This window comes from Engraulis encrasicolus, chromosome 16, assembly GCF_034702125.1.
Source record: "Engraulis encrasicolus isolate BLACKSEA-1 chromosome 16, IST_EnEncr_1.0, whole genome shotgun sequence".
Taxonomy (NCBI): Eukaryota; Metazoa; Chordata; class Actinopteri; order Clupeiformes; family Engraulidae; genus Engraulis; species Engraulis encrasicolus.
In genome coordinates, this window is record NC_085872.1 from 655,268 (window position 1) to 762,115 (window position 106,848).

A 106,848-nucleotide genomic window follows, 5' to 3' on the forward strand; every position below is an offset into this window, starting at 1 on the left:
GGAGGTTGTGTGTCAGTAGTGCGGAAACAGGAGGTGATTTGGGGCTTATCGACCATTAAGCCGCATGCAACATGCCTTCTTTGTTTCATGGGAGTTTACTTGGTGAACCTGGAGTAGCACAGGAAGTATCTAGTTATTATGTCTTTTTTGCATTTTTGGGGGTTTGAAGTGATCACCTGTGAATATTGTTCCACGCCTGTTTGATACCTTTTTTATTGGAGTTGTTATGTAAGATTCCATTTCATGGAAGTTTTTTGAAAAAAACTTTTTCATTTGTTTGTTAGTTTAACAGTTTGGTCAGTCATAGAATGTCATAGAACATCAGAATGTCACAGATTAAGTGTACTGTGGAACAAACAGGCAGTCCAAAAAGGCTGAAGTATGATCAGTCAGACTGACCATGCGTTATGCAGTGAATTTACAGTAATGCCCTCAAGGTGGCACTCTTATACAATGAAAACAAAACTGAGGTAGTCTCACTCATTTACCCCTGTTGCAACCATCATGTTATTAAAATGGTAAAAGTAAAGAGTGGGCCTATACTACATTTTATCACTAACAGGTCAGGATGTGTTGTAGTTGTTTATTGTGTGTGTTTTGGATGGGCGCTGACAAGCCGCTGTTTTCCTACGACTTCATTTTTTTCTTTCATGCTTTTCATTGTTTGTCTTGTCTACCTTTTTATCTGTCGTATTTACTGCTTCTGTGTTAGACCTACTTATGGAGACGAGGACTGTAAACCGATTTGCCCATTGCTGGAACAAATAAAAGTTTAAAACCCATGTGTTGACAAAATCAAACACATGCACGTGAGGCTCAATGTTTAGTCACAGAACAAACCAACACGACCAAGAATAACCTTTCATGCCTGTGACACCCCTCTTGTCTATTCACGGGCCTAAACATGCAGTCCATTCCTTCCAAAACCTTCAGAGTTCAATTAATTTCAGTGAATGTTAGCTGTGCTGTCAATAATATTTCAAGTAGCAAATATCATAATTTTAATTGCAGTAACCTCCTACCCCTGAACACATTAGTTATTGTACTTCAGCGTGCATGGCTGAACCAAAGTTACCCTACCCTTTATCTCAGGTACAGGCAATTACAAACAGTTCCATCATTACCTCATTGCAGAAACTGTCAGTAAGTTCAAAGTGAGATTTGGCAGCAAACAAGAAGACCATAAAAAAATCATACTGTCTTTATAAACTACTGTCTAGTGCTATGGATGAACAGAACACTGACAAACTACTACTTTTCCATCATATTTTAATAACTTTTTGAAATGTATATATACTATAGCCTGTGTTATTTTTTGTGTTGATTTGTTGAATGTAGAATTCAGAAATGTATTATTACAAACACATAATTGCCTTGCTGGTCTCTTGTATGATGTGGTGTAGTTATGCAATGACAACAGAACTTCTTACTGAGAATCCATGCATCATCTTATTATTGAACATGTCATATACATCTGTGATCTCATTAACAAAACAATTGGAATGCACAGTGCTTGGTACAGGCAGAATTTACAAACATATCCGCAGTAAATATTACTGATAAAACAAAAGTTAATCAAAACCATATCTGCTGTCACAAACAGCACTCTTTACAAAGATTACATACAATTGTATAGTTTTGGTCCAAATCCATGTCTATGTACATACCCAGTCAGCGGTAAAAAAACAAAAAAAAACATTCATAATATACAATTTAGTATGTTGTCAAAACTGGGATTTGAGTCGATACTTGAAGTCTACATCATATGTTGGCTGAAGGATTCCCAGACCAGCTCGCGTCTGATCAAGGAGGGGTACCTTAACATTTGAGTCCAACAACTCCATATCAAAATATGCAAGTAAAAGTGCAAGGAACTGCTTGATCTCGTGCACTGCAAAGAAACGTCCTGGGCATTTAGTTACTCCAGAACCAAAAGGCATGTAATAGTAACGGAGCTTGCGTCCATCTCTGTAAAAAGCTGTTTTTTCCATTCCGTTTTCATCCAGGAATCTGTCATATTTGTAGGTCTACATCAGGAAAACAAGTTCAGAAAATGATGTTAGTTTAATGGCAACAGTTGTCATATTCAATTGAAACAACAATAAAAAGGCAAAACAATTCACCTACCAATGGATCATCATAGATCTCTGGATCAAAATGAAGCATCTGTGGATATAGTGCCAATACGTCATCTTTCCGTATATGGTAGGACTCTTTGTTGTCTAGGTGAAGCAGAAAGTCCTCTTTGGCCACCCTGACATTGAGAGAAGCACTTGACAGGCGCATAGCTTCCTTGATGATACTGTCTGTTAAGTAGAATAAAATAAAACATTACATTTGAAATTACATTGAATGTTTGTTATGTTGTTAATATTTTGATATATTTTATTATTGCAACACTGATGTGATATCTTACCTAAGACTGGCATGTTGTCCAGTTGCTCTCTAGTCATCATCAGTTGAGGGTTCGTTGGATCTGCTTTCTGATTGGAACTTTCCAGAATCCTTTTCACTTCCTCAGAAGCTGCTCTCATGGCCTCGGGGCTCCTGTGGATATTGGCAGAAGTGAGATTGTAATTAGTATCAAAATCAACTCCATACCCAACAATGCAACCACAAGTCCAGTCACATGTCCATATGTTACGTCACATATGTCCATTTGATGAGTACAAAATGGATCCTGAAACTAATCATACATTACAGTACTGTACTTTCCCCTAAATGTTTTAAATCACTGGCTTAAAGTAGTTCATTGTGAATGGTACTTTACTTTTTTTGACATTTATCATCAGCCTACTTGTACAATCTTCCTGTACCTGATCATGTAGAGGAGGGTCCAGAAGGTAGCAGGCAACGTATTGGCCTGAGATGCCCAAAGCAAGGCTACATGTGTGCGGGCCTTGCTGATGTCATTGAAAGTAGACAGGGTGTCATTTAGGAGCATGCGAAGAGAAATCAAATCAGACAAGTTCTCTCTCTTGCTTAGGTTCTCGGCAAGCATAGTCTTTGCTAGATTCTCACGTGCACTGTATGCACTCTTAAACACGTGGATGGGTAGACCAGCCACCAGAGCAGGAAAAATCTTGTCAAACTCTTTGAAGTTTTCCAAGGCATTAAGCACAAGAGCTTTTTGGGCTTCCCGGTGAGCTTGAATCTTGTCTCCATTTTCCAATTCCTTTCCAAACAATGTGAGGTACCCTGACTCGAACATGACCTTGTAGCAGAAGGCAAAGATGCCATCTACTTCCCAGCTGGAGCTTGTGACGCTGAGCGTGTCAGACTGTAGCATGACAGTTTGCAGATTCTCCATCATTGTCTCAATGAGTGAAGGTAGAGCATCCCCTTGAAGAGTTTTTAAGAACGTCTGGTGCAGGTTTTCTGTTGTGTAGCCATGACTTGGATCCATGCTGTCGTGACCAAAAGCCTAAAATAAATAAAAGATGAAATGAATCAGAATCAACCCAAGTATCATGAGTGTCTTCATTATACTGTTTAACTTTTGATTTCATTTATTTAAGATTAAAAGTATATATTTATTTAGCTACCTTTGATTTGATATATATGAAAAACAATGAATATGAATGAAAGTTATATCTGCTATGATGTGTTCTTTTTCCACATGTATTACCTTGACAGAGGTAGAAAAGTGAAATTTCTTCCAATCCAGGTGTCTGCCCTGTCGGATGACTGCGTGGTAGGAGAAAGGATCACACAGAAAGTGGACATAATCACCAGCGATCTTGCAGGTGAATATATGGCCATACTTCTTTTGCCGGCTGCGAAGGAATTCTAGAGGGTTGGCACCAAACTGTAGGGCACAACCAAGGTAAGGGATCCACCCATTTTCCACCGGTGGCTCTCCAGGTTGTCTGAAAGCATCATTACATAATAACATTACTCAAATAAAGAAAAAAGTTTACCATAAATACTGACAGATTATCATAGCTTTTACATCATGTCAAAATGCATGGTAGCCTATGTTTATTACAATTTATTACATTTTAAACAGATCGATATTCAAAGAAACAACATATTCATGAGCTAAAATAGGTATCCTAAGTGTTCAAAAAAAGTTGTCCAATGAAGCAAACTGGGGGTTTAATTACACATGCACAAGTAGGCCTAAGTCTGTAAATGCATATTAATATCATATTTCATTGAGCAAATATCTTGCACATTTTTTTCAAGCTGCAATGTTCAATCCAAAGCAATGTTTACCTCCTACGGATCCCTAGAACCAGCCATAAGCAACAGCAGAGTCCCACCACGACAGCCCATATGAACGCAATGCTGATCATCCTTGCGATGTCAAAAGTACCTGTACACCAGTGTTCACCGTGAACAACACAGTTTCTCTGTCTTGGTTATATACTGTGCTAATCCCTCAGGTTATGACGTACTCGTGTCATGTTGTCAGTGCCTCTAGGAAATCAAAGTGTGTGTGTGTGTGTGTGTGTGTGTGTGTGTGTGTGTGTGTGTGTGTGTGTGTGTGTGTGTGTGTGTGTGTGTGTGTGTGTGTGTGTGTGTGTGTGTGTGTGTGTGTGTGTGTGTCTACATGGCCTTGACCGGAGTCCATGGACACCACTTACTGTGGGCTTGCAGACTGTACTTTGATTGTGCGGCTGGTTGGGAAACCACTTCAAGGTCTGATATATGTGATTGCTGCAACGTAAGGATTATTGAGACAAGCACAATAACATTTCCCCTCCCTGGCATGCTTCAGTGTTACAATAAACACATATCACATAAAGGATATGAAATAGAATCGCTTCATCATTTTGTTTATGCTGGATTTTTCTCCTCTGTGAATATGAATTGCAATATCAAAACACATACTTCTGAAGAATAGGCTACCAGAGGGCTTCAGATCAGATTATGTAGGCCATGTAGTTGTATGGCTTGTATGAATTATGATAAATCAGACCAGCCAATTGAATTAATCAAATATCCTGGTATCCTGATACAAATTTAAATGTTAAAAAACTAATTTAGCAGAAAATGGACTAAGCCATTCAGGTCCTTCCCCTTAATTTTTACCGGCACGCACAGACACAGACACAGACACAGACACAGACACACACACACACACACACACACACACACACACACACACACACACACACACACACACACACACACACACACACACACACACACACACACAACAACATATTTCCACAAAAAAGACACAGACACACACACACAGCAACATATTTCCACAAAAAATACAGTGTTGCATTATTATATCTGAAGTCTTCATTTCAACATGAACCATCAGAGCAGGGTTGACGCTTTTCAATTTATACTCTAGTAACCTAGATTTGTTGCCTGTAATAAGGGTCACTTCTGGTTAAGAAGGTTACTGGTGGTTATGACTGGCTGTTTGTTACCACTCATTATTTCAGTACCCGCCCAGTGTTTTGAGTTCAGCCAAAAGCCTTGATAGTTCATGGAACTATCAGATCACTTTTACTACAGGTGTCAGTTAAAACAATGTATTTCAATGTTGGGTTTGACATTCACAGTTATATGCTGTTACACGGAAAGACAAAGTGTTCAGCCACAGTGTCGAGGACTGCCAACACCATTGAGCACTTCAATGATAAGGGAAGACCTTGAAGGTCAACTGTGGTAGTTTTAATTATTAACACTTGTTGAACCAGTGGGGCGTCCACCTGGCCTTGAAAACACAGATAAACTATATCGGATGCCATGATTCTTCAATCTGTTCAGGCAGCCTTTAAAAAGCTTTGGTTTGTTACATACTTTTTATTCAACATATAATCATCACATTACTGCAAAAGATTGTGAAATTTGAAGTTGCAAAGAACACATTATTTTAGTGTGTGTGTGTGCGTGTGTGTGTCACCTACATCCAAATAAAGGAATGAACCATGTTGTTTTTTTTGTAATGGTAGGCTAAATGATGTCAGTTTAAGGAAAGTTAAGGTTTATAACATAGGCCATCATTATTATTATCATTCTTGCAAAGGCTTTTTATAGCACAGCTGTTATAACCTTGACCTACTGAAATCAGATGGGTTTTTATCATGTTACTGACTGCTGTCTGGTGACAACCGTTTCCACCACAATGTTTTGATGCACCTAAATTATGAATTTGAACACAAACAAATGAATAATTTATCTCATTGAAATAAGAATTGTAATTGTCAGATAGAAAAGATTTTATATCAGTATTTTCAATTGGCAAACCAAGTTGTCAAGTAGGCCTACTAATAGGTGAACACATGTGCCCACTTCTTACCTCTGGGATTTACATATGACCGTTCATCCACTTTTATTACTTTGTCACAAGGACGTGGCCAAATTTCTTTTATGACAATGACGTGGTCAATAACTGTAGATATTTTGGCAAAATGAAATATGTTGCATAACACATAAAATACATACAATGACACTTTTCCAATTTTTCACATTCTACAATGCTTACATGTTGCAGTGTTGTTTCTGGGTCACTGGGTGTTGAATGTGGTGTTACTTTAATACTTAAAATGCTTAATGGCTTTGGTTGGTGGCGATTTTGAAAATAGGCCTATGCCTTTTTAATCACAATCCCGCTATTTCTAATATTAATCAATATCAAGAAGTAACTGTGTACCAATTTTCCTGCTTTTACTACAAAGTGCAGATATGTATCCCATCCGTTGTTATATATGCAATACACCGTACAGTAGTAACTGTGTACCAATTTTCCTGCTTTTACTACAAAGTGCAGATATGTATCCTATCCGTTGTAATATATGCAATACACCGTACAATAGGTCTAGAGAAAAACCTTTAAAAGAGCAAAATGTTAAGTTGTCTTTTTACAGGGGACATGAGTGATTTGTTTATTGTTTTTCTCAAATTTAGAACTAGAAATGAGACTATTTACATTTGTTTTCGAACATTTGTCCATGGGGCAAGATATTTTTACTTGATTAGATTATTTTACTTGTTTCAAGCTAATATTGCTTACAACAAGTAAAAAAATATCACCAAGTAAAAATATCTTGCCCCATAGACAAATGTTCGAAAACAAGTATAAATAGTCTCATTTCTAGTTCCAAATTCGAGTTAAAAAGACTAGTTATTGGGTGATTTTTACTTAAAATAAGATTGACTAGATGTTTTTACTTGAAACTAGAAAAATAAGCTTGCTAAGATTTCATTTTTTGCAGTGAATGTTTTTTCTTGTTTTCTTTCTTTTTACTTTTATTTTTTGTGAAGCACATTGAATTGCACCTGTGTATAAAATGCGCAATACAAATAACCTCTCCTTGCCTTGCCTTGCCTTACAGCTCCAGGTCACTTTATTAGAATATCATCAAAAAGTTGATTTATTTCCATAATTCCATCAATAATGTTAAACTTTCATGGATTATAGATTCATTGCCCACATTTTTAACTATTCCAATCATTCATTTGTTTATTTCTACATATTTTGGCCTTCCAGCTAAAAAAAGAAACATAATTAGAATATTATAATCACAATTTTCCTCCGAAAAAAGAAAGAAATTCGGGTCACATCAAATCAGTTGAACTGTGGTACTTTCTACATTTCAATGTTCAATACTTGGTTAGGAATCTCTTTGCCTTAATCACTGCCATGATGCGTTTAACATTGAAGTCAGTGGCAGAGGCATTGCATGGGAGTTATGGAAGCCCTTGATGCTTGATGCTTTGCTGTCAGCTGTTTGTTTGATCTGGTGACCCACACGTCACTCTTCAATATACCCTGTAGATTTCCATGCCACATTTTGGTGCATTGGTGGTATGGACATTCTAACTCACCAAAAATAAAACCCCATTCATTTTGCATTTGCCCATAAATTGGCAGGCAAAATGTGTTTGTACGCTTTGAAATTCCTTGGGTTGTGACAATGATCAATAAATACAATACAATACAATACAGCATGTATTTATAGAGCAGTACCACAACTATTAAATTGACACAAAGCACTTTCAAAATACACACACATTCCCACATTCACACACCAGCTCTGGAGGCTGCCGTATGGTGCCAGTTGTCTGGAGTTCACGTGAGAAAGTGCACACACATGCACACACACGCACACACAAAGACAGTAATAATAGTCCTAAAAAAAGATTACGCTGGAAGCGATTACAACATAGCCTAATTTCACAACATCAAGACCTAGCCTACTAACGCAAATGAAAATTAAATTAAAATGAGGAGCCTATTCCAGAAGCAGTTATGCATGCCCAGGCCATCACAGTCATTACCTCTACCATTCTTCACAGATGAGCTTATCTGCTTCATTCCACATGCAGTTCCATTCTTTTCCCATACGTTGGCCTTCCCTGGACTTAGAGATTCATTAAAGGACCACTTCAGCCAATTTCAATATGCTGTTGTATTGCTCACGTTACCTTTGACTTGTCAGTACTCGGTGATGCCGCATTTTTCGGCTCAGCCCTTTCCAAGATCTGAGCTATTCTAATGGGGGCAGGTGTTTGTTTACATTTTTTAAAATCTTGACATAGGCCTACTCCAAAAGTTTTCTCAAAAGGTATCGCTGTTTGCTGGTTGTCTGCTGATGTTGCATAACCTTTTGGATGTTTTTGGGAATAAATCAAGGTGTTTTTTTAAAATGGAAACAAACACCTGCCCCCATTATAATGACTAGGATCTCGGAAAAGGCTGAGGAGAGAGAAAAAAATATCAAGTAGGCCTACTGACAAGTCCAGGGTAGTGTGAGCATTACTGCATGTTGAAATAGGCTGAAGTTAGCCTTTAAGGTCTCATCAGTCCATTTTGTGGATCATCTCTTCTCTGCACATTCAATCTGGCCCTCAGATTCTTACTGCTGATGAATGTTTTGCATGTGTGTATCTCTGCTCGCTGAGTCTTCTTTTAGCAGTAGGCCTATATTGTAATGCTTTTGGGGATTTTCTTTGCAGCTGTCAATATTTCTATCATTAACTACAGTTTCTCCTTGACCAACCTCTTCAACATCTACTCTGTACAGTTTCTTTCTTTTTCCGGACATTCCAAATTGTTGTTGGCTACTTGGCAGAGACTTACTTTTAGACATTATTTCGGTAGCACACATATTCGGAATGAGCCATTTTAATCTAGATCAATCCAATTTCTTGATTACAGCTAGATTTAAACAAAAAATACCCACTTCTATTTGTAAAACAGATGGATCATGGTGTGATAGAATATTGGTATAATTACAGAATTATAATTTTTTGAAGGTGTTTGATAAGATGGTGAAGTTGTTCATGTAAATAATTAAGAGTAAAAGTGTGTGTACGCGAACTATGCTACCAGTAACTGAGGTTGCTGAAGAAGTTTTGCCATTCGCTTTATTCGCCCTGCTTTTGAGTTTTCTGGAAAGTTTTTTTCTGGAAAGTATATATGTCAGTATTGCACTGCTCTGCTTAGGGATGTTCACAAGAAGTAAAATAGGGAATATTCACGCTCAGAAACAAAGAGTAGCAAAACGGCCCTGACATTTTTGGCTTAGACCTCCCCCTCAGACAACCAACTACTAGAACTAGAACTACAATACGTGGCTATTTATTTATAGTTTAATTAATGGCAGTATTATATAGGCTATATTATATTTAGAACTAGGGCCTACCTACAAGAACTGACACTGTATTCGTCTTTGTTTTCTGCACCTTTTAACCAGAAGATGGCAGTATTGTAAAGTAAACTGTAGTCTGTAAGAACAAGTCCGGCAGGCGGACAACAGATGCGTCCGTCTATGCCCGTTCTGAACCTTTTTTGCCCAAACGCCCCCTTGGCCTCCTCATAACCTGTCAAGGCAATTTATCAATAAGCCTACCATGTACTGTATAAGCCTGGATTTGAAAAAGTACCATAGGATTTCAACAGTGTTGGGCAATTTACTGAAAAACTGTAATGCATTGCTGATTACATGTTACTGTCTTTTCAAAATAATCCCTTACACTACATTTAGCAATGTGGGGACCTAAGGCGAATTTAGCTTAGGGGGTCATCGGTCCATCCCATATCACATTTTTTTTAACATAAAATCTCTATTTTTGTTAGGCTATTTTTTTTTTTTAAATCACTTTTTTTTTTTTTTTTTTTAAATTACAAACATAAAAAACAGGCAAACATTACAACCCTTTCTGGACAGATTTCAATGAATAGGCTATTTGCAATTTTGCATAGGCCTACATTAAATAAACTAAAATGTGAAATTCTCTTTTCACTTTAATATGAGAGCAGTGATGTCCCCCCCTCACTGAAGTGTTATTTCATGTGTGAGCATGATGCTGTCACCTATTTGAAGTGACGTTGATGTTGGATTTCATGGAATACTTTTAAATGCCGCTTTGGGAAGAAAACAGAGTAGGCGACAGGTGAACTGTATTTCTGTCAAAACAGTGGTTTGCAGGCGTTTGCGTTTTCACGTGGATATTGTCTTCGTGGACCGTAACAGACAAACCGTAAGTTCCATAAAGTAATCAATGAGACATTGGCTACGTGTACATGATGTTTTTAAGTCCGATTTAATAAATGCGATTTAAATAGATCGGATTAAGAGTTATTTTGCGATGTGTATACATGGCACTTTCACTTAAAGGTGGGATAGGAGATGTTTTTCTGGCACATATTTTACCATATCATCTGAAAAACTCCTCATGACGCCATAGCACCCATTGAAATAGAGTGTTTGGGAAAAAAACGAAATCTTTTGGTCCAGTGTAGAGGGCGTAGTCAGAAGAAAACGGCAACCAATAGAAGTAATACTCATCATCACTTCTATTGGTTTCTGACACGTCCATCAACCGCCAGCACTCACCCCTCCTCCCTGCGCGTTCACCGACTCGTGAACTTGACCGACCCCGCCCCCATCATTCATGCACACGCGACAAGGCTCACCATCACTCGGCTAGTAGCAAGGTAACGAGAGTTAGCAGCAGGCTGAGCTACTTGGAAACTTTGGTGGCTTTTGCAGAGCTACAGGAAGAACTTTGGCTTTTGGAACACTAGAACCATGTCAGGATAACATACTCCCTTGGATTATCATCGGACTCGCAAAACCAGACTCCAACACGGGCTGAAAATTTGAAATGGGACCTGACACTCTTGGACACAGATGTCGGCTACGGCAGCGGCTTCAAATACGCTTTGGTGACCATATTTCTAATCGAGAGGTGAGATAATATATTTGTCTGTATAATATTTTGTGAATTGGTTTAGGACACAGTGGTGTCTTTTTTTTAAGGAAGTATCTATTGAGAGGGGTCAGAGGATTAGCTCAAGCTCCAACATATCTAGCTGCTACCTTGCTTAACATAGCTGCTACCTCAATCGCTTTATTTTTTTGTGTTTTCCCCCCTGTGGCATTTATTCTGTGCACATGAACACGTTTTCAGAATTGCTATGTGTAACTCAGACGGTTACTCTTGTGTGTTTTGCTGCTAGTTGTGCGAACGAGCCAGACAAACCAGCTGGGAGGAGGACGGAAGCACCCCTTCTCCATCCGCGTTCAGTTGCTAAATACGGATCCACCCCGTAGTAAGTAACCTACCATGTTTACGCACACATTACTTTGACCAGCAAAGCCCATGTCTTTCTAGTGGTTTACAAAAATATATCGTTTGCATGTTTTGCTTTGGTACGTCTCTGTTGTATGACTCTGGTAATAGTAGCAAGCACAAGCACAACCTGTTCGCCGCTCCAGCATTGCAAAATAGATTGCCTTGGGTTTTCAAATGTTTACATGATTGTGGGTGTAATGTTGTTAACTCGCTGATGTCGTTTTTGAGAAGACGGTAGTTTTGCATTTGATAAATACCACCTAATGACCATGACGGCTACACGGCAGATCTTTATTGTGATGGCTACACTGAATGATCACATGGAGATGCCGGTACATTATTTGTTTTACCCTGGTTATATTGAAATGTTCTGCTTTGTCCATTCCAATGTGTGGTGTTTTCCATAGCTGTTCCTTGCTCCCGTTTCACAACATATCAAGGCTGCCAAGTAAATGAAGAATGAATCACCGCACACTGGTAGTTTATTTTATTCATGTTTGTGGGTGTAATTTCGTCCAGTTGCAGATACTACTATCCTTTTTGGAATGATCTGCCTTTGAAAAACAATGGTTCTATCTGACAAAAGCGAACAGATCCTGTAGTTGTAATTGATACACTAAATCAGTGTTTCTCAACCTTTTTTTTAGGCGAGGCACCCTTTCAATTCATGGAAAATTTCAAGGCACCCCAAACCAAGTAGCCATATAGCATCACATCCGATACCACACAAGCTTAGAATGTAACACATTTGGAGACACACAACCTAGTAGCACGACCTACGTTCAAAGTTGCAGCTGGGATGACCAATATTTACTTTATTGTGTGTAAATGGCAGATCAAAGATTCCACTGACTAACATTAACTTATCAATTTTGACAAATATGTTTTATGTTATATCATTTATCAGCCACGTTTCCGCGGCACCCCTGAGGGGGCCCTACGGCACCCCAGGGTGCCCCGGCACCCCTGTTGAGAAACACTGCACTAAATTATGATATTCCTATGTGTGCGCGCGCACGCGCCAAGTTTTCAATTCAACACACTGGGACACTTTTCAGTCTTTGAGGTTGCTGGAATCAACACAGACTACCTCCATGCACCTTATCAGAACACTTTGCATGTTTTTGTATACTTGTCCCCTTTGTGTATTGCTGCTAATCTTTCTCTTTCTAGGTTCTGTTGGTTGCATGCAGATTGTGCCAGATGATTTATCTGTCTATGGTCTAAGCATGGGCTCTGTGCTAATATGCAATTTGTGCTCTTTTTTCCCTCAGGTCAACAGCCGACAGAGTCCTTCCACAACCACATACTTATGCCAGTAAAAGCCACAGCTTTTCTCCTCCAATCCAAGAAGCCTGGACTGCAGTCACCATCTCAACACACCAACCAAGAGAAAGGCGGATGGCTCAATTCAGTATGTAGTTCTGCAAATATTCTCAAAGGTCTTCACAGCCCCCCATGGTGCAGAATGCATTTACATTTATTTGTGTAAGGTCAAAACAATGCTGATTACAGAACATAACTAGGGCCATGAATGAAATTTGAGGTAGCAGCCAGCCATCACCTGATGGTGAGAGGTGGTCCTAAGATCATAGAGAAGCAGGTTGAAATCCCATCCTTACCTCTCCCTACCTACACCTCCATCCACAGCTGAAGTGCACTTGAGCAAGGCACACAAGTCCACTTAGGTCCTGGGACTGTAGCCAACACCCTGTAAAACCCTGCTNTGTAATTTGATGTAATGAAGCCCTAATATAGTCTAACACATTGCTTGTTACAGATATGGAAAATTGCACAATAAAAGTTCCAGGACAAGAAGGCTGCATACTGTGAACGTCAACCTTCAGGGCACCGTCCTGCGCAGAAGACTTTCTACCCTAAGAGGGATGGCTGACCGCAGACACTCACAACCAGGTGAGCCCAGATAAAGGAGTTATTTTTGGTGTCCCTGCCCCAACAACCCAGGTTACTTACATTTAAAATGTCACTGGAGCTACTGTCAGATATGTGATTTCTAATTCTGTTTATCTTTTTACAGCACAGACGCCTCCAACCTCAAACTAGGCCCTTCACAGTTGCTGCACTTACCCACCTTCCCAGAGTTTTTGTGTGGTAATGACAACTGTAAATATAGTATAAAGTAATGTATCTAGTGTCATGTGTAATACATTGTTTAAATTGTCCATTGTCCATTGCTTCCATTTCAATGACAGTAAATATTGGTGGACACAATTTGACTGTGTGGCTTTTTTAATTCATTCTCTGACTGAAAATGCATGGTTACATAATTTATATATTCCACAAGACCACAATCAGAAGAACATTTGACAGGTTGCATTTATTTTCTATGTATGAAAAAAACAATGGTAACAAGACAAACGTGGTTCCAAACCAAAAAGGTGAGATGTACAGATGAATGCTCCTACAGATAATGAAAAATAATAAAAGTCTGCACACTGCCGGTTTGTGTGTTTTATACCGTACTCTGTATAAAACTTTTATATTGCTCTAGTGGAGCAGGGTAACCCTGGCTTATCCTGGGTATTGTACTGTGTATTACAACGTCAGCCCTGTTCAAGTGCCCCATACTGTCTGTAGGCTGCATGCCTGAAGAGACCGTTTCTCTCACCTGGTCCTACATCAGCCCAAAGTCTTATCAAAACTGAGAACACCACAGCATTTCCTTTCAATGTTCATGGGCATCTCCTTACAGATTGCGCAGAGGCGCCAGGTTGGTTGTGCTACTGGGCTGTGACTGAGGACCAGATGTCATGTGCCAGGTCGAACATCAAACTGGGGTCACGGGTCAGGGCACGCTGCAGTAACCGATGGGATTGCTTCAAATTCAATGATTGAATCAAGGCCTGCAAAGCAATAAATACATTTTATGTAGTGCATTTTCTATTTGATGATGGGGACTAAATAACTCTATTGACAATAAGACCAATATGGACATAAGCAATCATTATTGTGTATATAAAGATGTGCCAATTGTATGCATACAACGTTTTCAGTCAATTTCTTATAAACTGGTGTTGTGCCAGGGGTTACACAGATGTATGAAGTAGATGGGCTTTTATGGATGTACTTCAACTACCACTGGTGTTGTGTACCAACAAACAAGCAATATCACACTACTACTCATAGGAGTAGAACTATTGTAATGGTTATCACAACAGGTGTACTCGTGTAGCCTACTCGTGTTGCGATATAGAGTACATCCGTTGTGATAACATCCATTACAATACTTACACATCTGGAGGAATACAGCAGGACAATGTTATTGAGGGATGAATGTACATCCTTACAGTTAGCAGGGCGTCAATTCTGTTGGAGTCTCCCTAATACCCCCGACCTCTGATGTGTCTATCTTCCTCCTCCTCCATCTCTGGCCATCGGTCCTACTGGGCTGTTAGGTCGTTATGATTGTGATGGGCCAGGAAAGTCAGAGCTGGAGCTCTCGTGGTCGTGGAAGGTCTAAAGCATATGAAAATATCGTCAGCCAAAACAATTTCATTAGCGTTGATCAGTTCGGTTGTTTTTCTTTACTCCCTCTGTCCCTGTGTCTGCGCGTGCGACAACCCAAGTGAAATCTGAAGTCATAGCCTAAAACACTACGGATTGTGGTGTCGGGTATATATAAATACAATAGTAAAATGTATACTGCGGTACACATCTGTCAAAATAAATCCATGTGTCAGTACTGTAGCTACTGGCTAGAACTACTCTCTAGGGATGACAGTATAGCATCTGTCATCAGTGTTAGGAAGTTAGAATGAGATATCTAAGTAACACGTATCAAGTCAAGTTCAATAACTAATCTAGTTTACATCTACTGTCATCAATATTTCTTGAAATGGCAACCATGACGGCCTGTGCGTTTATTGTGATGTTGAACATTCTTACCGTAGCCGGAGACAGTGCCATGGCTGGAAGTTAGCTTGGCTAGTTGCTTTGTCGTGGTTTCTAGCCCGCCCCCCCGCCTCGTGAGCTCTCGTGGGTTCCCGGGATAATCCGAACACTTGACACACTGCATGCGCGTTCATGTGTTTTGAAGGCGTGGCTTTGAGGGGAGGGCTGAAGGGAGAGGCGGGCTGTGTATTTTCAAAAATATAGCTCACAGGAACCGTTTTTCAAAGATCTCCAACCCTGGGGATCTCCAACGTCTGGGGAAAATAAAGCATTGCGATTGGACTGAGGACGCACGTGCTGAGCGAGCCAAATAAGGCACGGGGGCGTGGTTCAATGCCACCGAGATGCAGGTCATCTTCCCCACGAAAATCGTTGCCTCAGGCGGACTGAAATCACAACATTTCCCCCTTTCTCCCTGGATCATTTACAATGCTACATTAGCTACCCTGTTAGCATAGAAAAACGAGTGGTCAAATGGTAATGTGGAGTAACTTTGTTGTGCTTCATTACTTCGTGGGGCACTTTTACATCAATATATGGAAGCCACAACATTTATAGTCGCTTAGGGACTTTAAATTAAGCAAAACTTTCATGTGAAAATCAACAGGAAGTGCCGCCATGTTTTTCTCACTGGCAAAGAGCACGGTTGGTTTGCACGCATGAGCTCCAGGCCAAAACTGAGCGACTGCCACCTTGTGGACACAAGAGGGAATCACAGGAGGGAATCACAATTCAGAAACGCATCACGGGAGGGAAACACATCACGGGAGGGCGGACGGACGGGCGGACGGGCGGACGGACGGACGGAGGGACGGACGGACGGACGGACACCAAAGCCTCTTATAGAGATGCGTGGGACGCATCTAAAAACGGAAGTACCAGCTCACAGAACAGAGAAATATAACCTATGGAGCTGTAGTTTGTTACTGAAGCTGTAATGTGCTCGGGAAACAAAAGTAACCCTGTCTATTCGTGATAGCATAACCTTTGTCTTTCAGATTGGAACGATTGTGTTGTAGAACTAAAGGCAGTATGGGAGTTCCCAGGCTATATCATTTTGAAGCCATCAGTTAGTTCTAAAAAGATTGATCTTGGGATCATGACTTTAGAGTATAGAGTCCCATTAGTCTTTTTTGTCAGAATTGGCCTGGCAAACTGTTGCCATGTTTTTTTGTGACTGTGATGCACAATGCCTATAAAAAGTCTACACACCCCTGTTCAAATGTCAGGTTTTTGTGATGTAAAAATGACAGAAAGACAAATAATTTCACAATTGTTCGATGTAATCTTAACTACTAACTTTTACAGTGCAACTGAGAAACATGCAATGCAACTAAGTGGCACAAAACCTGAAAGGTGAAGATGCGGAGGAACTTAATCTTTCAGAACGACAATTAGGCCTGCCCTTAGCACACGACTAAATAATACTTAAAAAAATGGCTTCACCAGAACAAAATTGAGGTTTTGAAATGGCCCAGACAGAGTCCAGAACTGTATCCCATTGTACATCTGTTGGGTGATCTGAGGAGGACTGTGCACAGGAGATGCACTCGCAATCTGTCAGATTTTGAGTGCTTTTCCATAGAGTGGACACATATTGACACATCAACATGTGCCACGCTGATAGACTTACCTAAAGACTGAGTGCTGTAACAGCTGTAAAAGCCAAAGGTGCTGCACCAAAATTTTAATTTTAGCATACACTCCTTGCCAGAAGTTTTGTCACCTAGCTACAACCCTCCCAAGTAAGGTTTTATGTAGAAAATAAATGTGTTACACTGAAGAAAGATTTATCATTTAATGAACATGGAAAGGGCAAATTTTGGCAACACAAAAGTGTTGTCGCCTACAAAAAAATAATGTGATAAATCACTTCAAAACACACAAATGTGTTACATAACATCAGAATATTGAAGCCCTGGTGCTGTAAGATCCAAATTAATACATTGTATGACTTCCTTTAGCTTGAAGGACTGTGTATCCAATGATTTTCAGCAAAGACTATAATTTGTTGATGAAGTAATTTGAGATTGCAAAGAAAGCAGTCTTGCATGCCTCCCAGAGTTTAGATTAGATTAGATTCTTTCTTGTCCCATAGGGATATTTGGTTTCACATCAGACTGTTCAGTTCCATCAGGTTAGATCTTGTAGTACACATCTCATTTGCTAAACATATAGACACCATTTTCACACAGACACATAAACATCCTCAGACATTCACATACAACACATACCGGTATACTCACATCTATTAATATACAATCCAATATACACTCCTCTACATATACATTACATTCCTCTCCTCCACACAACCCATCCGTTTTATTTAATTTTATTCTATTTTATTCTACCCTCCCCCTAATTTACCCAGCTATGCCACCAGCTATGCAGCTCCTCTCATTCCCAGCTATGTCACCACACATTAGTCCATACATACCACATATTGTTTCATCCCTGCATTGCCAAGTGTCACCATATAACCGCCATGTGGCATCCTGTGGGCCTTTCCCTTTCCCAACCTCTTAAACATGAGGGTTTGTGTGTGTGAGTGTGAGTGTGAGTGGTGTGTGAGTGTGTGTGTGTCACAAAAGTTTGTTCAGTGCAGTTATAGCTGAGGGAACAAAACTCTTCTTGAAATGTGCTTTTTGCCAGTCCAGAGTCCTGTACCTGCGACCAGATGGAAGAAAGGTGAAGAACCGGTTCAGGGGGTGGTCTGGGCTGCTTGCTATGGGCTAGGCGTGTGAGGGCTTTGTCATTTGCGTCAGTGAGGCTGGAGGTGGGGAGGTGTATTATCTTGGATGCCAAATTGGAGATTTTGATCAGTTTGTTCTTGCTAGTGACAGTTAGCATGTTGAAGAAACAGGGGGAGCAGAGTAGAAGAGGCTTGACTAAATGCATGTCTGCCATCACAGATTGGATGAACAGTAACTTCCTAAAATTATATGAGGATAAAACTGAAGTGTTGCTCATTGGGCCTAAGAAGAAACGTGCAAAACTCCACTCAAGCCTAGGTGACCTAAGCATGCACATTAAAGATAAGGTTACTAGCCTAGGTCATAGACTCGGATTTGAGCTTTGAGCCTCACATCAACAAGATAACAAAATCTGCTTTTTTCCATCTTAGAAATGTCAACAAAGTGTGCGGCTTGGCCCCCCGATAAGACGCTGAAAAACGTATTTATGCCTTTGTCACCAGTAGGCTAGACTAATGCTCTCTTCTCTGGTCTGCCAAAAAAATAATTGACAAATTGTAACTCATTCAAAATTCTGCGGCAAGAATCCTAACAAGAACCAGAATGAGAGAGCACATCACTCCTGTCTTGGCAGACCTGCACTGGTTACCTGTCTCATACAGAATTGACTTTAAGATTCTGCTGACAGGGGGGGCGCTGTGGCACAGCGCGCTAAGCCCCCACACTTGGGCTTGCATGCCCATGGGGACCCTGGTTCGAGTCCGGATGGGGTCATTTCCCAACCCTACCCAGGGGCTGTTCACTCACGGAACAAGCTACTAGCCACAACTGGCTAACCCTAACCACGGGCCAGTGCAAAATGAATGGGTGTCAATGGAGTTTTCTACCATTATAATTTTTGTGATTTTTTATAATTTTTTGTCCTGAAATATTAATATTAAGTTCTAAGCTAGAAATAATAAGACCCCATTTGAGTAGCGTTTCGATTATTTTGCGCCACTAGATTATTATATACTGGGTCACAAAGCTCAATTTTTATGGGGCCAAACCCATAAACATTAGCGTGATTCTAGCGAGTACAGGTTGAAATCTTCTAACCTGCTGTAAAACTACACACCTGTGCGATTTGTCAATACAGCCTATTGTTAAACAACAGTCATAGTGCTTACCAGGAATGTTTTGTTGATGATATTTGTGACTGGAAATCGCAGTAGCAATGTATTTAGCATGGGTTCCCCTTTCCATTCCATACATTTTCCCACATGAAGGACTGGCCCACGCTCGTTACTGCAGTATGCATGCAAAGCTAACTGGCTGCAATGGGAACCAATGAGACTGAGCCTTCTCCCTGTTAGAGGTTCTCTGCCCTACCCCATCTCTCTCCACATTCACTTCCTGTTGCACCTTCACTGTCCTATCGAAATAAAAGCCCATAAAAATATATTAAAAAAAAAAAAAAAAGATTCTGCTGACAGTATTTAAAGCATTAAATGGACTTGTCCCTAGTTATATCTCTGACATGCTCTCTTTTTATGCCCCTGCTCGAGCTCTCAGGTCCACTGATGCCAAGCTGCTAAGGACCTAAAAATCTCACACAGTGTCCCTTTAAAAAAAGAAAAAAGCGGGAGGGTGGGGACGGGGTGCAAAGAAAGTTGCCAATGCCTTGTTGTTTTCAGTATGAATTCAGTAATCTAACTGCTTGGTGGGAGAAACTACTTTGGAGTGTGAGATTTCAGTCTTCCATACCGTTTCCCAGATGGTAATATAGAAAACACTTCATAGTTGGGATGGCTAGGATCAGCCAAGATTTTGTTTGCCTTCCTGATGCTCCTTCCCTAGAATAGCTCCAGTATGGAGGGTAAGTCACAGCCACATATTTTCTGAGCTGTACGCACAACCCTCTGAAGAGCTCTCCTGTTGGATTGAGAGTAGTTCCCATACCATGCAATAATGGTCCCCGTCAGAATGCTCTCAATGGTGTCTCTGTAAAAAGACCTAAGGATCTTGGGTCTCATACCAAACTTTCTCAATCGTCTGAGGTGGTACAGACGTTGCTGGCTTTTTTTTTACGATGCGCTGTGTGTGACTGTCCCAGGTGAGGTCTTCTGAGATGGATGATGAGTTCCCGGCCCCAAGGTCACCTCGGTCACACTGATGCCGTTGACCCAGGATGGGAATGAGGTTTAGGCCGGCTCCACACTAGAGCGTGGCGGAACGGCAGTGAGAAGATTAAGGTCTTTCTGCTTAGTTTCGTCCGGTGTGTTCTACTTGGCCTTTCACACCAACAGCGGCCAGTCCAGTTCAAAATCCCCCCCACAGCCAAAGCTAGCGTGCTACTTTGCCATTCATTTGAATGGGACAAATTTGAATGCATTTTCAAAATGCTGTGCGGAGCGGTGGCGGCTCCCGCACACACACAGCTTTGCGTGCACACTATGTTAATTTCCTCAGTGTGTTGTATTTTTATGAAAATGTCCTTCAATGCAATGTGCTTACAGCAGGCCTGCCTCCATCATGAGTGTTATAATACAAGTCCCAAAATTTTTTGTGCGTAAAAGTAAGAAACAACTAGGCAAAATAAAATGGGAAAAATCTGTACACTTGAGGTCAAATAATGGCCGATTTTACTGCAAGATTTCGGTATTTGGACCTCCATCAGGCTGGGAGCACATTACAAACAGTGCCTGGAGTAGGTTAATAGGGCCTACCTACAGCCTGATGACACCTGATCTGTGTAGGCCTATTTGAATTGACTTATCCTGCTCATTTTCACATTATTTTCTATAGGCGACAATATTTTTGTCTTACCAAAATCTCCCCTTTCTGTGTTCATTTATTTCTTCGGTGCAACACATTTATTTTTGTAAATAAAACTTAATTTGGGAGGGTTGTAGTTTTCATGAGTGACTTCTGAAGCCAAGCCTCCCTTCACTGGCTGCCTGTTCAAGCTAGAGCTGACTTTAAAATCACGTTGCTACAGTAGCACCCGATACCGCTCTGAGTTTATTACACCTTTAGCGTACATAGCAGCTGGGACTCTGCGGTCCATGCATGCTGGTCTCCTGCCCATCCCAGAGGTGCGGAACAAGTCAGCTGGCCGGCAGGACAGGCAGGCTCTGTTGAGAACATTTTTTGTTTTCAATTTATTACGGCAGGGCTTAGTATGCTTTGTGGTCTAATCAAGTCAAGTCTAATGTACTTTATTGTCAAAAATGTAGTGTATGTAACAGGGTTAGCGCAGAAATTTGAAATTGCATTTGATCAGTCTCCAATGCTCTCTCTCTCTCTCTCTCTCTCTCTCTCTCTCTCTCTCTCTCTCTCTCTCTCTCTCTCTCTCTCTCTCTCTCTCTCTCTCTCTCTCTCTCTCTCTCTCTCTCTCTCTCTCTCTCTCTCTCCTCAACACACACTCATACGTGCAGTATTCAAAACACTAACATTGATTGTTAATAATTTCTTAGGTTCCCAAATCTTTGTTGTTGCTGTTATGTTCTATTTTAATAGCCTACTATTTTGTTTATAAGTTCACCTTTAAGGTCACATTTAGCCTGACTTGAAAACTAATTTCCCCATTAGTTTTATTTTCCTCATTATTTTATTTTATTTTAATTTCTTCAAGTTTTATTGTGGTACTGCACTATTCATTAATAATAATAATAATTGTTGTTATTTATTTATTATATTATTATTATTATTATTATTATCTTATGGTAAATCAAGTCAAGTCAAGTAGGTTTATTGTCAATGGAAATCTGACACATTAATTGTTTGGCTGGTAGTCAGATATAGTTTATTCCTACCGTATTTCAGTGAACATCTGACCATATTTTATAGGCCTAACTAATTCAGGCAAAAATGTAAGAAATTTCAAAGTGTGTTCAAACTTTTCCCTCCAGCTTTATATTCCAATCTGACGTATACATGCTAATTTTTCTTCGTAATGCATTTCTTGCTGGTGTGAATTATAGTAGGCCTACTATAATATAGTATATAATTATTAGTATGGTGGTCAGCACTGTCAATGCTATTCTGGTGATCCATGGCTGGCGCTTCCACCACAGTTCTTGTGCAATAGGATCACTGCAGTGTTTGATGCTTGCAACTTTGTATCTACTGCTTACTTTTTAGAATGTTCCTTGGCGCATTGATACTCCAGCTTTATACAGTCAGACAACAGGACTACTTCGGTGTGCATTTATCAGACTACTTAGTAGGGCTGTAATAATAGGCTACACTCAACTCACGATTATATTCAACTCACTCAATATTATTTGTATCCCGATTTTTGACCATTTTTGATTTTGGTTCAACACCACCCCATGATTTTTTAAATGCATGTTTTTGATGATCGTTTATAGGTAGAATAGGATACAAGAGGCTACTAATCATTTTTTAAAGTTTTAAAATAATAACAACATTGATTTGGAGCTTGGAAGCGCGTCATATTGTGTTGTTCTTTGGACTGAAGGGTAACAGGAGTTTGAAAGGGCATATCACATTACTGCATTCTTCCATCACGATACAGCATTGTGACTCTGTGTATCACGATTTCTTGGGTAAATGCAAAATCGTTACAGCCCTACTACTTTAATATTCCGTAGAACACATTGCAATGAGGAATTCAGCCAAACTGTGGTATGACAAATGTAAACTCAACATAGGCCCATTGTTGTTTTAATGCTTGAAAATGTTTTCTATATTTGACGAATAAAAGAGTTTCACAAATGAAATATTTGAACCAACTGCCCCAGGTGACAAACGGAAATTAGTGGGAGAGAGTGATTGATCTGACAGGGGTGGGGATTGGTTCGATTGGCAACTCTCGATCTATCTCTCTCTCTTCCTACAGTGCTCCAGACCCCTCCCATACACCCCCTCCGACTGTGCGGTCGGCATTACAAGGTGGGGGCTGATGAATGACAAATATCATTGAGAAACCTGAATCCTGACTTGCCATGTTTGACGGTGTACAGTGTGCTCCTCAGGGGAATTGGCAGGTAAGTGAGCCAGTCAATGCGTGCCCCACCTGTGACAAAAGGTCAACAAAAGACATATTGCATGTAATGATAATACTTTTCATTAATTCAAGGGGTACCGAAATTTTGTATAGCGCAGCGATCATGTTTACAATATGTTGAATGTACATTGTGGGCCTGGACAGCACAGCAATTTAAAATTCTGAATATTAAATGCAGTAGGCATATATGTGAACCCCCCCTTTTTCTCTCAAACAGTCTGACATACATGCACTCACAGCAGAATCCTTAGTCTTCATAGCAGAAATACTCACTAATGGTAAAAACGGGCAAAATTGGCCATTTATTAGAACATATCATTAACATTTCCTGATAATCTGTTTTAAGCCACGACTCCAGTTTGAATTTACATAACATGTCATTTTAACAGCATTACACAGATTTGATTGTAGTCATTTTCTAACACAATATAATGACAAGTAGACAGCTCGGGATCATATGCTGGAGTATGGCATGATTTTTAGACAGTCTAGCCCTCAGAGGGGGTTCACGTGCACCCTCCCTTATCGGGGCCGATACCGATACCTGTATTGGTGGATCCTTAAATTTTAACATGTCTTATGGTATTGTTAACTAGAGGTATGAAGGAACTGTGTATGTGAACCCCCTTTGGTGACTAGACTACACCTTTCCCTCCAAAAATGCAAAACATATATAGTACACACAGCATTAATCACATTCAAGAAAGTACCACAAAAAGTCAGTAAGAAAAAGGTATGGAAAAGTAAAACAGATACTGTATTATGATGGTCAAGCTTAAATGTAGATGCTGGAGTGACAGCAGAGGGCTAGAATATGGACTAAACACAGCAAAGAGCATATTATGATAGGACATGAAGTTGAAACATGCTTTTTGTAGCCAATTGGGGTCAGTGTTGTTCTCAACCTGTATTGTTCTGGAGTGTTAGTTTCCCCTTCTACTGAAAAAGGCCGAAATGATCGGACAACCAACATGGCATCATGACAGTGCGTTCAAATCGGCATTGTATTTATACACACTGTCATGATGCCATGTAGGTTGTCCGATCATTTCGGCCTTTTTCACTTTTTCCTCATGCTCCACAATGCCCTGTGACAGGTTGGGGTGGTTTTTGGTCTGGGTCCAATTTATCTGATATCCTTGCTTGTTTCTCGGTTGTTGGCAAAAGTCAAGCAGCAGAAACGTTGATTGACTGACAGATTAGGGTTAGGGATGGTGTTGGTCACGGCACATCTCAGCATTTTCATGTTTAGCAACTGAAATTCGCTGTGACCTGGTCACGTGACAAAACTGCTTTTCTGCAGCACTGCCATCCACAACTTGACAAGAAAAAAAATGCATCGCACCAACACACGGAATGCACACTAGCGTGAAAATAAGTCTTTTCATGATGCCAGAACACACACACACACACACAGACACACACACACACAGCTTTGCGTGCACACTATGTTAATTTCCTCAGTGTGCTGTATTTTTATGAAAATGTCCTTCAATGCAATGTACTTACAGCAGGCCTGCCTCCACCATGAGTGTTATTCATACAAATCCCAAATTTTATTTTTTTTGTAAAATGGGAAAAATCTGTACACTTGAGGTCAAATAATGGCTACACTGATTTTACGGCAAGATTTCGGTCTTTGGAACTCTATCAGGCTGGGAGCACATTACAAACAGTGCCTGGAGTAATACCTACAACCTACAAATGCCTACAAAAAAACAGCAGGAACCGCTCCAGCTTAGTATATCTGCAGAACATCCTAAGGCCTTATATTCCTGATAGAGAACTATGCTCCTCTAACACAAACTGTCTGCCCCTGCTGCCAGCTCGCTCTTTAATCCCAGTCAAGACTGTTCCCTGTCACTGTTCCTCAGTGGTGGAACAATCTCCCAGAGGCAGCAAGACTAAGCATATCTCTTTCAACTTTCAAGAGGCAAGTAAAGACTCTCCTCTTTCATGACTATCTATCTACTACACCAAGATGCCCCAGTCCGGAGCCAGAGTCTATGGCATGATTGTTTGTGTGTGCACTCTACTTAACCGTGTGCTAATGTTAATAATAATAATTATAATAATAATAACTCTACTTAGCATCTACACTTTTTGTTCTGTATATTTCATGTGCACTCTGTATCTGCTAGGGATGTTGACTATAATTATGTCCTCGATTGTAAGCTGCTTTGGTTAAAAAGCGTCAGCCAAATGTAATGTAATACAGATTAGTTCTACCAGTAGTCACTAGGCTCATTCGGGACCAATTTTTGCTGATCGACGATTGAACACTTCATCAGCGAGAACTCACCATCACAGCAAGGGTGGTGCTAACATTAGGGTGACCTTATCCATTTTTACGACCTGTTTTACGACATCTGTGTGTCCCAATTTTTGTGTTTCCTCTCGTCCTCGGCTTATGCTTCTGGCCTCGAGATGTGAAGCAACGTCAGTGACACAAACTAGACTGAAAGTCGGTCGTGTTTCCGATATCTGCGGCCGCCATGTTACTCCAGATTTTACTCCAGACATCGCACAGCAAATTAACTGTATTGCTGTAGCCTAATGCCGGCGAAATTTGCGTGCAATTCGTGTTAACTGCGGTTTATATCCCAGTCTACGTGAGGCACATTAACTGACTGTATGAAAGTTATAGTTAAGTCGCCTAATTCCGTCTATCCCCCAATTCCGCCCGCCTATTTATCAGTGATGGACCGTGATGGACAGTGATAGAAGTCAGGAACGGATATCGACATGATACAGAGTTAGTATGCTTACAATTTGAAACGGTGATGACATTTAAAACCGAGTCAAACGGCCATAAACAGCATTGTAATGAAGGGTGTCGTAACGGCAGCATGAAAGAGATGGAACTTTAATTTCACGACTACATTCTGGCTTCAAACTCGCCCTGGCCGCTTCCCCTTTTCACTTTAGGACCAAAATTATTCAACCGTTTCCACAGTAATGACCAAACTAATCACAGTTCCTGCATCGGTAAAGCCAGGACTACAAGTGTGAACGTAATCAGCACAACAGCATGAAGGAATAATAAACAGTAACGGAAATACCGTCTCTGATAGTCTACAACATGAAGTTATGATGATGACTCATTTATTGGAGCGAGGAGGTAGGTATATGAAATGCGAACATCCTTGCCAAAACATAAAACTGTTGTTAGCAGCTGAGTTAGTCTGAGGTAAGATGGCAGCTCTGCAACTGCCTTCAGCCTGCTATAGAATGCCGACTTGATTGTTTTCTCCACGGAGGCGGGGAGTCAGCGAGTTAAAGCAATGGGTGCTGCGCGAGGATGGTAGGTTGGATAGTTGAGGGGCGGGGCTGTCCCGGAAAATACGGACAATTTGGTCACCCTAGCTAACATAGCATATTGAGAGTCAACCACACATTTGCACGAGACAATGAGCTTGCACCAGTTTGATCTACGTAGCACATCACGTGTGAGGGACTTTTTAGGGGATTGGGACAACGCGTCTACACAGACGTCAGTGAACTTTTGGCCAACCAGTTCAAGGCTGTGTCACCGAGGAGGCAGTATGCCAACCCTTGTAATGAGCAGCAATGGAGATAAGCAACTGCAGGAGTTGCAAGGTTCGTCTACAATCGCTTTGATCCCAAACGTCGCATTCGACTGAATTTGGTTAAGTTGAACACGATTTCTACCCATAATGCAACATTTCCAGCCCATAGTGCATTGCTATCAATGTATGTAGTCCTTGCGCAATGTCGAATGAGCCTAGTGATGAAGCACTCCGAGTCAGTAGAGCATCAAGGGAAATGTAGTGAAGACGGTCATGAAACATATATAGTATAAGCAGGAAAGGAAAACTATCCATCTTTGGCCATTTTACGTACATCATTTCATGATCTGCCATTCGCATAGAATTAAAGGATAGTTCCGGCGTAAAATGAAAGTTTCACCATCGCTGTCCCATGCCACATAATGTATCTAATGATGAGCCATTCCGGGCAATGCCGCGCCGTTATGGAGTTAGCTAATTTTAAGCTTTTTGGTGAAAAACGCAGCCAATGCATCACGGCGGGGCCAATTATAGTTATTTTCTGATGTTTCCCCGCTATAAACAACTTCAAAAACGCTACACACTTCATCACAAAGGTCTCGTCAATCAAACCGAGGCACAGAGAAGATCATCGGACCACACAGTCTTCACTGGCCAGTGTTTTCAGAGGTGTCTCACTGTTGCAACTCTCTGACCCGGATGCAGGCTACTCAATCAGGTGGCTAGTTCTAGGTAGGCTAAACATGGTCCGCGGTTCTTACACCGGCTGCGGCCGTAAAATGAAAAGCTGGAAACCCGACCCTTTTCACCGACTGCCACTGTCTAAACCAGCCATATTACGGGAATGGCAAATAGCATTAGAAGTGGACGAAACTGACATTAAAAACCCTGAAGGATCGCTACTACCGTGTGTGGAGGGAGCATTTCGAGGATGGCTACAAGAAGGGAGATGGAACACCTAAACGAAACCGTCTAAAGAGGAATGCTGTGCCAAAAAGGCGCATGGCTATGGAGGTATGTTTGGAGAGAGAGAAACATGTGTAAATGTGTCTGGCTCATGAATCTTGACTGTCTGTGAATCTGTGAAACTGGTTGCAACACCGCGCGTCTTTGCCAGCAAGCACTCTGTTTTGGGAAGGCATAGCCTACAGGTGCAGTAAATGTAGCCCACTACAGATTACTAGGAGATAAATACACTGTCAAAACAAACTAGCGCGGGATGGCAAGTGAAATTGTGAAATTGTGCGACCTGAGGCATTCGATGTGGTTGATGTCAAGCATGCTAGAGTAGTTTCAGTGAAGTAGACTCTAATTGACGAGGGCGCGCGAGGTCAGATGGACCATTAGCCTACGCAACGGAGGAGGGCTGGAGGAATTTTATAAAGTCGTACTAGAAGTGCTCTTACAGATGTAAGTACACCACCAGTGGTGTGTTATTACAAAGTTGAATCCATGTTATATTATACCGTGTTGCAATTACTTTGTAAGAGTAGTCTGCCTGTACTCTCCATGCAACTCTTCAAATCTGCTGCCTGCACACACGGTAGTAGCGATCCCTCCGGGTTTTTACGTCAGTTTCGTCCACTTCTAATGCCATTAGCCATTCCCGTAATATGGCTGGTTTAGACAGTGGCAGTCGGTGAAAACGGTCGGGGTTCCAGCTTTTCATTTTACGGTCGCAGCCGGTGTAAGAACCGCGGACCATGTTTAGCCTACCTAGCCACCTGATTGAGTAGCCTGCATCTGGGTCAGAGAGTTGCAACAGTGAGACACCTCTGAAAACACTGGCCAGTGAAAGACTGTGTGGTCCGATGACCTTCTCTGTGCCTCGGTTTGATTGACGAGACCTTTGTGATGAAGTGTGTAGCGTTTTTGAAGTTGTTTATAGCGGGAAAACATCAGAAAATAATAGGCTTATAATTGGCCCCGCCGTGATGCATTGGCTGCGTTTTTCACCAAAAAGCTTAAAATTAGCTAACTCCATAACGGCGCGGCATTGCCCAGAATGGCTCATCATTAGATACATTATGTGGCATGGGAAAACGATGGTGAAACTTTCATTTTACGCCGGAACTATCCTTTAAGGTGGGCTTGTTCTCCAGTGATTTACCTTGACTGAAAAGTGTAGGTCTGTCTTCGCCCCACTTCTGTGGAGAAAACAATTAAGTTTCCCCGCTGTCATCTTAGCCACAACAACTTTTGGGGGACTTTTACCCATTCAACATCCCGATTGCAAATGAGAAATTTGACCTTGGAATTGTGCTTTTGTCCTATGTTCATGATTGTCTTCACTATTTTCATATGATGCACTACTGAATCTGAGTGCTTCACCACTGACTACAGGTGCTACTAATCAAGATCTGCATTAACTCCAAGCACTGTTTCTAATGTGCACTCTGTCTGATGGAGGTCTAAAGACCGAAATCTTGCAGTGAAATCAGTAAAGCCATTTTGTGCACAAGACCTGAAGTTTGCACATTTTTTCCCCTTTTTTAATCAGACATTTCAATTATATCCTGCATCTTCACTATAGATGAGCGGTGACCCTTGACCACTACAAAAGGAAACAAAACAAAAGTTGCAATAGTAATGGGAAGAGAAGTCATTTTCACTTGTGTTTGCTATATAAAAATATCTGCAAACCAAGCCACACCAACTTGAACGTTGTTGAAGGACCATGCAGAATCAAAGGGAAACAAGTGGAGAATGCACACATAGCCAACCGAATGTGACAGCAACCAATCATTCTGAATAGTTCATAAACCCCACCTGGAGGTTCAAGGACAATGACCAAGACTGAAAACCTAAATAAAAGGCTTGAAATGAGAGCTGAACAAGTCAAGAAAAACTGAGCTCCCCTTGCTGTCTCCTCAGACATGAGAGACTTTTTGAGATTCTCGTGCTTGCTTTATGCTGTAGAGCCATTTGATGACACGGGCATTACGCTCTACTGCTGATATACCATAGGGCACACGTTCGCCGGCACCATCTTCGTCATCGGATAAGTCCTCATTGCTGTGCCGTGACTGATCACAGTCAGAGCTGATCATACTAGCACTACGGAAGTTGAGTGAAACAATATCAGAATTTGCACGAGCAAAGCTCTCCACTCCTACACTCTCCAGCTCTTCAGGGTCCAGCCCACAATAATTGAAGAATCGCTCCATATCAGCACCAGCCCGGGCATAACGGTCACTCAGATCAGACTTGGAGCGATGAAGAGAGGGGCGCCGAGCAACAGAGCTGCCAAGCTCCAGCCCTACTTCTGTTGTAGTAGCTGTGAGGTGGGCCAGAGATTCCCTAGCTGGGGAGCTGAGCACATTGTCACAACCACCAAGGACCTGCGGACTGGGTTTAGGAGGTAACGGTGGGGCAGAACTACTACTGCTACAGGCTATGTTCAGTGGCTTTCCATTGCATAGGCGACGTATGTCAGAGGACGACTGAGAGGCATGGAGAACAGAACACCGTTGCCCCTCTGCTTGTTCTTCCAGCAAACGGCGACTCAGATTTAGATTACCTCCTTGCTGAGGACTACGCCTGCCAGTTAGGGGATCTAGTGATGCTCCTGTGACTTTCAATGACTCAGTAAATGATCGTTGACCAAACTCTGAAGACTCAGTCAAGTCTCGATGTGCAACCCAACTTCGACTGCAAGGTTTTTGAGCAGTCATTCCTTTGGTGGGAGGGCCCTCTGATGATGAAGAGCTGTTCAGAATGTTTTTAAGGATCTCCAAATTGAGATTCTCTCGCTTAGTAGTGGTGGCACAAGTGTCTGATTTGGCGTTGTTGTTTGAGGATTTTAGGCCCCCACAAGAGCTCCTCTTGACAGGTACGGGACACACCGACTGCTTGGCCAAGACAGATGGCTTGACAGGTTCTTGCTTTGCATTTATAACTTCCTGACTTTTAACATACTTGGCCTTATCTGCCTCAAGGCGTTCCACAGCACTCAGGCGTTTAGGGTTCTGTTCAGTCTGCCTGCGAAAGTAGTCAGGCCCTTTGTTGAGAATACGAAGTGGCACAGCTGAGGCATAGGTGGCCCCCTGACAGGTAGGTTTGCCATCTGGCTGTAGTGTCTCTGTGGGCATAGCGTCAGCACGAAGATGAGAGTGTGCTGATCTCCCAGTGGCTGCCGTGATGGTTGAATGGGCTGTGAAATGTGCACCACAGACACAACCATCAAGCCAGTGAGGGACAAGGTATCGGGATCCAGCTGATACAGGGCCTCATGTGTGCACCAAATGAAGGCACTTTATTTCTTAGAGACCCTAAGTTCAACGCAATAGTCAAACTCCTTATATGGTCCTGGCCCACGACCAAGAAAATCTGAAACACAAGAGAAAGAGAACAGTGTCAAGGCAGTAATATCATAGTCACATTCATAATTATATTCCTAGCTTTGAACGTTGTGGTCAGGGCTCCGAACCGGTTCAAGGAACGAAAACGAAAACCGAAAACGAACAGAATTTTACGAGGAACAGAAACGGAAACGAAAACAAAATAATATTCAACTGTTCCGGAACAGAAACGTTATTCTGAAATCCACAAACCGGTTTATATCGGGGTTTTTTTCCGTTCTCTATATATTTTTATAATATTTCACTATGTCAAGAAACTACTTAAGGCATAGTTAATCTGTCGACATTGTTCTACTGAGGTCGGGTATTTTTCAGGTAACACGTTGAACTCACTAACCCACCTGAAACAACAACACTAAAGTATTATTAAAGAATACACTAGGATAAGATTACCTTGGTGAAAAAACACCATAATGCGTTTCTGACCTGCATCTGACCAGTCCATATTCAGTTGTTGACATTATCAGCAGTGAGAGAAGACCTGCTTGCATTTACACAAGCAGTATTTCAGTAGACTCGGACTCACTTCTATGGTGTGAGACCAATGAACACATACAGTACGTCCCCTCACTGCCAAGCTAGCAAAGCGCTATGTCTGTCCCTTTGGGTCATTTTAGTCAGGGGTCCAATGCTGAAAATTGCTTTCCATTACGACTTTTACGGACATGTCAGAGTACAAGTGGACCATCTAGGGGAAAGAGGGGAAAGTTTCAGGCATGTATTGTGAAATAGGACAAAACTGCATAGGTTTTTAGCATTTAATGACCCGGTGGAATTTTTTTTCATTTGACTTTGTACCTCACTGTAAAGCCAATTTTATGCATTTGAAAAATCATCACAGCCATCAATAGGCAAATGCAAATTCTGTTTCACTTCTTTAGAATGACATAATACCACAGACACAATACCAGATTTACAGTTTTTCTCGATTGCTTACATACAATTTCTGATACTTCACACACAATTCTCACCCATTTCCCAACTCCCCTAACCAATATCACTGAACACTAAGCACAATTCCTTCTTTACACTCATATTTCAGTTTTAAAACACACTCTTTTCTGACCACTACACACAATTCAATGAATTACACACAATTTTCATGAAGAATAACCCTGGTTGTCGCATTGAACACACTGCCATTCAAAATACTAAAATCAATTACCATACTATATTCACTTCCTCATCACATGGGCAAACTCTCTTCATACCGGTTTACAATCTGAAATCATCACCTCATAATGACACACCTTGCATGTGATATTGATGAAAGCATGACTGAATGCAGTGAGAAAACTCATTTGTTTAGTTTTTGAACTCCAAAATATATTATACAAGAGATAACTTTCATGTGGTTACCCAATATTTTACAATAAATTAGTGCAATTTTTTGAATGTCAGAAAATATGTAAAATATGCACACATATGTGAACTCCGAGTCTAAAAACAATATTTCAGTATTTTACTACAGAAAAATACCCTCTTTAGTAAGTAGAACACTGAAGAAAATAAGTTTCTACTGTGTGTCAAGTTGAGCATAGAGTTTTACCTTGTGCATAATAGTGTTCAATGGTTCACATAAGAGTGTATTAAAATGACTGCTTGTGTGTGTCATTTGAGAACAAAATTACCTTTTTAGAAGAGAGTACATTGTTTTGAGACAAGACATGCATTTTTCAGAGGTAGTGAGGAGTTTTGCCCGTTGTGTGCGAGGTTTGGAGATTTGTGTGTAGAGTTTTGAGAATTTGAGAACTGATTCCGAAAATTGTGTGTAAGCAATCGAGAAAAACTGTAATATATAGCCTTTGCCCTATTTACAGTATATCATATATTCTGTATACCCTTAGATTTTAAATCACCTGTGCAAGAAAGCACCCCCTATGGCACCCCAAGGTAACCGTGTGAAGTGATAGTTCCATGTTCAGGATACTTCACTCATCTAGACTGAGGGAGATCAATTGTTACTTATGCCCCCTATTGATTAACCCATTGATGCCTAAAGCACTTGCAAAAAAGGTTACTGAATGCCTAAGCTCTTTTTAAGAAAAGTTGCCCTCAGCCTACTGTATAAAAAACTAAATATCTCAGCCTCTGAAGCACATACAAACACGCACATGCAATTAGTATTTTATTAGCATTTTAATGCTAAGACCCTCATCTTTCATTAGAATTTGATCATTCAGCTCCAAGCTACCAAGATTTTTAATAAAACTGTCTAAATTCTCATGAGCCTGAATGTTGCATAATGCAGCTCCAGGCGCCAGGGCCAATGTCGCGCAACACAACATCCAGCATCAATGAGTTAACCCATTTTGTCCTAAGCCCTTTTTTGGGAAAGGGTGCCCTCTTCCTATTAAATCCTAAATATCTCAGCCTCCGAAGCACATACAAACATGAAATGAGTTACATTTAAAAGCCAAGACCCTCCTCTTGCATTATAATGTGTTCATACAGCTCTAACATACCCACATATTTAATAAAACAGCTCAAATCTCAAAATCCTGAATGTAGCGTATATGTGTATCCAGGACACAATGGGTTAATCCTTGTATAAGTATGTACTGGAGGCTGATGGATTGTTAAATTGTGTGCTTGATGCACTTGAGTTCAGTGAAGTTCAAATGATGTCCAGTTTTTACCTTCGCCAAGACAAAGTCAAAGTCGGCGAAGGTTATGTTTTGACCGCCGTGTATTTATTTATTTATTTGTGAATATGTTTGTATGTACTTCGTATAACTCAGTCAGAACTGAGCCGATTTTTATGAAATTTGGTGGGATGATTGGTCATGACCCAAGGAACAATCGATTAGTTTTTGGGAGTGATTGGGTCAAAGGTCAAAGGTCAAGGTCAAAATGTTTGTTTGTACTTCGTATAACTCAGTCAGAACTGAGCCGATTTTTATGAAATTTAGTGGGATGATTGGTCATGACCCAAGGAACAATCGATTCGTTTTTGGGAGTGATTGGGTCAAAGGTCAAAGGTCAAGGTCAAGGTCAAAAACATAAATTGAGCCGATTTTTATGAAATTTAGTGGGATGATTGGTCATGACCCAAGGAACAATCGATTACTTTTTGGGAGTGATTGGGTCAAAGGTCAAAGGTCAAGTTCAAGGTCACGAAAAGGTCAAAAACGTAAATTCAGCCGATTTTTATGAAATTTACTGGGATGATTGGTCATGACTCAAGGAACAATCAATTACTTATTGGGAGTGATTGGGTCAAAGGTCAAGGTCAAGGTCACGAAAAGGTCAAAAACGTTTTTCTTTGCCAAGCACTACATGCCAGAACAACGTGTGCATGCGGAATTGAGTAAGAGGTCAAGACTGGGCCAAATATGTAATATTACGATATTCTGGTCCGATTTAAATGAAACTAACACCAAAATTTGGAGAATGTTATGCCCCACACTCTGAAGATGGCCAGAAAAAAATAAGTGGCGTAGGCGAAGGTTTGCGCTCTACCGAGTGCCCATTCTAGTTTTAACAATTAATAATAATTAACTCAAAATTCATGGGCAGTCATGGGTAAGCAGTTATGGCGTCAGACTTGTAGCCCAAAGGTTGCCGGTTTGACTCTCAACCCGCCAGTTTGGTGGGGGGAGTAATTAACCAGTGCTCTCCCCCACTCTCCTCCATGACTGAGGTACCCTGAGCATGGTGCCGTCCCGCCGCACTGCTAATTTTCGGGCGCCATTGGGGGCTGCCCCCTTGCATGGGTGAGGCATAAATGCAATTTTGTTGTGTGCAGTGTGCACTTGTATGGGAGTTAGAGTTTCCCAGTTGGGTTTTCAAAATAAAGGTAACCAAAATAAGAATACATATTTCTCACCACAAACCACTTCCTCAGTGTCGAGGCACAGACACAGTCGAGAACTGTTTACTTCCCATTAGCCCTACCTGTGCTTGAGCTCACCTTGGGTTTTAAACATTTTCCTGCTTTACATATAGCACCCTCTAGTGGTGTGGGGACAAATCACAACACAAAATACTAAAATAATTAACGAAAAACTATGATAAACTACTAATAAGTTCATATGGGCCGCATAAAGTTTGGCTCATGTGCCTGTTGCCACCAAAGTGACTGATATGTGGCAGAGTTTTAGCCTTCTTTCAGCCTCTTTACTTCTTTCAAAATGTTTTGAGTGGATTGTCCCTGGTGTGTCGGTCCATAACATTGAATCCAGTGCATAAAATATCATTAGCTACTTTTGAGCATTTTGAACCAGCTCACATACCTCTCTTCCCTCCCAGGCAACCAGCTGCAAAATGGCCGGAATTCTCCTTTAACAACACCCATTTTGGAGGTGAGTTTAGACAGGACCACATACCAACTTGTGGCACAGGAACAGGGGCGCATCATTGCAGCTTGTGGCTAGATTGTCACTTTACAGCTCTATGTAAATGTATTTTATTTCCAGTACACCTCAGGGATAACTGACTATAACATGACCATAGCATAAATGGTAACATTACCATAGCATAAATTGAGGTTTTTTTTAAAAAGAATGTGAATGCAGCGTCATAACTGTCAGATTACGAGGTGAGGAAGGGGGGCTTGTGTGAGGATTTAAATGGATTCAAATTCAAGCAACACTGCATGAATTATTTTGCATCCACTGAGATTTCCTACCTGATGAACTTGTGCTGTTCTTCTGGTGATGTTCATTGGCTGAATGTTTTCAAGCTAGACAGTGGGAAGCACTCCAATTCTTCCCTTTGTTCCATCTCCTCAGGCCCAAGAAGTGTATCACATGGGATAACACCTACAAAGCAAGACTGGAATTTACCTTATGAACATGAACAATTGCTTAAATGCCAGACTGATGCCAGTAAAAGCTTAATACTGTCTGCATGGTCGCTGTTTTGTGGATTATATTTTAGGCCCTAAACCCCCTCAAAAATCTCATCAGCAACATTGCAGAGAGGATACTGCTACGAATCTGGCATTTAATGGGTGTGTGACGAGCATTTAATATCAATTGTTAGGGCTGCACGACTATGGAAAAATGTAATCCCGATAATTAACATCAAAATTTAAATCACGATTATAACTCATGATTATTCAACATATATTAAGCTTATGTATATATATAGTACAGTGAGTCCAATATGCATTTGATCCCTTGCTGATTTTGCCGGTTTGCCCACTAATAAAGACATGATCAGTCTATAAATTTATGATAATATGTATTCAAACATGGAGAGACAGAATATCAAAAAGAAATTCCAGAGAATAACTTAAAATAATATATTTTAATTTATTTGTATTTAATTTAGGCAAATAAGTATTTGATCCCTCTAGCTAAAGAAGATAAAGTGCTTTGTGGCAAAGCCCTTGTTGTCTAGCACTGAGGTTAGATGCTTCTTTTAGTTAATGACAATGTTTGTGCATATAGTAGAAAATATTTTTGCCCATTTTTTTTTGCACATTATCTCTAAAACATTAATGGTTTGTGGCTGTAGCTTGGCAAATGGGAGGTTCAGTTCTCTCCATAGAATTACTATAGGGTTAATATTTGGAGACTGTCTAGGCCACTTCACGACGTTAATATGCTTCTTACTGAGCCACTCCTTTGTTGCTTTGACTGCATGTTGTGTATTATTGTCATGTTGGGAGATCCAAAAATGGCCCACCCTTCAGTGTTTGCACATAACATGTCTCCCTTCATCCATTCATTGACGATGTGAAGTTGTCCTATGCTTTGGCCAGACAAACACCCTCAAACCATAATGATACCACTTTCATGCATGATGGTGAGGAGGGTGTTCTTGGGATCATAGACAGCAGTACTCTTTCTCAAAACACATTGAATTGTGACAATGCCAAACAGCTTGATTTTGGTTTCATCTGACTACAGCACCTCCTTATCATATCCTAAACCAGTCTGATGTCCGTTGGCAAACCTCAAGTGGGACTGCGCAGGTTCCTTCTGAAGTAGAGGTACCATGTGTGCACTACAGGATTTTAAACCTCTGTAGCATTAAGTGCTACCAGTAGTTTTCTCAGTGATTTTGGTCCCAGTAGCTTTTATATCATTGCCTAGTTCATCTCGTACAGCTCTAGGGTGATTCCTTTCTGTTCTCATGATTACCAAATCCCTACAAAAGGTCAAATCTTGTATAGAACCCCAGACAGGCTGATGGATAGTCATGTTGTATTCCTCACATTTTGGAAGAAATGCATCAACAGCTGGGTCATTAATACCCAGTCTCTTTCTTGTGGCTTTGCAGCCCATTTAATCTTTGTTCAGGTCTAAAATCGTGTCCCTGATATCATTTGACCACTCTTTGGTCTTTCCCATGCTGGTGAGGTTGGAGTGTGACTGATTCACTCATACTATGGACTGATTCTGCTGATTCAATGTGTCTTTTATGCATGTTAGTATGTACAGGTGTCTTTAATTCAGATGACAAAGTTGATCGGAAGTGCCCATCTGGTCTGTGGGCCCGGAACTGTAATCAGTTGGCAGGGGATCAAATACTTATTTTGCTCGATGAAATGGAAATAAATTAATATATATTCTCTTCAGTTAATTTCAGGATTTTCTTTTTGATATTCTGTCTCTCCATATTAGAATACATATTATCATAACATTTATTGACTGATCATGTCTTTGTTAATAGGCAAACCAACAAAATCAGCAAGGGATCAAATACATATTGGACTCACTGTATATAGCAGAATGTACGTAATTTTAAAATCATGAAATGAAACATTATCAAGAACGTATTATCATAAAGGGATGAAGAAAATGAAACTGGATTGTAATAACTTAATGATGTAAAAGGTAAGCATAATAGCATGAAGCTTAGATCAGGGCTGTATGGTAATCTTTTCACTAGGAGCACAGTGGTCTGCTCTGGTGTTTCAGTTGCAGTTACAGTTATCAAATTTGAAATACAAAAATATTGTTTATCAGTTTTAACAGTTTGTATGCTGTCTTTTCACTATTCTCCATCTAATGATTGGATTGAATGTTTTGAAAATGACTATTTTATACCCTCCTGAAATGCCTTTGAGAAGAAGGGAATATGCTTTTCTTGACATGTGTTTGTTACAAGCTAAGCGTTTAATTGCTTTGTTTTGGAAAAAAGTCCATGCACCACATGTAAATGACTGGCTGGAAGAAATGGCAACTAACATGGTCATGGAGAAAATAACTTAAGCTTATATAGGGTCATTTCACGTGAAATCAGACACTTTGGGACCCGACCGACCCGGATTTCAATCATACTTGGTGTGCCTTTTTAGTAGCAAGGTAGCACCCCAGAACTGCATTGGTTTGAATCTGACACTAATATTAATGGAGAAACAGACTAGGAAAGGTTCACATGTGAGGGTAGGACACTATACATTCAGCCTTGAATATATCAGTCAGTGTTAGTCACAAAAAGATGCCTGTGGTGTTGTTTGAAAGCTCTTTTCTGGCTCTACAGTTTTACGGATTCTCGAGAAGTTTTGTGAAATCGATTAGTATTTTGACATATCGAATATATCGAGTTTAGACTGTAAATGCGCAAGACTTCGCCACTCTGATTTCTCTTCTGTGCTGTGGAGCGGTCCGCCCCGCCTCCTCCTTGCGTGTGTTTCCCCCCAACAGAGCTGGCTCTCCCCTCCCCCTCCCCCTGCTCCTCCTCCCCCTCCCCTTTGCGTGTAGCGGGCGGTGTAGGTGCCCAACGCGTTCCGCCTGCCTGATCCGTTCCCTAATGACTTTCACGTTTTAAATGTTTATTTTGCAGCCGCCAGAACATTAACACAAAGAGAGATGTTATATGTTTATATTATACCTTTACTTTATATCGTTGTTTCACATCAAATGCCGTTTGTCGCTGTAAATAACATGTTATTGTGCTCTGAATAGTTAGTTGGTTAACTGACCAGTTGGTGACCTTATTTAGCGTTTCTGTGACGGCCTGTATTATTATAAAACAGATAGTTTAAAACTCAAACTTCATCCTGCAAAATAAACACTTAAAACGACAAAGTAAAAAATTAACGGAACAGATCAGGCAATTTCCCTTCCGTATACGTCATACTGCGCATGTGCAGTGTGCAAAGGGAACGGATCGGGCAGGCGGAACCCGTTGGGCACCGACAGGCGGCGTGTGTTTGTGTTGATGAACTCTTTCAACATGCGGCGCCCGCAGAAGAAGCCGAAACAGCAGAATTTGCTCCAAAGAAAAGGACGAACGGCTCAATAATATGGCGTTATTTCGGATTTAGAGCCTCTGATGAGGAGCATCTCTATAAGAGGCTTTGTGCGTTGGTCCGTCCGTCCGTGACGCTTTTTGTCAGACATCTTTGTCCCATACAACCAGAGTGGGGTAAACCGGCTGTGCTAATACAGCCGTGATGCGTTTCCCAATCATTGGAAACCGCTTCGAAATGATAATAAACAACTAAAATATGATTTAAGTGTTTCTAGGAAGTTACCACTGTTTTTATAAGTGCATACAGTGACACTAAAAAGCGTTTATTACTGCCGTTTTCTCTGTTTATCACCGCTGCATACTGACGAGGCACCCCTCGCTTCACAAATAGTGCCGTCTAGGAACAAAGACCGGTTTATTTTCGTTCCGCCTGGAAGCGGTCCGGAGCAACGGGCCTGACTCCTGTCTGACTCTAGCCTGGGAACTCCCATACTGCCTTTAGTTCTACACAATCGTTTGTGATTAGGTCTGTCGTTAACCAGGCAAGTCTGACTGTAGTCTAGCCTTTGATCTCACATGGTTTAAGCATTTTGATGCTTTGTTATATTTTTTATTTTTGTACATATTATCTTCCTTAAAATAACAAACAGAACAAAAAATGACATTGTAATTCCAACATTGAACATCTTTTGGCTAGATAGCCACCAAGCTTTTTTTTTTTTTTTAAAGATTTTTTTCCCCTTGCATAGATATCGAGATATATATCGCATATCGAGATATTATATAGCAGACACTAATCGAGATTATTGTTTTTCTCAATATCGCCCAGCCCTAGCTCTACATATTACACAATCAGCTTGGAATACAACAACTCTCAGAATATGAATTATGATAAATTGAAAAAATTAAAAATCTAAAAAAGCTATATTTTAAAATGGCCAGTTCCTTGTCCAAACGTAGCCGGCAATGTCATGAGCAACACCTCAAATGCTGGTGTTTGGTTCGTTATTCATTTCAGAGAGAATTTGACTCACAAATATGGCATCATACAGACCACTTACTAATAATATGGTAATACCATAGTAGCATCACATGACAAAACAAAAACAAAACAAAAATGGTCAGTGTCCATGGTCCCAGGTTTCAGAAACTAAGGCAGATGTCCATTTATACACACCAAATGATGATATGTGAATGTTTGAACATTCCTTCTCTGTGTACCTGTGCCATCTTCCCTTTACTGTACTTTAAAGAGATAATCAATGGCTACACTCTCATTTTGTACTCTACCAGTGCATTTGAAGCAGCAGCTGTGTCTTTTGTAGATGATGTATAAGTACGTCCCGTTGCAGTTACAGGTTCCACTACCAGAAGCACATCCTGATGATCCATGACAAGTCTATCTGGTCTGAAGGGAAAAGTGAAGGATGGAGATGGTCCATGAGGATTAAGGCTTTAACGATACACCCAACCCACGATTCGGTTTGTATCACGATATATGACCCACGGTTCGATATGGGTCATTTCACGTGAAATCAGACACTTTGGGACCCGACCGACCCGGATTTCAATCATACTTGGTGTGCCTTTTTAGTAGCAAGGTAGCACCCCAGAACTGCATTGGTTTGAATCTGACACTAATATTAAGGGAGAAACAGACTAGGAAAGGTTCACATGTGAGGGTAGGACACTATACATTCAGCCTTGAATATATCAGTCAGTGTTAGTCACAAAAAGATGCCTGTGGTGTTATTTGAAAGCTCTTTTCTGGCTCTACATATTACACAATCAGCTTGGAATACAACAACTCTCAGAATATGAATTATGATAAATTGAAAAATCAAAAATTGAATATCTAAAAAAACTATATTTTAAAATGGCCAGTTCCTTGTCCAAACGTAGCCGGCAATGTCATTAGCAACACCTCAAATGCTGGTGTTCGGTTCTTTATTCATTTCAGAGAGAATTTGACTCACAAATATGGCATCATACAGACCACTTACTAATAATATGGTAATACCATAGTAGCATCACATGACAAAACAAAAACAAAACAAAAATGGTCAGTTTCCATGGTCCCAGGTTTCAGAAACTAAGGCAGATGTCCATTTATACACACCAAATGATGATATGTGAATGTTTGAACATTCCTTCTCTGTGTACCTGTGTCATCTTCCCTTTACCGTACTTTAAAGAGATATTCAATGGCTACACTCTCATTTTGTACTCTACCAGTGCATTTGAAGCAGCAGCTGTGTCTTTTGTAGATAATGTATAAGTACGTCCCGTTGCAGTTACAGGTTCCACTACCAGAAGCACATCCTGATGATCCATGACAAGTCTATCTGGTCTGAAGGGAAAAGTCAAGGATGGAGATGGTCCATGAGGATGCAGGAAGTTCAGTTTCACCTCTCCAGTGCTCGGCATACATTCCTCAACACATGCTAGCCACCAGTTGCCATCATATACAGCTAGCTACAACATACCCTTTGATGCTTGAAAATGTAACACATTCCTTTACTGAGCTCACTCTTTCAACTCTGCCTTCTCTGAATGCTGAAAATGGCCTAACTTCCACTGTGTCCATTGACAATGGGCAGAAGCTGTGTAGTTTTTGAGTACCTGGAATAGTTCTTGCAGATTCCAACCTTTTCAACAGGTGTTCTAAAATGTGAACCTTTCCTAGTCTGTTTCTTCCTTAATATTAGTGTCAGATTCAAACCAATGCAGTTCTGGGGTGCTACCTTGCTACTAAAAAGGCACACCAAGTATGATTGAAATCCGGATCGGTCGGGTCCCAAAGCGTCTGATTTCACGTGAAATGACCCATATGCCCCACGATTTCACACAAAAAAAAAATTGAAGAAAAAAAAATTGAAAAAAAAAAACAAGAAGAAATAAATTATATATATACTTTGTAATTAATATCTTTTTTGCATTAACCCGCCTGCATTCATTTTGTAGGTTTACAAGGCTGAATGATGATGTTGCAGATATAGGCTACCACTGCAACCTGTTCCCAGGTGTTGACATCAAAACACAACACAGAGAAATAAGGGATATTAGTTCACCAAGGAAAAAGGCTTATAAATAGGCTAAGACCATATGAGAGAGAGAGAGAGAGAGAGAGAGAGAGAGAGAGAGAGGTGGGGTGGTCAGGGTGTATAGTCATTGGCAGCTGTCTTACTTTAATATCCAAACATTAAAACAACACTGGCCATAGCCTATATCATCAGGAAACATGTTGTATTAAGTTAGGCTAATTAAAGAAATGCAACACTTAATTTTGATTAAGTTAAATATTTCCGTAGCTTTTTTTTGATCGTGCAGCAGCGCCTGCCCGTATCAAAACTCGAAATGAACCTTAGTTCTCACTGCTACGTAACGCGCACGTTTTTCGTTTTGTTTTGTGGTTTGACATTTTGTCAAGAGCGAGAATGAATGCAGAGGCTGAAATGGAGCTTGCGTTCTGCTTATGTAGGCTGTAATTTTACAATATAGCCTAACATTAATGTGGGAAGAAATAATGCTGCCTAATATCCTGCCTATCGACCTCAACGTTCGTCCGACTTCGGGCACCTCCCTACAAACGATTCCAGGCTGGTTTATAGGCAGGCGGAGCATCTCGTGCGCTCTCTCTCTCGCGCTCTCTCTCTCTCTCCGCTCCAACGTCAAACTCCACTCGCAATACATCGCGCATGCATGAGTAAAAAAAATCTTGACACGTTTATAAAAGCCTTCTTGGTCTGTTGTTCATTTGGCCTTCACCTTCCGATGTTTGCCAAAGTCATCTCACGGAGGTTGCTCAGGCAATGGATAACAACAACGTGCTGGTTGGAAGGAGCATTTTAACTCCAACTCCAACTCCAACTCCCATTGTCATTGTGACACAGCACTCCACAGCACACAAGTGAACACTGCACACTGCACACAACGAAATTGCATTTATGCCTCACCCGTGCAAGGGGGCAGCCCTCAGTGGCGCCCCATGGGAAGCAGTGCGGAGGGACGGTACCATGCTCAGGGTACCTCAGTCATGGAGGAGGATGGGGGAGAGCACTGGTTGATTTCTCCCCCCACCAACCTGGCGGGTCGGGAGTCGAACCTGCAACCTCTGGGATGCAAGTCTGACGCCCTAACCGCTCACCCATGACTGATTTTATATGAGAAAGGGGTGAATGGAACTGTTACTCGAATGTGTGCGCCCTTTTTCTACTGGTCTTTTTAAGCGCATATGCAAACTCTTGCCTGTATGTTGCCTGTTGTGTTCTACACTGAGGGGTAACAACTTTAAAAGGGCACATCGCGATTCTGTGAGGAAGCTTCGCGATAGGGGTTCGTGGGTCTGCGTACCGCGATCCCTCGGTTCGATGCAATATCGTTACAGCCTTAATGAGGATGCAGGAAGTTCAGTTTCACCTCTCCAGTGCTCGGCATACATTCCTCAACACATGCTAGTCACCAGTTTTGGGGGGCATATGTACTCATTTCTAATTTGATAACTGCAACACGTTTCAAATAAGTTGGGACGGGGATCAGTGAAATTTAATAAACATCCAAATAAGATAAAACAACAAAGAAAAACATTTCAAAATTAATTGTACTGATGGACAATATGAGTGTCCAGTAGGGATGTAAATGATTAATCGATTAATCGACTTTAATCGATCAATGCGCAAATCGATTAAAAAACATTAAGTTAATCACAATTAATCGACAACTCAACCTACAACAGACCCAGGTGAAATGGGCATGTGAAGAGTGTGTGTGAAGAGGGGTGTGAATAGTGGGAATATTTAAAACAACTTTGGATTAAAGAAATGAAATATATCTAATTCAAATGTGGTATTTTATCTTAATTTTTAATACAAATTTTAGATTCAGTATTTTTTTTGGAGAAACATTGATATTTTAGGGGGAAAACGCCGCTTATCAATTAATCTAAGTCGATCGATAAGGCTATCAACTAATGATTAATGAATTAATTGATCATTTGCATCCCTAGTGTCCAGGTAAGCTTATAAGAGTATCACAGAGAGCCTGAGTCGCTCAGAATTAAAGATGCAGAGGGAATAATTACCATAGTTATTACATACATTTTTGAATTCCCTTTGATTTACCATGATTGAGTGTGTATTTGTGTTATTAAATCATTGTATAGGTTCATGATATCATGAAATATATATTGGCTGTAGTCTCACTCTAGCACTCAAAGAATTACAGCTATTGAAAATTGACCATATTAAGAATGCTTCATGTGTGCAAATGATAGAGGGGTTTAACATTCTCCTATACACCTGAGCTCACTTGAAATAGACCCAGAAGACATGGAAAACTGTCCTTTGCTTACAGAAGTTAGCAGAAGTTGCAGAAGTAAATTATTTTTGAAAATAATGGTGTCTTGCACATCCTGTGCTACAGTGAAAATGGGCCATCCAACTTGTGTTAGTGCTAAGTTCAAAAGTCAGCCTCCATGATGATATGGGGGTGCAGTAGTGCATTGTTCAAGTTGTTCTCACTCATCTGTAGATTTAAATACAGTGCTGAATGACACAAATGGGTTTTAAACAGCATGAAAAGCCACTCATGGATTATATTTTGAAGGGAGATCTTCAATTACTGCCACAGAGCAAGGGCAAATTGCGTCCTCTACTATGTTTTAACAGTTTAACTACATCATTAAGGACCAGCAGGTGATAAAATGGCGGGCTTTTGGTCAAGACCTGTCACACTGTAAGCACTACAGAAAGGAAAACATTGCAAAACATGACAAGGAATAAGCTTACTTACACCCAACCATTTAAAGGATAGTTCCGGCGTAAAATGAAAGTTTCACCATCGCTTTCCCATGCCACATAATGTATCTAATGATGAGCCATTCCGGGCAATGCCGCGCCGTTATGGAGTTAGCTAATTTTAAGCTTTTTGGTGAAAAACGCAGCCAATGCATCACGGCGGGGCCAATTATAGGCCTATTATTTTCTGATGTTTCCCCGCTATAAACAACTTCAAAAACGCTACACACTTCATCACAAAGGTCTCGTCAATCAAACCGAGGCACAGAGAAGGTCATCGGACCACACAGTCTTTCACTGGCCAGTGTTTTCAGAGGTGTCTCACTGTTGCAACTCTCTGACCCGGATGCAGGCTACTCAATCAGGTGGCTAGGTAGGCTAAACATGGTCCGCGGTTCTTACACCGGCTGCGACGGTAAAATGAAAAGCTGGAACCCTGACCGTTTTCACCGACTGCCACTGTCTAAACCAGCCATACTACGGGAATGGCTAATAGCATTAGAAGTGGACGAAACTGACATAAAAACCCGGAGGGATCGCTACTATCGTGTGCTATCCTGCCCACACGGCTTCCCAGCTACTCTAGACCCCTGTCAGCTTTCAGCTGTAGGGGTTTAGCTCGCTAGGCTATGCCAACACAGCTTTTTCCACTCTTCCTCACTGTCCTTTGTCCCTTCCCCAGATCTCTGTCAGAAGGTGTTCAGAAAATGGCCAATAGCAAACATGTTCTAAAAAATAAGAGTGGGCATGTGTGTAAGGGAGGTGTTAGACATACACTACCGGTCAAAAGTTTGGGGTCACCACATTTTCCTCCCACAATGCTTCTTTCTGACAGTTAAGCTTATTCCTTTTCAATTTCAGTTCTGGTATAAAATCAGTGTATAGAGTAATTGTTCCTTGAAAATAATGCATGCAACAAATAAGCAATTTGATATTGGAAAAAGTAACTGTTGAATGGATTTACTTGTATAGACAAACCAAAATGTATCACTAACTTTTGACTAATCAAAGTGTACCTTTACTAAGGTAGTGTCTAGTCTGGTGTACTAAGTTAATCAAAGTGTAGACTCCTTTGGCATTAATAATAGCCAGTTGTGGTTCTACAGATTCATTCCTTGGATGAGATGAGGTCCAGAATTGCCCATGAGTTCTATGAGCCCCATGCATGCAAAGGTTGATGTCTGCTCCTGTCAATGCATACAATGCCGGATGATATACACATAATTTGAAAGAGGAGAATCTACACTTTCCAACGATGTATGGCACTGGCTTGCACACTAAAACATCGCTGAGACAATGGATCGTGCATTCATAAGTAGACTCATTCTGATGGCTAGAAAATCATGCCGCTACTTTGACTTGAATTTGTGGATGAGGTGGCAACTCAACAAATGTCATACACATACCATTGGAAAGGGCAGACACTGAGCTTTCCAATAGTGCCATGCATTCTCTGATAAACCAAAGAAATGTCTGTAGAAAAATGGACTGAAACACATATTTCTATGTAATAAATGGATGAAAAAGCTTGGTTAGATTTCACTCTTCTGTCCAGTTTAACCAATTTTACGGGTAATCAAACCTTTTTTAACCTGTGGCTGTTCAGTACTTTCCATTATTCCATTTCAAGCTATTCAAAAGATGTTTGCAACTTGAATTGCAAATAAATAACTGGAAAAATGAAGGTGACCCCAAACTTTTGAACGGTAGTGTACATGTTATAATTTTATTCATTTTAGTGGTTATTAATAGGTAAAAAGTTCAGTCGGACAAAAAAAGCAAGCGTCACGTCATTGACCCACAAATGTAAGTTATGGTTAGAGAACGAGCAATACTGAGTGTTCATTCTGCCAAATAAAATAATGGGGTTTCTGTGAAATTGAAAATATATTGCTACACCTTTGAGGTTTGTGACAAAGCATGTAATGTATATGATTCACAGAATTACTGCTAAATACTCGTGGACCCAAGTTGAAACCAAAGCTGAATTGTTAAGAGGATTACACAATGTCATGTTTGGGAGAAACCATGTTTGTGGGTGAACCACACCTTCACCAAACCCCTATCTCCACTGTTAAATTGGCCTATGTTGGTGGGAGCATCATTATGGGACTGTCTTGGAGCCTCGGGAGCCTCTGGAAGCAAATCAACTTTAGAATGGCTTCCTACCAATAAAATACACATTCTGGAATATCCCAGTCAAAGCCCTGACAAAAAAAACATTCGAGATGATATGGCACAACCTCAAGAAAGCTATTCACTTCAGATATCCCAGACACCTTGCTGAAGGGGGCAGTTTTGTAAAGAAGGGGGAGACTAGATTCATGCTGATTGTTTTGCCCATCTGATCTGCAACTACAGGGAACATCTGGTTAAGGTTATTGCACCTAAAGGAGAGCCAACACCTATTGAACACAAAGGTTTACTTATGTCTTGCTGTTCTATACATGTACATTCAATAAAGATTTTTAAAAAATGATGACATGCAAGTGTGTGGGTGGTAGCACCAGACACACCAGATAATGCGATTCTGGTGAAGCTCTGACCATATTAAATGACCAATTTCAATTAAAATGTGAGAAATTGTAAAGGGTGTATTAAATGTATTACTCTGACTGTATGTCAATAAAGCTATGTATAATATGCCGTTCCATTTTTTTTGCAGTCACACACCCTATGTGCATTTTTGCAGTCCTCGGGGAAACTTTTACAGAGTACTGGAGCCATACATTTAAGCCAAAAGGCTAGATGCAGTCAATTTTGTGGTTATGATGAGGAAGATGACTGTATTATATCTGATCTATGATATTAAAGTAGAAAAAACAAATCTAGTGCTCACAGATCTCTGTTTGCAACCTGTGTTATGTGTCTATTTGTTCTGCAAACAGAGAGAGTAAAAAGTCTGCCGCGAACATCTGAAAGTTGTCATAAAAATATCTTTTTTCCTTTAAGTTCTGCTTCGATCAGCTTTTCATGGATTATACTGTCCTCCAATTGTAATAAATGTCCTATGTAAAGTCTCGTTCACCCACGTCGCTACTAGTTAAGTTACTCCCTCAGCAAATGAAGTCAAAAGAATGTCTATGTGTTCCAGCGAGACGAGGAGGTTAGTAGGCGAGTAGTGTACAAGCGATGCGATATGCGATGAAAATATTTTAACTTTGAGCGAGGCGAGTAAGCGAGTAACCAATTGGAATGCAGAGTTCGGTACTTCTCGCTTTTGCATCAGTGAAAGCTGCAGGAACGATTAGCGAACGTCATGAGCGACTGGCGAGTAGGCGAGCGAGCCAGAAGCTAGAAACTAGCAGCGACGTGTGTGAACGTAGCTTTTATGTGCAACGTGCTAGTGCTACACCTCATAGGAAAACCAGATTGAAATGTAAGTCATGTGGTAAAAAGTGACTTAATTCCCATAAATTCTGAAAGTGCAGAAATGGGAAAGTGCAAAGTTACAAAGTGCAAAATAGCAACGTTTCCAAGGAAATCTTCCGGAAACTTTCAGGGAATTGTCCGCCCCTTTGAAACCCTAGTCAGAGTGGCATGTAGCCGACTAGCCAGACCAACGCTAGTGAGTTAGCACACATTCTGAAGGAGATCATTAAATTGCTTCTCACTTCTGTTAGGTCCTATCAGAGTCGTCGAATGAGAGAGCTGTGTCAACCAGGGACCGGGAAGTCAGTTGGTGATGTGATTCACGTAGATTAAAATATATCTAAACGGCAACTTTCTGTTCACTGGAGACTAACACAGAAGCATAATATACCAAGCATAGATTAAGTACAAATTACATTTACCTTTACCACATTTTCTATGTTCTATGGCCACCTCCTGGAACTAAGTAACTATTAAGCTTACTTCTATTGGAACTAAAGTCAATGGTGATTTATATGTAAAATCCGTGAGGCTCCATGAGAGCCACCATTGCTGTGGAAAGATTGGACCATTGAAGTCTATGGGAGTGACATAACTCTCTTATTAGACGGCTCTGCGTACTATTTCTTCATGCTGCGTTGGTTGATTCTTTGCATGCAATTTCAAATCCTGTATGGTGCACTTAGAGCACGAACACAATCATAAAATTTGCAGACGACACTACTGTGATTTGCCAGATCTCTAACAACAACGAGACTGGAGCAGCTGGCACGCTGGAGCCAAGACAACAACCTGGCCCTGAATTCCAAGTAAACAAAGGAGGTGATCTTGGAACTTCAGGCATTGTGGCCAGGGCAGCCACTATGGTCCTAAACCATGGTTAAACCAACCATGATGGTCCTAAAATATTTGTTAAACCACCAACCCATCAACATCGGAAGGGAGTCAGTGGAAGTGGTACAGAGTTTCAGATTCCTGGGTGTGCACACCCTTATGAAAATGGACCATGGTTTTACTATGAGAACTGAACCATGGTTTTTAGTTACTCATAGTTGTCACGGTTTTTTGAGCATGGTTTGTGACTATGGTTTAACCATTGATTGACTACAGTTCAACCATGGTTTAACTATGATTTGACCATGGTTTAACTATGGATTTAAAAAGAAAAGTAGAAAAAATATTCGCACACCGTAAAAGCTCCCTTGTCGTGACTTTATTGTGAAAAAAGGCACAACGTTTCGACCGGCAAGGTCTTCGTCAGGTGTAAGAGAAAACAGTAAGTTAAGTGGGCAGGTCTACATGGGGGCTGGGCCCTCAGACATCAATCAAGGAAACAACATTCTCCATAGGTCACCTAAGGAGTTCAGATAATTCAGTTAATGGTGACGTTCAATATGGACAAATAGTAGACACTAAGGCTGTAACGATATTGCATCGAACCGAGGGATCGCGGTACGCAGACCCACGAACCCCTATCGCGAAGCTTCCTCACAGAATCGCGATGTGCCCTTTTAAAGTTGTTACCCCTCAGTGTAGAACACAACAGGCAACATACAGGCAAGAGTTTGCATATGCGCTTAAAAAGACCAGTAGAAAAAGGGCGCACACATTCGAGTAACAGTTCCATTCACCCCTTTCTCATATAAAATGGTCCTTCCAACCAGCACGTTGTTGTTATCCATTGCCTGAGCAACCTCCGTGAGACGACTTTGGCAAACATCGGAAGGTGAAGGCCAAATGAACAACAGACCAAGAAGGCTTTTATAAACGTGTCAAGATTTTTTTTACTCATGCATGCGCGATGTATTGCGAGTGGAGTTTGACGTTGGAGCGGAGAGAGAGAGAGAGCGCGAGAGAGAGAGCGCACGAGATGCTCCGCCTGCCTATAAACCAGCCTGGAATCGCTTGTAGGGAGGTGCCCGAAGTCGGACGAACGTTGAGGTCGATAGGCAGCATTATTTCTTCCCACATTAATGTTAGGCTATATTGTAAAATTACCGCCTACATAAGCAGAACGCATGCTCCATTTCAGCCTCTGCATTCATTCTTGCTCTTGACAAAATGTCAAACCACAAAACAAAACGAAAAACGTGCGCGTTACGTAGCAGTGAGAACTAAGGTTCATTTCGAGTTTTGATTGTAGGCTACGGGCAGGCGCTGCTGCACGATCAAAAAAAAGCTACGGAAATATTTAACTTAATCAAAATTAAGTGTTGCATTTCTTTAATTAGCCTAACTTAATACAACATGTTTCCTGATGATATAGGCTATGGCCAGTGTTGTTTTAATGTTTGGATATTAAAGTAAGACAGCTGCCAATGACTATACACCCTGACCACCCCACCTCTCTCTCTCTCTCTCTCTCTCTCTCTCTCTCTCTCTCTCTCTCTCTCTCTCTCTCTCATATGGTCTTAGCCTATTTATAAGCCTTTTTCCTTGGTGAACTAATATCCCTTATTTCTCTGTGTTGTGTTTTGATGTCAACACCTGGGAACAGGTTGCAGTGGTAGCCTATATCTGCAACATCATCATTCAGCCTTGTAAACCTACAAAATAAATGCAGGCAGGTTAATGCAAAAAAGATATTAATTACAAAGTATATATATAATTTATTTCTTCTTGGTTTTTTTTTCAATTTTTTTTCTTCATTTTTTTTTGTGTGTGAAATCGTGGGGCATATCGAACCGTGGGTCATATATCGTGATACAAACCGAATCGTGGGTTGGGTGTATCGTTACAGCCTTAGTAGACACATTAAAATACCACTCCTGAACTCATTGCCATCCCATCCCACAGAAGATAAGGAACCTAAAAAAGAAGCCCATTAATATCATAACTGCCTACAAGTGCACATAGAAAAATTCACAAAGGAAAATTCTCATGGGTCAATTTCAGTGGGTCAGTTTTATACACTACCTAAGATCCATAAATCTCAGACGGTCCCTCTAGTTGGCAGACCTATTGTCAGCAGTATAGGGTCTCTAACATCAAATATCTCTGCCTTTGTTGATCACTGCTTGAAACCTTGGCTAAATGCCCTACCATCCGATATCAGAGACTCCACAGATTTCATCCACAGATTAAATTCGATTACGCTTCCAAACACCGAGTGCCTCCTGGGGACCATTCCATCAGCGGCGATAACCCCAAATCCGAGTTCAAGTCGGTAAACTGCGCTATTTTTAGACACAGATCCGTTCCATCAGTCTTCCTAACCTGAAACTCAGCTGAGTTGCCACGGTAATTTAGGCTCCAACACTAACCTGGTAGCTCCCAGGTTTAACACCAGGCTAAATGAATCAGTGTTGCAAAAAAAATGAACCTGTAGGAAACAGTGCCCCAACGGGCACGTTCTGCTTAATTCCCGCCATCATTTTACAAGATCAAAGCTAACCAGTCACTCTGGTTTAATAGTCTATGATTGTGATAATGCCAGGAAAAACTACAATTGTTACCATTGTCTTTCATTTCGGGGGATTTCTGATTATCAGCACATTTTTAAAACTTTTATAGTGTTGAAAACAATAACATCATATTGAACAATTCCTTTCGTGGAGACGAAGATGTGAATGGCCCAGTGGGTAGGTGCGGTGCGTAATATGTGGTCGTGCCGGGTTCGAGTCTTGCATGGCGACATATTATAGAAATGAAAACTTAATAACTTTTGCCTATTCTCTCCTTTGCGGTCACTTTGTGGCTGGCTTCATTCGCTCTCAAGCAATAGACCTATAGTTAAATGTAGGCCTTTAGGTCTACATTTTACAGCATAGGCAATAAAAACACGTCTTCACAACCACCTTGCAGACGCCGACGCTTTGAGTTTGCATTGCAATGATTCAGCAAATGCTCTCTGACTAACATTTTAGGCTACCTAGCTTCATTTTATCCAAAACCTGATTCACCTGAAAGATAAAATTAAAACAGGCCTATGATGCAAGCATCTCATTTTTACGCTTTGAAATGATGGCAGTCGAGGCTCTCCCTTTGATTGCACTATGATCTGTCAGCGCATGGTGGGGATTGAACGCGGGCCTCTCAACTATAGTGCGGTTGCATTACCGCTCACCTACAAATACTCACATTTCATCTCCGATAAAGACTTGATTTGACAAGGCATGCCCGAGTCTACAACATGATCGCATTTTCGACAATCGTTGATATGTACTTCCCCTGTACAACGTGCACGAGCGCAACGCCAGCTTTGATGAGCACGGCTAAAGTGAAACTAGCCAAGGCGCAGCTGATCTTCAGAAGTGGAACGGCGTCATCCTCAAGTTCAAGCTGCCGTTAGTTGAAACTCGGCTTTTGCACATAAGCGCTGCTGAATTCAGCGCCAATGATGGAATGGTCTCCTGGTGACACTAGATGTCGCCAACCTGTACACCAATATTCCCCACAGCGGGGTACTAGAAGCAGTGGAACATTATGCTGATCTAGCCAGTCCCTCCAGGAATTTGCGATGTTGCGATTTGCAACTTTTTCGCAACTTCAATGAATTCCCGCAAATTCTGCGCGACAGCGCAACTTTAACCAATCACCGCGATTTCCCGCAACTTTGAACCAATCCATGGGCCGGATTCACAAAGCTTTCTTAAGAACTAAATAGTTCTTAACTGTCACTTTTCTGACTTAAGACAAAAGTTAAGAAGATTCCATATTCACAAACGGAATTCTTAAGTTGTTTCTTAACTTTCTTCCTAAGATTTTCCCCTAAGAAAAAAGTTAAGAATATTGAGATTCTTGAAGACTATTTTCTTGAGATTTGTCTTAGTTTTCTTCTCAAATTTAAGACAACCCTACACCCTGTCTTAACAGTCACATTTTATTTATTTGAACCCAATTTCACAAAACGGAATTCCAAAAAATATTTCATTCAATGTAACTTTTAGTGGCTTTATCTTAAGCCTATTGAATGTAGTCAGTTTGTTCAACTAAAATATTAAGATAGGCCTACATTTTATATAGGCTCTATTATACAAAAGGTATATTGTATTACTGTAAATGCAACAATAATAATATATTAATTAAATGTTATTAATGTATTTGTATTATTATTATTATTATTATTATTATTATTATTAGCTATTATTATTATAATTATAATAATAATAATAATTATTATTATTATTATTATTATTATTAGTAGTAGTAGTAGTAGTAGTAGTAGTAGTATTATCATCACAACAATAATACTTATCATTTTAATTATGTTGTAGTAATAATCATGATAATGTATTAAATTATGTTTAGGAGCAAGCAGTTTTTTTTTCTAGGCCTACATAGTGTTTGGAGTAGGTAGAATCCTGTTGATTGCCATGGCAACTAAGAAGCATTATTCTAAAAAGTTCTTAAGTGAGGAAGAAATTAAGAAGTTCTTAAGAACTGGCATTGTTCTTAAGAAAATATTGAAGAATTTCACTTAAGATAGATCTTAGGAACTTCTTAGTTTTTTTCTTAAGAATCTTCCTAAGATTTATCTTAAGAATAGTTTTGTGAATCCGGCCCCATGTCCGTAACGTGTTGCGCTGACTTCACTGACGTCTCTATTGTACATCATTGGAGCACTGAGCAAGACTATGGGTGTGACATTGGGAGCACAGAAAACAAATGGCATCTATTCTATAGGGTGCCTCAATACGGTAGAGTTTGGCAGTCTGAGCTACAGCAGAGAACACCTCTACAATAACATCTAGCTAATATCTCTAACGCTAATAATAATAAGCTAACAAGCGAAGTAAACATGGTACTCTTAGCTGAGGCGATTTTATCTGGCTCACTACACTACTACTATTTGGGGGTCGTTTCATATGGAGTTGCTTCGGATTTGGAAAACAAACTTTTCGGAAGTAAAAAAAAACACCCCTGTAGCCCGAATCGGGATACTGTCTGTCAACAATGTAATTTGCTAACTAATGCAGCCCAACTATCAAACAACTGTTCTTCAGTGGGGTTTATTTTGCCATGCCTCGATAGTGGAAGGGGGGGAAGGGACTGAGAAATATTTCACGTCACGGTCGCACAGACTCCCTCTTCCAGTGAAAGTGCTGCTGGATGTTCAGAGGTGTACAGTACGCTCGATGGCATTTTCTAGCGATTGCTCCCCCCTCGTGCTGTAGATGGAAGGCCACAGTAAATAAGTAGGCCTATTGAACTCTTTATGATACGTCGGCGGAATTTACATGTTTTCAAAGGATGACGGTGGGAGTCCTTCAGTCAGCAAACGCACGTCTTTTTTTTTTCTTCGATTCTCGCCATTAATGACCCAAATAAATAGGTCTGCCGTTATTTTATTGTTTGAAAGCCCGCTACGCAGCTTATGAGGTTACTACCTAGGCTACTAAGCTTACCTCAAAAATACCAAAATGACCACTGAAAATAATATACATACATATTAAAAATCGCACCTTTCACTTCATGCCGCAACAAAATCGCAACAACACAGTAAGAAGCTCCGCAACTTTTATCGCGATTTTCTGGAAATCCTTGTGCACCATCTGGCAATTCAGATTGCACATTTTTGAGAAAATGCCCGCGATTTCCTGGTGGGACTCTCTAGCGTCTACTTCGAAGCCAAGCACGGCTTGCATCAGTAATTCAACTAAACTTGTCCTTACGTCCAATTATTTTCTCTATGGAAATGACTACTTTTTACAGATCAAAGGGACTGCAATGGGCAGTAGGCCTACAATGGCCCCAAATTATGCAAATCTATACATGGGCCTTTTCGAACACAAATTTGTTTTTAATGGAGATTCAAATATTTTTCTACCACATATCCTTCTATATCAGGGGTGCTCAACTGGCGGACCCAAATGCAATGTCATCCGGACCAAGACAAAATCCATCTGTATTTCACATGTATAAATTATTGGGAGGGAAAGTAATCTCATCGCCCCCTGCTGGCAACGTTCCAAGCCCCTGCAACAAATGAATGGGTTTTTTCTTTGAAAAATTACATCTCGGCCCTGACGATGAAGTAGAAGTAGTGGCAGTCATATTATAGGGGGGGGGATAATCATCAAGTTCAAAATTTCAACACACCCATTTGGGACATGATTAACGATATCAATACAAGAACTTTGACACCAAAAGTTACTCTGTATCTTGAAAATAACCCCCCACCCATTGAAAATGAAAAAAATGACCCAAAAAGTGGCATTTTCTGCCAATTCCGCCTGGTATGCATAAGCTATTTTTACTGTTTGCTTATATACCGTTGCATAAATGCTTTCAAATCCATTTGATTTTTAATTAACACTATTAATAGAAGAAATGGTACACCTCAAGGTGACTCTGTATCTTGAAAATAACCCCCCACCCCTCTTTAAAATTAAAAAAAGAACACAAAAACAGAGTTTTTAGCTGTTCTGCCCTTTGTATGCATTCACTATTCTTACAGTCTGCCAATATATATAGCAGGCTCTAGGCCCAATAAGAGGACATGCAACATTGGTGAATTCAGGTAAATTGGGCGACTTTGGGCCATTCACTTGCAAAAAAGTGGCCCAATTGCCCTGAATTCTCCATACATGAAAATAGACATCAAAAGAAGGAGAGAGGGGGGAGAAATCTTGCATAAGCATGGGGCTTGTGAGAATCCTTATAATACAGTTTTGAGACAGCTTTCCAGACGACAAATGAACTTAAACATCAATTTCTTAAAGAGAGCCTGTGAAGTACTTAGTCCTGAGTGACAAATTATTTAACTAGCACTGCAACTTCTAGTTTTTTTCAGCAATATAGTCAAGCAATCATTATACTAAGTTACTTCATTATGCTACTTGGAATTTACGCAGGGTCTTTTTTGTAGCTGACCCATATTGGGGCTGCATACATAGGAGTACAGTAAGCAAGTTTACTTTCACATCATCAGAACAAACTTGTCTTACTAACATATTTGCTTGGACATGCAACACTCATCTCTGTCTATAGCATCATCTCCCAACTTCTCAGTGATAATGTGCCCAAGATATTTTGTACTGCTTGATACACATATTGATTGCCCTGGCAGATAAAACGTTAGAACTTTATAATCTTCCTTGGCTCTATATATCAACACAGCACTATTTTTTTTGCATTATACTGTACATCAAACTCAACCCCATGCTCAGAACACACATTCAGGAGTTGCTGAAACCCAACAGTGCTGGGGGACATAATAGCCAGATCATCTGCATATATCAAATGGTTTAAAACAGTGTTTCCTATCAGCCATGCTGTCTTACACCTCCCCAGTTGTTTGGAGAGGTTGTCCATGTATTGGTTGAACAAGGCTGGAGATAGGAGTCCCCCTTGTCTAACTCCATTGCCTACACAGAAAGGAGTAGATAGGCTATTTCCACATTTCACCAGCATATGTTGATTCGCATACCAGTAAACCAGAATACGTATGATGCACCTGAAGCTTTTCCGCAATTAGAGACAGACTTAAGGACTCAATTAACTGTAGAGCTGGCCTTATGCTGCCTGTAAAGGGGTGGGGAACCTTTTTCATTCAAATTGCCACTTCGAATTGCTCCAAGGGCCGTAAAAGTCCTCCAAGGGCCGTAACTATGAACGCAAACCAGGATTTCCCCCTGCACTTAAGGCCTATATTGTAGCCACCTTTACAACAGACCCCACCTTCTCTAGGTCCCCTGAATATATCTTAATTGTGTTGCAAATGGAATTTCTAAGATTCCTTTACAAAATATTTCACAGTTCATATAAAGCTGCATAATATTGAAATTATGTCGTGGGCCGTATAAAACGGCCTCAAGACATAGGTTCCCCACCCCTGTTCTAGTATATGGCACTGTATATCCTTGTAGTATCCTTGTCAAAGACCTTATCAGATTCCCCAGCACTTTTCCAACGTCCAAACATAGTGTTGCCTACTTCAATCACAGCTGAGCTCGCCTCACTGATAGAAAATGGCTGTCTGCTTGGGGATTTCAATGGTTTGCTTGCAGTCAACCAGCAGCCACAATGTAATATGTAAATGTACCTTATCACATTAGAACATTGCAACATCTGACAGGTGAACCAAAGTATTCTCTCAAGATATGTATATGTATCTTTAATGCTAAAAGGGGGAAAACAGGGCAAAACACATGTCCGATTTAGTTTTTTGGGAGGGGTGGGGGGTTTATTTCATGATGGGTACCAACTTCCAATACAAAATATCTCTCAAATGACCCAATGCACCATCCCTGAAGTGGGCGTAATCATTTTCCAAAATTTAGATTTTTAGGCCATTTATCCCCCCCCCCTAATATTATAGGCAAGTTGGCCCGTTTTATCGAATCAGGTGGTAAAATGTTTGGTTTTTCACTGATCTGAACTGATTTAAATATTCTTTAAAAAGCTAATACAGAACTACACTGACTGGCATGTGTGACGTGTTTACTCCATGTAATTAGCATAGCCAAACATGAGCCAGAGAGGTGGTTACTCGTCACCACAGAAGCCATCATATCTACTAGAGAAGTTAAAACCAAACCAAAATGATCGCGTGTATATATGTTTAATAAGAAGACAATGTGGAACTCACAGGATTACAAGAATGTGAAGATATGCGAAGAACTTTCGTTCATTCGCGTTCATTTGTTTCTCTATGTTGTCAACGAGGCGCAAAGCACAGCATGCTGGGAGCTGTAGTCCGTTTCCGACCAGATTGGCACAATTTCTATTTTTCTTAAAAGGGCAAAAAATGACTTAAGATTTTCACGGGTAGTAGTTCATCCTATTGTGTACGCTGAAAAATGTGTCTGGTGTTATAGTTCCTAGTCATATCTTTGTGGGATTTTTTTAAAAACTCGTCTATGGGAGTTTCAATAGGATCGCCCTGGTGTTTGGAACGTAACCGCTAGGATCGCTGTTTTCCACTTTCCCTCCCAATAGCCTACATGAGATTTCGCTGCCATGCGATCTATAGGTGTATTTCTGCGAAGCCAGTCTTACGACAAATAAAAGTATCATCACTATGACAACTCAGTGAGTGAGCAAGAGGCCAGTGCGGCCAGCGAGTGAGGCTATTTTCTGCATCGGTCCGTAGCGACTTTTTTGGACCCTGGAAACATAAGAAATTTGGCGAGTGGACCTTTTCAGTTTCTAGTTGAGCACCCCTGTTCTATATCAACGCTACATTGATGATATTTTTATACTGTGGACTGGGACAACTGAACAATTGATTTTTTTTCATCAGCATTTAAACTCGACGAACACAAATCTGAACTTTACGATGGAGTCCAACGCTTCGGAAATCAGTTTTCTGGACGTAAGGGTGATTAAGCAGGGTATGCATCTACATACGGACCTCTATCGCAAACCCACAGACAGGAACACTCTGCTGCGTGGCGATAGCTTTCATCCAACACACTTGGTTAAGAGCCTGTTAGCCAATTCCACCGAGTGCGGAGAATATGCAGCTCCGATACCCGCTATGATCCCCAAGCCAATGATGTGAGGAACCGCTTCCTGGAAAGAGGATACAAACGTGAATGGGTGGAGACGGCAGCCAATAGGTTCAACGCCACCACCCAAGAACAAGCCCTTCAACCAAAATCTCGAGCGTGTAAAAGCGACGCCCCTTTATGTGTCACACAGTATTCTCCACTCGGCACTGAACTCAGAAACATTATCCATAGGGGTGGTTGACGTTGCCTTGATTTTTCGTAACATTGGTTAAAAACCTACAAAATTAAGAAAAAAAAAGTTATTTTTCCTTTAAAAAACAAATGTCAATGAAAGAGGATGTGGTACATTATGTTTCATATTAGTCTTACATGAGAAAAAACAATTTTAGTTAAGATTTATGTAAAGGTTTACAGCTCCAGGCCACTTTATTAGAATAGCATGAAAAAGTTGATTTATTTCCATAATTCCATCAATAATGTTAAACTGTCATGGATTATAGATTCATGGCCCAGTTTTTTAACTATTCCAATCATTAAATTGTTTATTTTTACATATTTTGGTCTTCTAGCTAAAAAAAACATGAATTGGGAAATTCGCATCATTAGAATATTGTAATAAAATCACAATTTTCTTCTTCAAACTTCGTTTCACATCAGTGCACATCAAATCAGTTGAAATTTGGTACTTGCTACATCACATACAATGTTCAATACTTGGTTAGGACTCTCTCTGTCTTAATAACGGCCATGATGCGTTTAACATTGAAGTCAATGGCAGAAACGGTGCATGGGAGTTATGGAAGCCCAGATATCCTTGATGCTTTGCTGTCAGCTGTTCTTGTTTGCTGACCTGGTGTCCCACACTTCACTCTTCAATATACCCTGTAGATTTTCATGCCACATTTTGGCGCTAACTCACCAGTTTCATTCTAAATCACCAGAAATGAAACCCCATTGAAAATGAATGGGGTTTTATTTCTGGTGAGTTAGGCCATGAATCTACAATCCATGACAGTTTAACATTATTGATGGAATTATGGAAATAAATCAACTTTTTCATGCTATTCTAATAAAGTGGCCTGGAGCTGTATGTCAAATATCCTGCGGTGTACTGTAACATTAATGAAACCTGGAATATAATATATATATATAAATTAACCAATAACATTTTGAATAATGTATGAAGCATTTGGCATGATTGCATAATATAACTTTATATTAAGATATGTGAATGTGAAAAAACTCAAGACAGTAATATTAACTACGAGTTAAATTTCGTAACACAAATTGCGTCCTGTGGGGTGACATGTATGTCAATGTTTGTGAATGGGCAGCTGCAAGGCCAACTACAAGGGTCTTAAAGACTGGCTCCTAACCAGTCAGTACCTCAGTTATTGGAGAGTGCTGTGGAAGTTTAAGGTGACTATTAACCTCTTAATATGTCTTCATATTGCAATGTTTCTGTCACGCAATGCTTAGGTTCATTTTATGGTGTCCTGTGGTGTGACTGCTCTGATACATATTCACAGCAGGTGTAAGATACTGTGGTTCGTAGACCTCTCCAGGTCTCTAACTAACCATTAGATGACCAGGTGATTAGATGTGAAATTTGGCCAAGGTTTGGTGATGATCTGAGGGTGTTTCAACAAGGCTGAAATCTGTCATTTTCATCTTTGCAAATGGCGCGTCTCTGATTCACCATACAAAGTTACCTTGGGCCAAAACATGATTCCTTCTATTCTGACAATGCCCCTGAATGCTGAGGATAGTTTTGTGAAGTAGGACAATACTCCAGCCTCTCAGCTTGCCAATCAAGCTGTGGATGGAGGACCACCAGATCAAACCTCTCTCACACACAGACACACACACCTCACAAACACACACCACAAAACACACATACACCACAAAACACACACACGCACATTATAAACACACACACACCACAAAACACACACACGCACATTATAAACACACACACGCACATTATAAACACACACACACACACACACACACACACACACACACACACACACAACCTATGGAACTGCTCCACGTGACTGCACCTTACCTGCACTCTCTGATCTCCACACTTCCAAGAACTGCTTGCACTATGAGACTTGCACCTACAACTATGCTGCTACTTGACCACTGGACTACAATGGACCATGTTGGACGATACAGTGTAGCACAGCACAGCTTTGACTTTTTGTATTCCACTATTGGACTGGACCTGCACTACCCCACCAGAACACACACACACACACACACACACACAACCAGGGACTGCACCTTACCTGCACTACCTCAGTCCTGGAACACACACTATTGCTGCTGTCACTGCTATTATTTCTATTATTGTAATGTCTATATTCTATATTTATCTTATCTTCTGTTTACACGTTGAATGTTAAATGTTGAATGTTAAATGTGTATTTGTACTTTTATTGACCACTTATTGTTACCAGTCCATCACTGTTATCTGTCATGTCTTGCCCTTTATGTCAGTCTGTAAAATGTCAGTCTTGTATTTGTCTTGTCCTGGCATGGTATAGAGAGAAAACATAATTTCATTTCCCCTGTATGTCTTGTGCATTTGAAGAAAGTGACAATAAAAGCTGACTTGTAAAAAAAATACCCTGACATGGTCAGCCCAAACTCCAGGCCCGATACCCCTTGAAAACCTCTGGAATGTGATGAAGAGGAAGCTAGATGGTCACAAGCCATCAACCTAAGCTCAGTAACTTGAATTCTTACACCAGGCCTGGAATACAGTCATCCAAGAACAATTTGAAGGACTAACTTAATGGACGCATACCAAAACGCATGAAAGCTGTGACTACAAATCGGGCTTATTCCTCCAAATATTGATTTCTGAACTCTTCCTAAGTCAATACATCACTACTGTGTTGTTTTTAAGTTAATATCATCTTGTTTTGTTTGCCTTTTTTGAGATTTTGAAACATTGCATCTTATGTGTTATTTTGACCATTTGAGGTTTTCTGCAAATAAATGATCTAAATGACAATATTTTCTTTCGAAATTCGGAGGAAATGTTGTCGGTAGTTTATAGAATGAAATAGCAATGTTTGTTTTACTCAAACACATACCTATCCATAGCAAACTCAGAAAAACTGAGCTTCGAAGTGGTCTCTCAATTTTTGCCTAAAAGGATTTGGCCTTGGTGTCAGTTATAGCTTTTTGCCACTACAGGCTTTCCCCCAGCGCTTTCTTATCAAGGCGGCCGCCTTGACTAAACCCCACCCCCGCCTTGGCTACGTTCCCTAAAAAAAAAAAAAAAAAATTAAAAAAAAAAAAAAAAATGCGTCCGAGGGCAAAAAAAAAAAACTTGTAAAAAAAAAAAAGTTGTAATGCATGTTCAAGCGCAGGCACTAGGACACCATCGGTTGGACTAAATTGTGATACCTAGTGGTCGGATTTATTAATACGCCATGTGTGTCCTTCCTCGAGGCCATATTTTGAAACAATTTTAATTTTCAATTCTTGGGTTGCAGTTACGTCAGAATGCCCCTTCACTGGAGCGCGCGAATTTGAAATGGTGGACAACCCTGGCTTGGAGCCATTGAAACCCATTCAAAAGTACATTTGTTCGATGTTCGACAGAATATTTTTAATTAGACCTTAAGACACACCATGGGTCTTGTTTAAAAGCTGAGAACCTCAGCTTTCCATACCTGAAAACGGTATTTTCCTAGCATCTACCAATCCGAAGGTAGCCTACTTTAAGTGCAGAATTACTTTTCTAAAGATAGCGTTTTGTTTCCTTGGAAACGGACGCGGTTTATGTGTTACGCATACGCTATTTGACTCGGGTTTGCATTATTATGGATTAATTTCTAATCTTGACATTCTAATGGACAATCTGTGCGAGTTTCAAAATGCGTTTTTATGTAACATGGGAGTAAAATGTGTTAACAGTACGCCCGTCTGGGATTTGTTAGCTAGTTCGCTAGTTAGCTAGCAAGTAAGTAATGGGACTCACTAGAACGACGCCCTTTCGGTACTTACCGCTTACGTCATACGACCCTAAACCTAACCCTAACCCTAACCTTAACCCTAAACCTAACCCTAAACCTAACCCTAACCTTAACCTTAACCCTAACCTTAACCCTAAACCTAACCATAACCTTAAATCGCTTGTTTGAAATATTTAATTACCATGTGAAGTCACGAGAGGGCGTCAAACTAGTGGGACCCATGTAAGTAATAGCAGAAATAAACTCTCTCTGGTAATAGATATTAGAATCGATCTGTCTCAATGGCCCAAGCATAAACAAAGAAACACCAGGATTTGGATGTAATGCTATAATATCAGCAATTTGTCAAAGCAAAACATTCTGAGAACATTCACAGAACCAGTTCATTATATCCACAGCCTTGAGTGTCGGCAAATCTTTCCACTTTTGAGATGATGTAGTGTAGAGACCTAGCACTTGCTAGCTAACTAGCGAGCCACCTAGTTTAACAAATCCCAGACGGGATGTAAACACATTTACTCCCATATCACATAAAAACACATTATGAAATTCGCATAGATTGTCCATTAACATGTCAAGATTAGAAATTCATCCATAATAGTGCAAAACCGAGTCAAATAGCTTATGCGTAACACATAAACCGCGTCCGTTTCCAAGGAAACAAAACGCTATCTTTAGAAAAGTAATTCCGCACTTAAAGTGGGCTACCTTCGGATTGGTAGATGCTAGGAAAATACCGCTTTCAGTTATGGAAAGCTGAGGTTCTCAGCTTTTAAACAAGTCCAATGGTGTGTCTTTAGGTATAATTAAAAATATTCTGTGTCAGATCGAAAAAATGAAGTTTTGAATGGGTTTCAATGGCTCCAAGCCCAGGTTGTCCACCAGCAGCGGTAGATCACCACCAGGGGGCAGCACTATGACGTCAGCAGCAACCCAAGAATTAGCATAAATGGGCCACCAGTAGGGCAGTTTAATTACAACAGGGCACTGGAACTCTTTTTTGAAAAACCGAGAAGGATGGCCTGCAAGGACAAGACTTGCAAAATGTGCCATAGGTAGTCATAGGTAGCCAGTCAATTTTGCACTCCATTTGGTTTCTCTTTTTCGTTAATGTAAACAACCTGCACTGCACTTTTTGTTACATTTTTCTTTTCAGCTTCTGTAAATAGTTTTGATATGGTAGGTCTACACAGCTTTGTTATTATTCAACCCCCCCGCCCCCCCCCCCAAACCCCCGAAACAGTATTCGTGCCGTGCGTGACATCAAACCCCGCCAACACCTCCCCCCGCGTGACATCGCGAGTGGCGCCGCGCCCCCCCCCCCCCCCCCCCGCCACGCCGCCCCTCAGGGACAGACTCGAAGCCTCACCACCTTGACTAACCAATTTTCTGGGGGAAACACTGCACTAACATGATAATTGGGCTTCAGCATTGCAATGGTGGACATTACTTAAGAGTCAGAACACTTGTGGTCATGTTAAAATATTTTAGAAGAAACAGATGCATAATTAGACCTATAATGGCCGTGGCCAGCCAGGCCTACAAGTAGGCACACAGATATCCTCAAAAAACCCCAACATTATGATTACGGTAGGCCTACATGAAACATCATTAGGTACATGCATCAAGAATGAGCATACAACATGTTCAATTCATATCATACAACCCAGACAGCACACTTACGTCTTGCCAACGTTGGCAAGATGCTTTTTGCCCGATGTAAAATACATCGGCACGACGTCTTTGAAAGGACCGTTTGCTCATCGGCAAGATGTTGGGCAGACGTCGGCAAATAGGCGACAGGCGATGGAGAGCCAACGTTATGCCGATATAATTATTTATAGTCCTACCATGAGCCGACGGTTGCCCGCCTTATATCCGCTCATGAGCCAATGTTTAACCGATTTAATTACGACTTAATTACGACCTACTCGACGTACCCCATCTGCGCGAGGAAAGCATCCGGACGTCTCGAGGAACAGCTGATTTTAGGTTGCAGTTATGAAACTAGCATGTCAGAAAATCACCTAGCATGCCAGAAAATCAGCTCTTTCCATAAACAAAAAGACGTCTGAATGTTCTCACCGCTGCAGTGGAATTCCGCCTTATTTGAGGTCTTCCTGCTTCACCATATGCCTCACCAATGAAAACACAAGAAATCATAGACGTTTTTCCATTTATTTTTTTCCACAATTAAGCAAAATGTCCATCGTTGAATCATTCCTGCAGGAGAAAAAAAAAAATCTGTGAACATGGGCTGGATGTGAAAATCACCCTTTACATGAGAACATACCCTACAGTTTAGGCTATGACTTTGACATGTCAAAAGTTTACAACTATTTATTGAGAACAGTTTTTGTAAGCAGGATTTCACCATCTACTGTATGTAGCCTAAGTCCTGCCTGTGGATGAAAAGTCTATCATCTATATCAGGGTATATACAGCAATGTTGAAGTCAAATTTACTACAATTTAATACCCTTTTTCACAACCTTTAAATCTTTTTTACAACCATCACGACATTCCGATTCCAGTATTAACAAGACATCTTTTGTAATTTCTACCTTCTAAACACTACATTACACTTTTGTGTTTTGCAAAAAGACGTCCGAAGGGGAGCAGCGCGATTCCAGTGTGCTGTTCAAAAGTCTGCTTTCTATGGCACGACTCTGCTATGAACTAGGTCAGGTGGCTACTGTTGGGCGAATCACTGGTGTATGGAAAAACTGTGATAAACGGTGAATAAAGAAAGATTTTTTTTAATCAAAATGGTGCAACTCAAAAAAATAATACCTAGTTTTTCAAAAAATAATACTTTTTGAGCAAATTTACTACTTTTAAGGCCATTACATTTTGACTTTTTAATTTATCACCTTTTAATACTTTTTAAAACCCTGCATACACCCTGTATATTGACCCTTTTAATTTAAAAGTGTACTCGCTACTCTGTGGTATTTTTTTATATAGTCATGGATAAGTGGGGCAGTCATTGGTAAGCGGTTAGGGTGTCCTGTAGCCCAGGGCTGAACAACCCAAAGGTTGCTGGTTCATCTCCCAGCCCCGCCAGGTATGTGGAGTGGGAGTAATTAACCAGTGCTCTCTCCTCCATCCTCCATGACTGAGGTACCCCAAGCATGGTACCTTCCTGCCACACTGCAACATACTGCTCCCTGGGATGCCAATGTAGGCTGCACCCTTGCACAGGTGAGGCATAAAATGCAATTTCGTTGTGTGCAGTGTATACTTGTGTGCTGTGTCACAGTGGCAAAGGTGGGCTTTCACTTATATACACCTAGAGATTTTTTCCCCTTTTAAACAGTTGAAACATGAACATTTCCAGTCAATATTTACAATGGAATAGCAGACCTCTGTGTCATAAGGAATGGTAGCATCACATCTGCTGTGCTGTGCTGAGTCAAAGTAATTCATAAGCCTACTGGTTGTGTTTTCCCTGCCCATTCACTACTTTGATGGCCTGCAATTTATTCAGATGTGTTCTACAACTTTTTGATGAAACTTACATTTTACATTTGATACCACAAACTAGGCTTACTTGTTGTGCTGTGTGGATTTTTTAGAAGGGATCTCACTTACCAATCAGCATGCTTTCCTCTTTGTTACCAGTATCAGTCTGAACCTGGCTGGCCACCTGTGCACTTAAACCATATGTGAACTCTGAGGGCAAGTGTAGAAGCCTGGCAAATAAAGACAGGAATAAGTCGGTCTCAGCATCACTGCGCAACTACATTCACAATGTAATATGTTGGTTTAGTTGATTTCTGTCCATCACAATTTAATATTATGGTTTACATTTAGGCATATAACTTTCACAATACCATATTAGTTACATTTAGCTAGCTAGTGTCCTATTTGGTAAGGACATGTACAAGTGATGTAGGCTGTACAGCAGGGGGTGGGCAACTTTCATTGTAAGGAGGGCCAACATTTTTTTATTACCACAACCACATCACCACGCACTTGAGAGAATTTACAAAAGGATACTTCACTTTTTGTTTATTTATACCGGAATGCTTACACTATTGATTTATAGGGGGTTAAAAAACTGTACTTTTTCTTTTTTTTTTTTAAATTGAGAAGTTGGGCTGCATGTGGCGCCCGAGCCTCCAGTTGCCCATCCCTGCTGTACAGTATCCTAACAGAAAGGCTCTCATAGTATTTCAAATAATGATCTATATATAAAAACTGGTTATAATAGGTACAGTGCAGCATAAACAGGGTTGAGGGGGTGGTTTCTTTTATTTCGCTGTACCTACCGAGTAGTTTAGCCAATGTCTGTGTGACACGTTCATGCTGCCACCTCCACAGCATCCTCTTCACAACCGCAGGGGCAAAAACACCTGAAAACATAATAATGTAATCCTTTTTCAGTCCAAGATATAGACTAGAAAATGAGTGCAGCATCACAAACAGTTTGTATGCAAGTGTAGTGGACCCCCCATTTTTTGTCTTTTTTCTTATTCCCTTATTCTCATTCCCTGTCTTTTTGTTGTCCAGTCAGAAGTTGTCTTTTACCGGTAGTTTAATTATGCTGTTGCACGTTTTCGCCAATAGATGGCATCATAGGACCAGCAATGAGTGCAGAGACTCTCTCTGGTGCAGTAGCCAGTGACTTCGGTCACATAAGAAGAACGAAACGTGGAAGTGACAGGCTTTGTTATGATACAGAAGGCAGCGGTGTCAGCTGTACAGTTATGCTGAGGAAAATGTAAATAAACAACGAACTCAGCGAAACTCTACTTGAGGACCTTATTCATTAAGTGTGCAACATAAGCATTCAAGCAATAATAGGCCTACCACCAGGTCACATTTAAGATTTAACTAATAGTATTTTGTTATGGATCTTATGTAGTGATAGACTTACCATTTTTTCTTGTTATGGCATATCTGGCATATTCCCAAGAGAAGTCCGATGTCCCTGTCTGTTGATCTGATTTTGACTTGTGGTGAATTGACTGTGAAAACGAGAGCAACACATTGCAGTGAAGGCTATGAACTCAGGAGTTCTTTAACTTACTTATAGTTAGGGTTGCCAACCGTCCCTTGAAATACGGAATCGTCCTGTATTTAGAGATAAAAGTACGGGTTCCGTATTGAACTGAAACGGGACACGGGACGTTAAAATGCAAGAAATTACATCTAAGAAATGCTAATTTTTCTGGGGGACGACCCCCAGACCCCCGGCACGATGAAGTGTCCCGTATTTTTTTCATTGACAGTTGGCAACCCTACTTATAGTAAGGGCTATGAATGTGATGCAATATTATTTTATCTCACTTCACGTGGTGTGTGTTTCCTGTGCATTGCAAGTTCATCAAAGAAAATCGTTGTGTTACATACCGTAGCCTATTTTGTAATGTCCTTTCAACCAGTCATCATGGGCTAGACAAGAATCAACAGCCCGACTCCAGCAGGAAACTTGATTACGGGAGCAGTATGCCTACATTTGTATTACAATAGAAAACGCTGTTAGACTACACACGACCTACATACAATGTGACATCTCAAACTATAACTTATAAAACCAAACAAAAACTCACCTGGTTGCTGGGTACGTTTGACACGTTAGCTAACTTGCTAACGGTAAGAAAAAGTGAGGTCGGATATCGATTAGAAACTCGATGAGGAGGTCATTCGAGACAGCATGACAGGTGAAGAGATTTATTTCAGCAACCTAATTTAATGTTTAATCAAGCCTGACTTGTAATGCTGAAACCTACATTTCAACAGAAATAATGGTAATGCCTAACTAAAAACGATTGCGGTGGCTAATACTACTGCTGCGACGTCCAGTAAAGTAAACGGAAAAATGTTCGTTCCCTTGACAACTGAAATAATTTCAAACAGAGCTCGCGCTGCTCAGGTTGCAAGCAAGCAGGCGCTGGCTTTTGGTTTTGGGGTCTTCAAATGATCTGCAAAGCGTCGCGTTGCCGATGGTCGGGGTTAGGTTGGCAAACCATCGGCAAACTGTGTTTGGGACATTGTCAGATGATGGTCGGTGTTAAGTTGGCAAAGCATCGGGAGGAAACATTAGGAAATTGCTCGGTAAAACGTCGCGTTGCCGATGGTTGGGGTTATGTTGGCAAACCATTGGCAAACCATCGGAAGGGAACTGCAGGGAATTGATCGGCAAAGCGTCGTACTGCCGATGTCGGGGTTAAGTTGGCAAACCATCGGCAAACCATGGCAGGAAACCGTCTTTTCTGCCGCTATTTTGCCGATCTAAAACCAACCTAATTGGCATGACGATTATAAGGCAAAAAAGGCCTCGACGTTTTGCCGATGTCGCCGCCCAATAGCCAACGTCGGCAAGATGCTTCGTGCTGTCTGGGAATACTTTTAGTAGGGACGTCCTGCAAGTTGCACTATTCAGCTCCATCAACATCAGTCTTTCGGAAGTCTGCACGATATACGCCTACTAAGGAGGTGTGTGATACAACAATTACCTTGGTAGTGACTTGACATATTGCAAAGTATTTAGGCTACCTGTATATGGTTTATTCGCTTACACTAGTCTCGAGTAAGTTGCAGTTGGCAATTTCCCAAGACCACACGCGCGAGATGTGCTCCTCCTTTATAAGGTTAAGGTAATTTAAAAGGGAACATCTGGGTCATCTTCCAATCCGACTTGCTAACTATTAAGCTCTCTTGGTTAAATAACAGAAATGGCAGATAGGCTAAATAGTGGACATGGAACAACAATCATTGCCACAAGCAAGCGTATCTGATGAAAGGACGTTAGTTCAATTTCATGGCGAAAAGTAACCAGGCGAATTACTGCTCAAAACTGGACGCAGATGTTAGAACAGCGTTGATTAAAACTCAGAGTAATACTAGGCGAGCAGTCTGGGATCTGCTTATAATAATGTTTCCCTGTTAAATACGGCTTGCTTGGTTGCAAACCTTTGCTCTGTCACTTCTTCGTGGTGTTCACCACGATGTATGTGATGATATAGCGTACTATTCAGGCTATTATTTGTACATTTATATCATGTCGGCCAGAAAATTGTGCGGCTAGCAACCGTTAGCTGCCCTTGTGGGTTGATATATCGCATGCTAACACCGTTTCGTATATCATTTGCAGCTGCATAGGAAAAACAGAACCAAATGCAGTTTCTTTACAGTGTAATGGGCAAATACATTGGCCCCAAATGGAACAACAAACACCCAAAGTAATTTCAATACCGCTGACAAAACTGACAAAATGATATTGATAACGTGAGCTTTTCCACAAGATTGTTACGTTACATCATAAAAGGTTGACTGTATTTTAGGAGATGTGTGTTGCTTATCAATACAGCAGAGGTGTAGTGCTTCTCATAGCTTCATTTCAATATGCTGTGCTCGTTCCCGTAAAGACTAATGCATGTTTTCGCGAATGCACCTTACCTGGATAATAAGTACCAGGGGACAATGGATGTTGCGGTATCTTTCCGTTAGACGGCAGTTCAGCTATCAAGCTCGCGGAGGACAGCACCCACTGCTGCTAATTCAAGCTGCAGCACCTTCACTCCCATATCGGCAGAAATTCCCCCTCTGGAACAGGGTGGGGCGATGGGACAAATAGCCTACAGTATTTTTTAAGATGGATGGTTGCCTATGTCATACGTACTACACATTACGAGCAGTTAGTGCGTATGTGTGTGTGTGTGTGTGTCGCGGACGAGCTGATTTGTAAACGTACCAGTTGTTAAATAAATAGCTGGCTGTGCATCCTTGTTGCTGCTCTCCCCTTCATAGGCTACATCTTAATGTTGCCCATGTTTTAAAGGGACCATGTTCATTTTCCGGAAAGGTAGCCTAATAGGCCTACGCTGCAGTTGTTAAATGATCACGGCTCTTCCCCTAGAATTAAATGTTTCTGTCTGACTTCTGGCCAGTTTTGAGAAAAGCCTAGGTAGATCTGAAGTGAAGTGAAATGGAATAGCCGTATTTGATAGGCCTAGACTTAAGGAATCCTGAAAGTAAACTGCCTAAATCATTGAATATTTGGAAGTGGTAATTTTTAAACAGGAAAAATGTTGAGAATTTTTTAAGTTTATCGTTTTAAAATGTTAAAAATGCTTTGTGTGTGTGTGTGTGTGTGTGTGTGTGTGTGTGTGTGTGTGTGTGTGTGTGTGTGTGTGTGTGTGAGAGAGAGAGAGAGAGAGAGAGAGAGAGAGAGAGAGAGAGAGAGAGAGAGAGAGAGAGAGAGAGAGAGGATACTGTATACAGGGGTTAGACAAAATAATGGGAACACCTGTCATTTTAGTGTGGGAAGTTTCATGGCTGAAGTGGACCAGCCTGTTGGCCAATCTTCATTAATTGCACATTGCACCAGTAAGGTGAAGTGTGAAGGTCCAATTAGCAGGGTTAGAGCACAGTTTTGCTCAAAATTTTGCAATGCACACAACATTATGGGTGACAAATCAGAGTTAAAAAAGGAGAATTCTTGGTGCGCGTGTACCTGTTGCATCTTTGACCGAGATAGTAATTTTTTGTGATGTATCAAGAGCCACGGTATCCAAGGTCTGCATACACCAAGGAGGATGGACCACATCTAACAGGATTAACTGTGGATGAGAGGAAGCTCATATAGGCTACAGTATATATGGGTAGATGACGTGACGTGTACATTTTGCTGTCGCAGGCTCTTAAAATTAAGTAAATTCATGCTTTCAAAATTGTCAATGCTTTAAATGATTAAACTAATGTCGTTGTTGTGAAAAAGTAATGTGTAATAAATCCAGAGCTTAAATAAGTATACTTAATTTTGAGTCAAATGTCACATTTGTCCTATGGTGTGACTGAGGCAAGCCTGGTTCTCCATATTAAAACATTTTTAAATAAATAATCAAAGCTCAGTCATTTGTCTAAACAACTCTGGCATGTTTTTCAAGGTGTCTATTTTAGCAAGTGGCAATGCTTAATTTTTTCCTGTTTTTCTGAGACCGTATGGACTTATGAAACTTTGTCGCAGAAAACAATGTCCTGTGGTGTGACATCATATTTTTGGTTAATTCTGTGGATAATTACCTATTGTTGAAGCTCCAGCGGTAGGCCTACATAAATTGTGACTTTAGACCCTTAAGAAGCCAGTGGATTTTAGGTTTTTCTCTCAGAGTTCTTCAATCAATCAATTATGTTTTGCTACCACACGGTGTATTAGTTTTGTAGTCCTTTGGTGTGACAGTCATAAAATACATTTTGATAATAGTGTATATGTAGCGCCCCCTACAGTAGACTTTGTAGATTTAGCGCCCCCTGCAGTAAAGACTACGCCACCCCTTGAATTCACACTTTCAGAGCAAGGGGAACTCTGTCCCAAAAATCCACACAACAACGGTAATTAGGAAAAGTATAAAAATACAGATTTTATTAAATACACATTAAAAATTATCTGAAGTGTTGCAACAGGTTAAACATAAATAAACAAATACATTGGGGGAAAGATTGGACAAAGACACACTGGTTCCTACAATGCCGGGTTGGCGCTAGCCTACTGGGCCGAACAGAGGGAACAGTCAGGGCCAGCCTCGTAATACACACGTGAAGGGAAATGACCCCTAAGGCAGAACACAAATAGTCCAAAGTATTTAGCACTGCAACCCCTGTTACACACGAGTGGGGCAAATAAACCCGTAATGTGGCACACAGTCAAGAGTCTCACACACTGACTCAGATGGTTCTCACACACTTCCACTACACACTCAAGTGACTGTTTCAACAAGGAGGCTACGTACCCTGGAAGCTCGATCATAAGGGGCCAGTAGGGCTGGACTAGTACCGGGAGCTAAAGGGGATCGGATCCAGTGTGAATTTGGGAGGGATAGACTAACAAAGGGGAGAGGAAACAAACTAAACAAAAAAAGAATAGCCCCCCTCAGCCTGTGGTCTACCCCTTAGATCAGTCAGCTATAACCTCTGGCCACTAGCCACAGAACAAGCTACCTGCTCAGGACTCCACAGGTGCCCTGAAGATGCCAGCGCCTAAATGCGGACCAATCACGTCAGCGTGTATGACGGCACATACCAAAGAGAAGGAGGATAGGGGAAAAAAACAAAAAGAACGACAACTATCCTGCTCCCGTTCCTACATGCTACATATATTTTTAATATTTTTTTTCTTATGTAGATGAATGAAAATGCATCTTACTAAAGGTGAAATTGTATTTCAGTTGGCAACAACATGGCTTTAAATTAACTCGAAAGCTCAAAAGGCCTATGGTGTGATGGTAAAAGTCCTATGGTGTGACACTTTGAAGTATCACACCAAAGAACAAACAGGTCACACCAAAGGACTAGATATCTGAGAAATAGCTTTTAAAACAACTGGTTGTACATTTTTTGTTTATTTTGTTATTTGACTTGATAAATATTGTGTATTCAAATTACTTATTCCTTTATTGGACATTGGAATTTATACTTTGATGCATTGTTGATGAATATTTGCTGTTGATTCTAGATACTGTCAAAGGATATAAAATGTCATTAATGGTGCTTTGAAACCATAAAATACAACGGTAACAGTGAAGGAAAGATGAGTGAGAGAGTATAGAGAATTATAGATGAATAAAGTATGCTGTGGAGAACTCAATATAGCATAAATGTGCTGTCCAGCTTGAGATACCAAACAGGCAATGCCTGGCTACTACACACTACAGGTTCAATGGCGTGACAGTCATAGCATACCTACAAAGAGGGTGAGGTGTGATGGTCATGCCAACGTCACACTTCAGTATGAGTCTTATGAGCTCTGCAGGTTAAATTGAATGACCGCATGGCTGTCATTAAGTGTTACGATAGGCTGATAATCTATGACTTAAAGACTTATAAGCATAAAGTGTAGGTCAATATTGACTACAACATTACATTATGATCAAAAGACAAAATAATCATGTTGATACATTTGCTTCTGGCTCAGTTTTGCATTTCTGTCCTTTAGTGTGACACGAATGTCCTACGATGTGACATTTTTAAAACGCTCAAATATTTGTTTGAGCTTAACAATAAATTTAATAAACACTGAATATTGCATTAGGGAAGAACAAATTATCATCCCTGAAATGTTAGCATACATTCTGACAATTTTGAACATTTAAAAAGAAAGATATCCCCATATTTCCTCGAAGGTTTCTAATAAGCTCACCTCCAATGGGGGAAAAAATCATTTATTTGCACAATATCTCAAATGGTCAAAATAACACATAAGATGCACTGTTTTCTGAATCTCAAAAAAGGCGAAGAAAACAAGTTGATATTAACTTAAAAACAACATAATAGTAGGCCTAATGTATTAACTTGGGAAGGGTTCGGAAATCAATATTTGGTGCAATGAGCCCGATTTGTAGTCACAGCTTTCATGAGTTTTGGTACGCGTAGTCCCTCACATTGTTCTTGGGTGACTTAATTCCAGGCCTGGTGCAAGATTTCAAGTTGCTTAGCTTGGGTTGATGGCTTTTGACCACCCAGCTTCCTCTTGATCACATTCCAGAGGTTTTCAAGGGAGTTCGGACCTGGAGTTTGGGCTGACCATATCAGGGTATTGATCCGTTGGTCCTCCATCCATCCACACCTTGATTGGCAAGCTGAGTGGCTGGAGCATTGTCCTTCTCTAAAAAAAACCTGTCTTCAGCGTTCAGGGGCATTGTCCTAACAGAAGGAATCATGTTTTGGCCTTTGTATGTCACTTCAGCATAGTTTGCAAAAATGAATCTGACCAATTTCAGCCTTAGTTAAGCACCCTCAGATAATCAAATTTCACAGCATGTGCAAGATGCTGTTGTAGACCTCTCCAGGTCTCCATCTAACCATTAAATGACCAGGTGTTGGATTAGATGTGAAAATTGGGCAGTGATTGGTGATGATGTGAGGGTGCTTCAGCAAGGCTGAAATCGGTCAGATTCATCTTTGCAAACGGCGCGTCTCTAAAGCGACATACAAAATTACCTTGGGCCAAAACATGATTCCTTCTGTTTCTATCAGTTTGTGAACTGTTCAACCAGGAAAAACAAAACAATTGACCTCCTTTATACAAATGAGAAAGATGCTTATAGTGCCACCCCACTTCCTCCTCTTAGTAACTCTGACCACAGTCTTGTTCATCTTAAGCCACTCTACCAGGCTTGTACGAAATTCCGAATTGAATGAATTTGAATTCAACGTAATGCCATAATACGAACACTAGGTGGTGTCATTACCTTGAATTTCTTTGAATTTAAGCTACACCACCCATTGAGAGTACATAGAACACCACCACCTAGTGTTCATATTATGGCATTACTTTGAATTCAAATTCATTCAATTCGGAATTTCGTACAAGCCTGCACTCTGCACCCCAGGCAATGGACCCCTGAAGCAGAGGAGGCATTGAAAGACTGCTTTGAGTGCACTGAATGGGGAGTATTACAGAGCAGTGACAACCTGGAGGAGGCAACTGAATGCATTACAGACTACCTGAATTTGTGTTTTGATATAGCTGTATACCCACAAAAACAGAAAGCTGCTTCCCCAATAACAAGCCATGGGTGACCAGTGAGGTCAAGATGCTACTCAAGAAAAAGAAGGAAGCTTTTCAGGAGGGCAATTTGGCCGAGCTGAGGATTGTACAACATGAACTGAAATACAGCCTTAAAGCAGCAAAGGAGGCATATGGGATGAATGTAGAAAACAAAATGCAAAGCAACAGCATGAAGGAGGTATGGCCGGGAATAAGAAAAATGACTGGGTGTGGAGTGAAAGCATGAAAGGCTGATGATGACGCCTCCAGAGCCAACAAGCTTAACTTCGCCCCGCCCCATCCTATGGACAACACACATCCCCAGCCCCCACCTGACTACCAACCTTTTACACTCAACCCCCATCATGATGTTACGCATCAGCTATGACAGTTGAGGAGGAGTATGTTTTTGCCAATTTATCTCCGTATTGACAGACAAACAAACAAAATAATTTGTGTTCTAGGGCGATGGGTTTGTCTGCTCTGTTTTTTTCTCCTAAAAAAGTGCCAACTTGTTCCTCTGCACTGTTGACCGTAACAAAGTTGAATAACACAGTTGACTGCTTTGAAAGTGTTTTTGTGCTATTGGTCCCTTATAGACAGGTCATCAGCTGGGAAAATTAGGCCTTTCGTCCTACCGCACTTTTCTCTGTGGATTAGTGACCAGAAGCCCTATTGGAAGAAATTAAATCATGGGGCCACGTCAATTTTTGCTCAGAATTCAACATGGCCACCATTTTCCAAAATGACTTGTTTTCATGCATTATTACATTGTACTATAAGGTGATATTCATGAACGATGAACTACTTTCAACACTATTCTGTCCTATTTCCTTACATACATGTTAACAAAGGTTGACTAAACTAAAAGAAATGAAAATAAAGTTGGCCACCTTGCAATATCCAAAGGAAAGTGCTGAAAATAATGATTGAAATGCACATACAGAGTCTATGGCTGCGAAAATTAGGCCTATTGTCCTGTCAGGGTTTTCACAGTGGATTACAGACCAGAAGGCCTATTGAAAAAGATGAAAACTTGTTGCCATCTATGTGCTCCAAAATTCAAAATGTTCTCTGTTTTTCAAAATGGCAGACTTTCACACATTTTTCTCAATACTGTAAGGCCATAATTACCAATAAAGATGAGCTATTTTTCAGTTAAATTGTCCTATTTCCTTACAGACGTGAGTATAAAGGTTGTCTAGAAAAAGGCATGAATATATATACAGGGGGTGGACAAAATAACTGAAACAGGGGGGTTGAGCGTGGGGGGCAGAATAGTGGGAAGGATGAGTGAGGGGGTTGGGGGGCAGAATAGTGTGTGTGGGGGGGGGGGATGAGTGAGGGGGTGGAGGAGGCAGAATAGTGTGTGGGGGAAAGACACTGTAGAGCAGGGGAAAGATGAGCGGGGGATACGCGCGCGCACACACACACACACGCACGCACACTCACCCTTGCTTTATGCAAAAAAAATGTAGGCCTGAAAAACTTTTGGTCAGAAATCTAATGTGAAAAGTTTGGCAGATCAATAGCCTTTTTTCAGCAGTCAACTGTGTATGTGTAATTCAATCATTTTCTGACATCAACCCTTAGGATATTGTCTATAGGAAATTTACATCTTACTGTTGCCAACCTTTGTACTCACGTCTGTAGATAGGAGATTTCACTGAAAATAGGTTATCTTTATTGATAATTATGGTCTTACAATATTGAGAAAAATGTATGAAAGTCTGCCATTCTGAAAAACAGAGAACATTTTGAATTTTGGAGCACATTTGAGATGGCAACCAGCTGGTGAATCTTTTTCAATAGGCCTTCTGGTCTGTAATCCACTGTGAAGACCCTGACAGGACATTAGGCCTATTTTCGCAGCCAAAGACTCTGTATGTGCATTTCAATCATTATTTTCAGCACTTTCCTTTGGATATTGCAAGGTGGCCAACTTTATTTTCATTTCTTTTAGTTTAGTCAACCTTTGTAAACATATATGTAAGGAAATAGGACAGAAAAGTGCTGAAAGTAGTTCATCGTTCATGAATATCACCTTATAGTACAATGTAATAATGCATGAAAACAAGTCATTTTGGAAAATGGCGGCCATGTTGAATTCTGAGCAAAAATTGACGTGGCCCCATGATTTAATTTCTTCCAATAGGGCTTCTGGTCAGTAATCCACAGAGAAAAGTGCGGTAGGACGAAAGGCCTAATTTTCCCAGCTGATGACCTGTCTATTATGTGTTGGAAAAATCCTGAACAGACACTAAGCATCCATGAACAGACACTGAGGATTATCTCTGGAGAGGGAAGTGTTGTGTAAGGAGGGTGACTAAATTCAAATTAGACGTTACAGGGATTTATAATAATGAAAAATGTGTCAGTCTGTATCACAGTGAATCATAAAATCCTACTCATGAAGCTCAACCATCACATTTTCTATATCAGTTGCAGATTAATGACAACATTATTGTTAAGGGACATAAGCACTTTCAAACGTATGTTGTTTCAATTCTGTAGTATTTTTATATATGTTTGAAATGACGTAGTATTTGTCCATAACACTGTTGACAAAATAATGAAGCAAATGTTCGCTTTCAAGTCTCTCAATGACTACCGCCCTGTACCACTAATACCTATTGTGATTAAATCCTTTGAAAGACTGGTGCTAGTACACCTCAAGTCCATCACCCCACCATCCCTCGACTCGCATCAATTTGCCTACAGGGCGAATAGATCAACAGAGGATGGCATTTCATTGGCCATTCACACTGCCCTCTCACACCTGGAGAAACCAAACAGCTATGTGCGGATGCTGTTCATCGACTACAGCTCCGCTTTTAACACCATTCCCCCTATCAAGCTGGCCACTAAACTGTACAACCTCGGCTTCAGTCCCCATGTCTGCAGATGGATACTGGACTTCCTCAGTAACAGACCTCAGTCTGTAGCCTACGCGTGGGCAAACATCACTCAAGACCCATCACCCTAAATACAGGCGCGCCGCAGGGATGTGTGTTGAGCCCTTTTTTGTACTCCCTCTTCACTCATGACTGTGTTCCTAAGCACAGTGCAAACACCATCCTTAAATTTGCTGACGACACAAACGTGATTGGCCTGATCTCTGACAACAACGAGACGGCCTACAGAGAGGACCACTAACACCAACCCATCAACATCGGAGGGGAGCCAGTGGAGGTAGTACAGAGCTTCAGATTCCTGGGTGTGCACATCAGCCAGGACTTGTCATGGAGCGCCAACACCTCTGCAATGGCTAAAAAGGGATCCCAAAGGCTATATTTCCAGGCGGACTCTGCACACTAATTTCTACAGGTGTACGATTGAATCAGTGATTACATAGGCTACAGCATTACATCTTGGTACACCAGCTGCACACACGACAACAAGAAGATGTTACAGCGCATTATTAAAACAGCAGAGAGAATCATTGGTTGCCAACTACCCACATGATGTTGGTCTCTGATCTGTTTTTGCCAACCTGTGGTCTGTAGAACGTCACATAGCCAGCTGTACAGTGTAGCACTACCTATTGTACTATAATTTCCCATTAATATCAGCAAAAATAACCATACAGTTTCCAGTGCAATTATGCTGTAGTTTCTAGTTAATAGTAGGCTAATGGTAACAGCTACTGTGTCATCGTAGTAGTTAGGTGGTAGGTATGCCAGTAACTAAACGGCATCAGCCGAAGTAGTTTCATACTAATTAGGCTACATCAGGGCCGTAATGTGCAATATTTCCTATTTTTTTAGTTACTGGCATACCTACCACCTAACTACTACGATGAGACAGTAGCTGTTTCCATTAGCCTACTATTACAGTTTTTCTCAATTGGTTTTGTACATTTCTCACAACAGAATAATGATTCTCAAAAGTCTTTGTTCAATTGTGACTTCCTGGTGTTACCTGTGCACATGGTCAAATCAGTTTCTCAATGTTTTCGGCATATAGCAAATGCTCTCGTCCACCATGCCATGGCTGTGTACAATTCTCAGTGATTTCGTACATTATCAATTGCTTTTGTCATATCACTCAAAAAGCTTTGTCACTGAATGCATGAAACTATCTCAATCTTATCTGATCAATGTAATATAAAACTGAATTTACAACATTTCCCATCCAATCTAAACAACATTTCGCTTCAGAAAAGATCCTCAAGCGTGTACTATTCAATTGACAACATGAGAAATTGATTTGTCATAGCTTGTCCATACACTATGACACAATGACTAACCATTCTGCTGGCGCTGATACGTTCATTGACACAAAAACTTGGTTTTTGAAAGACAAATAAGGGTTTTGAGCAAGAGACTTGGTTTTGCAGGTTATCCACCGTGTTTTGCCATTTGTTAAAGCTGTTTTGAGAAAGAATATTATGTTTTGCAAATTGCGAGAGAGATTCGAGAAATGTACAAAACCAATTGAGAAATACTGTAACTAGAAACTACTGCATAATTGTACTGGAAACTGTATGGTTATTTTTGCTGTTATTAATAAGAAATTATAGTGTAATTGCACTGGAAACCATATGGTTATTTTGCTGTTATTACTAATAACAAACAGTTATTACCATAAAATTAGACTGAAATTACTAAGAAATTACTATGAAATTAGCACCTTATTAGCGATCCATAAAGTAAAGTGTTACCGATATTTTCTTAGCACAATACCAATTAGTACCAATTTATCTTTGTTGGAATGCCACAGCCTACCCGAGTATTGTTGCAGGCAGTTAAGGCACTTCTGAAGGCAAAAGGTGGTCCAACCCAGGACTAGAGAGGTGTTCCTATCATAGGCTGAGGACTTGTGTCTCAGCTCGACTCCCGATCCGCCAGTTTGGTGGGGGGGAGTAATTAACAGTGCTCTCTGCCATCATCTTCCATGACTGACGGTACATGCACACCAACGGCGCGGACATCCACAGTATGTCCACAGAACGTGTCCGTTATCAGTCCGAAACGGTTATAATGCATGAAAAGAAATCATGCCTTGCACACAGGAACACGGTGTCCGCGTTGGTCCTTGAAAATAGAACTCGAGTCTATTTTCCTGCGCGGACGTCCATGTTCAATGCGCGGCTCCCATTGAAAATGAATGGCTGCTGCCCGCGGAGAGAATGTGGACCTTGACTGTGTAGTGTGAAAGGCAGCCTGCGAACCTCTCGGACTCGCACTGCTCACGGAGACGTTAAGGAAACGTGCCGTCCCTGTGTGCATGTACCGTGACGTACCCTGCGCATACCGTACCAAGTAACAACACCGTATTAGTAACAACACACGAGACGATTAGCTTTTCTGCTGCTAAACATCCGTCGACGTCACTTCCTCCAGCTGGGACTTTGTTGATAGAAACAAATACACGTGAGTCCGGAAGGCGGAAAACTCAAAAAGACAGCTTGCGCTACAACTAGAAATTAACCACTTCGGATTTAAATTTTACCACATTTAATAAATAGAAGACGATGCCACACTCGTGCATATATCCTGGCTGTGGACTAAAACACAAACCTTACAATAAGTGGACAGTCCCAGCTGGAGGAAGTGACGTCGACGGATGTTTAGCAGCAGAAAAGCTAATCGTCTCGTGTGTTGTTACTAATAAACTCCTGGACTATGTACAAAGTTTCAAATTCATCTTTTTGTGAGTACAAACCACATTTGTTATACTGTAGAAGTTTGGTGTCATGACATGTTATTTTTGTGGGGAAAGTTTGGAGACGGTGCCCAGGATCCATATGCGCTTGAGTCAAGCTATCCGGAATAAACATCGAATAACACGGCTGTTTGGGCGACTGTCAAACTAAGTTTCAGCCGCCGGAGCAGCTGACTGAGGGAAGTTTATATGCTCGACGCGCTCGATGAAATGAGTTCCAGTGTCCATATGTCCGTTTTGCTTCTTTTATTTATAGCTTTCAGCATCAAAGGGTTAAAAGAACAGGTTCACATCCATACTCCAGATGAGGTTAAAATCCGAGTGCGAATTATGTGCAAAATAGCATGCGTGCAGCGGTCAGCAAAAGTTTGGCTTCCCCCATCACCTACTCACTGACTACCAACACCCCGAGTGAATAGGTGAAATACTAATTGACGATCACCACGTGACCCCATTGTAGCGCTACTAGACTGCCATCACTCAAACAATTCAAAACATCAAATTCAGAAACCTAAACCGATATCTGTCCACAACATTCCGGCCCCTAATTATTACCACATTACAGAGTAATAATTACATACTCTAATAACCAAGTATGCCTCCACATTACATCACACATTCTCAATACTAGCAGCACTCAAGTCCATGAAGACATTTCCTTCTCCTTGTTTTGTACCTTTTGTGTTCATGTGCGTGTGTGCATGTATGCGTGTTTTTTCTTTTCAGTACAGGTCAAAGGGGTCAGTCATAGGCCAGAGGTTACTAGCACTTAGCCTAGATAGGAATTCAGTCATGTCAACTGGCCAGTGCGTTTAACGTCAGATGTCAAGGTCGCGTTATGTGGGGTCAAAAGGTCAAAGGCCAGGGGCCTCCGTAAGGAAGCATAGCTTTGTGACAGGCCGGCATGCAAGGCTGGTTGTGGTCTTGGCCCACACCTGATGCACCAGCCTTTCCCGGTCTGACACACCTCTTGTAACTCTCAATAGTCCAGCAACTATGGGGTGCAAAGTTGTCCATTGCGTGGACCGCGTCGTCAACGATGAAGTTGCAGTTCAATCTTCTATGCTGCTGAAGTTGGTACAGATATTCTCCACAGTACTCACATTTGATTTCACAGAGAGCCCCTTGTAGTTCATCCATGTCCAAGTGCTGTTCTGCATTTGCACATTCGCTGTCAGACATTCTTAGCTCTGTTTCCTTCAAAGCCAATGTGATGCCACAATGTTCATCTCTAACAGGGTCATCTTTGCCAGGCAACTCAGGGAACTTGGCATCTTCTCTTGCCGGCCCCAATCGATCCTTGTGACTGCTCTTGAGGAAATCCATCAGCTGTTTCTTTGGCTTGATCGGAACAGCAGCAATTCTGTTGGCACTGACTGCGGACAGGCTTTCTGGCCTTCCACAGTGGTCTTTGACAAGTAACCCACTCACTGTCCAGCCAAGAACGGATTTAATCGCAAAGGGCCCATTTTTGACGCTCCGAACAAGCTCCAAAGGTTCCAGGGCTCTAGGCATGTTCATTCCTATCAAGAGCTCCACTCCTGCCTCGATTTCAGGCAAATAAACACGCCTCAAGTGCGGCCAGTTGTTCAAGTCCTGTTGCTTGGGGATGTTATGCTGGCTGACAGGCATACTTTGCTGAGTGAAGAGGTCAGGCATCTCACAGAAGTAGTCGCTGTCCAGTCCAGCAACTTCCAGGTCTGAGACGATGGAACTGTTCACCACATTTTCTCGTCCCATGGTGCGCAAGAGAATCTTCGTCTTCCTACCAGTGAGATTCAGCTTCTCCAGAAGGCCGACTGTACAAAAGGATGCTGAACTCCCCGGATCAAGGAAGGCATACGTTTCCACTGTTTTTTGGGTTTTCTTTGACTTTACTTTAACTGGTATGATTGCAAGTTTGCAGTCCTTTTCACCGGCCCCAGTAAGACCACTTGTCTGGACTGCGACAAGTGCATCATTCACTATGGCATCCCGTTTGACCTCATTCCCCTCACGATGGACGTGAAGCAGGCGGGGATGTTTGAAACCGCAGATTTCACATGAAAGACGGGATTTGCAATCTCTATTGATGTGCCCTGAGCGCAAGCAGCCTAAACAAAGTTCATTTTCTTTAAGGAAGTTAATTCTTTCATTGTGGGTACGCTCATGAAGCAGGGGGCATAATTCCAGTGTGTGCACGCCTTCACAGAACAGGCAATTAGTGTGGTGTTCTTCAGGTGCAATTTGATCCACTCTGTCCATAGGTGCAACAGTTGTGGCAAAGCTACTTCCCCTAGCCCCTGCACGAGGGCCGGGCCTCCCTCCATCACTGCCTCTGGCTGTTGAATGGTCAGTGAAAGGGTCAAACAGCTTCCCAAACACGGGATCTGTGGCAATTTTAACCTGTCTCTCAAGGTAGCAAACAATGTCAAGGAAGGCAGCTCTACGGTGCTGCTTCTCCTGAATGTCACATGCTACTGTTCGCCACTTGTCTTTTAACTTATAGGGCAGTCTTTTCATCACTGTAAGCATATTGGATGGTGTATCTAATTCAGAGAGGCCGTAAACATCTTCCATTGCATTGCAGCAGCCACGTAAGAATAAACTGTATGCTTGAAGAGCCTCTCCGTCTTCAGACCGGATTAATGGCCATGAGTGAATTTTGTTCAGGTAAGCAGATGCGATTACATATTCGTTTCCAAAGTGTTCATACAACAATGTTTTTGCCTTAACATATCCAGCACCATCTGACATGTGTTGACAACTTTTGACAAGCTCATTAGGTTGCCCCCTAGTGTACTGTGCGAGGTAATGGAGGCAGTCATCAGGATCAGTAGCTTTAGACTCTATGACTTGTTCAAATGAACGCATTGAATGCATGGAAGTGGAGAGGGCTACCATCGAAGACCGGTATTTCTCTTTTGGGCAATGATAAAAGATTTTGCTGATGAACCAGCATATGGGTCAATTCACTTTGTGTCTGCATAATTGACAACACATCGTCACTGGTAGCCGGCTGAGCAGCTTGTCGCAATGGCAAGTGTGGCAGTTTGGCATGTGACGCCATGAGGTGGGGTGCAGGTGTAGATGCAACCGCCTTCATAGTTTGTCGCACAACTGTGCCTTTAGGTTTTACGTTAACAGCAGTTATGTTCTGTTTCCGTTTCACACTTAGTGTAGGTGGAACAAACACCTTTGCGTCAGCATTAAGCATACGTGGTGCCTTTTCTTTTACTCCAAGATGACACTCTATTCCATTGGGTTTCTGTGATGCATTCTGCACAGTAGATCCGGATCGCAGTACATTTGCCTTTGCAGCCATCGCAGCTATATCTGCTTCAATCTGAAGTTGTTCCTTCTTCCTCCTCAATCGCTCCTCTTGTTCCTCCAGACTGTGTATCTCTTTCAGTTTTTCCTGACGTGTCAACAATGCTTCCATCTCTGCTTCTGCCATGACAAGTGCAGCAGATGAAGTCAAGGATGCCTTTGAACCTGCCCTACTGCCATGATTAGATACACTATCCAATGGCGACACATCGTCTAGAGCATCAGGCTGAGAACAGAGAGGCAGGTGAAGTTCTGCATGTTCATTTAATTTAACTGCTGCCTCTTGTGGGGCCTTTTGAGATGACACTTCATTGGGTGGTCTACCTGAACGCTTGGCGATGCCTGCCAGCCAAATTTGCACATCTTCAATAAACCCTTCATTGTACTCTGCTATGCTTGAGAACCACACATTTTGTTTTTCTTGTTCCTCAGATGGCATTAGTGGCAACAGGGAGTGATGTAGTTCACTGGCATTTTCAAACAGGTGCATCAGTTCATTAAGCAGAGACTTGACCCGACATTCATTTTCATCATCCTCCATCAGTTCTTTAAGAGTGCCAATCACACTTTTCATTTTGCTTACATGCTTTTTCCGTTCTGTTTGAATGTTTTCAATTTTGTTTGACAGAGCCTTTTCAGTGGGAACACTTAATCTTTTATCTTGTGTCTTTCTCAGGCCTACAACATGGGTTTCTTTGTCACACATATTTGCATCTTTTAAAACAGGATTTTCTTTGTCATTAATGTTTGCGTTTATCACAGGAGCTTCTTTGTCACTCGTTTCTCCAACAAGGCACGCAAATCACTGCATCAAACAATATCAGAGCAACAGCCGTCTTCAGTCCACGGATGCCAGAGCCACAGAACACACACACATAGGCTACAACGACTTTCCATATGAACTCCACAGCAGGTAGTATTAGCGGTAGCAACAGTCCACCCATCAATCAATCAGAGACGTGAGACCAACAACGTCAACTCGTCGGAAGTAGCCAGCTCAGCTGCGTAAACCCAGCGACAAGCACAGTAAACATGGGTACATTACCACCACCGCTGTCTTCTCTGTTCAGGTAAAACCGCTTTCTTCACGTTGCTGTGTTGACTGTGGGCTCATAGGCGTTTCCAGGCTGTGCTCCGTTTCGCCGTCCGAGCAAATGCCATTTTTTGCTGACAATGTTTGGGCGACTGTCAAACTAAGTTTCAGCCGCCGGAGCAGCTGACTGAGGGAAGTTTATATGCTCGACGCGCTCGATGAAATGAGTTCCAATGTCCATATGTCCGTTTTGCTTCTTTTATTTATAGCTTTCAGCATCAAAGGGTTAAAAGAACAGGTTCACATCCATACTCCAGATGAGGTTAAAATCCGAGTGCGAATTATGTGCAAAATAGCATGCGTGCAGCGGTCAGCAAAAGTTTGGCTTCCCCCATCACCAACTCACTGACTACCAAAGAGGCTTGAGATAAGAGGGCTTACTCACGTCATAACAGCGTAGTAGGAAATGATGGCGAGGGGAGTACGGAAATGTTATTCACTGTGGAACAGGTCATAGGACAGCGTGAATGTCTGTCAGCTGTCCTTAATTACCCCCAGCAATTACTGCTGACCAACAGCTGCCGTTACTTGGCCACAAATTACGGAGTACGAAAATGGCATCCATCGTGGATGGATGACCAATGACCATGCGCAAGGGAGTTAATTTTCCATCCACTCGTGTCCTCAGGCAACGCCCCCGTACTACACCGTGGCCAATGCATTCCCCGCCAAGAGATTGTTCTTTCTCTTGAGTTTCTTTGCTGACTACCAACACCCCGAGTGAATAGGTGAAATACTAATTGACGATCACCACGTGACCCCATTGTAGCGCTACTAGACTGTCATCACTCAAACAATTCAAAACATCAAATTCAGAAACCTAAACCGATATCTGTCCACAACAACGGCAACTCTGTTGATGTAGGCCTAAGCCTGCGGCAGAAAACACTTCGGGTGCAAAGGTGGATGGGTGTCACGGTTCAAATGGCATTAGGGTGATTCTACTCCGAACCATCGCTTTAAGGGGACCCTACTGAAAACGAGATGTTACATCTTCAGGCATTCCCCAGATTAAATTTTGCTTAGTAGTCTAATAGCTTAGCTCCAAAATGTAAAGGAATCGTTCAGTTTGTGATACAAGCATGAAAATTGGTACACATATAGCCAAAGGCATTCCAAAAAGAACTGGATATGGAGCCATCGAGAATTTTCAACATGTTGGCCATGGCAGCCATTTTCCAAAATGGCCGCCAGCCACAACAGTTTTCTTGGATATAATATATTTTAGACATATTTACCATTCATACCACTTGGTAAATGTGATATGGATAATAGAAAAGTTGTCATGAATATTCAAGATGGCCCCCATTTTCAAGATGGCAGCCATCACTTGTGATTTATCTGATATAGGTGATATCGGTGTCAAATCAGTCATTTTTCATGATGCAGAATTCAAATTTGTAACTTTGGAATTAACCAGAAGCTTCCTTTTATCTCATTCTATACTTCATATACAGTATAGTATCACTGTTTCTTTCAAGATGGCAGCCCATGTCAGATAATCATACAAAAGTGGAGTCTGTTTCGGGTTTTACCATTACGGAAGTTAGAAAAGCACTTTGCATGGTGTTTCTTTAGGGTATATGCTGTAATTCTAGCCTAAGAGCCCTCGGATTTTTTTTTCTACCGTCATATACAATATGTCATGTTGTGTAATGCATTACATTGTTATTAAATGACATTATAGTAGCTGACAATGTTAATATAGTCTGGAACTCAGCAGAGATGAAAGGGCAGTGGTAGCCTGCTTGACCAGATTGATGAAACTACAAAAATGTACATAGTGGTGTGCATTGGCACTGCCCTCAAGATTCGATTTGATTACGATCCGGGAGGTAGCAATTCGATTCGATTTGATTCAATTCTACAATGCATTGCAATGCATTACATTTATACTGACAGCAAAGCAAATGTTTCATCAGTCATGATGAGGCAATAAAAGTAGTCAGATACTGAACAACATTTTACTGGCTGTTTTCTGAATCTGAATTCAAATGAGCATTTCCCACACTAAAACTATGGTGAGAAAAGACGACTGCTGCTAATGCTTGCTGAGCAGCATCTGAATGGGGAACTGTCAGTGCAAGATGATGTCCAAGGTAGCAGGTTCTCCATCCTCTAATTTCCCTGACAGATATTTTTTATTTGTATGAGAGAGGGTAAAGGACAGGACCTCTCCATATGTATGAAGAACCCATAAGATCACCTAATTCTACATTCTCACAAGTAGCATTGTGCATATTGAGTGCATTTCTGCCATCTTTAGAATGGCATTACAGATTATTCAATATACATATAGGCTACAGTATGCCTTCAGTTCAAATTAAATGGAAATGTTTTCTAAGTAGGTGTTGAGTAAGTAGGCAGAGGTAAATTGTTTTTTCCTGAATTTGCAAACAAGTCCTCACCAAGTAATTGTGTCACAAGTTGCATTACAGTTAGCTCAGTAATCATTGAGTACTTCAATTGGTACTTCAAAACTGACAGTTGATGGACAACATGTACCGTAGGTCTTTGCCACCCTTACCCATAGGAGAAATATCTATATAAAACAACAACTCTCATATGGTATACAGGTATACTATAAAAGTAAGTCATTACGGTACTCATTTTCTTGATATGCAAGGCACACAAATAGTCTGGGAGGAAGGATAGTCTACCATACCCCCCACCCAAACAAAATGCCACATGACTTTTTTTTAACCTTCACGAATTTGAGTGGTAACAGTAACATAACTCATTCCCACTACACTTTTTTGCGTTATACATGACCTCGGAATGCTCTACATGTTTCAGTTCTATAGTTGTACAGTACAGTACAGTACAGTACATTACAGTACAGTAGCATACAGTACGGTGCAGTATAGAAAAGTACAGTAGAGTACAGTACAGTAGCATACAGTACAGTATATTACAGTAGTATACAGTACGTTGCAGTATAGAAACGTACAGTACAGAACAGTAGCATACAGTACAGTATGGTACAGTACAGTAGCATACAGTACGGTGCAGAATAGCAAAGTAGAGTACAGTACAGTAGCATACAGTATAGTGCAGTAGAGTACAGTACAGTACAGTATTTCACATTACAGTACAGTAGAGTACAGTACAGTACAGTAGCATACAGTATAGTGCAGTACAGTACAGTACATTATTTCACATTACAGTACAGTATAGTATAGTACAGTACAGTACAGTACAGTAGCATACAGTATAGTGCAGTACAGTACAGTACAGTACAGTACAGTACAGTACAGTATTTCACATTACAGTACAGTATAGTATAGTACAGTACAGTGCAGTACTGGGTCCTAAGGAAGCATGTTCTAAATTTCACGCTTTTGTCAGCTCCGTAACGCTAATGGCCTTTTTCTTGAAAATGGCGGCCATCTTGAATATTCATGACAACTTTTAAATTATCCATAAGACATTTACCAAATAGTATGAATGGTAAATGTGTCTAAAATGTCATATTATGTTGTTGCTGGCGGCCATTTTGAAAAATGGCTGCTATGGCCACCATGTTGAAAATTCACGATGGCTCCATATCCAGTTCTTTTTAGAATGCCTTTGGCTATATGTGTACCAATTTTCATGCTTGTATCACAAACTGAACGATTGTTTTGGTTAGCCGCTGCACTATAGGGCCCCATGAAGGCTTGGGCACGCCCGGCAACATTTACTCTAAGTATGTTGTGGTGTAATACACATGGTAATATATAGATCAAATGGTGATAGACACATCTATAGATTTAAGTAGAGAGAGTATAGTTGAGTAGAGTACTTTTATTAATCTTGGAGGAAATTAAGGTGTCTGTCAGCTTACATAAATACACAAATAAAACAGACACAAAGACCTTATACACAGTAGGCGTCAAGTAAGCGTTTCAGAGTACCCCGCTTCAACCGCAACAGACTTAAACATGCTTTCACATCAATCAATTATTTTGTTAAATCAGTCATAAGACTGCATAGAGTTATCATCACTCCATGTTGGTAGGATCTTCAAGTTATGTGGGTTGTATGTAATGTATGTATGCATGTACAGTATGCCTGTATAGGCCTGTGTCCTCTGTTTTTGTTTTTGTCAGTGGTGCAATAGTCTTGTGATGTGATGTTATGTGTATGTCCTGTCTTACAGTAAGCGAGTGTTGCTCACGCAAAATGAATTTCAGTGAAAACTGCCAATAAAGTCTATATATGAAAATAAATAAAATCACATAAATGCATTGTACAGCACAAATAGGGTATATGTTTTCACAGCTTTCTTATTAATGGACTTGGAAATGGACGCTAGGCTATATAAGGAGAATTCAATAAAGGTTGGTTTTACATTTCGAAATTTAGACCTGAGTATATAATGTTTGGCTAAAATCATCAACAAGTTTATCAAGTACAACTCAGAGGTGGCATTCCTGTCTTGATTAAAAAAGCCAAGAGTACCTACATTTTCCCACTTCAGCACAAAATCAGGGTAGAGTATCTATAATATATCTTGATAGTCTAGCCCAAAATGTTTTGGTACAGGGGCATAACCAAAATAAGTGGTTTGGCGTTTCTCTGTCAGCTTTACAAAATGTGCAGCTTATATCAATATCTTTTTAAAGTCGTTGTAAATAGTGGTTCGATGGGTAGATTCTATGGATTAACTTAAAAGAAATCTCTCTGACTTCATTAATCAAGCAGTATTTGTGAGGTAGCAACCACACTTTATCCCAGCAAATGTCCTTAACATGACCAGACCAAAATGATAAAGAAGACGGCACAGTGGTGAGTTCTTGTTGGAGAAGATGAGTTATTGTTTTGTTTGAGTCCTTCTGTGAGAAGCAGCTTCTTCCAACACTAGTCACAGTAATATCATGCATAACAGGGACATATGTCTGGCCCTCAAGGCCTCTAAACAAAGAAATAATGCCAGGCATGTATGGCATCAAACACCACAGCAAAGCCCTTCAGTGTGACGGGAATACCAATTCTAAGAAGAAAATCAGAGTATGTGAAAAGATGGCCATCATTACTGAAAGGTTGATATATTGTTGTCAAACCAGTGTTGTAAAAACGATGATCTGTTTTTAAATAGGATATGCTTATTGTTCCAAATATAACACCTCTGTGGGCTAAAGTTGTGTTTATAAATCAGTGACCAGGCCAACAGACTTTGCTTATGGTAAGAAGCAAGTTTTGCAGGAATTTTATCAATATTGTAGGCCTAGTTACCAGGGTGCGATTTGTCCAAAAACCAGAAGGGGGGATATGTTTCCGATTTCGAGCAATATCAATGGAGTTGTATTAAACTATGATTAAAGTCATGTAGAAAAAGTAACAATATCAAAACCAGAAGAGGGGACAATCCCCCCCACAAATCGCACCCTGGTAGTTACACATTACATTTTTTTTGCTTTATCAATAATGGGAGAGAAATTAAATGAGCATCTCTGAGTCTCTTGTTTGTTGATAGTGATGCCTAAATAGACTACAGAGTGTTTAACAGGAATATTTGAAATAGAACTAACACCACAGTCCTTGATGGGTAGTACACACACTTTTTTTAGCTGTTTTTTTTTTAAGAACAGAGTTCTGTCATCAGCGAATTGATTGATGAAGATAGTTTTGTCGGCTATGGTGAGACCTTGTAAGTTGCTTGATTTAATGTAGGTGCACAAGATTTGTGCAGCGAGTAAAAACAAATAGGTGAAATAGGGCATCCTTGATGGATATTTAAGTTTGCTCTATTGTAGACCTAGAGTGTTTTAATAGGCTAGCATTACAGAAGAAGTCCAAAGCCAAATTTCCTATAAGTGAGGCATAGATAAAGTTATGTTGTATCAAAGGCTTTTCGGAAATCTAGGAAAAAAATAAAGCTATCCTCACAAATTAAACGAGAGTAGTCAATGATATCTAAAATCAGTCTCATGTTGTCAGATATAGGACTAGCCTGCCTGTTGTGCATAAACCCAATTTGGGCCTCATCAATAACTGAGGAGAGTAGGCCTACACCTTCAATTCTTTTGGCAAAGATGATAGCCAGCAACTTATAGTCATTGTTCAGCAGACAAATAGGACGACAGATGTCAATCAAGAGAATGTCCTTTTGAGGCTTTGAAAGTGTTATTAAACCTTGAGTCATGCTCCATAGCATCATTTAATTCTGCAGCAGCGACCCATTCATTGCTCTCATCCCTTATACAAATTACTTGACAATACTCTCTCTTATAATAGGCTACCAGCCATAGCTCTTCGCATGAAAAACGTTAATACATTTATGATAGTGATGATGACCAGAAATTGGAGTAGGCATAAACAGTTTTATTTCTACTGTATTCGATTTTGCGATACCAACTTTTATTTTGAAAGCTGAAAAGCGTGACAGGAAGTTCAGTGGACCAATTGCTTCGCTCTGTGAGGACGTGGAAGTAGTGAAGTTTGCGTGGCGGACCTGTAACAGTGGATATCTCTGCACAGTTGTTTCTTTTCTTGTGCTGACAGTCATGTTAACATTGGCGCAAAAGCTGTTCAGCTGTTGAGTTAAAAGCGAAAAACATTTTCTGCTGCAGACGTGTTCCTTTTAACCTGGCTTCTCAGGATCTCCATTCAGCCTCGTATTACATTTTATTTTCTATTGACATTGTTGTCAGTGTAATGCTAACGACAACAATATAACCGTCGGTAGGGGTACACAACGTATTACGTTGGCGATTTTGAAGTATGCCCTCTCCAAGTCATATTCGTTGCGGAATCAGATAGTTAGCAGTTCTCCAGCAAGACAGGAGTAGGCAATCGGTAGACTATAACATTGTCTGGCAGTCGACACCACCAGCCACTTAGTTGTTAGCTCAGTTGCAAGTAGAGCTTCGCGATGGCACCCATGGGTATCAGATTGTCCCCTCTTGGTGTGGCTGTGTTCTGTTTGCTAGCAGTGGGAGTCATTTATCACCTCTACGCAGGAGTGATATCAAGCAGAATAAATTCCTTCAGACAGCAGAAAAAAGTGAATTTGCGGGATTTATTAGCTCTTTCTATCGAAGCTGCTGTCGCAGGTGGACTCGAAGTGAAGAGAATTCGTGAGGACAGTGCTCTCGAAGAGAGGTCCAAGGGGAAGACCAAGGAAGGGGCCAGTGAGAAACTAACAGAAGGAGATCTGAGTTCTCATCGCAAAATGTATTACCTCTTCAAAGACACATACCCATTTCTTCAGGTAAGACCGCACTCGTCCGCTCAATTTCTGTGGTGCCCATTCCCAAGTATTGTAGGCCTAGCCTACTTGGGTAAGGGGATGGAGACTCCCAACTGAGATCGCTCCCGGACGTGCGGTCCCAGGTGTTTCTATCACTCCCGGACGTGCGGTCCCACCCGATTATATTTCACGTATTATCATATACTGCCACATACAAGCAATTTAGGGTTAGGGTTAGGGTTAGGTTTAGGGTTATGGTTAGATTTAGGGTTAAGGTTAGGTTTAGGGTTAAGGTTAGGGTTAGAAACAAAAAACTAACATCAACAAGATAACTGGCTCCGTCATATGGCGGTGGTACCGATAGTCTGGCTAGTGGGAGCGAGATGAAATGGGAGCGTCCTGAGTTGGGAGCGTCAATCTGGGAATCGCCTACTTGTACTCGCACTATGTAAACACATAACAACCACATAGCCTTCACCATCTCTATAATTTGTTTTGTCATTCTCTTATCTTCTTGCTCTTTACCCTCATGAACTGTGAATTGTTTTTTGTTAAGATACGGTCCGTTAAATGAGATCTTGTTCTTCTGCCTCCGATGGTTTGGGCCTTACATACCCGCATAATGCTCTTGTAGTTACAGTGCATTCATAGATGGGCATGTTATGTTGTGTAAGCTTAATGTTTATAGTTGTAGGCCTACAGCTCTTTGGGGTTTGTCCACTGTGTATGCCTGATGTAAGCCTGTTTGGCATGGAACACCTAAGCTTAACCTAGTTCATCCATCGACAGGTCAACACTGCATCTTGACCAGGTTCCTCAAAAGCTTTTAACCAAATCAATCCCCATGTTTTACCCACAGAAAAAATGGAGCCTGACTTTACTATACAACGCTGATTTTGTGTGTATGCAAAGTAGCACATCATTTATGAAGTATGCCATCATTTGCATATCTTAACATAAAAATATATGTTTTCTTCTCATCATCAGTAATCATTTGAGAAAGTTTCATGGTGATAATTTTCAGCCTATTCACCTAGCAGTCTACATATTCATGCTAATTACTGAAATTGCCTAAAGTTCAACTTTGGTGGTTTTGTTTGACCTCAATGTAGGGAGGTTTGTTGACTGCAATCGATTTAACAATTACTTAAGGATTGTTGATTTGGAGTTACATTTCATGATTGGTTTTCACGTTCGGCTAGATTGTGGAGACCTTTTGTAGGGATGCATCAGTCCAACCTCTGGGTTGTGTGTAAGTACTCTAAGTGATGAATTCCGGATATTTTTATGTAGCACTATCACAACTAGGGGTAGGTATTGCCAACCACCTCGAGATTGGATACACATCCTGATACAGGGGTCACGATACGACACGTATATGTGCATCCCGACACGGTGATACTGCAATGTTTTTTTTTCTTTCTTTTTTTTAATTTTTAAGAAAACAGACACATGTATTTAACAAAATGTTAATTTGTTCTGTAGAGCAACAGTTAAACTGTTGTGAACACGGCCTCCACAAAACTGTTGGCCTATACTGTTGATGATGTGATGCGCATCACGAATGCCAGTTGCTGTGTAGCGAATTCCAACTTGGTCAATGTATCTTATTAAAATGAAATATTGACACTGATGCCTCTGATACAATAAATGTATCGTGAAGAGGCCTGTGACGATGTATCTCAATATCGATATTTTTAACACACCCTAATCATAATGTTTTTATACTTCCACCAATGTAGGTTAATTCGGAGGAGCACGATGAAGTGGAAAATCACGATGTTTTGTGGTCTCGTAAAATTCCCAGTGATGTCCAGCAGAAGATAAAAACAAGTAAAGAAGTGGATGCAGATAAGATCATTGTTTGGATTGACCCACTAGATGCAACACAAGAGTACACAGGTATTGTTTACTTTTTACCCTGCACTCTTTGGCCACGCAATCTAAACGATTTCTCCATTTTGGCTTTAACATTGTCAGATCGCACACCCCTTTTGAAATATGTGATTATTTTTAATATAAATCATATAAGTCATTAACCCTCCCGAATACAGACAAAGAAAAATCTTTGAATGCCAATCCCTAGTTGGGAGTGTCTGTAATGAGTCAGTTTCATGGTTTTGTTTTGATAAGATTTCTTTTTTAAAAAGTGTGACTAAAAAGATGGTTGCACCGGTGTGACCAGCCATCAGAAGAACAAAATGAATTGGCTATACTAAACACCCATTATACTGAGGATACAAATAATAGGCATTATGTTATGTAGTAGTGGCCCTTCACACAATGAAAATTATTTTAAAACTGTTGTCATTAATTCGTTCAACTCTGAACTAACTCTCTCCTTCTCCCTCCTTTCGCTGACAGCCTACTTGACTGTCTCCGCTTTTAGAATGACAATATTCGCTTTATAACTTCTTTGTTTAGCCTATATATCGTGTATGTCTGTGTGAAAATGCTTCAATTTCCAGGATCAACAATATATGAGAATTGAGGAAATTGCATCTCAAAAGTAACAATGATGATGTTGTGTGTTTTTTGACTGCAAGTTCCTCCACACAGAAAAAAAGCATTAGTACAAAATAATGAAGATATTATATCGAAGAAAAAAACTTTTATAAGTTGCACTGGAATGTAAGTGGCACCCATTTTGAGTTTTTCTTAATGGGGCCATAGCTGTGACCCCCATGAAGAAAGTGACTTATGGTATGGAAAATTAGGGTATGTCATGAAATTTGAACTTTTGTGTGTTTTGTGCTTTTTTCTGTCTCCACAGAGAACCTCAGGAAATATGTTACAACTATGGTCTGTGTGGCTGTAGATGGCAAACCTGTCATTGGTGTGATTCACAGCCCTTTCACACAATACACAGGTAAGATACACACATAGATTAGATACACACATAGATTCCACACTTACAATGTTAACTTGTAATATTCATGAAGGAAAAAGGAACACCTTAATCAATCAATTTGAGTTCCTCATAAATGTAACATGGCTGTAATTCAATGCTTTATAAATGGGTGGTTGACGTTTAAGGGCGTAACACAAAAAAGTTATTCCAATTCCTGAAAAAAATGATGGGAAAAATTGATAAAAAAAATTGAAAAAAATAAAGCTCTTAGTGGTCTGTGGAATTCTGCCTACTTTTTGCCATTTTTTGAAAAATGTGCCATGCGGTGTGACATCCTTGGTGTGACATTTCTGTAAGATACAATAAAATCAATAATATTCTGCACAAACTTATCCCCCATGCTCTTTGTACTATTGTTCCTTTGTACTATTGTACTATTGTCCCCCCCCCCCCCCCCCCCCCCCCCCCCCCCCACACACACACACACACACACACACACACAACTTCCCACCCACACACACATATGCATTGTACAGGCAAACAACTGTGATTTCACTGCATGGTTTCACTGTATTACTTGTAGTAATTGTGTGAATGTGACAAATCAATCTCCTGGTATCCTTATATCCTTGCATGATACATGAAAAACAAGTAAGGATTGAGTAACACTTTGCATAAGCATGTCACACCGCAGGACATGAAGTCACACCACAGGAAATTCACTGCATTGTGGCCATGTAATCATTTTGTATACATGACTGACCTCTTGGTTCATGCTAACTAGATAATGATATTGTGTTTAATAATCTTAATATGTGTTTTCATTTATAAAAAAACTTTTTTCCTTTTTATAAGAGCAGTCACACCACAGGACACCATAAAATGAACCTAAGCATTGCGTGACAGAAACATTCCAATATGTATACATATTAAGAGGTTAATAGTCACTTTAAACTTCCACAGCACTCTCCAATAACTTGGGTACTGACTGGTTAGGTGCCTGTCTTTAATACCCTTGTAGTTGGCCTTGCAGCTGCCCATCCACAAACCTGACATACATGTCACCCTGCAGGACGCAATTTGTGTTACAAAATTGAACTTGTAGTTAATATTACTGTATTGAGTTTTTTTCACATTCATATATTTTAATATAAGGTTAATATTTATGCAATCATGCCAAATGCTTCATATATTATTCAAAATGTTGTTGGTTAATTTATATATATATTATATATTCCAGGTTTCATTAATGTTACAGTCACTCCACAGGACATGGGTCATTTCACGTGAAATCAGACACTTTGGGACCCGACCGACCCGGATTTCGATCATACTTGGTGTGCCTTTTCAGTAGCAAGGTAGCACCCCAGAACTGCATTGGTTTGAATCTGACACTAATATTAAGGGAGAAACAGACTAGGAAAGGTTCACATGTGAGGGTAGGACACTATACATTCAGCCTTGAATATATCAGTCAGTGTTAGTCACAAAAAGATGCCTGTGGTGTTGTTTGAAAGCTCTTTTCTGGCTCTACATATTACACAATCACCTTGGAATACAACTACTCTCAGAATATGAATTATGATAAATTGAAAAATTAAAAATTGAATATCTAAAAAAACTCATATTTTAAAATGGCCAGTTCCTTGTCCAAACGTAGCCGGCAATGTCATGAGCAGCACCTAAAATGCTGGTGTTCGGTTTGTTATTCATTTCAGAGAGAATTTGACTCACAAATATGGCATCATACAGACCACTTACTAATAATATGGTAATACCATAGTAGCATCACATGACAAAACAAAAACAAAACAAAATGGTCAGTGTCCATGGTCCCAGGTTTCAGAAACTAAGGCAGATGTCCATTTATACATACCAAATGATGATATGTGAATGTTTGAACATTCCTTCTCTGTGTACCTGTGCCATCTTCCCTTTACCGTACTTTAAAGAGATAATCAATGGCTACACTCTCATTTTGTACTCTACCAGTGCATTTGAAGCAACAGCTGTGTCTTTTGTAGATAATGTATAAGTACGTCCCGTTGCAGTTACAGGTTCCACTACCAGAAGCATATCCTGATGATCCATGACAAGTCTATCTGGTCTGAAGGGAAAAGTGAAGGATGGAGATGGCCCATGAGGATGCAGGAAGTTCAGTTTCACCTCTCCAGTGCTCGGCATACATTCCTCAGCACATGCTAGCCACCAGTTGCCATCATATACAGCTACAACATACCCTTTGATGCTTGAAAATGTAACACATTCCTTTACTGAGCTCACTCTTTCAACTCTGCCTTCTCTGAATGCTCAAAATGGCCTAACTTCCACTGTGTCCATTGACAATGGGCAGAAGCTGTGTAGTTTTTGAGTACCTGGAATAGTTCTTGCAGATTCAAACCGTTTCAACAAGTTCTCAGCTTCATGATGGTACATATCTGTTGTGGCAAACTGGCAATGGATGTTCTTGACATTATCCTTGACAAATTCAAACAGTTGGTATGGCGTTACAATTTAATTGTCAATAGGACGTTGCAGACTTCCTGCACAATATAAGAACCTTAAAATTACAACAAATTTGTGCCACCACGAGGCAGATTTTCACATACCTGCAGAGTGGCACTTTTTTGCCACATCACATGGCAAAGGTCCATGTGATGGCGTTGGAGGGACAGTTAAATGGCTTGCTGCACGAGCAAGTCTGCAACGTCCTATTGACAATTAAATTATAACGCCATACCAACTGTTTGAATTTGTCAAGGATAATGTCAAGAACATCCATTGCCAGTTTGCCACAACAGAGATGTACCATCATGAAGCTGAGAACCTGTTGAAAAGGTTTGAATCTGCAAGAACTATTCCAGGTACTCAAAAACTACACAGCTTCTGCCCATTGTCAATGGACACAGTGGAAGTTAGGCCATTTTGAGCATTCAGAGAAGGCAGAGTTGAAAGAGTGAGCTCAGTAAAGGAATGTGTTACATTTTCAAGCATCAAAGGGTATGTTGTAGCTGTATATGATGGCAACTGGTGGCTAGCATGTGCTGAGGAATGTATGCCGAGCACTGGAGAGGTGAAACTGAACTTCCTGCATCCTCATGGGCCATCTCCATCCTTCACTTTTCCCTTCAGACCAGATAGACTGTCATGGATCATCAGGATGTGCTTCTGGTAGTGGAACCTGTAACTGCAACGGGACGTACTTATACATTATCTACAAAAGACACAGCTGCTGCTTCAAATGCACTGGTAGAGTACAAAATGAGAGTGTAGCCATTGATTATCTCTTTAAAGTACGGTAAAGGGAAGATGGCACAGGTACACAGCGAAGGAATGTTCAAACATTCACATATCATCATTTGGTGTGTATAAATGGACATCTGCCTTAGTTTCTGAAACCTGGGACCATGGACACTGACCATTTTTGTTTTGTTTTTGTTTTGTCATGTGATGCTACTATGGTATTACCATATTATTAGTAAGTGGTCTGTATGATGCCATATTTGTGAGTCAACTTCTCTCTGAAATGAATAACAAAACGAACACCAGCATTTAAGGTGCTGCTCATGACATTGCCGGCTACGTTTGGACAAGGAACTGGCCATTTTAAAATATGAGTTTTTTAGATATTCAATTTTTAATTTTTCAATTTATCATAATTCATATTCTGAGAGTAGTTGTATTCCAAGGTGATTGTGTACTATGTAGAGCCAGAAAAGAGCTTTCAAACAACACCACAGGCATCTTTTTGTGACTAACACTGACTGATATATTCAAGGCTGAATGTATAGTGTCCTACCCTCACATGTGAACCTTTCCTTGTCTGTTTCTCCCTTAATATTAGTGTCAGATTCAAACCAATGCAGTTCTGGGGTGCTACCTTGCTACTGAAAAGGCACACCAAGTATGATTGAAATCCGGGTCGGTCGGGTCCCAAAGTGTCTGATTTCACGTGAAATGACCCACATTTGACATACAAACCTTTACATAAATCTTAACAGAAATGTTTCTTCTCATCTGAGACTAATATGAAACAGAATGTACCACATCTTCTTTCATTTACATTTGTTTTAAGAGGAAAAATAACAGTTTTGTAGGTTTTTAATCAATGTTACGTAAAAACAAGGCGTCACGTCAACCACCCAAATGCAGATTTTGTGACTAATAGTAGAAGTTGTTAAACATACACTAAATCCACCCTTAGTATACCCCATGTTATTCCCCTAATATCTGTAAGATAGGTACAATACAAAACAGGCAGTGGACCAGAAGAGGGATGACATGGATTTGTTTACAAAACCCAAGGAAGAAAATCAAAAGAACCATGCTAACAAATAAGTTTCGCCAACGTGGTGATACTACTGCACACTGATGCTGTAGGATTGATATTTTACCAGTATGGATGTGTTCATATTGATAATAAGCATGATAATAATGATGATCTGTCTGTATTCATTGTATACATGCACCTGTGATGGGTGTACAGCTTGGGAAATTAATTGTTGGTAAATTTCCTGTTTTTTAATTAGATGTCTTAATTCATCAAGCTGCATTTTGCGCACTTCTTCTTTGCAAAACACCTTCAATGTAGTTGGACTGAGAATGTGACTGTGAACAGCTATTTTCAGATTTCTCTTAAGATTCTCAGTAGGGGGCAAAACAATAATACACTTTTTAAAAAACAATTTCATTGTAGCTTTTGCTTTATGCATAGGTCATTAGCCGGCTGCGCGTTATTAGACTCTTTCGCGCACTGGTGTACTTCAGGCTGGTTTGGTGCATTCTTCCGCTGACCACATCCCCAAACTCCAGGGCCATGCTGTGTTCACACTGTCGTGCTGGCAGTCGCTACAGGTTATGGCCTCGCTTGTGAGAGAACTCGCTGATAGGCCACAATCCCTTTTTAAAATAATATAGTTGGGGCAAAGTGTGTGGACCTATGGATTAATGCTGTCACTGTTACTAGAGAAAGTACAGTCAGGCCAACTTCGATTTGTGGAGGTTATTTACTAAGTAAACCCATTAATCTATCTACAAATACAGTATGACCAGCTTTTCACAGAAGCTGCAATGTACAAGTACATTGCTGATAGCATTCAATATTCACTAGTGTGAGTCAGCACTAGTTTATTCTCTAAATATGTCCTCTTGTATTCTTGCATTGGGTTTCATTCCAGATTAGAAAAATAAAAAGAACAAAAGGCTGTGGTAATAAGACAGAATAATAATTATAATCATCATAATTTAATACTTTTTACATACTTTCCAGTAACCCAAGGTCGCTTTACAAAATGAGATGGGGCAAGGGAATAGGGGGAGAAGAGAGGAGGGGTAGAAGTGGAGTTGGGGGGCAGAGTGGTTAAGGTCCATAGGCCTCAGAGAATAAGTGTGATTTGAGGCGCTTTTTGAACGTTGCCAGTGTGGGGGCTTGGCGGGTATGGAGAGGTAGACTGTTCCAAAGGGTGGGCTCTGTCGCTAAAAGTCCGTAGCCCGGACCGGGGGATGAGAAGTGGATCCACGCCAGAGGACCTCAGGGACCTTAATTGGCAATGGTGCTGGATGAGATCGCAGAGGTACTGGGGAGCAAGAGCATGGAGGGATTTGTATGTGAGGAGTAGGATTTTGTAGGGCCTAGGGCCTGATGGCACAGAATAGCCTGTGTCAATGCCACTCCCTTCACTTACACATTGAGTTCAGACTGCTCCTGTGCTCATTATTCGTGTGTCAATGTGTCAAGGGTGAAGATGTCGTCAGCATTTACCAAGCAGTCCTGACAGACGAGTGTGCCCAGTCAGAGTGGAAAAGAATGTGCGCCAACAGGAAGTCCCTCTTTTATAGCCTCAACTCAGAGTAGAGTAGAGTAGACTTTTATTGTATACAAATACAAATACACTTAAAATACACTTAAATACAATACACTAATAGTATATTTTCTAATACCACACTTTAGCACATTACTTTAAAAATACAAATACACTTAAACTATACTTTAAATACAATACACTAATAGTGTATTTTGTAATACCACACTTTAGCACATTACTTAAAAAAATACAAATACACTTAAAATACACTTAAATACAATACACTAATAGTTTATTTTCTAATACCACACATTAGCACATTACTTTAAAAATACAAATACACTTAAAATACATTTAAAATGCAATACACTAATAGTACATTTTTTAAAACTATATGTAAGTACATTACTTTAAAAATATAAATGTATTTAAAATGTGATTAAAATACACTCAATTATAAGTATATTTTTAAAAACATATTTAAGTACTGTACTTACAAAATATAGTGTACTTAAAATATACTTATCGAAAATTAAATATATTTCAAATACACTTAAGTACAAAATTTTGACCTGGGGTATCTAAGTAAAAATCATTCAATTAACAACTAACAGGTAAAATATCTTCTGATCGCTGTCATTATATGCGCTGGGCTACAAATATGCTGTTCAAGAGGCTAGATAAAGATTATTCATACAGAAGTATCAATGTTTTGTTCCGAGGCCGTCTGCATGCAAAATGTGAAGAAACATAGCTTTCTAAAAAGCTTTACCAGTGTAATTAGTTGCCAAGATAAATGTGGTTGCATCAGGGTGTCGTTTGCAAAATTACTTTAAGTAACTTATGTTAAATGCGTTGCTTGAATAACCAATAGGTCTACTATAGTTCATTTGATGGTGTACTTCAACTGAGAACATGAGTGCGTTTACATGCAGTTCAGTATCCCGAATATGAGGCATATCCCGGTTATGATCATATTCGGGATAAGGTGTTTATATGCGCATAGAACGTTATATCCCAGTCTACATTCTTGGCCGTTATAGAATTCTCTTCAAATGCGTGTAGCCTGGATACCAGCTACAGCGTTCCATGGGAAGCCCCTATATTCGGGATAAGGTGTATACATGCGTCAGTATCCCGGCTTCTTTTGGAAATCTCCACCTAGCATATCCCGATTTCTCAGTATCCCAAATAAGGGCTTATTCGGGATACTGAAGTGTTTATATGCGCAAACGCAAATTCGGGATACTTAATATCCCGATCATAATCGGGATACTGAACTGCATGTATACGCACTCCATGTAGCCTACCAGCTGTCATTCTGAATGACTCAAGGCGCAAATACAGCCCTCCCGGTCGTCACGACGTGAATCTAGTGAGTCCTGCCATATCTGGTCTTCCTAGAAAAAAATCTGTGGCCTCATCCATTTGCCCACAGATTGTTCCTGTTCATGGCAGCCCACAGCTCCACCTGCAGGACTGGACACAGTAGGCAGACCCTTATGAGCACACAGCCAAGCAAACTTTTAATGCTGCTGTTCATTTGTCCTCACCAGAGCACCACCCACATTGATCTCATTAACATAATGAGCCATTTGCAAGTTGTGATCTTGAAAATGAAAATGCAAAAGGGAGATGAAAACGAAATTGCAAACTCCCATCTGTTTTCATTTTTAATTTCCATCTTCCAGCATACATTGTGCATGGTGAGAGGAAAAAGAAGTGTGGACTCGCATTTTCCCATATATTTTTTACATTTTAATATTTGGCAGTATTATACCATGATTGTAATGAAAATAAAATAACAAATGTGTTTTTTCAATTTATTTTTTGACACAAATAACTGTCATGAAAAGGAAAAGCCAAATGGAACTAGATTGCATTCTCACAGAAAATGCTGGAAGTGGGCTTGCCTTTTGGGGCAGAGTTGAGCAATTTTATTTTTGATATCTCTATCCCTAAATTAAAAACAAACTACTATTGAGAAAACAAAGCTAAAAGAAATGTTGGAAAAAATCCATCCACCCAGTCAGAAGTTATGGGCCAAACAATTCAGCCATCTTGGATTCAGCCATCTTGAAAGTGTTGTAGCTCCGCGTTTTGGGGATATACTAAATGACATACATGGTATTTTAAGTTGGCTAAGGAACACTGCATATGATATAATTTTGAAAATCATCATGGGTCCGAGTGGGATTCGAACTCACAACCTCCATATCTCTAATCCAGCACATTTACCATTGAGCCAAGCAGCTGGCTGTCATAAACATTCCAGCAAGACAATATCAGATTGCATTAAAGAGCTGAACAATAGACTTCCAGAATGGTAGTTGCAGGTGCTCGTTAAGAATAGAATGTTGAGAGAAAGTGACAGTTGAGATGGAACCTTTTATTGGCAGCACCTGTTCTGATTGACTGTATGGCAGTTAGTATGGTGCTCTAAGGCAGAGGGCAGAATCAAAAACAGTTTCTAGGTCTTAAGATTGCTGTTGTTAAAAAACTAAAAAGAATTCACCTTTGGCTAAGGCCCGCCCTTAAGTGCTTTTTGACCAATCACAGCGCAGCAAAAGGACAACCTCGGACAAACCTCGGACAGTTTTGACAGCGCTCCATTGAACTCAATGCTGAAATCGCATGTTTTCAAGTAGTTAGCGAGATACGGTCGTATTATTATTAAAATATGATTGGAAATTGTGCCTGGGGTATTTGTGACAAAGGTGCAAGTTTCCCCGCGATGTAACGGGACCGGTAATCGCTTTCCTCTTTACCTAAAACCCTACTAATAGGCTATTACTAGCAGCTGGATAGTCTGCCTTGAAGGGTCTCGGCAGCCTCACACTCGACTTGAAAGCACACGGATCAAAAACATACTTTGTGTGCTCCGATCATGCCACCATCTCATTCGTGTCACTTTTCAGTAAGGTTGTAAGCAAACCACGAACCTGTTTCAGAGTAGGATTTTGGATTTCTGACCTAATTAATGAAGAAACACTGCTAGCAAAGTTAACTATCGGTCACGGCTGGAGTGTTTTGACCAGCTGATGGACGTTATTTTGTTAAGCTAGGCCTACTGAAGATATAAACGCCAAACGTCAATGTTACACACTGCCGTTGTAGCTTTGAAGATGACCATAGCCATCACGTTGTGTGATTTCGTTTTCGTCAATCAAGTTTGAGTCAGGGCTCAAAAGATATGCGAGCTCAGCTTACCATGGTGCTGGTTACAATGCCTATACCCATAGAAGAGCCCATAGCTGTGATGCATCGCATGACCGTTCAGAAAATAAATACTTATAGCCTATTCACAATACTATGAATGCGTTTTTTATTTATTAGGAGTGAATAACTGCTGCGATTTGCAGTCACTGCATAAATCACGTTGATATCTCAGCATTGAAAATGTATCTGTCCGACCTAGCAACTGTAACTAAAGAGGGCGGGGCTTAGCCAAAGGCGAATTGGCACATGTCCTGCTCACAGATTGGAGTCATACGTGTGATCTTTCTAACAGTCTTTGAATGAAGTTTATAGGCTAAATGGTTCAGTCACAAATGGACCTCTTGTGGAAGATGTGCTGACCTCTTCAGAAAGGCACTTCAAGAGTCAATGGGAAAAGCCATTGGGCCAGCCCTGCAGTTTTTACACACCTGCCATTTAAAAAGTAATGGGAGTTGGGACATGATACTTTCACAGTTTGGAGTCATCTCATAGAGCTCACTAACAACGCGTCAACTAAACTTCTTGGTGAAAGTGTTGATGTTTTTTGACCGAAAAAGCCTCCTACACTCTGATCTGTAGAGTGACGGAACACTGTCTCCTGAAGGTTCTACCATTGTTTTCAATGGCGACCCAAACTTGCACAAAATCGCCAAAAAACGGAAAAACGACAAGAGCCACGGACACGCTATAGCAGAACAAATGATCTCAAAGACGAGCCGGTCGTTTTAGTGTTTGAACGGTGTCTCTATCTCGAAAGGCCTAGGAGGAGATCCATTTTCTATTTTTACTGCCCTGCACAAGAAAGCAACAAAGCAAGCAAGCATAAACGTACTTAGAGATTACTATAATCGGGCCTTGCTCTGCAAGCCCGCTTAACTATCATTTTAATTTTAAGTATGGCAGTACAATTGCACTGGTATTTTGAAAATGAAACCGCAACATTAGTCTCTTGTGATTGTCATTTTACGTGGCAGCTTTGGCCTCCCATACCCTAACATCGACTATTAAAAATGTCTGTAAGTGCATATCTTACGTACAGCCACGGCAAAAAATGAGAGACCATGAGAGTTTTTCCTGATTTCATTATGGATACGTATGGGTTTGAGTAAATCAAACATTGTCATTTCATTCTATAAACTTCAGACAACATTTCCTTCGAATTTCGAAAGATAATATTGTCATTTAGATCATTTATTTGCAGAAAATCTCAAAATGGTCAAAATAACACATAAGATGCAATGTGTCTAAATGGCAAAGAAAACAAGATGATATTAACTTTAAAACAACATAATAGTAATGTATTCACTTAGGAAGAATTCAGAAATTAATATTTGGTGGAATAAGCCTGATTTGTAGTCATAGCTTTCATGTGTTTTGGTATGCATTCCATTACTCTACACTCGCCTCCAAAAGAGTTGTCGCCTATCCATCTGTTTGGAATAACAGCTAATAACCTGACTTTCAATTAATCACTTGGCTTCAAAAGTCACTCATATGAAAGCTACAACCCTCCCGAATGAAAATGTATGTACAAAAATAAATTTCATGCACCAACGAAAGATTGACCCTTTATTGAACACAGACAGGCAGATTTTGACAAGACAAAAGTTTTGTCGCCTATCGAACATAATGTGAAAATGAGCAGATAAGTCACTTCAGAACACTTCAAATACGCAGATTGGGTGTCATACTTAATCACTGAATCACTCTCACCTCTCCAGAAAATCAACTTTGGCCTTAGGTGTATGTTTAGGGTCATTGTAATCATGGAAAGCAACACAATGAAAATCAATGGAGTTCAATGAGAGACGGTGACATATTCGCTATTCGTAGAGCAATACATGTTTAACTTCATGATTTAATCAATGTTAAAAGCCCTCAAACACCTGCAGCATGCATGCAGCTCCTCATAAGAGCTGTATCTGTACCATGTTTCACTTTATGCACCATTTCTCTTTTTTCATATTCTTCATCTCCAACACCATATAGTTTTGATGCTATCAGTTCTAAAATGGTTGATCTTGGGATCTTGACTTCAGAGTATGAGTCCCATTAGCCTTCATTTTTGTCAGAATTAGGCTTGACATACTCTTGGTTGGCTTTTTTGAGACAGGACAGTGGGAGAGACTTCTTTGGTGTTAAAGGTGAAGAATTTGGAATAAATACATGGTGCCTAAAGTCAAACATGGGAGGGATACAGCTCTTATGTGGAGCTGCATGCATGCTGCTGGTGTGTGAGGGCTTTTATCATTCATTACATCATGAAGTTAAAAATGTATTGCTCTACGAATAGCAAATATATCACCACCTCTCATTGAACTCCATTGATTTTCATTGTGTTGCTTTCCAGGATTACAATGACCCTAAACATACACCTAAGGCCAAAGTTGATTTTCTGGAGAGGTGTGAGTGAATCAGTGATTAAGTATGACACCCGATCTGCGTATTTGAAGTGTTTTGAAGTGA

General features: G+C 40.6%; 3 protein-coding genes and 3 long non-coding RNA genes across 9 annotated transcripts in view; 2 read left to right on the forward strand and 4 right to left on the reverse strand.

The window, feature by feature from the left end:
• Positions 1-1,252: 1,252 nt before the first annotated feature.
• LOC134466194 (cytochrome P450 7A1) lies at positions 1,253-4,365 on the reverse strand. The gene is made up of 6 exons (XM_063220089.1): positions 4,219-4,365; positions 3,629-3,869; positions 2,817-3,424; positions 2,417-2,547; positions 2,128-2,306; positions 1,253-2,027 (listed from the first exon to the last, which is right to left on the reverse strand). Exons 1-6 carry the CDS (start codon positions 4,296-4,298, stop codon positions 1,725-1,727), a joined length of 1,542 nt encoding a protein of 513 aa, XP_063076159.1. The 5' UTR covers positions 4,299-4,365; the 3' UTR covers positions 1,253-1,724.
• Positions 4,366-10,663: 6,298 nt separating this feature from the next.
• On the forward strand, positions 10,664-13,783 carry LOC134464895 (uncharacterized). Of its 3 annotated transcripts, XR_010038091.1 has the most exons (5): positions 10,664-11,163; positions 11,435-11,527; positions 12,825-12,964; positions 13,331-13,464; positions 13,589-13,783. It is a non-coding gene; the product is annotated as an uncharacterized LOC134464895 (long non-coding RNA). The 3 variants fall into 3 exon arrangements; XR_010038089.1 differs by lacking the exon at positions 10,664-11,163 and having other exon boundaries at positions 11,252-12,027; XR_010038090.1 differs by lacking the exon at positions 10,664-11,163 and having other exon boundaries at positions 11,252-11,527.
• An 86-nt stretch (positions 13,784-13,869) lies between these two features.
• LOC134464897 (uncharacterized) lies at positions 13,870-15,692 on the reverse strand. The gene is made up of 3 exons (XR_010038092.1): positions 15,457-15,692; positions 14,859-15,027; positions 13,870-14,414 (listed from the first exon to the last, which is right to left on the reverse strand). It is a non-coding gene; the product is annotated as an uncharacterized LOC134464897 (long non-coding RNA).
• Positions 15,693-28,772: 13,080 nt separating this feature from the next.
• fam110b (family with sequence similarity 110 member B) lies at positions 28,773-70,405 on the reverse strand. Of its 2 annotated transcripts, XM_063220090.1 has the most exons (3): positions 70,177-70,405; positions 35,691-35,823; positions 28,773-31,028 (listed from the first exon to the last, which is right to left on the reverse strand). In XM_063220090.1, exon 3 carries the CDS (start codon positions 30,788-30,790, stop codon positions 29,570-29,572), a length of 1,221 nt encoding a protein of 406 aa, XP_063076160.1. In that variant the 5' UTR covers positions 30,791-31,028; positions 35,691-35,823; positions 70,177-70,405; the 3' UTR covers positions 28,773-29,569. The 2 variants fall into 2 exon arrangements, with proteins under 2 accessions (XP_063076160.1, XP_063076161.1); XM_063220091.1 differs by lacking the exon at positions 70,177-70,405 and having other exon boundaries at positions 35,691-36,139.
• On the reverse strand, positions 67,608-69,112 carry LOC134466195 (uncharacterized). Its single transcript, XR_010038234.1, has 3 exons — positions 68,328-69,112; positions 68,128-68,227; positions 67,608-67,742 (listed from the first exon to the last, which is right to left on the reverse strand). It is a non-coding gene; the product is annotated as an uncharacterized LOC134466195 (long non-coding RNA).
• Positions 70,406-91,738: 21,333 nt separating the features above from the next.
• bpnt2 (3'(2'), 5'-bisphosphate nucleotidase 2) overlaps positions 91,739-106,848 on the forward strand; it is a 19,494-nt gene continuing 4,384 nt past the window's right edge. Inside the window, exons 1-3 of the mRNA XM_063218200.1 lie at positions 91,739-92,529; positions 94,251-94,410; positions 95,282-95,377. Coding sequence (XP_063074270.1) covers positions 92,191-92,529; positions 94,251-94,410; positions 95,282-95,377 — 595 coding nt within the window. The 5' untranslated portion in view covers positions 91,739-92,190. The remainder of the gene's footprint in view (positions 92,530-94,250; positions 94,411-95,281; positions 95,378-106,848) is intronic.

What these genes read in the sequence shown, in the direction of transcription:
- LOC134466194 (XM_063220089.1), bottom strand. Translation starts at nt 4,298, where the DNA reads ATGATCAGCATTGCGTTCATATGGGCTGTCGTGGTGGGACTCTGCTGT. An exon ending in ACTTTTCTACCTCTGTCAAG is followed by an intron (nt 3,425 to 3,628) that starts GTAATACATGTG and finishes TATTTATTTTAG; the next exon opens with GCTTTTGGTCACGACAGCAT. An exon ending in GGACAACATGCCAGTCTTAG is followed by an intron (nt 2,307 to 2,416) that starts GTAAGATATCAC and finishes TCTACTTAACAG; the next exon opens with ACAGTATCATCAAGGAAGCT.
- fam110b (XM_063220090.1), bottom strand. Translation starts at nt 30,790, where the DNA reads ATGCCCACAGAGACACTACAGCCAGATGGCAAACCTACCTGTCAGGGG.